Source organism: Ptychodera flava, chromosome 22 (assembly GCF_041260155.1).
Source record: "Ptychodera flava strain L36383 chromosome 22, AS_Pfla_20210202, whole genome shotgun sequence".
Taxonomy (NCBI): domain Eukaryota; kingdom Metazoa; phylum Hemichordata; class Enteropneusta; family Ptychoderidae; genus Ptychodera; species Ptychodera flava.
The window spans coordinates 14,896,499-15,040,677 of NC_091949.1; the positions used below are offsets into that span (position 1 = coordinate 14,896,499).

Below are 144,179 nucleotides of genomic sequence, written 5' to 3' on the forward strand. Positions count from 1 at the left end.
TCCATCCCGTTAGATAGGTATTTCTTTTGACGTCACTACCCCTTATGAATATTCATATCCTTGCAAGAACCGACAGTCGCTGTGTCTGGCAGCGCGTGCTCACAACTGCACAGCGTAGCCTTCGAATAAAGGCCCAACTTTGGCGCGCACAAAACAAGGCACAGCGACTGTGGAGAGTCTAGCTATCTACCTACAGCATGCTCAAACATACAATATTTAGTTTGTCGACAAAGCCTGTATATATAAATATAAATATGTATTTGGTGATAATTTAATTGGAGTCCAGACTGACAGTCAGTTGTCAGTGATACAAATGCATGGTACACATACATAGGCTGTGATAGTAAGCTGAATACTGGACAATTCAACATGCTGTAGGGAGTAGAACAAGAACGCAGTTGTAAAACTGAACAAAAATATTGCCAAAATTATCAAAGTTAATACAGCTACTGCCTACGGGTAGTGTCAATATCATTAATGCTCTGCTACTGCAGTGTCACTGTCACTGCATACCTGAACAGTGACAGAGATAGCTCTGACTCTGATGTACATGGTAGTTGAAGAAGAGTTTGGGTCAAATGATGCTCATGACAGTGAAACATACTTGTACACAAGATTAGGCCAGAGAGCAACATATGGAAGAACACAGAATGAGAATAATCAAATATTAAAGAAAAAAGATGGGGTCACCACGCTTGATTTTCTAAATTTTCACATTCTTGTTATAAAATGATACAGAAGTAAAACTTTGAACAGTAAAGACTAAAAGAAAAAATATGTGACCAAATGGAATTATTTATTTTTTAACCAAATTTGCAATTATTACACCAAAAATTTCAGAGATTAAAACATTTATTTGATGGAATATTTTAACCTTCCAGTATTGTCAATTTTGAGTAGCATCTAATTCATATAGGTCTTGTAGTTTTGAAACAATTTTTGGTAGGTCACTGTGCAATACGGCAATTAGCCAGAATTCACAATTTTCCTACTCTCTCATGATTGTCATTTTGTGTGCTCTTCAGCAGGAGCAATTGACCTGGCCAGAGTTGGATTAACTCAAGTTGGCTTTTAGACCAATAAATCTAAAAAATTCACTGATGCATTTAAAGAACTTGCCTTGGGAATATGACTATACAAAGTGCTAATACAGGTAGTGTTGAACACCTGTGAGCAGAACGGCGCAATACATGTTTATTTTTTCTGCGCTCACATCCTTTACAAATATGCGGGCCTGTGATAGTTGGGGGGGGGACTTGAAAAATTTTGACCATATAGAGGGGGTATTTGAAAACTTTTTAGGGTACCTAGGGGGATCTGAAAAAAAAAAGATTTCAATCGAGATTCCTCCAGCCCCCTAATCGTTATTTGTGAACGCAGCCTTAACATATCAAACTAGTGTTGTCGATCATATGCAAGTTGAGACCGCGTTTACCTGTTGTCAAAAAGGGAATTATGGAAAATGACCTTAATGGGTCAATATGACCACTAAGTCGCACATGGATCTCTCTCTCTCTCTCTCTCTCTCTCTCTCTCTCTCTCTCTCTCTCTCTCTCTCTCTCTCTCTCTCTCTCTCTCTCTCTCTCTCTCTCTCTCTCTCTCTCTCATAAATGTGCAACAGGTATGTCTCTGTGCAATTATCACTGAATTATACCAAAAATATCAACGTACAACTATTAATATGCTGCAACGGCTATACTGATTTATTCTCATAGGAACTCGAAACTTGTATTTTCACACTCTTGATATAAATCTTTTGGGAGAAACTTTACGATGTTTTAGCACACACAAAGCTATAAATTTTCCTATTTTGAAAATCGTTCTGTCCTGAATGTATAATAATTCTGTCACTGGGATATGTTTGTGAGTAAATAGATTATCAGGGATCGATTATGTATATGTGCATTTTTACGATAATCAGACAGGACAATAATCACCAGGACCAGAATTTTCAAATACCAGAATTAAGTATTTCAGAAGTTTTGACCCATTCGAAGTGGCTGTCATAACAGTGTTTTTTGATAAATTTGCTGTTGACAACTGGAAACTATGAGAACTCAGTTACACATTAAAATCAAACAGGTAAAATATCTAACATAAGCATATGGAGAAAGAACAGAACTTGAAGGAGGGGTATGTCGTCACTCATTTTGTGTTGATTTTAAGACATGTAAGCGAGCTAAAACCAGGTATCCCCTTCGTGTTCGTACATGGTGGGCGTGTCATCAAAGGTGACTGTTTTCTTCCCCTGTCCGTCATCCTGCTTGAGGTCGTCAACGTTCGAATCGACTGTCGCTGCAGGAACTGGTTCAGTGTCGCCAGTGGGCACCAGGCCTTTTGGCTTTTCAAACTCAACGCCAACGTCTACCGGGGTATCGGGTTTTCTCTCTACACTTCGTGGATCCGGCTCCGGGTGATTGCCGTCAGGTACATCAATGGCTGTTTGCTCATTCGATTGGTTTATGTTCACCGTGGTTGGCCTAGGTTCTGCTGTCTCAATGAGTTGTTTGTCGTCATCGCCACCTCCAGAGGGCGTGATCACATTACTCTTCTTCACAGGCACTCCATCTTTACCCTTTTCTAGTTCAAGTACTACGACATCAAAGCTGCTAGGCGGTTCAAACACCTTCTCCTCAATCTGCCGTGATGGAATCGGGTCCGGTTGGATGGACGTGACCTTGGCGGTGTTGTTTTCAGGGTCTTCAAAGGCGCCGCTGTCGCCACTGTCTGCACCGTCATCATAGGCTGGATTGATGACCGAAACTGGTTCAACATTTTGCAATGCCTCCAGCCTACCCGCGAACGACCAATCATCGCCGAGATCTGACGTATCTTGAATCAAGTTCAAGGTCATTTCCTGGAAAAAGTAGGCCGTGACAAGTAAAGTTATAAAAGACATCTTTCTTGTCAAAAGCAAAATAATTGTCTTGGAATGCCCCACAGACAGATATTTGGATTCAAATCTGTACTCGTTTTGAAGATTATGGAGCAACTGAACTTTTCACCATCTTGTGTTTATTACCCAAATCTGTACGACGATCCCAAACTCTAATAAATATTCTTCATTATGAAAAACAATGCTTTCAATTTTCCTTGAGGAAAGCTCGTGCAAAAGTTTAAAATTTTCCGTTTCGAAGCGCGTGCTACCGTAAAGCTGCTCTTCGTCATTATTTTTCTCATATTTTTGTTATTTGAAATGGCAATTTCTCTAACGGCCAAGAAAACATTCATTGTTTCTTCACGCAGCTACCTCGGCCACTATGTCAGCACATGGCGTCGGTGTCTTGCTAAGATATTCTGTCTGATATATTAAGGTGGCATGCGCCTGGAAAGTGAAAGTCTTAAAACTTTAGCTCAAACTTTCCTTATGAAAACTTTCAACCATTCTCTTTCAAAATCAAGAATAAAAATCGGGGGTCACCGTGCAAATTTGATGCTAAAGAAACAAATAACCCAAGATTTACCGATATTTTAAACTCAAAATGGCCGGCAGCCCTATGGAAAAAATAAAATTTTCGAATTTCGGAAAACTAAGCCAATGACAAGTTTTCTTACACCAAGAGTTTTACAATGAGCCCCAACATGGGGTATATCAGTAAAGAATTGTAAAAATTTGAGAGTCTGAATATCTGTCCCCGAGGCGCGTTCTACCTTTAACTGATGAAAGTAAGAAAATCTAGGCATTTGTTTACAACTCCCTCCCCAGGTTAATGGTCAATTGTAACACGGCTGGGCGTTGAAGTGGTGCCCCTTGCCTAAAGCAGATTTCAGAAAGCGCCAAACTTGAAGAAAACTGATATTGATTAATAAAATATTCAGCACCAATTACCTGTTCCTCGTAGATAATTTTACGTGGTGAATGCAGTTCAAGCCAACTGCCGTCCATACCGGTGCTACTGTCAACTGCTTTCTCGTCACTAGAATTGTAAGAAAATGCAATTTAATTCTCGGTACCGTAAATACGATTTTGGCACCTAGGTGAGTCATAAAAATATCAGGCGGTCGACTATATTTTAAATATGGCGGATTTCTACAGGTAAAACACATAAGATTACAGTAGCAAAAGTAAGGATTTTAGGCAGAAATTTAATGCCATAAATGCTTAAAACGATGAAAACATGAATAGTTTCCACGGACAAACAGACTTTTTTGCCCTGACAGCGAATACATTTGTGTTAAAAGTATTTATGAAATCACCTATCTCAAACTACTTTGCCCCTAGCACGAGACAAAACCTATTTAAGGTAAGAAGAAATACAATGTAATTTGTCATAACGGAAAATCCTCCAGAATATTTGTGAAAGTCACTTCATTGCGTCATCTTTAGTCTTGTTTTCTAATTTTGATTGTCGCATTAAACGAGAACATCTGAACCGTATAAAAAAGAGTTTGATGGCGCCGGCAAATGCAGCTTGTTATCTTTATATTGCCAACAAGGGGTGGGAGCACTAGTCCCCCTATCAGCATTGCACGTCCCTTGGAACCGTTTTTAACAATTTTCATTGCCTTGGAACCGTTTTCACTCCCACTACCCTCACACTGTTCGAGCTCAGTGTTGCACAAATTCTATGGCAACGCATCGGCAACAGTCGTCTGCAAAATTCATACAAGAGTAACGAGATCTAAGGTCAATCCTAAGATCAACTGAACGAAGGTCATCTCTCATACCTGGTTTCTCCGCTTGTTTTGCCAAGGGTCAGATCAGTAGTTCTGTGGGGAAAGCGAGGTTGGGTTTATCGATAAAGTGAAAAAGCGCCACCGGTCGATACGATTTGTGCACCTATAGTATAGGCGGGAAAGGGGTTGTGCAACGGAATTCGTATAGTTGATTTATTGCAACTCTTCAACGGTCAATAGTTTCTCTTGTAACTCGAAGTCTTTTCTCGGATCGGTATGTGGTATCGTGGAAGAGGTTCCGGGTACGAGTTCGCTACTACTCCTGACCCAATATTACATGAACATAGATATGATATGGAAATGTGCCATTGCCATCATCTTTTCCTGTAGTCGCCGTTCACTGCATCACCGATATCTGACAATAATGCGACTGGCAAACCCCCTGCTGGTAGTCCTTTGTGACAACTCTAAAGACATTTGACTACATACTCTCTGTGATTTGTGTCGCCATAACCAAACACTGAGGGCGTACATGTTGACTGAAACAATTCAGCTAGGGGACTGACATCCTCGATAACACCTTGATATATGAATTAATTTCTACTTCAGAGATGACTTACGGAAGCTTGGAGTAGGGATTTTCAGCCGCCGACATTCTCGTGATCCTGTCCCAGTATTCCTTTTGTTCAAGCAATTTCTTCTCGTTTAACCTGTGAAAAATGACAATGTCAATAAATATTAAAAAATGAACTGTAGGAACTAGTAACGTGTTCGATCAAATAATAGGAAACACAGCATTGACTTCCATCAATAACGATTTGTCATCCAATGATCAAAAGGTGGGAAATGAAATCATTACCCTATAGTGTGGCAGATCAATAATGAACGTTGATTTATTGCAACTCTTCAACGGTCAATAGTTTCTCTTGTAACTCCAAGTCTTTTTTCGAAGCTGATTGGATGTAATTCAAGTGACGTTATTCACAGCAAGAAAACAAGAAGGTAAAAGTCTGCTGCTAACTTTTTGCCTCGTTTTAACTTTCGACAGATTCTATGACGTCATACACAATACACGGAAAGAGAATGGTATTATAATAATAGGCTTACTTATCGGAGCAAAGTAGATAGAATATTGCCATCAGACTACCGCAGAGAATGACAGTTCCGAGGACCAAGGCGGCAATTTCCAGCGATGTCACCTCGTGCTGTTCCCGATCAATCTTTCCGTGAACTCCAGTGAACTCGACCACGTGCCAGTTGTCCTTAAAATCTGCGAAAGTCTCACTCTGGCGGCGTTTTCGACTATTTGAGGACGGTTGCCTACGGGGGATTTGGCGGGAATACGATAAAATGTTAATGAAAACTAGCGTGTGTGGCGCGAATGTGGCAAACGTTTGTGTGCTCATGGATAAGGCTGGAATTGAACACGACAATATATGACCAAGTATATACCTCAGAAAAAACGCAAACACTTACCCTTCAGATAGTGCGATGAATTGTTCTGACGTAACAACCTCATAGGTAGCAGGATTCACCCCATAAAACCACATGTCCGTTCTGAAAAAAACAAGGTCATCGCCATTCACGGTAAATAAAAGTTTCACTATAAGACATACGTCATCAATGTACTGTGGCCATTCCTACTACTGCTACTAGTGAATGCTATGAACAGACGTCGTAGACGCGATGCTAGCTAATCACACAGTTGTTTCTCAAAATCCCATCTCATGGTCCGCGTACTTTTAGAATTTTAGAGGGCGCGTTAAAACGCTGTCAATTGCGTGTGGGGTGAATCATCAAACAATTTAATGTACACAAAGCGTCACATAATGGATTGAAGGCTGGTTAAGAGCTAATCTTTCAAATATCTGATTTTATAGATTCTTAGGATTCTTGGCTCAGTCTTTTCACTGAACTTGACCTCTTCTGTACTGAGGTTCGCCAACAAGGGAACACTAACATACAGGGCGATACTTACTCGTTGTTCATCACTACGCCGCTCTGCGTTCTGTGTCCAACGAAGAGAACCTCAATCCATAGACCTGATAATGCTTCTAATTCCCTGTGAGAAAAAACAAATGTAAAAAAGAGTGGCTTTACAGCTCTACAGTAATTTCAAGAAGTACAGGTATGCAATCAATGGCCAGGCTAAATAAAAATAAGTTTCAAGTAAGCAGACTTAGCCTTTTAAAGCCCTCCGATACAAAATGCGTTTCACATTTTTTTTAAATCATTCATAGATTAGCCAAAGTTGGCCTTTTTTTCTTTCTTTTCTTATTATTTTTCTTTTCTTTTCCCTTTTTGATAAGTTTCTACCTTATTAGAATAAAAAGGTTCTGGAACAACCTATCCTATTTCCCTAAGCTCAGATTTCCCTAACTGCGTAGCATTTCAACACTTAGTAATAATTACAATAATCACAGGCTACGTTTATCATAATTAGGGTCAAATGCTTCTACAGTAATAGATGAACATATCAATTATTCACAATAAGCTGTTGAAGATAACCATGTACAGGACAGCCAGTTGATGGTTTAATATACCACTGAACAGTTTAAACAAGACAGCAACCATGACTCGACCATTGGACGATTGGTTGAACTCATTTTGAGAGCCAATGAAAAGCGATTATGAGATATGCAAATAATTGTGGCGGTTCAATATTAGACACACAAACTCAAAATGTGGTCATAGTGACGCTATGGCATTTTAGGTTAGTTGCGGAGGTCAGATGTCAGCTAAATTACTCACATTAGTGAGAAATCTCACACTCGGAAACGTGAGCACATCTTGGGAGGTCTATAATTCGTAACTTTGCGAGAAAAATAATGAATCTGGGGATAACGGTCACTACAACATCAATTAATTGTGTAAAATACCACGTATCGAATGATAGACACCGAATACACCTAGTTTTGCTTACTTGGGCGTATGTACGTTCCTATTTGTGCGATATTCGTATCGATGACTGTCGACAAAATGTCTTGTACTTTTAAGACTTACTATAATGTGCGCATGCCCTAACTTTATGGTACCAAGATTGATATGTAGGTTCATCTCCGCTATACTTACATCACAATTGTGTTGAGATTCATAGTAATATTACTATTACTTCGATGAGACACCATTATGCAGTACTGAGTCACCATCAAATGTGAACCTGAAAAGAAGAAAGTGTGAATGAGAGTAATAAAACTGGCGCCATTACGTTGGCATAATAATAATAATAATATTTTTATTGCTTGCTTGTAAATATAGGATTTACATCACATTTGTGGCAATAAAAGTGTGATACAAAATAAGTTAAAATTTTCTTCAATAAAGATAAAGTATTACAGTATAATATAGTAGCTAATAAGTAATATAACTAGGTATTTCTTTGTTTATATAAAGTAAAAATATAATCTGCAAGTTGTTCGTTAAAAGATAACTCTTGTTTTGTTAGTAGAGAAATAAGCTGATTTTCAGTATCGTCGTTTGGGAAATTGATTTTACTGAAAAAGTTCTTTCTTTGGACTTTGTATTTCTGACAGACTAATAAAAAGTGTGTTTCATCTTCAATACTGTTGGTGTTACACTGATTGCAGTATCTTGCAGTAATTGAGGTTTTTGGAACCCTTTTTCAATTGCTAGATCATGATTGCTAATGCGAAGTTTGGTGAGTAATTTTCTTTTCTCACCTTGTAACTGTGTTAAGTAGGGTTCTAATCTAAAATTACGTTTTATTTTGGCATACATTCTTAGTTTACTATTTTCATCAGTGATCAAATTTTTCCAAAAGACTTCATAATTGTTTGTTAAATTTGTTTTCATTAATCCAGTTATAACTTTGTGGTGTTTAAGTGATGGAGCTTTATCAAGGAGAAAGTCCATTCCATTGTCTTTAATTAAAGCACTTAAACAGTTAAACCAGGATCTATTGTTAGTGTTGTTTACCATTTGCTCCAGAAAAGCTTCTTTAGCAAGATTACAATGTGGCAGTTGTACGATATGAAGCCAGTGTTTAACAAGTAGAAGTGGGAATTGTCCTAGTTCACCCCTCACAGCGGCATTACAAGCTTGTCTATTACACTGTAAAATGTTCTTACAAAATTTGAGGTGAGTTTTTTCAATTGCTGATTTATCCCACTTCTTGTAATCCATGAAATCTTGTCCCCAAATCTCTGAGCCATACAGTAAAACAGGTTTAATGAAAACATTGAATAGATGTGGGGAAAATTTTATCTTTTTGTTGTGCAATAAAACCTTTTAAACTATACAAAGATTTTGCTGCTTTATCAGCCAAATTTGTAATTGTGTCACTAAAACTACCATTTGATTTAATTGTCAGTCCTAAGTATGTATAGCTCTTAACAGATTGATGCATGTACTACCATAGTTAAATAAGTGTTTATCTACCAAAGGAGATTTACTAAAATTAATTGCTTGGGTTTTCTGTAAATTACATCAAGTTTCAAATTGGAGCAAAATGTGTGTAGTGTATTTAACTCCCTCTGCAAACCTTCTTTTGAAGTAGAGATTAAGACTGAGGTCATCAGCGTAAAATAATGAGTTACTGGGGTATTATTCAACACTGGTGGTTGAGTATTTACTTTGTCTAGATTTGTTTTCAAGTCATTGACATATAAATTGAACAGACTAGGACTTAGAACACAGCCCTGTTTTACTCCTTTTTCAACTTTCAGGCTGGGCGAGATAAAATTATTTGTTTTGATGTGTATTTTTGTGTTGGTGTACATGTGTTTTATAAGTCTGTATAATTTGCCATTAATATTATTTTTGAGAAGTTTATGGAAAAGACCAACTCTCCATACCGAGTCGAACGCCTTAGCAAAGTCAACAAAACAAACGTAAATGTTCTGCTTATTGTTAATATATATGGTAGTGTAGTGACCATGTGTTTGTGCAAGGATTAACTCGTCCCATTGTTTGTTGTGAAGTTTTTAGATCGAAGGCTTAAAACGGTTCTCATACATAATCATTTTAGTCAACGTGTTTTAATTGCATTTTGTAATATGTGAACTCTCGTTCCACAGAGGAAAATAAACGATGAGTTCTAATACTATTTTGCAACTGGGGAAGAATAAAAGTACGAAAGGTATCGAATGATCAGAATCTCGCATGCTCAGATTAGTGTAAAATTTGCGTCGATTGATGGCAAATTTCAGCGACATATGCAAATTATGTTGAACCTTACCGGTAATGTGCGAAACACGAAACATGTCTTAGGTAAAATTTAAATGTGGAAATAAATATTACAATGTAGGCCTGTAAAGACAGATTACTTACGATTGCCTTCGTATTGTTGGTTCCTTCAAGACCATCGCCAGCCTGATCCCTCGCCTTGACATCGAAGGTAAATTTTGACCAATATGTCCTCTGAACAAAGATCTTGTGTATATGTCTCCATTGGGACAGTCGACGTAGAATTTCTCGCTTTCGTCGCTCTGGTCTGCATAGTAGCAAAGTTCCTGGTTTATACCGACATCATCGTCATGTCCCTGCAATGTACATACAACGCTATTGGCATTGAGCTAATACATCAATCTTTAATGGGACCATTAGAGAGGGCATTGCTATCAGACATCGGCAGGGTAGGCAAGAATGTAAACAAGCATGCATTCTTTTTTATACGTAAAGACAGCATTTTTACGAATATATATATATATATATATATATATATATATATATATATATATATATATATATATATATATATATGTAAATATGTATGTATGTATGTATGTATGTATGTATGTATATTATGTATGTATTGTATGTATTTGTGATATATTTTACTTGCGCATGCTGAGTTCCCACTGTCCCCCTGTCATACCATAAAGTAGGTCATATGTGTAAGTCTCTTATGTGTGGTCAAATGTTTTCAGTACTTTACGAGCAATTGGTCAGATTTGTCAAAACTCCTTACCCTCTGGCAAGATTTGGTCGTCAAAACTTCGAAGACAAAAGAGTCAGATTGCACAAAAACGTAGCGTTAGCTGAGAAATACTACTGACCTCAACTTGAAGGATAGATGAGCCGTATCTCGTGTTGTCATGGATACCGGTGACGTACACAGGTACGAGGAAGTATGGAGCGTTGTCGTTGATGTCTAAGATGGTTACGTGTACCAACAATTCGTTGGGCAACAAATAGCCGGATTCTGCAAAGATGTGACAAAGACATTTACCAACATAGAAGACAACTTCTATCACATTTCTATGCATAAGTTTTCCAGTTTGTTTGCTGTTTTGGTTAGCTCGTTTTATCTTTATTTTATGAGGTTGTTCTTGTTTGTTTTGGGATTTGCTTTGTTTTTGTCTTTATCATTTGTAGTTCATTATCCTTAATACATTTAGAAAATGCCAAAACGAAGGCGTCTCTATATCTCTAGACTTACAAACTATTGCCAGAACATGTGAAAATGTACTATTCACTTTGGCAACAAGTTCGATATTGATGATCAATGCATGATAAACACTCTGTACGATCGCGAGTAATTCTTATAAAACTTGCACGTGTTTTTTGATGTGCACTTCATAACTTCATTTGCACTTCGGGCATACAGTTTAATCCAAAATACACTGACATCAATTTTCTGTTCATTGAGGGGAACACATTCTATATACGTACCACATGGCATTGAGTTATAATCGACCGTTGTGTTCTTGTCGACTGTGGCCACAATCTTCAAGACATAACTATCCTTGACTTCTCTATCGAGGTCGGTGGCATTGCAAAGTTCAAAGGTCATGCTGTCGATCCGATTCAGGCTGAACTTATCTGGGGAAAAAAACGTTAGAAAAGTATTTAATGTCCAGATGTAAAGATTATTGATAATTCAAAAATGTTTCACAAAGCACCACTTTCTCCATGGAAAACTCTCAGTAGAATCAGTGATGAATTTTTCTTTCAAGAACATGTGAAATAAACATTCTTGGTAAAATTTTATAAATTTGACACCAGATCATGTACATTTTGTCAGATATTTAACACGATAACGCTAGAAGCAATGTTCTTCTTTTTAGAGTGTTGCTATTGCATATGTACACAATGGAGAATATGGAAGGAGATTCACAGAATTTTATTCTGATATTACCGACAAAGTCTTACCTTCGTCGCCACACACTGGGGCAAACCTGTACACGACCTCTTGGTCGTCTGTTAGGTTATAGCTTGTAGAGGGTAGTTCTTGGCAAGATCTCGTGTGCTCCGTCATGTTTACCCTATAATAAAACCATCGATGGTCACTTATAAAAAATTCAAATCTTGCAAGGACGCAGTTTACGTTTCGATGTTATTGTCTCGCGAGGAGGCTGCACTAATTTCGCAACGTCTTGATATTATCAGACAACTTGCCTATTTCTTATTTGGTTAACTACGTAATAGTAAAATAGTCTTCATACGTTTTGTAATCGAACGTCTTGCAGGCAACAGTGAGTAGACAAGAAATACGATGACTAAAATGGGTGTTGTCGTTGAACTTTTTCAGATACATTACGTATGGCAAAACTGTTTAACAATATTTACCAAAGTTCCTGTGGCAATTCTTCGAAGCTGGGCTCATCATAGCTACTGTCCCTAACTGTGATTACGGCTTCGCTTCTGTTGACCTGCCTAGGGGAGCCGTTGTCGTAGGCGACGATTGTAAACTGAAACAGAATAACAATAAAAGTTTTTGAAATAGAATTCGATGACAAAGGTAAAAGGTATACATGCCTTCTCCATTTCAAATTTAATCAACCAGGGTCCATTGGCAGAAGTAACTAATGGAAGAGGTTAGGGTGGGTAATTAAGAGATATGAATTGTTTTCATCGAAATTCTACACAGAGATATTGAGGGGAGGCGATAAAAGGCACACACTGACCCCGTTCAAGCTTGTGTTATAAAATGTTAATTTTATGTCATACCAGTATATTGATGGCACAAATACTATACGATATGATCAGTCGAGACATGAAAATAGCTATGCTATATTAGCAATATTGCACGGTTGGAACAGGCAGAATTCGAAGCTCTCAGCTAGACAAAATTGCCTTTTTGACGTTTCGATCTCAATTTCAATTTCAATTTCAATCTAACAATTATGATATAATAGCAATATACCAGCTCCGCAACGGGTACACCACTCGATTTACATCAGTTCACTGCGTGCCATCGCTCGTGCACGAATGTCTTGAACTGGTTTCAAAATCTCGTAGTATACCATCGCTGGGTGAAGTTTATTGCTTAAATATATAATAATTTTCTATCATAAGTAACACATGAATTTATTGCTCGCCATTCCCTTTGGTTTAAAATCGGGTATGGGCACAGTCTCTCTAGAGTTTGGGTGAGTGTCCGGGAAGCAAATAACCGGGGGTAGCCCTCCTAGATTCCATTCCATTAGTGTTAAATGGCATGCCCCACCTGCATTCTATTCCCCTTTCACGAGTTCTTTCAACGTTAAACATAAATCTTACGTGAAGATATTATAAGATAATATGTTCCATCATTGAAATTTTAAAAATTACTATGGCAACTAATAACACAATGTGAAGAACGATAAATCCCGTGAGAATATGACTTCCGGATAATCTGAAAGACAAGTATCAAATATTTTGAGTCTGTGAGAATGAAGCCACACGTGAGTCATAGAATCGTTCAGACTACATTACCATGAAAATCTTCTCTTGCTCTTCCAGTTCTTCTACAGTTGGGAAAGCTGCGGCAACACGAAGTTCTCCATTTGTCTCGTCAAGTTTGAAATATTTCAGAGCGTCGGTGGAGTCACTTGAGGTGTCATCAGCCTCCAATCTGTAGGAAACTTCAGCATTGTGACCCTGCGAAATTTCACAAGTTCAGATAAACTATACTCGATAAATATGTCGCTATTTGTCTCGTTCGGCTACGAGTTGAATACATGCCAGTACAGGATAGTTCTACGCAGAGATTCTGCCTTGACCAGATAATTATGTTATTACAAATTTATTGACATTTTGGGCGCAAATAAGCATGTACTTCTGCAGAAGGTCAAAATTTCAAAAATTTCGTATCACAATGACAGCCATTGGAGTGAAACAATCTGCAATTTGTTAACCAAGCAACAAAACAAAGCTTTGTCGTCAAAAAGTGTTCCCAGTGCTAGGAAAACCTGCCAGTGAAACCAAAAATATGGCAGTGATCTTGAGGCTATACTATGCCATGGCACTTTGTACAGCACGGGTGAAGCCTGCCTAGTTCGCTATTTGCATTTAATTTATTATGCAATGGCCGATCAACGACTTTCAGAGGAAGAACTACTTACGGAGTCGATGTCGTTTGTCTCAACAGTCAAGACAAGGTGATTTTCAGCCGCCGATAGTAACAACGTCCTCTCATACGGCTCGTTCAAGAAGTACGGTGCGTTGTCGTTGACATCCTCAACGATGATTTCAATGAAAGCCGTGTCAGAGTAGTGACTGTTTCGTTCAGCATAGCTATTGGTTGCATTCACCGTCACCTCGTACCGGTCCACCTTTTCCCGGTCTAATGATTGGACGGCAAATATGTGCCCCGTCGTCTCATTGATCATGAATTTGCCATCTCCACCTGAAGAAGAAAATGACGATAGATCTGTACCCCTCAAGCGTACTAGTCCCTGGGAAAACGTTTTTAGTATTTTTACACCTATAGTTATAAGGATTGAACCGAACCACCGATCACATGCGCCAGCTAGCGTAACCATCGTTATTCGATGTTTAATTCGGAATTAAAGTACATCTGAATGAAGGAATAATTAATTGATTGGTCGACTGACTGATTGATTAATGGATAGATGGATGGATAAATGGACTGACCGATTGAGTGATTGATCGATCGCGTTGTTGATGTTGATTGATTGATTGATTGATTATTGATTGATTGATTAGTTGGTTGATTGATTGATTAAGTGATTGATTGATTGGTTGATTGATTGATTGATTGATGACCGGTCGATTAATTGAGTGAGTGTTTGATCACTAGAACGACAGTGTCCTCTTTACGTTTATAAATCTTAAGAGCCGCGAAAAAGAAACATATACTGCAGTAATGAATTTCTTTAGGCCTACCTGACATTGTGTATTCGATACGAGCATTGTCTCCCTGGTCGATATCGTAGGCTTCAACTTTGCCAACAAAAACGGATGCTTCCTCTTGTTCTTCAAGTACGTAAAATGGACTATAAATCTGGGAAGCGAAAAGAGAGATCTATAGTTAGCCCAGAAAACGTGATCATTGAGTGGTCCATTGTAAAAAGAGTTCAACGTTGTCTGTAAATGGTAGTTCAAGCCTCGAAAATGGAAGACAAAGTTTTGCTCAAGATTTCCTCAATGAAGATTTCAACCAATTTCTTGACAAATCAAGAATGAAATAAATCAGTGCTCATCGCGCAAATTTCGGCACTAAGAAACAAATTACCTAATTTTTACCAATATCTGAAATTCAAAATGGCCGCCATCCCTTGTTAATTTTATAAAGGGTACACAACATTTTTCTTTTTCACAAAGGTCAAAACGCCACTTGCTCCAAGAACTTCGAAATGAACCCCCACAAGTGGTGGATAAGAAAAGAATTGTAAAAATTTGAGAGGCCGAGTATCTGCCCGCAAAGGCGCATTATACAGTAAAATGGTTATATATGCGTATTGTGGACAATCTCATGGTGTTGACTCACCGTTGTAAAATACGGCGGGTTGTCATTCACATCTTGTACGTAGATATCCAGGGTACCAAAACCAGTCTTTGACGGCTCTCCGTCGTCAACTGCAGAAACAACAAGCTAGAAAAACAGACAATAAATGAATTTTCGACGAAATGAGCAACAAAAACCCTTGAGAGATATTAAAAGTTTGGTAGTTGCTGTCATCCTTAAGCTATTGAATGAAACCGTAGCAGAGCAGTACAGTCTGGCAGCTGTAGCTGCAGTGTACGAAGACTACAGATGAGAGGATAATGAAATGTTTTCACCGGTTATCATGAACACTGATACCATTCAAGTAAAACTTTGCGATTAGTCGCGTTAAGACATAGACCCTGGCACGCCAGAGTATATGGTTAAAGACACTTATAAAAACTGGAAAGTCCAAATACTTGAAACACGATTGGAACTAATTTGGGAAAGTTGGATCTTTATATTTTCAAATTTCTCAAAAATTTTAGGTGCCCAATAGCTGAATGTTGCTATATTACAAATTACTCATAAAACAAGTGTGTAACTTAAAAAGAAAAGCAGATGAGTTTACATTTGCAGATTATCATCCAACTATCTCAAATTAGTTCCAATCGTGTTTTGAAAAACATCGTTATCAAAACGAATTATTTGTCAAATTTCCAACCGACGTACTTACCAACAGACATAAATGAGCATTGATGATTGATAGTTAACCTTTCTAATGATTGCTGCATGACATGAACTTTCAGTGACGGATAATATAACTGATAAAAAGGTAATAGTGTCTAAAACCCAAGTTTCATGCATTTTTTCTGAAATTATGGACAGATTCTAAGCGTATGATTAATTATTCAAGTACGCTTCGATTAATGTACAAAAACTACCTGGAAGTAACGTTCATTGTCTTCATCGAAATCGAATGTCCCACTAGTCTTGATTTCGCCCGTCATTTCATCGATGACGAACTTCTCTGCCGTTGGTCGGGTGTTTCCGCCGATGTATTCAATGCTGTAGCGTGCGATGACTCCGGCACTTCCGTCATCCCTGTCCGTTGCGTTGACAACGTGAACAGCTGTGCCAACGAGGATGTCCTGTTTTTTTTTAAAGGGTGACAAACCAAGCAAACTTGTTGATGTTCAGAGCATAGATCCTCTATCACACCGTGCCCAGTGCAAAGATATATTGCCATTCTTCTACAACGATGGGTTTTTTTTCATTGTTCAAAAAAGAATTTCAAGTAGAGCTACCGCTGTTTACTCCGCTACGTGTATGGATATATTTGTATGTTTTAAAATTCGTTGAATAATGCAGTCACACAACCAAACAACCCTGTCATCCTACATGGCTCGGTAAAGAAAACCACCGTTCATCCATGTTAAAATTATTGGCCATATTACTTTGCTCAATTAACAAAGTCAACTAGCTTTCTGTTGTAAAACAAATAAATCGCAAATCATAAACGTTGTTTGAAAGATTTGTATTACGGGGACATTGTATGTGTCAGCAAGCGTAAACTTTACCTGAGAATTCTAGGTACAAGCGTTATATTTATTTTGCATCTGTCGTTGAGCAAAGCTATTTATTATGATATGAGTCTATCTCGTGATGTTATGAATAAACTTTTGATATAAGATTAAAATCTGTTTACCTCATCGATCTCGGTGACGCTTGACGTCACTTCCGGTGTGTACCGATTGGTCACCGTGTAATTGACCGTGACTGTCACATTGGCGACGTCACTCAGGGGTGTGACGCCGCCATCGGTCGCTACAACCTCAAATATGATATGGTCGTCCCCGAAATCAGCTAGATCTCCCCTTCCCTTTGTAAGAGCGCCAGAAGACGCGTCAAGGTCAAGAAAATCTATGACAAAAGTGAGAAAGAGTATTCGTTAAGCAAGAATGTTAAGATCAAAACAGAAGCACTCTATGAAATATGAAATCCATCAGTAGTGCGCATGTCTGTAAAGGATCGTTTCAACAGCCATTGAAGACGTTCACAGATTTCCTATGCTCATATCAATGAAAATTTCTCGGAACAGGGCTTGTACTGCGAAGAAATTATAACTAATAAAACAGCGACTAATGAACATAAGTGTGGCTTTTGGCAGGACTCATGAACTGTGTATACTCTTGTGTTTTGTTGTCAAAATCTACCTTACATTATAGTTATCATTTATTTTCCTCCAGAAAGCAAAACAAAATCCTTTCTATTGAACAATATTTTCGAGAAATGCTCACCTTCTACCCATGTGTGCCCGGGTTCAAAGCTGTAGGTTACCTCTCCTATTCCGAACAAGGGCGCATCAGGATCTGTTGCCGCTATGGTCAGGATCAGAGTGCCTTGGCTGTCAGCGTCGTTCACAAATCCCGCATAGTGAGACTGGTTGAATGTAGGTCGTCCATTGGTATACCCAACGACAAAGATGACAACCTATACGAAGGAGATAGAGCCCTGTCGTTTATATTACCTAACTCGAACAAGGTCGTCTGCTACTGAAGTTCTGGCACATCACAGGTTCAAGTCTAATCCTCGCATATGTGAAGAAGCCGCTACCTGGTTTCTACATTGAATTTTATTCGAACACCGTTCAGGGTCACGGATATCTCAAATCGCCACCAAAGTTGATCTTTGTCTAATACGTCAGTTTCATTAACCACTGACTAATTATGCTTTGTGCCTAATCTATGGCGATGTCTTTGCGTATCTGTGTTTATCTCTTTGCACACTTATACGCCAAAAGTTTTATTTTACGATTTCGTTTCAAAATGTAAAACAATATATATTTGGCAGTATTTTGCGTGCTTAAAAGTGCGTTTGCTGAACTATTGGGGAATAAAGACGTAACATAAATTCGATATAAACAACTCAGTAGGGTTGGTAAAGATGAATTCTCATTTTTTTCAAATCTACAAAATTATTGGATGTCTTCGTTCGGATGTTCTTACCTCAGTGACATCATACTGCCCTGTTACCATCTTATTTGCGTTGGTTTTGTTGTAGGCCTCGACTTGTAGCGTGTATTTGCCAACTGCACTGAGTGATGTATTTGTGGTGATTTTGCCAGAAGACCCGTCAACTGTAAATACAGATGTTGGTATCGGTGGCGCCTGTCTAGACTCTAAAAAAGGAAACCAAAGTTGAATCATCATTGGTAAGGTCAGACTCAATGTAATATTTTCCAGACACAGATGTAAATGATATCCATAATATTTTCAGACCATCGGAAATTTGTTCTGCTTTGTCAGGCGCTTATAATGAAAGACTTTGCTCATCAAGTTAAAGTGCACAGTGTCAGGTTTAAAAATATAAAGGCTTTTGGATTTTGCGACAAATAAACTAAAATTCGACGACAGTGACACAAGATTAAACAGATATAGTTCACAAGAAAATCCATGATGAGAATCACACTAAATTAAGCGATTACTCTCACAGAATGTAACCGTCAACAATGACTCTGAAAACGAGTTAATGCAATACCAAGGACCGTCTTTTGAATCTGTTAGAGTAATAGTCGTTGAAGCATTTCACACATATCAAAATATTCGAAGCACAGTTACGGTCCGGAGTGAATTTTCCAGCATAATTATTTTTACTTAAAGCGGCAGAACTAATGACAAATCTAGATCTATATTTATTAGACTTTCGGACGCTTCATACTTGGTTATTATAACAGTTTAAATGACTCACCCTCGTAAATTTCAGAAATAATGTTGTAAGCTGTATCCGGAGATTCTCTTCCGCCGTAGGTAGCGTTCACGGTAACCACTTCGAGATCCACCGTATGGTTCACAAAGATGGTCTGCTGGTAGGAATCTCGTTCAAATACCAGTCGCTCGTCGTCGGGTGGCGCCCCAGCGATGGTTATGGTCACTCGTGTTTCATTAATTTTGCTCAGATCGTTCTCATTGTACGCCTCGACTGTTAGAGTATAAAGCTGCCCTCCCATGTCGGTCAGTAGACGAGTGTTTCGAATTATTCCTGACACCTCTGTGAGAAAAAAATGACTGAAATGGCCTCACTTCATATTTTTTGATTTTGGTCAACCATGCAGCGCCAAAGAACATCTGATCTCATATATTTTATCAGTCAGACAGCAAGTGTAAGCCAATTCTCTGTACCTTGGATACAATTTGGCACCTTAGTGACAGCGGTCGACCATATTTTCAACATGGCGGACTTCTACAGTTAAAACGCATAAGATTACAGAAGCCGAAATAAAGTTTTGAGGTTATATAGGATTATCACACCAGAAATTTCTGAAAGATTAAAAGATTGAATGGGTTTACTAGTTTCACAAACAAACAAAACTTTTTGCGAAAACAATTGCATTTGCGTTACAAGTATTTATCAGATTCCTATCTCAAACTACTGTGGCGAGAAGTCGACTTTTTACCCACAGTGCATTTCACTATGATGCATGTGGCCCCTTCTTAGCTCAAGACAACTAACTATTTGTGGACAAGTGAAGAATCGAGAGGCTGAGGGAGTCCAAAAATCAGACCCGACATGCATTCCTCCCTTTACAATACCCGCAACTGATCAAGTTCCACGATATTTATGAAATGTACAGCTGCACTAAGTTGTTCGTTTGATTTACACACGTACCTTCAATGTAGAAATCGCTTGTTGGATAGATAATATCTCGGATTCGATAAAACACGAGACCGTTGAGCCCCTCATCGGCGTCATCAGCAGAAACTTCAATAATCTGAATAAGAAAAGTAAGCAGTAGGCTTGTATATCCAATATCTCCAATTGTAGATGTAACGTGGGAAAACTCTGATAAGAAAATTGTCGGTCATCTTACTACAATGTGTAAATGACAGCTTAGGACGGACCGGTGATTTGAACGAAGGTTACGAGAAGTTTCGTCGAGCCTGTAACACATCCCAGTGAACGAAACCTGCCATCTTATAACTATTAGTCGATATTCACCAGCTAATTTAATTTAAGGTAGAACGCACCTCGGGGACAGACATTCGGACTCTCAAACTTTTACAATTCCCTTCTGATATACCACATGTGGGAGTTCATTTTAAAGCTCTTGGTGAAAGAAAACTTTTCACCGGCTTAGTTTTTCGAAATTCGAAAATGTTTATTTTTCTCCATAGAGTTAACACAGGGATGGCGGCCATTTTGAATTTCTAAATATCGGTAAATCTTGGGTAATTTGTTTCTCTAGTACCAAAATTTGCACGGTGACCCCCTATTTTTATTCTTGATTTTGAAAGAGAATGATTGAAAGATTCCTTGAGGAATGTTAGAGCAAAAGTTTAAGTCTTTCACTTTCGAGGTGCATACTACCTTATTTGCACATGTGAAAATCTTCAGGGTTGTATCCGTTGCAGATCTGATGCCGTCGAGACAAAGAAGTAGAATGAGGAATGTCGTCTGACTTACGTTACTGCGAGCAGGATCGATCTCAGATACCTGCGCTTGATAGAGTTCGCTGGTGAATTGTGGGACATTGTCATTCTCGTCAAGTATCGTCACTGTCACATTTACGGTTGTGTTCAATCTGGGATCATCTTCACTGTTGTCTGTTGCCTGAAATAAACAAGTAATGATGCGTTACCTTGGATGCTAGTCTCTGTCTCTCTCTGTCTGTCTGTCTGTCTGTCTGTCTCTCTCTCTCTCTCTCTCTCTCTCTCTCTCTCTCTCTCTCTCTCTCTCTCTCTCTCTCTCTCTCTCTCTCTCTCTCTCTCTCTCTCTCTCTCTCTCTCTCTCTCTCTCTCTCTCTCTCTCTCCAAAAATGAATGAAATAGACCTGGCCTACCATAATTGTCAGTTCATATGACCCTCTCTCCTCTCTGTCAACTTCTGCACCGATGGTCAAAGCACCAGTTGTATTGTCAAGCTTAAAAGTATCGCCTGCGAAAAATAAATTGATTGAATACGATAATTGCGCCAACTGTCTCGGAAGGTCTTATTTTAACAGATCATTACTAATAGTTATCACGAGCCCTTGACCACTTGTCTTTCATATGATGGGATTTTTTTACTTTTGTGCCGAGTGCATTTAAAGGAAATAACATCACAGAGAAACTTCGTTGAGCAATTTAGCGATGCATAGCTGTGCAACAGCCATGCTGGAATTGCGTTTGTTTAGCTTTACGTTTCAGACATTACGGTGGGACTGGGTCGAATTCCCGCATCACAGGGACGTACAGGACAAGTAAAGAGAAAGAAAAAGCCGACTTTCCCATATCATAACGTACCTATATTACCAGACTCTATGGTATACGTGATCTTGGCATTGCTCCCAAAGTCAATGTCTGTCGCGGCAACCTCGCCCGCGAGCGTCCCAATGGGAACGTTTTCGAATAATCGGAACGCGTAGAAGGATGTGTTGAAGTGAGGCTCGTTGTCGTTTTCATCAGAAACCAAAATGGTTATCTAGTAAAATAAACGATATTTACAGAAGAGAAATCATGAAATCGTCACACTGCTCGTGCTTCCTGAATGGACCAGCATCATTCGCATTTAACGCTATGAAAGAAACGAAGAGAAATTCAATTTTGCGAACGTAAAACAACGCTCGCAGCCATGCTCAGGCAGTTATTATTTGGTTTGGTGAACTTTTCATCTATGCCGTTCACATGAACGCTGAGATGGTACCACTTCAGGAAAAGTTCTGTAGTCGCTACGTTAATGTTTGGTTTGGGATGATGTTTAAACATGTCATGCGCATAAACCCTTCAAGAATTTACTCTACACAAGTTGCATCTTTCTATAAACGTCCTATAGACCAACAGAGCATCGTTGGCAGAATAATTCATGTATTTTAAATCATTACTTTCTGACAATAGCACGCCCTCCTTCATTTACGAAGTTGCAATCTTGTAACGAAGATGTCAGCTTCGAGCTAGCTATTGAAGCAGACCACAGCACCGCTATGGACCCCGAAAACCTAACTGGACAAAATTACAGGTAAAGTCACAAATTTTCGGCATGCACGTTTCCCCACTTGTATTTGCGACACGCAGACGTCACAAATAAAAAAAAACTTACCGGAGTGTGTTCTTCGGGAAAGGACGAGACAGTGGCATAGGCTGTCACGGTTATGTCATAGATATCCCGATCTTCTCTATCAAGGGGAACTCGCGTTGTAAGTTTGCCCTGAAGAAATATTACATCATCTGTTAGCTGCTTTCGCCTTAAAAACGCCTCTTTTATGAAAGAAATACAATGACTTTTGTGACATTGTTCAATAATATGTTGGGATTAAACGCTGCATGCAGTTTTTAGTCGTTAGTGAAAGTACCATGTATATCACTATTTGTCTACCATGTACATGTATATCACTAGTTGTCTACCATGTATATCACAAGTTGTCTACATTTCATAGGAGAAGAGAAGTATATGCAGGCTGCTGACTTCATCTGTTTCACTTACGTCGTCTGATATTTTGAATTCATCACTTCCTCCAAGAATGCTGTATGCAATTGGAATACTGCCCTCTTCGGATTCAAGTTGAGCTTCGACGGTAAGGACAAGTGTATCTGTGTCAATAAAATGAGAAAAAAGAAGTTGAAGAAGGGACTTCTTTTTCAAAAGGATGTTTACCTGGCCGATGCTCTTTTTAATACTTGTATTAGAGGTGTATGTGGTCTAGGGAGTGCCCATAGGCGTAAGTTTTGTTGATGGATAGCTGGCATTTTTCTGCCTGATAATTTTGTTTGTAAACATGGTACGAGGACTCTGAAGCCTTGAGTTTCGAGCGAGCACCACATGTTGCGCAGTATGTTCTCATTCTTACACCTACACTGCAAATGAAAAAAAAATACCTTCGTTCAAATTTTCTTTGACTTTACCCTCATAGAAAGTCTCGTTGAACACTGGTTTTTCGAACACCGTTTCAACAACAGTTATGTTGACCGGAACCCAACCAGCCATTGAGGGCGTTCCCATGTCGGTTGCGATGGCGTTGATCACCATGACGTACGTGCCATTAATGCCGCCGACTGGTTCGACAAGGCCTTTGCGAAGCATCTCGCGACTAAGTGAAAAAAGTATAAAAACAATATTAACAGTAAACGGTAACAGTAATATATATATATATATATATATATATATATATATATATATATATATATATATATATATATATATATATAACACAAAATTACTTCGTGTACAAAGTTTACTTCATGTACAAAGTAATGATATCTGTTACTTGTTTCATGCATCCTGCAATCATCAGACAGAAGAAGTGAAGGGATTCTTAGCTCAACACTCTTATATATGTATGAGTGTTGAGCTACGAATCCCTTTCACTCCTTCGGTCTGATGATTGCAGGATGCATGAAACTTTAGTAACAGATATCATTACTTTGTACTTGAAGTAATTTTGTGTTATTATTTATAACGCTCTGCTTTAGCATCGAGCACTGTAATTTCCTACAAGGATATATATATATATATATATATATATATATATATATATATATATATATATATATATATATATGTGTGTGTGTGTGTGTGTGTGTGTGTGTGTGTGTGTGTGTGTGTAGGTGTGTGTGTAGGTGTGTGTGTGTGTGTGTATATCAAGGAAACAAGCAAAATGCTGTGATTCGGAAAAATTGCCGCCTTTCTACAAAAAGAAAATTATAAAATTGCTGCAAACTGGAAAAGGCATGAAATTATGTAAAATGGTTTGCGTGCTCCATTGACATGGAATAATTGCGAAATTTTATTTTGATTGCGAAAACTTTCAAGTCCTCTCTCAACTTTCTTGACATCTAATGGTCTAAACCTTTAGTAACGTCACCGAATATATCAACTTTTCAAGTGTAGCTTTCAGTTTTACGGATTTAGATCAATGCGTTACCTGTTGATATCCTTCGAAGTCTGGACAAATCCAGTGTTTTTGTCGATTTTAAAATATTCACTGCCGTTGCCGGAAAGGGAGTATTCAATCTTGGCGTTATCGTTGATGTCGTCATCAATGGCTGATACGCCTATGACACACAACCCCTCTGGCGACTTGTCAATAACAGTGGCGTTGTACGACGGTTCAAGGAACACCGGAGGGTTGTCATTCACATCGAGGATGGCAATCGTGACGGCTACCTCGGCACTGAGTGGCGGGTTTCCACCGTCTGTCGCTACGATATCGAAAACATAGAGGTCTTCCATTTCTCTGTCGAGGGTTCCGTTCACTCTGATCTCACCACTGATCTGGTCGACTTTGAAAGGAATATCACCTTAAGGAGAAAATCACAACAAATCAAAATGACTAAAAGTACAGTGAAATTTTGTTCATATTTGAATACATTTTATGTGCAATTTTCACTAGTGGATGCACTTTCAGAGGCATGTGTATGTTTTATTATATACAGATGCCTTTTGAAGACAACAGCCATACTCCTTTGACCCCAATACAACTCGTGCCTCAGCGGACTGAGACAGAGAGGTTCTCTGCCACTGAGTAATCCGGCTCGGTGTCTTACCTTCAGTTGAAATAGTATAGATTAAATCGCCATTTGGTCCCGAATTGATGTCTGTGGCCAACACGACCAAGACGACATCTCCATGGCTGGCATTCTCGTAGATCTCTCCTCTGTACTCCGAGTCCAGAAACACGGGAGCAACGTTGTAGAAGTCTCCCACTTCGACCGTTATCGCCGTTGTATTCTCGAGATCGTCGTTCGTCCCCGAGTTGTACGCCAGCACAACGATGTCGTAGGTGTATCGCCCGGTGATGTTACCGTACAGTGTATCGGCGACTGTGATATTACCTGCACAATTTCAGTGGTTTGGAAAGAAAAACAGTTCACGGTCATTGTCATCCAGGTATAGCGACGCCTCCGGTGTTGAAGGCATGCACATGTAACTGAATCCAATGGCAACTTCTGTCAGCCTTACACAACACATCTAACCGCGCAATGAAGAAGAAGTTAAGTTTAAAGCATTTTTTCTCTATTTATTATTAAACTGATTGCTTTCGATTCTTGTAACACATTAGTAGGTCTCATTTGATTTATAACCATGCACCGTGCATTTTAGTTGATACTTTGCGCCCTCTATGTTCAAATCGAAGTCCATCGGTAACACACTGCATTTGAAGTCAGTGATTTGCAGCAAGAAGTCAAAATTGATTATTGATTATAAGCGAGTGTACCCTAATAATGAAGTCATGTAGTGTTGATGGATGATTTTCAATCACAAGCTATGTTTCATAGGTGCGGAAAAGCTCGTAAAGAAGTCATTCAATGTTTGAAAAGGAGGATCACAGACCCCCCCCCCCCCAAAAGAGGTCACAACCGAGACATTACCTGAGTACCGATCGATTGCAAACTGTCCGTAATCGCCACTGATGAAGAAATATTGGACTCCGTTGTTTGTGTCGTCGACGTCATCGTCGTACGCCCTCACGGACCCGAGGTAGAAACCGACCGTTTCGTTCTCGTTGACGTAAAAGGTTTGATTAGTCTGCTCGAACACCGGAGGGTTGTCATTGAGATCAGTAAGAGAGATCATCAACTGCGCAGTCGCGTTTAATCCGTCAGGATTTGCCGCTTCAACCTGTGAAAACGTGATTCCCATTAAACCCTTGAAAGTAGTATGCGCCTCGAAATGAAAGACTTTCGCTCAAACTTTCCTCAATGTAACGTTCTACCATTCTCTTGCCAAATCAAGAATAGCAATGAGTGGTCACCGTGCAAAGTTTGGTACAAGGGAATCCAATCACCTGACATTTACCGATATTGGCAATTCAAAATTGCAACCATCCATGGCTGAAAGGGCGGTGGTCGTCGGCATGGCGCTCAAAGGTCGCTAGGGACCCCTACGACCGATATAAACACTGTATCCAAGCTACGTTGGCGCTTGTTGAAGGTTAAAACATGTTTGTCTTAATGTACGTTGTAAAATTTAAAAGTTGCAGCAATTTTGACATGATGCATCTATATATAGTGCATGAAACACAATGTTTGTAACCAAGAAAGTTGCACATGCGCCGTTCCGACGACCACCGCCCTTTAACTAGATGGGGTAAAAATTTTGATTTTCGGAAAACTATGACGGTGAAAATGTTTCTCGCCCCAAGAGCTTTAACATGAATCCTACAAGAGGCAGATCAGAGAAGAATTGTAAAAGTTTGAGCGCCCGGATATCTGTCCCCGATGCGCCTCGAAAACGAAAGACTTATATAAATTTTTGCTCAAACGTAACTTTCCTTAGCAAACTTTCAAACCAATCTCTTTCCAAATCAATAGTAAAAGTCAGGGGTGACCGTGCAATTTTTCTTACTTCGATAAAGGAAAAATTACCCAATATTTACTGATATATTGAAATTCAAAATGCTCGCCATTCCCGCGTTATTTCTATTGGGGAAACGCTAGGCTGGTGAAAACATTATTTACTCCAAGAGCTTTAAAATGAGCCCCGATTAGTGGTATGCCAACGGAGTCTGAATATCTGTCCCCTAAGCGCATTCTACCTTATAATACTAGATTACAATTTCAATCAAAAACAAAAGGCTATCACACCTTCATAATTTTCTTACATACTTGAACAAAGGCGATCCCAGGGATCGCCAAAACTGCCTTTAACTAAGACGTATATGCCCAATCAAAAAACACGACGCTTCTGAATCAAAAGTCGCTAATTTAATGCGAGGAAAACCAAGTGGATTTACCGTTTAAAACTATGTACATTTTTTGTTAATTTCGCACTTGCGGGATTCGTCAATAGTCCTCGCTTGAAAGTATTTAAACATAAACACAGTACATTGCTATCGAGTTCGCACTGGATATTGTACTTTTTGCCCGTGAAACATGAGGGAAAGGCAGGTCTTTGTGCAAGTGGGTGGAGGTATTTATCCGATAATTAGATACATTTCATTAGCACATACCGTAAGCGTGAAACTTTCATCGGTTTCTCGGTCAAGATTTGCGCCTTCAGCAACCCGAACTCTGGCGAAGCCGTGTTCTTCCATACTGATGTTGAAATTGTCGCTGCCAACTCCAGTCAACGACACGAAAATATGTGCGTTGCTTCCAATGTCGTCGTCAGTGATCATTATCTCTGGAACCTGTCGTTGAAACGATTCGGAGACGTGTAAAACATTAAAAATAAGAAGAAGTACGAACAAAGCGATTTCTTGGATAAGGAGGGGCCATTTAATATTTTAGGGCTTATAAATTGTATTATTTTTCTACGTGTCCTAGAGCTTTCTTTCCCCTTTACCTGCTGTATATAGATGTATTTTCCCAAATCTTCTAACCCCCCCCCCCCCGAGTAACAAATGATTCACCCCTTATACTAGTAGGGTAAATATTTAAGAAGTAGCAAGACTTGGTATACTAGATTAGATTATAAAAACAGAAGTTACATTATCGAGCATAATTGCACTATTAAAAGGTTGGTCGCAAGAAAGTCTTAAAGGTATACAGTCACCTGTATATGCCCATATATGGTAAAAGAGTCGTTCCTTGGTATCCAAAATGCCCATGTGAGGGCGCTGTTTTTAAAAAGCGGCCACCCGCTTAAAATCTGTGATTGGTTAGATTTTCTCTTTCCATGGTAACTGTGGCAAAATTGGAATAGTTGACAGTACACCTTTAACCTTCATGCTATAATTTTTCGGCACGATACAAATTGGGGCTAATGTACAGCGTCTCGGAAAGTTTATTGCCATGATTGGTTTGCTGTAATTCATCTTTCTTTTTGTCAAACAGCAAATTGGGTACAGAATAGCCCAAGCTTCAGATTCTTTGTGTTGCGGTAAATAATGACAATTTACAAATCAGATATGACCTTCTGAGCCGCTGCACATTAGCCCCAAGAAGTAGAGAGAAGCATTTCCAACAAAAGGTGAAAGGTCGAAGAAAGTGTCCATTGCCTAAGTTTCACGCTATCGCTCTCTCCGGGTGCTTCAGCCAATGAAATGCTATCTCCGGGGGCTCCAGCCAATGAAATCTATGAATACAACTTATGTCATGCATATAAGTCGTGTTCTTACACACACACTTACTTCGATGTCGATTAATGTGCCAGGCGGGGAATTTTCTTCAATATCGGCGGAAGAAGAGCCTTTCATGAACTCAGGCGAGTTGTCATTTATGTCGTTGATCGTCACCACGACTTGAGTAACAGACTAGAGAGAGCCAAATATAAAAGTAGAGGGAATCAGTAAAGCCGTTTTAAAACTTTCCGCCAATGCAATTCAGGAATGTTTTAGTAAAAGTGGATTGAATCCCTCCAGACGCCATCATTTCTTGTCATTACAGTTCGAGGAGACGTCGTTATGACAATTAGAACGAAAGGTAAAGAAGAAAAAAAGTAAAGCCTGGTTTTAGTTGAATCAACCATTTGACCATTTACAACAGCGTCTGCTTACAGTATCACAATTATTGTGAACTGTACTGACCTGTCTTGCATTTGGAAGACCATCATCTGTCCCCTTTATGACCAGTTTATAACTGTCCCGCTCTTCCCTGTCGATATCTCCGGTGACCCGGATGTCGCCATCCTGGTAAAAGAATTAAAGAAAAACGTCCTATTATATTAGACGAAGACGGGAGTGTTTAGATAGCAAAAAAAATCGATGTTAGAACAAATTTAATGATTAAATACATGGAGATGACAACGAGAGTATAGTGTAAACGTTTAGAACATTGGCATTTCGAACTGATGTATTAGAGCAGCTGGCATGTGCTTCGCCGAATCAGCACTGTCACTTTTTGTCGTCTGCATCGCTCCCACTGCCATAGCAGGGAACGCGTACTGCGCATCCTTCCCGTCAACAATCCTCGGTCCCGGGAGCTGACTTTTCCACTCGACGCCAGTTGATCGTTCATATATTTGATTCTGCTTTCTCCTTTATGGGGTGCTAAGACTACAGAGACAACAACTTTCTAACGCCGTAAACACAACTATTGATATAATATAATAGCAATAACCCCTTCGCTGGAGGGCATACATTCGATTTGGGTACAATTCGCTCTATATAGCAATCGCCGGTGTCGCGCATTGTACCAAAATCTCGTGTATTCTCGCCGGCGGTGGGATCATTTTCTTAAGTTTATAGATTATTATGAAACAAAGAGAACTGAGAGGTATATGGTAACATTACGGACAAGATGGCAGTGGGTTTTAAAAAATTCAAAGAGTAAGGCAAAAGAATGTTTACGGCATAAAAGTATCACGTGTTTGCTAAAAATATTGTGGGCTTAAAGTCACCTGCATGTTAAAGGCACAAAAGCTTGACACTATTGCTACGAGTTTTGTATACGATACATCGAACCTACATGCGTTGTCAGTAAGTAAAGCCAAGATAAGACATGAAAAGTTTCACATAATGACCAACTTACTTCGGATATGTTAAATTTTCCATTGGCGCCGTAGACTATCTCGTATATTGAGATGATGAAACCGGTGTCAGGGTCGTGAGCGTCGACGTTACCGACCAGGGTGCCGATGTCGACGTGTTCGTCGACGTAGAACGAATACGTCGTGTGGTTGAAGCTCGGGTCAAACTTGTTGCAAGGTCCCTGTGTAGTCAAACAGAATGGGTAAAATCAGTGTAAAATAAAATGAAAGCCTGCATGAAGCGAAAGTACGCATACTTTAATGGAAACTTCCATATTTAAATCACTGGGGGTTTGTTGTTGTTGTTACTTTTGTTGTTGTTACATAACAGAGCTCAGAAATCGAATGGCAACTTCAAAGTTTAACCCTTTCAGAACTGTGTGCACTTCATTAAAGACGAACACAAATGTGCAGACAATATGTGCTTTAAATATATTTAATTTTTCTTGCTTTGTTGGAGCTTGGTTGCGTGAGGGGGTTGTCATCACCACAGACAAAAACAGTTTGTCTTTTATTATTTTCTTTGCAGTGCCGATGTATCTTCACCAGCCGCCATAATTTGCTCGTTCTTACATTTAAAATAGTTACTTTCTTTAGTGGGACATACTTTGCACCAATAAAAGTTGCCGATAAAGCCTGAATTCAGCGTAAACTTCGTTCATACACGTTCAGAATTATGCACTCTTCATCAGCAAAGGTTGTGAAATAACTGGATTCGCAAATGAACAAGTATTTCTGACGAAGTGTCTACAAGAGAATTATGTAGCGTACCATACCTCAACTATCACCAACACAGTAGCAGTGTCGTTTGGAGAATCCGGGCCGACGTACGGAACATCATTATACGCCACCACCTCCAATAGAATAAACACGTCCGTCTCACTGGCGTTCAAAGGCTGAACAACTGATATCTCACCGGTAGCTGCTCCTATCTCAAATTTGTCGTAGGGGGCGCCTTCGCTATTAATGGCATACCTGACCTCCGCATTTGTTCCAATATCTTTATCGATAGCCTAGTACAAACAAAAAATAGTGAAAGAAGTTGGTAAAATGTCTTCATTCTCTGTAAGTATAGGTCTTCCTGTGAAGACTTTATCAAGAGCTGGGTGACAAGACGACATGAGCATGTGCATCATAAACAAACACTTTCCACTTTGGAAAATCTGCTAGAGGAATTGTGCTCTTACTATAAATGTATCTATAGGGTGCACCTCTCTCTCGTCAAACTCCTCTGAAACTTAGCCTACACGACATAATTTGCTTCTACGTCTGTCATTTTATTACTGCGCGCACAAAAGCCCTGTATTTCGCATGGACACACACATAGGTTGGCTTACCGTCACGTTCAACACAGTTTTACCGCTCGTTCCTTCAGCGACCGTCACGTTATACTCCTTCTTCTCGAACTGTGGTGGATTGTCGTTAGCATCTTTCACATCTACTTCAACCACGGTGTAACCCTGGTTGTGAAAGACAGTTCACCGCGTTAACCATTTGACCGCAAAAGTCAACTTTTGTCACCTTTAGAAAATATGCTCCTGTCAATTTTTTCAAATTTTTGTCAAAATGTTAATAACAAACTGTGGCCAACGAAATGTGATGTCCCTTTGGTCCAAAATTATAAAACAATTACAGAAAAATTCATAAAAATTGGTAAAAATGTTGCACTAAAGTTTTTGTGGGAACAATTACAGCACTCAAAGACACTCATATTATCACACAGTCAGTCTGATCAAAGAAATAAAGGCTGCATCTTTTGATAAAATTATTATTATCTCTCTTTTAGCAAACGAGTACTTTTTCTTCTTCTCCTGAACATTTTGAGTTACAAAATAATGGTCTCGTGAACACAAGCGTACTTCCTATACATGACGATCTCATTAGTCCGGATTATTTTCAGTTGACAAAATCATTGGACATAACGCATGCGTAGCTTGTGATGATTGGCCACCAGACATTTGGCATACTTGTAGGAGCAGAACAAGAAACTCAACAGATAAAAGAACAAATAAAACACTAACTAAATGAAAATGTATCATCCGATGACGCTTTAAGTATATTTTCTTAGATGTGAGACAGCCAAAAGTATACGTATTTTAGGTTAACGTATTTCTAGAAAAACATTTATTTTCAAGTGTGACGTTTTCTGACTTCAAATCTCCAGGTAGCAATTCACGATGAACAACAAAATATACAATTTCTTACAGGTTCACATGACTTACATATTCAAATTAATCATACTAATTAAAAATGCGGCCAGCTAGACTAACCTTTCTTGGGGGTAGACCATTATCTTCTGTAAACAGGACCAGCGTGAATGCGCTCTGTTCCTCCCTATCGATAATGCCGCTGACCGACAATGTGCCATCCTGTGAGATATATATGTATATCACCGTGTTATAATGCAATGTATGCCATGTGTCAACATGTTACATATATACCAATTATGTCCACTATGCAACATTATGCATCAACAAAAATTAAAATAAATTTCGTGTCACAAATCGTTCAGACGACTAAAATGAGATTGGCATATCACAATAAGGATTGACACTGCAGCAAAAACGACAGAATTGAAATATCTCACCATGAAACATATAATGCTTATAAAACTCAGTGTCAATTTTATCATTGAAATATATGTTTTATGCTCTATTATCTTTCTACAATATTATATTCACACTTCTCTGTATCCCACAGGATGTGACGTCCGAATCACTCCAAACGGTAATTCGCCCAATATGTGAAATGAACCTACGTTATTACATATACATAGAGTTTTAGTTTTACATATTAGATTGAGTGTAACCATGCACATATTGGATATCCATAATATATATTGGGTAAGTTGTCATTATATATTTATGTCTTACGTATTGAATTACACATTTGGGCATTGCAACGTTGACACCAAAAATACAAATATGCATATTTTATCACAATTTAAACAAATACGACTAAGTATTTTGAAAATTAGGTTTAGTTACAAATTGAGTGAGTGTTATAAATAGGGTTAAGGTTTGTTACACATTGGGTTGGTGTTACAAATAGGGTTAACTTTTGTTACAAATTGGGTTGGTGTTACAAATAGGGTTAACTTTTGTTACAAATTGGGTTAGTTTTACAAATAGGGTTGATTGTTACAAATAGGGGTGATACAGACATGCATTCAATCTATTAGTAGTATCACGACAAACGTGGTGGCACATCGATAAAAAGGCGCTTACATGTGACAGATTAAACTGCCGGTTCTCATTGCCGAAGAAGAAACCATAGGCCACGATTTCCCCGTCCAAGTCTTGATCACTTGCATACACTCGGCCGACCAGCTCACCAACAACACCGTTGTAGTCATTCTCGTCGGCAGACAGTTGGTATCGCGTACTGTTGAACTCCGGGTCGTACTTATTGGTAGCGTTTGTTGCCTATGTGTCAAAATATATATACACTATCAGACTTAATATATAGCCACTTACGGCTGCTTAAAGTCCCTAATGAGATATAAATTAATTTATTCGGGCCAAATTAAGCCAACAGAAGTAAATGTGAGGCTGGCACTTTCATTTAATTTGTGTATCGCATAAATTCCATGTACGTTTATGTTATACAGGGTAAACAGGTTCGTGGCAGTAGCAATATTATAGAAGTGGTAGTAGTAGTGGTGGAACGGACCAAAGTAGCTTACTGAATAGTACAAAATTTGCAAATTTTGTAAAATATTAACTTAATCCAGTTTTTTCAAAGAATTTTGGAATAGATTTAAATTTACTGGGAAACCATGCTGCGTAGAAGGCAAATCGTTATCTTTGTGGCCAATTTATTCCCAACATTTTTTATTCTTACCAGAACAGTTACGGCGACGTTGGCGACGTTGCTGTCGGTTTGTGGACCTACGTACGGAACAATGTTGTCGGCGACGACCACTAAATCGATCAATACGTCACTTCCGTTTAGGTGCAGAGGCTCAGTGAGAGTGATTTCGCCGGTGGTGTTGTCGATCTGGAAACTATCGTAGAAGCCACCGGTGCCGTTGAAGCGGTACACTATCTGTGCCCGCACACCAGTGTCCTTGTCCGTAGCCTGGTGAATACAGAAAAGTGTGTGGGACATGATGAGTAAGTCACGAAGGATCACCGAATCTCTTCGTTACATGATCTGATCTGCGTATTTCGTAAGTTTCATTGTCTCAGAGCGTTTATAAACAGCATAAAGAACCTTTAAGAGTTCTGCAGCCATAGGGTATTAAAATACAAGTACTGGGTATAAAACTGGTGTCGATCGACCAGTCCAAAAGCGTTACAATGTTAAACGCGTTTCAATCCCAAGAGATTGTGATGTTCTGAAAAGTTGAACATCTGAGAGTATGACCTATATTGCTTCTTCTTACCACAACTTTGACGATGACGTCACCACTTGTGCCTTCAAGGAGGGTAGCCACGTACAATTTTTGCCCAAAGTCCGGTAGGTTGTCATTCACGTCTTCAACCTCGATCTCCACTGTGCAATAACCCTTAAAAAGACATGAACGGAGAAGTAACCATTTTAATGGTTTATACCGCGTTGCGATGTGGGATTGACCAACGGAGGCAGATTCTGAATCTCTCCAGGTTTTCAGCCTTGGATCCACACTGTCCAGAAAATGTCCCCACAGAGTAACTAAAAGGACAAAGTCGGCCATTTTTCATTGATTTTGTTTGATAAGAAATACTACTTATGTTGTTTGACATGTTGAAAGATACTGAATGAATGGGTGACCATGAATATATTCGACCCCGGTTTTAGACAAATTAAATGAAGCAAGCGCGAAAATGAATTAATGGTCATGACCACTGATTCATTTTTGCGATGGTTTAATGTATCGTGTCTAAACGGGGGTGGAATATATGCATGTCAAGCATTCATTCAGTATCTTTCAACATGTCAAACTGTATAAGTAGTATTTCGTATCAAACAAAATTCATGAAAAATGGCCGACTGTGTCCCTTTAACTATTTTGTCACACTGTTTTTATTGGCTTTTTTGTTTCATTATTGAGAAGACAACAAAATTGCTATCCCAAAATTGCTAGTAGTGAAAACTATTATTTTAAAATAACAGGGTCTAGCGAACTTTACATAGATTTATTAGTTATAACTATGAATAAATACCATACGCTAGTATATTTATAACATAGGTCTGAACTGTGTCGGTGTGTGCCAATGACTACCCCTTCACGATCTCTGACAAGGCAATGCTGATGAATGTGAATAAAATAGCTTGTACTTACTTTTGCAACTATGATACATACACATATAGTTTTTAACGTCATGTTATAAATTGTTCGGTTAATAGCATAGACAGTAGTCACAAGCCACAGTTACTTGCTTCAACTGAGTTAGCTCATATATTACCTACTCGTTTTCAGATAATTGAATGATTTTCAATGTAACTCACAGTTCTTGGTGGAAAACCATTGTCTTCAGCATAGACGAACAAGATATGCGAGGATTTGGTCTCTCGGTCTAGTGTTCCACCGACTGTAATCTCACCCTGCTTCAGAAGCAAAGAACATATAAACTTCGCTCACATGTTTCAGTCAACATCAATTGATAAGTAAAATGTGGATACTTTACTGCGACCGATATTCTGACTCTCAAACTTTTACAGTATTCTTTTGGCCTCCCCCCTCCCCCCCCCCCCTTGTGAGGGTTCATTGACGCTAATGGAGTACATAAAGTTTTCACTGGACAAATTTTGTGGAAAAACCCGCATCGCATTTTGCCCATAGAGATAACACAGGGATGGCGACCAGTTTGAATTCCTAATACCGGTAGATATTGGCTAAATTTAATTATTTTTCTACTACCAAAATTTGCACGGTGACACACGGCTTTTATTCTTGATTTAGAAAGAGAAAGTTTGCTTGAGGAAAGTTTGAGTGAAAGTTTAAGTCTTTCATTTTGAAAGGCGTAAACTACTTTGGTTGCCGTCTTTTAACAAAGTCTCACTTAGTTTTTGAAGTGTTCTAAAATGGCAGACAATATCTGAGAATTCTTTCGTTATTTATTGGACTGCGGAATGCGAAGTGTGACTAACTATGACAATTATAAGGCCTTAGTTAGATGCAACTTTTGAATAATGACTCCCACAGAGAAGCATGTCACTGCGCAAATCCTGAACTTTCTTTTCAGAGTCAATCATCAAAGTCTAACTGGAACATATGAAAGATAGTCGGGAAACGCAGATATATTTTATCTGATTAATTTTAAAACGGAAATGATGCAGAAAAATAAATATTATAATCACAAAAGATGTAGAAGCAGTAGGTTGGTAACATATTTACAGATATATATATAGGCATACTTGGATTTCAAAATATTATACTTCCTTGTCAAATATCATTACCCATTTCCTGGCGTTTCGTGTGATCTTCTAAATTTAATACGGGCTCCATTTTTTGAGTTTTTCCCTATGACACTTTGTTTTTGAGGGCATTCGGCAACAACAATCATCCAAGGTGTGTGAAAATTAATGCCTTAAGTTTCGAGAAACTTGTTTCGCAAAGTTAAAGGTATACTCTCACCTGTTCCAATTTTGCCACAGTTACTGTGGAAAGAGAAAATCTAACCAATCACAGATTTTAAGCGGGTGGCCGCTTTTTAAAAACAACGCCCTCACATGGGCATTTTGAATACCAAGGAACGCCCCTTTGACCACATATGGGCATATTTAGATCACAGGTGATTGTATACCTTTAATATTACTATTCACGTTAATGCCACTATGAATGTGTCTCCAAATTGGGTGACAGAATGCGCATGCATCTAGTACAGAGAAATAATTACGCCCAGTTTGCGTCAGTCATGTAGCAGAAGCTATATTTAGAGCAAATTTCGAATTTTGGCATTCTAGCGTGCCTGTAATGCTTTCTAAATTTAAAGAAAAAAGGCTTACTTGTGAGATGTTAAACTGCTGGAGTTCATTTCCGAAGAAGAAACCATAGGTGACTATTTCTCCATCGATGTCTGAATCACTGGCATACACTCGGCCGACCAGGTTACCCATAATACCACTGTGGTCATTCTCTTCGGTAGATAGTGGGTATACTGTAGCGTTAAACTGTGGATCATATACGTTCGTGGCATTGGTCTCCTGTTAGAGAAACGACAGATTTATTTTAATATTCTTTTGTTCAATCTGGAATTTCATGAAGACAAAGAAACATCCTCGACTCTCAGAGCTGTCATGCGTGACAGATAAAGAAACAACAAACATTGACACCTAATGTAAATTTAAACATCTCAATGCAGAGCTTTTGCGACATCAAGTAATTTTTACGGCGAAGTTTGACGTCTGTGGGGGAGAAAAAAGATATATAGTATATTGTTCGAAGAAAGCTCAATTCAATTCGTTGTTCCAGAAGTCTGTTGTGACTTACCATTAAAGTGACAGTCAATATAGTTGTATCATTGATCATATCGTCGTAATAGTACTCCACATCGTTATAGGCTTCTAAGTGGACTATCAAAGTTTCACCGCCCGCTATGCTTACTGCCTTCTTGATTCTCACTTCGCCCGTGTCGGCGTCGACGTCAAAGACATCGTGATTGGTACCGCCGACAATGCCGTACTTGACGATGGCATTCTGGCCTTCGTCTAAATCGATGGCCTGTTGAAAAATGGTGATATAGCGGTAATATTTTGTCGGTGTTGGTGGTAGTAGTGATGGTGACAGTGATGTTGGTGGTGACGAGGAGGGGAGGACGAAGACGATGATGATGATGATGATGATGATGATGATGATGATGATGATGATTATGAATGCGTTTATAATATTTGAGCCAAAATGTATAGTAAGTATGAGGATTGTGTTTACAGTTTGCTCAGAAACCACAGAATACAGAGAATACGAGTCTTTTCGGATAATTATTTCTGCGGTTACACTCGAGTTGAATTATACCTGGATCAATAATCACCTTGACAGTCGTCACGTGATAACCTATGACCTTTTCGGGTGCTGTGGCGTTGTATGTTGAGTGCTCAAACCTTGGTTCGTTATCGTTCACGTCAGTCAGTTCCACGGTCACGACCACTCGTCCTGTCCGGGGACTTATACCGTGATCGACCGCCAAGACGTAGACTTCATGTACGGCTTGTTCTTCTCGGTCCAGCGCTAGAGCCGTGGTGACGAGTCCGGCACTGGTTACGTTGAATTTCCTGAATTGAGAGAGAAAATGGCGTAAAAAATAGAGAAGTGAATTGATTCTCGTTGTTTGCTACTTCTTTCTGAAGGCTGTACTGGTGCTTTGACGGATTTATTGCCAACAAATTCATAATTATTATCGTTGTCGTTACATGGAACGAGAACTACAATCATTATCAAATGAAAGACAAGTGATGATTGGTCAGTTTCGAAGCAGGTGCCCGAAGCAACTACGTCGAACATTGTACGAAATGCCTGCATCGAAAACATAGTAACAGACAAATTTGACTTGGCATGATACTTGAAATTAAATCTATTCAAAGAATAAAATGACGCTTACTCGTTCATTCTGTCATCGATGCGATAAGAGATTTCGCCGTTCATGCCTGCATCAGGATCTTCAGCCTTGGTGAGACAAATAAACGGAAATACAGGATAGAGTAAGTAGTACAGAGTAAAACAAAAACAACCACAAATTATGACATTTTTTAATAATTTCAATAGGTCGTCATCGGATTGGCATACTGAATAACTGTCGATTCATGTGAGACTCGCTGCTTTGAGAATACGAACTTTCCCGTCCTATAGCCTTCTATCGGAATCGCTGTGGAAAACGTAAACTTGTTACAGCTATTAAAATTTACTCACTTGGACCGTTGTGATGTCGTGCATTGCCATCTCAGGAATCTTCACGGACATATTGTTGGCTGTTATGTTTGGGTTGTTGTCGTTTATATCGGTGACGTCGACGACGAGGAAAGATTCAACAGGTTGCTGAGATAACAGACAGCGTTAACATGCAACAGTTGAACGTACATACATATATGAACAAACCGAAAGACAGGCAGGCAGACAGACAGACAGGTAGACAGACGGGTAGACAGACGGGCAGACAGACAGACAGACAGGCAGACAGACAGACAGGCAGACAGACAGAGAGACAGACAGACAGACAGACAGACAGACAGACAGACAGACAGACAGACAGACAGACAGACAGACAGACAGGCGGCAGGCAGAGATGACTAGGAAGTTGGTTTCTGATTAACTTACGTGATATCCGTCAGTCACTTGAACTGATATATTGTACTGTGCCTTGGATTCCCTGTCAAGAACCTCTGCGATGGAAACTTCACCGCTTTAAAAGTAAACAAAAGGAACTGATGAACGTGTGTTGGATGAATAGTAAATATGGGTTGAACATCCATAAAATCAAATTTTTCTGTTTCTCCATCAAAAATTTCGACTCACAATAAACCTATAAACAATGGCCAACTTCTGCTTAGCATTTAGTGTTTCGGTATTAACAAGAAATTCGTCATGGTTGGTTCGACGTAAATTCTCACGACTACGTCACTTTCTCCTATAGAGACAAGGTACTTACGTCATGTTATTTATGGAGAACATATCATCGTGTCCATCTACGATCGAATAGGTGAGGTTATCTCCGTCAGCATCGACTGCCTGCAAACACAACAATCATCGCGGATATTTTTCAAAATGTACAGACATTTATAATTCAGCCCATGAAAACGCTGTGTGTTTCCCTGACGGTATAGTTAAAGGTATACTGCCACCTGTTCCAATTTTGCCAGTTACCATGAAAAGAGAAACTCTACCCAATCACAGATTTTAAGCGAATGGCCGCCTTTTAAAAATAGCGCCCTCACATGGGCATTTTGAATACCAGGGAACGCCCCTTTGACCATATATGGGCATATTTAGATTACAGGTGACTGTATACCTTTCACTCGCTGGTATTGCTTCCAGTAGAAAGTAGTATGTAGGGTACCAACGCTATAGGACGGCTTCATAGACAGTTTATATTCGCCATGCGTGAACATTTAACAACGTTTGGCGTCTGAGAATGACAATAGCAATTCAAATGTACAGTTACCCCTTTTATGTCAACTTTCTGTAAACTTTATACGTAATCAAGTAGAAGAAGTAGTATTTTGTGAAATTTGTTATTTCCATTCATCAAATGATCGACTTTAATAGAGCAAGTGATTTTGTCAAAGTGACAAAATTGCCAGTATTGTTGGAGCTATACGTACCGTCAGCCCGAAGACGGATGCGCCGACGAGAGCCCCTTCGCTGATGCTGGCACTGTACGGGGATCCAAGAAACTCGGGTAGCTCGTCGTTCACGTTGAGGACTGTTACCATGACACTGGATAAGTTAGATCTGCCAGAAGGATACAGAGAAGTAAAACATGGAAGCTGAATACTAAGCCGTGTTAGGGATTTATTCGGCAATGTTTCAACCATTTTAGCTCTGTTCGGCTTATTCAGTTTTTGAACGCCAGAGCGCCAAAACTATGGTAACGGAACAACACAATGACAAAGTTAACCGAAAGAGAGAGAGAGAGAAAAAAAAACAATCTTTATAACCGCACCATCGTCACTTGACAACCGTATGGTCAATTGTACACTAATGAAGATAAACATATAATGTCGAAGTTGTTTTGCTGGTAGAAATACAATTGCTCTGTAATGTTACCTGTAAAATTGAGTCATAGCCCTAAAGACGTGAAATGAGAAAGTTGAGAGAAGGAATTCTTCGAAATATTTCAAGGGAGTCGAGAGAGAAAGGGGAGTCACAGATAAGCTGACATATAGACAAACTGACCTGGGAGAGGGGAAATTAAATAAATTCATATATCAAGAGATCATGTGGTAACAAGGTATTGTCGGTCTTACCGCGGAATGTCACCGTTATCGGTTGCTATGACTACAACTATGTAACTGTCAATGGTATCTGCATCGAGAGTGTCCAGTTCATTGGTCGCCAGCAGCTCTCCGCTTGTCTCGTTGATGGTGAATATAGCGCCCCCATTGTCGGTGACTGACCATATGCTGTAGGTTATGTCACCGTTCTTGCCCTGATCAAGGTCATTGGCTTCCACCTGTGACATAGAAGGAAAACTGCCTCTGTAGTAGTCGGTCACTTATTTTATTTAAATGGCTACGCAAAAACCAAGTGTGTAGCCATGTAGAGTTATTGATGATCTATACAAATTCGATAAGGCACCTCTTTTTTGGATATGCAAATTTGTGATGACTGAGTAATCACTGCTTTGAATAAGGGAACGGTTTCTCTGAATTTGTTCAGATGTAATTTTTGATGCCAAAGTCAGATTTTCACACCGTAAACTAGGCGCTCCCATTGAAGATCAGAAATGCTATAATTGTTATGACATGCAATATACCTGTTACGAGTACATGTTTCTCCTTTCTTTGGGTGTGTTGAAAGAGAAATTATTAACCTCTGACTAAAACACTTAAACATGTGTGCATTTTGGAAGAGAAATACAAGTTCGAACTAAAGAACAGTGATCAACAGCAACATTTCACATCTCGCATTTCAAGGCTGTTGACAAGTTTGCATTTCGTCATGATATTTGCAGAGAAGCAAGAAACTGCATTTTACAAATCTAACACTCACAATAGTGGAGAATAGACCAAAAACACTTACCGTTGTCAAGCTGGTTTCTAGTGTGATATTTTCATACACTTCTGCGGTATACGAATCTTGAACGAATTCGGGCGAGTTGTCATTTACATCGAGCACAGAAACGAATACATCAGCCTTCATGCTTTCGTACTTTTGCGAAGTAAGGGTCTCAACAGCATACACCTATCAAGAAATTCAGACACATCGCACAAATGCAGCTTTTTCAGCATGATATGAAACGAACTACAACCGAACCAAAAACCAACGTATTGGTTTTCAAAGACATACACTAGCGCCCTCTAAGTCAAAATCCGAACTTTTCTTGGAGCAGCATTCTCGCATTTTCTGGATGCTTTGGAGAAAAATAAAGAGGTTGAAGATTTTATCTTTTGAACGCAATATCAGGAAACACAAAGTTAGCCCGTCGATCTGGCAGTACCTGATAGACCTCTACGGGTAGAATATAAAGAGTTCAAACTTGGCGGAACGAGAATTATACACATGTTTGCCACCGTTCTGACGCCATCGACAAACATGAATTTCTTGTCAAATAAGTTAGACAGGCAAATGTTTGAAACGAAAACAACCATCTTTCTCCTACAAGTCTTTGTGTATATTGCTCACCTTAAAAGAAACATGTTTATTGACGTGGTATATCACAGACAACTCGTTGTCTGTTGGTACATTAATTGTTCTATGTGTGCACCTAGTACCCGTATCCTCCAGAAATTTACACTTTACAAGTCTTCGATTTCCGTTCAAATTTAAATGCATTGAACAAAATTGCTTCCCTATTGATTGTCATCAGGGATATGCCCCCCCCCCTTCCAAAAAAAGCTTACCGTGAAATTAACAGATGTAATCCGTTCGGCATCGAGCATTGTTGAATCATTCACACGAATGTAGCTGATAGCTGTGGTCGGAGTCAAAGATGTCGGTTTGTCGACGCTGAACATGTTGAAATCAGACTCGACGACAAATTCGAAGACAGCATTGTTTCCCTGTCGGAGAAGAAAAGACACGAGAAGTGGATTACGTATTCTGGGGTGTATTTTTGCCGATGATTATTTTAGTCAACGTTATTCCTTGATTTTCTACAGCGACGGGGCCGTGGTTATGGACGAGACACAAAAATAATCGCGCGATTGGTGTTAGTATATTGTTGTTAGTGAAGGATCGATGGACAAGTATACTTCTGGGGAAAAATAAAGAGTGAGAAAGAGACTTTTCCCGGATCTCCTTAGAGTTGCTGGCTTGGAGAGAAAGTGATACCATTTCAAAAAATCTCACGGCTTACCCTAGCATCAACAAAATGCGTACGTCCCCCCCCCCCCCCATTGTCTTCGAAAGGGTGGGAGGATATGGTAACAGGGAATAGGGGACGGTAGGGTGAATAATAAGATGTTAATTCCAATATATATACATAATTGGAAAGCAAGTCATTGTATACGGGAATGTAGACTTGGTTCAAGTCTGTGATTTGTGAATGTTTGAGTGAACGCAATGATTTGTACTTTGCTTTCATGTGAAACGTGCGCGTGAGTGGAGTGGACGCGATGAGTCGGGTGGACGCTATACAAGGGAGTTTCACCCGGAATCCGGCAGAAACTAACTCACTATACTGCGCAGACTCAAAAGTAGCGCATTCAATCGCTGGGAAAACATGGCCTGGGCTACCAAATTCCGAAAAGGTTTGTACGAAATAGGAGAGACACAAGAGAAACTATTATAAATGTTTTTATTTTTAAACATTCACCGACTTGAACCAAGTCTAATGGGAATGTAAAAGTTTGGATTTGCATCGCAAGGTTGCACCATCTTGGTGTACTATGTCCCGCTCGTTTATTTTGTAGAGAACAAAAATGAAACAGTGCAGGTTCTTACCTCGTCGATGTCAGTCGCCATGACCACACAGACAAACGTCCCTTCAGGGGAATGCTCTGGAACTTCACCCGTGTACTCGGTTGAACTCATGTTGGGGGCGTTGTCATTGGCATCGAGTACAGTGACAATCAGTGATGCGTACGCGTCTCTGTAGTGGTAGATGTGATAGCCGCGTGTGTTGTTCTGCGCAGCCTACAATATGCAATCAGTAAAGATGTGCGAAATGGACATTCGATATCGAGAGTCGGGGATTGTTCACGAAAATTGAATCGTATTATTGACACTTCATATACAAAGAACATGAAAAATGCAACAACGAAATCATCGAGTGACCTCGGTTCCATAAACAAAATAAAGTCATATAGCAGTTATTTTACAAGCTAACCTTTCTTGTAAATTACTGAAGTGTTACAAAAGCAAACTTATGATACGAAAGACAAACATAATACAATGTTATATGTAAATTACCCGAAGGCCAATGGTAATTGTTCCATCACTGAGAGCTTCTCTGTCTAGTTCGCTTATCACTGAAATTTCACCTGTGTCCCCGTCCAACTCGAAATATTCATTGGAAAAGATGGAGTCGTCCGATCTTTCAGGATCTGTGGAGTAAATTGGAACACGGCAAGTAATCACCGGGTATTGTAACACACCTCATCCGCAGTCTGTATTCTAATTCGCCAATTGATAGTCACGTGGGATGCGTTCTTTTTGTGCTGATCCACGTAAACGACGTCATCAGGCATCATTCGTTTGAACTGTTGCCTGCCAGGCATCAGTTCTGAAAAATGATGCCCGCTGACGTCAAAAACGATATTTGACGCGAACGCGGACCGGAATGTAAACAAAGATGTCGTCTGCGGCCGATCGAAACGATAATCCAGAAATTTCTTGGTTTATCCTACTTTCTGAAGAAGAATTGAATGCTTTGGTTTCCAACAAGGACTCGATACGGACAAAAACTATAATCAAAGGTGAATTGAACGTTTTGGTTTTGCAGAAGTATTGAGGTCTTTTTAGGAAAAACTTTCTTACTGAACCACTCCAACATATTACATCATAGACCTACATGCGACAAGTTTTGTGTATAGTACGTTCTTATGCATGGCTACGGATGAGGTGTGTTACAAAACACATATTGACTGGCATGAGGGCAACAGCATACGTCTTTAACCCCTCGGGCCTGTGAGTCACCCCCAAAAACAGACTGTTTCCCTCGGCCTACGGCCTCGGGAAACAGTCTGTTTTTGGGGGTGACTCACAGTCCCTCGGGGTACAAACGTATGCTGTTGCCCTCATAGCCAGTCAATATGTGTATACTGTTGCCTAGTAGGCGAGTAAAACGTCACAGGATTATCTCCAATAATTAGCAACAGGTGTACATAAAAAGCCAAATTTAAAATGGAGTGTAGACAGCTGTAATCTGCTTTGACGGTGAGGTTGGCCAAACAAGCTGACTTTGCTGTATCTCCTTCAATTCACGAAGCCCGTGTATGAATGTTTTTCTCCAAGACAGTATAGCTAAACATGAAATTCCATTCGCTTGTAACCCTCAAATTCTAATTCTCATCAGTTATTTACAAAACATGTGGCGTCTTCAGGATAATACGTTAGATTGTTCCTATTAATGTTCCTAATTTACGCCTAATTTATAGCTTTAAAGAAAGGCCTGGTTGGCTAAAGTTTTACGACCATTGTCCCATCGTCGTGTGATCAAATTCAATGCAAAAGTTTGTAAGGTTCTACGATAAGCTGGGCTCGAAAAGTACATAATGCTAAATTATCTTAACTTCACTAATTGAATTTGTTTATCCCTTTACCGGAAAGAAATCGCTGGCATAGTAACATAACATCCACGATATGCCATCAGATATTCCCTCAGTAACTTGTTTTTATTTGTTGTGAAAATCACAGTAAATACAAACAACGTAAATATACAACAGTGATACTCAGCACTTTCTTATTACAGGAATCAATAGAATTGTCAAGGAGGGATGAAACATGCATGAACCGAAAGTCGTTAGGTTATTCGTACTTCTCGTCTGGTACGACGATATCGCGGATATGAAACGCAGAACGATCATTAACCAGATATGAACTGAAAATGCTCACGTGTTTCATTATATATTGCTGTTGAGCGTCAATTTCAACTTTTGTCACATGTTTGCAGCTTCATTGAAAGTGTTATGATCAACATTATGAACAATATTTTACCACAGATTAATTCTAAAGGTCATTAAGTAAACAAATATGTAATAGGCTGAAATAAAAAATACTAAACTTCTTTGACTGCTGTCATTGTATCACCACTTTATATAGCAAGTGCAATTGCCTTTGGTCAAGTCCTTCAAGATATAGTATGCCAAACTGTGACAGCTCATAAGATATGCAAATTATAGATCAGCTGACACAAAAATGCAAAATGTCTTTCAATATTGTTTTAACCTGGTATCATCAATATACATAGCATGTTTTGCCAAATATTATCAATTAAATCCCGGTATATATCCCTCATTAGGAAAGTTCATTAAATATGAAAATTAGGAATTGGTTGAAGTAAAAATGCTTAATGGCCTTGAAAAATGTTGTATCATAGTATCTTCAATGTACATAGAAAGTTTTGTCAACTTTGGTCACGTCAATTCAGATAAATATCCCTAATTAGGAAAGTTTATTAAATATGCAAATTAGCAATAATTTTTCATGTCACCCCTTAATACCTTTCATGGCTGATATATCTTGGTGTGATCAACATTTGTAGCAAATCTCAACAAATTGTGTGCAGTCGTTCTCAATGTATATCCGTGTTTTCTAAAATCATTAATTATGCAAATGAGCAAAAAGTAAGCCAGCCACACCCACCAAAAACTAATCAGTTCTTACCATTTGCAACCTAAATCTGTGTACCAGATGTGCTTCTGATCTGATGAGCCGTGTTTTAGATATCGGCTGTATCGGGCTAACAGACAGGCAGATAGAAAGACACACAGACAGCCAGCCAGCAAGCCAGCCAGCCAGCCAGCCAGACAGACATATATCGTTGCGACATTAGTTCACTTGTGTGAACACGTAAGCTAAAAGAAATGGGAAATAGCTTCAGTTCATGATATGATCTGTGAGACCATTGATAAGCTAGGTTACTACCTGAAAAGCTGTAGTAGACAGGTTCGTTAATCTCGATGTCCTGGTCATAGGCATACAGTGAAACATTCAACTTCTGGTCTTTAACGTTTTCATGGATCACGGCAGAGTACTCCGTGACGTTGAAAATTGGAATCAGATCATCAGCGTCGGTAACGTTGACGAAAAGATAAGTAGTGCCACTACGAACGTCGTCATCGTTGGGGCTGCCCTACATAAAATAGATGTGAGTTAATTATATATGGGCATATTTAAAGATTAAATTAAAATGAAAGGAATAGCAGTAGGCAGTTGAACAGTTAACATACACATGAACGTGTTAGAACGACTATACTTACGTCATAGACCACTAATGTGAGGTTAAAATTTGTCTGCTCTTCATAATCAAGTGATTCCTTTAACAATACTTCTGGCCTGCTCAAGATAGGGATACTGAAGTATTCTGATCCAGGACCCTGTTGGAATAAATGTGGAAATAATATGATGGATGGAAAGACATCATTTCAATGACCGTGTCGCCCTTTTCGAATTCGGGATATTATCAGATTCTCCAGCATACGTCATATGGGTAGCGATATGATTCTCAGATTTTATAAATTTTTTCTTGTGTTTTACCGTAAAGAAATACTTTTCAGCAAAGTAGCATTGGGGTTCTGTAGGACCTGAAAAACTCGTATTTTCAATTCAGTGTTACACTTGTGGCTCAGTTAGTAAATCCTGCGCACGAAGTTCTTTATTGTGCTACTTTTCTCGTTCTCGCTAAATACTTTGGATCCTAATGAAATATTTTCTTAGGCTCATGACATATATTTTTGCCTTGATAAACTTACGTCAAGGATTTCATACACAATGTAAGTAACTCTACAGTCATCGTCTGTGCCAACAAAGTCTTGCAAAACAATCGTTCCCGTTGTCAACAGCTGGAAAAGAGTAAAACCAACGTCAGGCCATGTAACACATTTATGCCTTTGCATGCGCAGCGCAAATTTTATGACATTTAGAGATAAATCTCAAAGGGCCATTAATTGGGTTTATTAATCAGGATTCTGGAAGAGGTTTTTTTTTAATGAGAGCTATTTTGTGCAGGATAACATTCAAGTGATACTCCTGCAGTTGGTGTCGAAATGTTCATCAGATGTGTACCAGTTAATGCCCCACTTTTATATCTGTCATGTGTGTGTACGCAACTACTTACTGTTCATGAAACACGACGAATGCAGCTTTTACTTCCAATGAATTGTTTAACAACCACCAACAACGACAAAATTTATCGTATGATCCGCTCTCTCTCTCTCTCTCTCTCTCTCTCTCTCTCTCTCTCTCTCTCTCTCTCTCTCTCTCTCTCTCTCTCTCTCTCTCTCTCTCTCTCTCTCTCTCTCTCAACTTAGGTACAGTTTCTCGAAATATGGGACGTTCATGAAATTGTGCAAATGTCCGATTATTTGAATCAATTGCAATGCGTCTTTCGGTTCATGAAAAGAACAATTCTTCTACCAGTTTACATCAAATTTGATGCGGTTTTTGTTGATATATAGCTTTGATTAAAATGTCACGTAATATGCAAATTAGTAAATAGCTGAATAAAACCGCTAAATTTATGTCAGAACTGTAATGTCGTTTTATCATCAACTTGTGTGACAAGTTTCATTAACTTTGGTCGAGGACTTCCAGAAATATAACTTTGAAATATGAAAGTTTATTACATATGCAAATAAGCAATACCTATGAAAAGAAACTGTTAGATGATTTAGAAAAAGTCACGGATTTGTATGATCAATATCTATTGCGACATTCACCACGACGGATACAGTCATTTTGAGAATGTCTGACTTCTATAGGCTAATAATGTCAGCCTCGCCTATCAAAACCCAATTGCAATTACCAAACAGAATCTCCGTACCTTGATTCCAACTTGATGAACGGTTCTTTAGATATCTTGCCGACAAACAGACAGAAAGGCAGACAGGCAGAAATCGGTACAATCGGTACAATAGCGCAGATGTTTAAACACGTGAGCTAAGTCAGTTGAGCTCCTACACAGTGTTAATTTGAAAACAAATTTGAAATAATAAAACTATGCATGCCAACATTTTTCACAAAGGGAATTATTAATAAATATCTTACCTCGTCAACAGAAACATGATAAGGTCCGCCTTCAAAATATGGATCATTATCATTTATATTGAAAACATCAATTTCAATGTCAACCTAAAAAACATGTGGAAGTGAGACGAGTTGCAGTTTAAGAGTTTTTTTAAATGTCGACAGAAGAATAGGTATGTCGTACTTATTCTGCTCGTTTAAAATACAGTCATGTGCATTATGTATATGTACAAAATCTATAATTCTATAACCCCCCTCTCTCTCTCTCTCTCTCTCTCTCTCTCTCTCTCTCTCTCTCTCTCTCTCTCTCTCTCTATATATATATATATATATATATATATATATATATATATATATATATATATATATATATATATGCCTCTGGAGGGGGATTCCTTCCAAACAAAGTTCTCAAAATTTTTCAAATGCCCCCTAACAAACTCACAATGCGTTCATATCCCCTTCTAACTTGCTATGATTTTGAAGTCCCCCAAGAAAGGTAGAAAGTAGCCAATATGGTGCTTATTCCAAAAATATCAAATGATGATACATTGGATTCTATTGGGCAAACCATTAACATTTTCCTATAAAAACAAGCTATATCTCTACATTTATATGTATATTACCCTCTTGGCCTTCCGTTACCAGAAATACAGTGCTACAACCCTCGGGCTACGATCTCGGGGAACAGAGATGTGCTTCTGGCAACACATGGCCCCAGGTAATAAACGAGCGCTATGACCCAAGTGACCAGGTAAACGGTGTTTGTGATAACACTCGTTTATTCTGTGTCACAATTAGCAAGAATACGCCACGTGACGATAATATAGACAAGTCTCTCGCCTACAGGCTCGGAAAGGTGGTTTTTTCCGAAGCCTATGTCCCTAGAGAAATAGTCTTCGAAAAAATGCCTGCTTACGTACGTGACCATACGCAGAGTAACGTCCGCAACTTAATCGCTGGCAGTTAATGATGAGCGACGAGCTTCTCTGAGTAAAGAGCGAAATTTTCCCACCCCAACAGCAACAGGATGTTGGAGAAAGCTCATTTGCTGAAAAGGTTGAATTGCAACCAAGGATTTCACTCTGCATACAGAACATTTTGCCTTCATTTTGTTAAGAAACTAGCCCGACTATGAGCACTGTTGAGAAATCGCCCATTAAACTTCTCACAATATATCAATATAGGTGCTGTTTAAGTACCTAAAATAAAACAGAATAATTTGAGCATTTGACGGTGTGTAAAACAGCTATTACAAGGTCTGCCTTCCGGGCTATAGTGTCCGTTTATTACTCCTATATCCCTCGCCCTTCTATCCCGGGAATGGCTACGTATTTCTAGTAACGCATGGCATCTCAAAGTAATAAACAGGTGGTGTAGCGTCGTTATGTGTCGTTTATACGTACGGTTTCCATAGATGAGCCTGGGATTCGCGTACACACAACAGTGATATCCAGTTTAGATTGAGAACACTGTAGAACAGAAACGATTGCCATTAGTGTGAGTAATATCCATCACTTTTTACTTATCCATTACTAATTTTTTCATGGGACATCTAATAATTTAGAACAAGGCAAAACCATTTCCTGCTAATATTAATATTAAAACTAATATTATTTATTCAAGGCTTTTTAGAAGAGCATATATTGATCTACTGTGGTTCACGAAATAGAATGATATTGTTTTGGAAATTACGATTGCAAGATTGGTATCATTTTTTCGCTTTCGTTATACGCTATAATAGAAAATGAGATTAGGGTAGGTGTTCTTTAACCCGTGCTTCTTTCATTATAATTAGAGTGCCCACAACGTGCACTCTGTTTTGGTCGATATTCCTTGTATTAAAGGGACAAAGTCGGTTTTAGACACGATAAATGAAACCATCGCGAAAATGAATTGATGGTCATGATCATTAATTCATTTTCGCGATGGTTTCATTTATCGTGTCTAAAACCTGAGTCGAATATATGCATGGTCACCCATTCATTCAGTATCTTTCAACATGTCAAACAATGTAAATAGTATCTCGAATCAAACAAAATTTATGAAAAATGGCCGACTTTGTCCCTTTAACTTAAAAGTTACAGTTAGCTGCGTTACTGACATGAAACTTTTTTATTTCAGACAAGGGTTCATGAAGCAAGGCATAATGATTAGTGGCGTGAGGAGTGTAAAGTTTTGAACGTAACGACCTCTTCCTTTTTGCCCAACGCTTTTTGTATTAATGTACTATACTATCTAGAGCACAATAAGGCATGTACCTGTGGGTATTTGCGTCCATGCGCATGTGAATTTAATTCTCCTAAAACATATTCTTGGATTTAGTTTTTCAAAGGGCACTGTCTAAACCTTCGTTGCCTCGATTGGCAACCTATGACAATCGCATATATGACATTCCAGAAACCTATCTCTTCAGCCTTCATGTTACACGATTATTTTTCACTTCTCAGTCTTATACTGAAAATTATCTTTAAATCCTGGGTAGATTCCCTAAATTCATGATGATTGATGACTGTTGTCGAAGCAGGTACACCGTTCTGAGCGCTTGCTTAACCTTCCGATCAGTAAACTTAAGTTGTTGTGATTTAAATCATAGACAGTCGAGAAAGTTTCTCGACTGTCTATGTTTAAATCGAAAAAAAAAACGATCTTTCAAATGATATCAGTACTTACATTCATATCAAGATCGTATTGGACTGCCCATTGAAGTTCCTTACCAACTAACTTGAAGTAGTCTTTATGACGACCAGCGAGTTCCAAATTTATTTCAGTGCTGAGATCACCGGTGACGGTGATATTGTACACTGATGTACCTGCAAAAACGGGTTGAGACTCATTAGCAATTAAATATATCGGGAATAATCATACACTCCAGCACATGTCATGTCATGTCATATCATATCATATCATATCATATCATATCATATCATATCATATCATATCATATCATATCATATCATATCACATTATATCATCGTGTTGGATCACATCAAATCATATCACACCACATCACATCACATCGATCCACTCAATTCCACACCACATTACGTCATACCACATCACAACACATCAAATCACGCTACGCCCCGTCACACCCATCACATCACGTCATGTATGTTCGTTGACATGACAAATGTTTGCCTACCTCAACGAAAGTTTGCTAATCACATTATCCGAGGTTGTCAGTACGAGTACTGAAATTAGGTTATTTCATAACAGTTATCTTCTTTCGATAATAAAATTGTATATCCAAATCAAAAATATTAGTTGAGAACAATGTCTTCAGTCACATTTTAATATTTGCTTTGTTTCGGTTTGACATATTGATGAAAATTAATTTCAGTCCAAAGCTTTGGAGTATGCATTTGACGCAATGGTTTGTTTGCAAGAATCATAAGAAGGTCCTGACTGGGCCTCGAACCGGCACTCGAATTTTCTCTCCCTTGGCATACATGTATATCATACTCGTAAATAGTAAATATTGCATTGTGAAATCCACTCATATTCAGAATATTGAAATTTCCAAACAAAAGGAAAAATCGCCATTGCAAGAAGTGCCAAACAAAAATGGCTGTACACTTTAGTGGAAGTTACCTGGTGGCAGCTCTTCATTTTGCTCAATTGGCCGGCCTTCGTTTGGTTGAGTGAAGGTACAAGCTGAGGAAGAGAAACAGTTGTAAAGTTTCAGAATAGTTCAGAAATGCAAATTTCAGATTAATATTGATTGATATTCATGGCCTTTTAGGTCACAAGGAAATTCGATCTACTCAAGCCCAAAACAAGGCATGTCTATATCAGGGACAAACAGTACTTTTACCGATACTAGAAAGCTGTCCATTTAGTTAAAACAAATTAATACTTAAACTTAATTCTTAATAATTATAATTAATTCTCTCCATTAAGTGATCAAAGGAATTAGAGTTGATACATGGACAAATGTTGGGAAGACATGCATAATGGTCAGGACGATCATCATATATAGGAACATACTTCGATGACTTGATATTTTATATGCAAATAAACGTCATTAGTTCGATTGCATGACTCACGTTTTTGATTTCCCCGGCGGTCATTGCCACTTTGCAACGCTGCCACAAAGTAGCTTAGAATCTGCCTTGAAATACTATTCTTGACATTATGGCAGATTAAATTCACAGTCGAACGTTTTACGTCACTTCAACGTGTTCACATTTAAGGTCTGACTATCCTTAAATAGTTCTGACTATTTTGTATTCTTAAAGGGACATAAGCTGTAACTTGTGGCAAGTTTTTCAGTATTCTGTATATCAACTACTGTGTCTGACCCTAATCTGTTTTTCATGCTGAAATTTCGAGTATTCTTTTTGTCAACACAGCTTGAATGGGTGTAGTGATCATTGTTTATTGTTTACAAATGAATTCTAGTCCGGACTTGAATACAATTTTCAACAATAACAATGTAGATTATACTCATACAGGTTGTGTCGATATGCTAAATACTTGGCATTAAGTTGCAGTTTTGGGATTCAATGCAGAAAGTGTAGGGAAACCACAAAACAAAAGTTCTGAAAAATTAGCCAAAAAATACAGCTTATGCAGCTTTTAAACAAGATAACTTTTGATCAATGAATCAATCAGCGACAGAAATTTATTAATGTCTTCAAAAAACGGCAACCGAATCATTGGCGAATATAAATACTACTAATAGCATGATCGTCTTCGAATGTTCTCCAAAGTAAATTGAGTTTCTTTGTCTCAACTTGTAATTACCTGGACGAACTCCAGTGAAATGGAGCGATCCGAGCAGAAAGGATACCCCTGTTGAAGAAACAAATATTGTTATATATCCATCGTCTGGAGAATCTTAACGTAAAAACAGCACGTCGAAGAGTCGCATAAATGATTTTAGGTCTCAATGAGATGTATATATTAAATAAGTGCCCATTTTGCTCCACGCCATATTTCTCTGTCGGTCTTATACAAGCCAAATGTGATTTTGAAAGAAGCTGGTATCTGGTTCTTTCCCCTTGAGTGGATGGATCGAACTATGGATCGATAAATGTAATGATGGTTAATAAGTAAATCACAGGCAATTATATACACTTTTCAATTCCTTTTGAAAGACATTATTTCGGAACTTAAGTATCATGAAATATTTTTTAAAAATCATCTCACCGTAAAAATACAGCAAACTTGGGCTGATCATATCGCACACTTACTCTTCTGTGAGTGATAAATAAGATACGCTTTAATAATTAAATAATTAATTATTTTTCGATATATGTTGAAATTGAGTAACGTGACGTGAGCTAAAAATTAAAAACAATTTACTGAACCTGAAAAGTCCGACTGTAAATTAAAAAATACCTGTATATATAATGTCAATACTTAAAATAGCGCAAAAAATGCAAAACGATGCAAAATGGAAAATACTAATTCGATAAAAGTAGCATCACAAAGAGAATAATAAAAGTTGACTTAATTGCTAATGGATCAGATAACAATGCCATGACTTCTCATAAAATGTCATAAGTCACAAAAATTTAAATTAGATGTTACATATATTTGCAAGAACAGACGCTCGTTATCTAAACGAACGGCGATGTTGAAGTGAAAAAAACAGGCGAATTATGGACGACAAGGTTAAATAAGCAGTGTGTGAGTTTTTTTCTGAACACAATTTTTGACAAGATTCAAATAATGGTCATGTCGTTCTTGGAACGCCTTGCTTCAGGGACATGATTAGCGCTCTTTAGCCCGTAGTCGCAGTGAATACGGTCTGCAAAGTTGATAATGCGTTAGCCCTTTTTCAACATGATATTGTAGTTAATTAGAGAAAACTATATTGCATTAATCAAACAAGGAGAGAACTGTTGCATTAATAACATTCTGCCAAATATTTATTTCCGTCAGTGATGTTTAAATATCTATTTTCAATATCGGTGTGACAAACTCAATTATTATATTAATCGGGAAATTGTAAATTATTAAAAACAAAATTCGTTTTTTATGAAGATCTTTATATTTCTAGTTGAACATACAGCAGCCTCTCTCACATAACTTGATTGGTACTTTCAGCAGAGAGCATCTTTTGAAAGTAAGTTGGAAATTCAATGCACTATTTCTACAACTGGTATTTTTGTACTCAGTTGTTATGCCGTTTCTAAAAGTGATTTTTGACCTCATTATTTATCGGTGTCATTTTATAAACCATGTACAAAAGGTTTATGACCCATACTAGTTGCTTTGAAATCGACATGCAATAGATACCTGACTACAAACGTTCGACGCGTTGCCTACGCCACTGGACGCGCTCAGTAGAACACTATATTGATAGCTCGCGGTCTCATTTCAGTCAGATTTAATGTTGGAATACAAAGGTTTTAAAAAGTAACTTTATATTCTAAATTAGCATATTTTGATGAAACTATTGGTATCATACACTCCTTTGTAAGAGCTGTCAAAACGTACATTTCTGCCCTCATCAAGTTGTGCTGACGTATTTCCAAAACAAGTTCGTGTTACGGGTCAGACGATGCGAGATCGATAGTTGACACCTTCTGTTCTGTTTTTTTAAATCCTCATGATTGCATCGCCCTCTAATCTCCCTCGAGAGTGGTGAATATGTCCCGTTACTATGCAATAAATAAAGTAATGCTAAGCTGTACAGACATTCCATTGTGTATTGTTTAACCCAAACGGCCATTCCAACTTTGGTCACCAAAACTTCATACCTCACCACTTTCGCCTGAAGCGTACTAAACTTAATGTTTTTGGCCGGTTCGGATAGAAATACTTGAGCCTTTCCCGTGGCAGAGAAACACTGAGAAACGTAAATGCGGAAATCCTATTATATTACAAACTTCAACCACGTATGATTAAGTAATCACCCAGCTCTACGGCCGATGACGCTGATACTTATTGTTAAAATCCTTCAACGCAGTTTAAGGTAGAACGCACCCCGGGGACAGGTAGTCGAACTCTACCACTTTGGGGGCTTATTTTACATGTAAAGCTCTGGAGAAAGAAAAACTTTCGCCGTCTTACTTTTTCGAAAATCTGAAATTTTATTTTATTCCACAGAGTTAGCACAGGAATGCAGCCATTTTTTATTTCAAATACCGCAAAATGTTGAGTAATTTGTATCCCTAGTTCCAAACTTTGTACGGTATATGACATATAACAATATACTGTAATGTTACAGCATTCATTGAGTTGGATTTATTATTTCGTTTATATTGTTGTCGAGTAGATATTCGATACCACAAAGTCATTACGGGAGAAATATTATTAGTAAATAATAAATTACATGATTTCCACTCCTGATTTCTGGCCAAGAAAATCCGAGTATCGACTTTCCTTCCAGGCTTACTCACGGTGTTCACAGTTGAATTGTGGGAAATAAGGGTGTAACTTAAGTAGCAAACGTCAGCATACAAACTGTCAGGCTCGTTTATTGCTGGGTTATAACAGACAAGTAAACACACACAAAATCAACATTTTTGACAAGTTTAATCAGTATATATGGCACACCAGTCGGGAGATGAAGACAGGTCGAACAACTTGATCTGAGTAAATTTAGCTTCCCTAGCCCTGCACCATGCTCAAGGGCCAATACATGTCACAACAATCTCTACCACAAATAACTGCAATTCAGTAGATTTCTTTTTATTCGATTTGCCACAATTATTGCATCGTTAAGTCTTTGGAGATTTAATGCTATAATATATCGTAGAACTGATTTTAGACCAAAAAGATTTCTCCCGGATATACGCATTTTCCTGTCTCCAACAACGACAAATATTTTTTCGTTCTGGTGACCTCATATCGCCCTCCTGCAAGGATATTGATTTCACTTTGTTCACAAATATCCAATCTGTACATGAACAAAACGTACTCCCCGATATTCAAGTGTAGGAGTCTCACGTATGCCATGAACTTGTATGTTTCAATCATAAGCTTACCATGTTTGTTTCGGTCTAAACGCTGATCGGCCTTTTGTGTCGAAGGGTGATATCAGTGTGTGTGGTCAGCAGGTGGGAAGTAAAGAAATGAATGGTCGATTGACATTGAGGTGAAACACGGGAGCCAGTTTCTCAATCAATCAACAGGTGTGGCAATGAAATTTTATGGCACTGTGCTGTGAGCCTACCCTGACTTTCATAGCTTTCCGTTTATATTGTAGAGATGTAGACACGCTATAACGGAAGAGAAATATAATGAAGCTGTCATGTCAGCGAAGAAAAAATACAACAACATCGATCTTTCATCCACCTCATAGTGCCATAGTCTTGACATTGTCGAAGGAACTTACCTGTCTTTCCAAGTCAGCGACCTCCTCCTGGGTTGTTCAGTGTCTTTCACCGGTCAGGTCACATGAATAACACCAGACACAGAACGGGGATTTTGAAACAGAATTGAAATACAAAATACTCGTTTTCTAAACAATTAAAGAGAAATGTCTCACTCGCGACGACGGGGCTTCTCGTTCAGTTGACAGTTGCCACGCAGATACGTCAGCAATGTGGTGTACTTTTCGTACACATTCGAGAGAACCGCTTGCCACAAAGTTAATAATTAAATTCGATTAATTTTAAAAACTGATCTGACTCAATAACTCTTGACAAACATTTCAAGTACGTCCATATATCTTCTATCAATCACTTTGAAAATATATCTGACAAACAACGCCATTGATTCGGCTCTCCAGTCCGTCAAATTAGAATCTCGAGGTTGGACATGTGACCTTTAGGTGCCGTGACCTCAAGGCAGTACAAATCAGACACATACAAATATATGCAACAGGTCCTACGGTTATTAAACCTTGCTATGTGTAAACATTCATCAAGGTTTGCTCGTAACTATAAATTCGATAGCCAGTATGTATATATTGAATTGCATAGTTCCAAACAACGGTGTTTTGTACGCAATAAGTGCGGTACACCCTGTCGCTGTAGGAGGGATTTCGTACATTTTTTCCAACTCGAACGGTAATCTGTGTTCAGACAACATAAAACAATTGCACATAGGTGGGAAGCGGAGGCTTGAGCAACATTACCAATGACATGGTATGGCTTCGGGCTAGCATGCTACATACTGGCTAGACTTCAACACTCTTGAATTTAGAAACCGCCTTTCACAACAGAGATTGTACTTGTATTCTCTATGATCAGTTCTTTGACCATGGCTGTCCAACGAAACGAAAGTTGACAGATAAACCAAGACGATAGAGCAGTAATTGCGCAATCTATTTCGCCGTAACCAAGTATTCGCCGAAAATGTCGTGATCAAACTCAAAACATTTGCTTTGGCCGGCAATATCTCCGATCTCTGAAGTGGGTAGTTAGTAGATTGTAATCTCCTGACCAGATTACACGTTGTGCACACACAAGAGTCCAAATATTGTCAGTACAAATAGGGTCACATATTTTGATCAGAGATAAAACGTTAAAAATCATGCCCCCTGAACTCTTTTTATTTGTAAAGAAACCCAAATTTATTGTTACGTCCTGAGGAAGGTATGTCAGACTATAATAACGTCATTGTTGGTGCATGATAAAACTGTACAAACAAATAAATCTGTCAGAGGGTGTGGACTGTTACTATTGATTTTTAGTTTAGTTATCTGTGATTGATTCGAGTAAATTCGTGAATTATTTGTCCATCCCCTGCGACCAATTTACTAATATTTATTAATTATAAAGCTTTGCTTTCAGCTTTGTAATTTCCCTAAGTGACATCTGTATACTTATATATATATATATATATATATATATATATATATATATATATATATATATATACATATATGTGTGTGTGTGTGTGTGTATGTATATATATATATGTATATAATATATGTATGTATATATATATATATATATATATATATATATATATATATATATATATAATGTAACATGACACTTTTCATTTCTGTTCATTTCTGTTTCAAGGGTCTATCGACTCAGTAGTAAACAGAAAGTTGTTTAAATTGACCTTAAAATGGAATGCCTAAAGTGAGACACCATTCGCCAATGGTCTCCGGTACTTTCTGACTTGAAGCAAATAAGCTTACCCCGTCGCCAGAGCAAGATGTGTCATATTTTCACGATCAAGTAGGTAATGACGAGTTCGGCGACGACATGGCGACAAATTTAAATTTCTGCCTCTAATTAAAAATATGTGGACGTTTGCTTTCTCGTGTAATGCAGGTGTGTCATTCTTGACTCATTGCTCAGCTACGCCTTGTTCTGACGGATTACGGGCGTAGTGTTTGTTTTAGAACTCGGGGGTTATCGTAACACCAACCTGTGTCGTTGTCAGCAAATATTGCAGGACACGAAGTGCAGCGCGATAATCAAGCGACGACGAAAAAAATCTCTGTGTTGCCTGCCATTCTCACCTGCTGTGATCGAAAACAGGTATTGGCGTTTGGAAATCCAATGTAATAAGGATTGTGACCCACTAAAGTCGGATGAGGAAGGACAAGGAAGCAAATATAACATGATACACAGCGGTAGACGTGCTTGTATTATGAAAATATCGCGTATTAGTTTTTTATTTTAATTTTCATTATCAATTGCTCTACTTTCTACGCCCAAGTCGACTCACCCTCTACATCTACTCGACATAATTCCTATAGGTTATAAATTCGCAAAATTCCGTGAACCGCCCTGTAAAAACTACAATAAACGGTTGAACGGGCAAGCTTAATCGTAAAAACGACAAGATTTTCGCGATGAATTACTAGCCTGTATTTACTGTTGAACAAATGAAATACTGGTATCTCCAAAACACAAAAGAATGGAGGAACGGACAATAATCTGAGTACGGGTTGTATACTTCAGAGTTAACACGTTAACAATTCGTCGCATCCTCATTTGGCTTGAAAGATTATTCTGGACTGAAAGTTTGAGTCTTGCCGCAAGTTGCTTATATTTCCCCTCATTCGAGAGCATTAAGGGGTAATTTAACATCATAGGAGACTGTAAAGTGAAGTTATAGGCTGAAAGGCATTGAAAATTTCAATTTGATGTATTTCAGATTATTTTTGTTCTGTCTGTCAGTCAATCAAAATCGCTTGTTCTTCTTTAATTTCGTGTGGAACTACCTAGTGTACAACGTTTCAACGCAGATGGCATGCTTAGCGTTTGTATGTCCAGTCAGGACAAGAATTTATCAGCCACAAATGAAATTGCTTGTTGTACATTATGCACTGCGTTGACAATTACTTTGATTTTCAACTATTTTAGAGTAACAAGCTTGGAACTAATTTAGGATAATTGGACCTTTATATTTTTCAATTTTTTTCCAAAGTGTTTAGTGCCCTATAGCTGAATGTTGCAACATTACAAATTACCATAAGCAAATGAGCTTACATTTGCAGATTAAACCCACATTACTTCACTATCAAATTATCCCAAATAAGTTCCAATCGTGTTGAGTGTGAAATAAAATGTCAGCGTCTTACAAAAGAAAAAAAATGAAATTTTATTTAAAGTTATTGTCGCTCCAGAATATTTTACAAATGTCAAGAGTGATACTTTGACCTCGTGTGGAACCAGAACATACGAGTCTCTGTCCGTGTCACAATGGAATACGCCCGAGAAGAGCGTCCCGAAATGTAAAGAAATAAACTTGCGAATGGAATGAACTGGGTTCTTGGAAGTTCTGTGAACAGATTTACAGTTAAGTTCGGGGTCAAGGGATTACTGAGCTCAAACATGGCAATAGTGTTGTTTTTAATTGTTTTATTGTAAATAGTCATGGATCGGCTTGCGAATACAATTTACAATGAGTTGCCATGGGTAACGAGCAACACTCGCTAAAAGTACACAACTTAGGTTTACCATGCCCAGGGAAGTGAACTCTCACCCCGAACAAATTTACTGCCCGTCAGCAATAACAATACATTCGGAGTAAAGAGCCTTGCTGACGTAACACGATCCAAATACATAAGATAGAATAATAAGCAAGAACACTGTATTATTCCCTAATATTTTTCTTCGTTCAGCGAAGGAAAATACGAGTGACGTAATGACCGTGTCACCACGAGTCGAAGACGAGTGGTGACACGGTCATTACGTCACGAGTATTTTCCGAGCTGAATGAAGAAAAATATTAGGGAATAATATACTTATCACATGAACAAGCTAATAATTCGTTTTTTTGCAAAATAAAATAAGCTTTCCATGACGAATCCGCGTTTAAACTTTTGAACTACTTTAGGAATAAATATCAGTACGCCGTGCACAAGTTGTCAATCATTTCCAGTCGTCCGTCGTGTGAATTTGCGCTCACGTTCGTTCGTGTGTGGAGCAAATGACAGCTCTCGGTCTACATGTAAGCCACCTTCCGCAAAGTTATACTCTATTTCAAAGATAGCATAGTCCTAGAAATTTATCACAGACGAAGATACGCTATTTTTCGGAAACAAATATCGACTGAATCTCGACGGCGCGAACACTGTAAACGTCGCGCCTGACCTGTTTGCAATGCGTACGGAACCCACGGTATACGTGACCAGCTTCGAGTTCGTTGTATCCGCAAATTATTCACGTAATTCCTTCGGAATATACAGGCGGTACACTCTTGTGTTTACATTGTTCGGATTAGTAATGTCGTAGTCTGTGAAAATATCGATTTCATTACATGACTTTTGATCGTGGGAGAAACATCGGCCACCATGTTGTTTGTTTACATATTTACGAGCACACCGAAGATCGACAAAAAAAGGTCCGACGCACCAAAATTGATGACATAGACGCGGGTTGTCGTGACGTAGAACGACCAGAGAATAAATCCCGTATTTTTTGTTCGGAGACGACAAACTTGGCTTGTGCATGTGATAACTCTGATTATGTCACGACATGTGCAGCGAATAAAATCTGAAAATTTTAGACTTTATTTGATTAAATGTTACTCTATAATATGTACATGTAACTAAAAGCTCTAAAAAAGAGGCTACGAAGGCCAAAAATGGCCAGGCGAGTCGAGATTGGGACCTATTAACCGAAATCGTACCGCTAAGTTTTGCAGGTTTTGGATTTATTGTTTGTAATGCCCGACTATACTGAGAGCGCAAAGGATAATCTGCAAAGAGCTACCTCCAACGTAACAGAAGTTAACATTCTAGCAATAAACAGTTAACATCCAGCTTTATCGTACAAAGTTTTAATTATATTATGCATTCTAAATTTGCTTTATCAAAAATCACCTGCAAATTTAACGTGATTACGTGTAAATTCACTGAATCAACTGTCAATTTCCCCTCTGATCCCTGGTACAAATTCTGCTTGGAAACAAAGTTATTTCTCATAAAACAAAATCCTTTCTCTTTGTGAGAGGTATGACAAATATGTCGTTGGGACTGAGCATGTACATCATTCAAAAGAACAATCCAAACCCTCTGAATTAAAAACTTTCACAGCAAAGGAAAGACATTATAGAATTGGAAGTTTGGATGTTGAATTAAACATAGACAGCCCTTTATTCCCTGTTGCTCATGATATAAGAGCAGAGATCATAGCATTATTATCAAAATTATGGCATTTAAGGTAGTATGTGCCTCGAAAGTGAAAGAGTTGAAGTTTTGCTTAAACTTTCCTCAGTGAGACTTTCAACCATTCTCTTACCAAATCAACAATAAAATCAGGGGTCACCGTGCAGAATTTTGAACGAGCGAAACAAATAATCTGAAACTCAACATTTTGCCATGATATCTGAAATTCAAAACAGCGCCATTGCCGTGTTAACTCTATGGCGGAAAATTAAATTTTGGATTTTCGAAAAACTAAGCCTATGAAAGTTTTTCTTTCTCCAAGAGCTTTAAAAAGAGCCCCCACAAGTGGTAGATCAGAAAAGAATTGTAGAAAATTGAGAGTTCGACTCTCTGTCCCCGAGCCACATTCTAGCGTCATGGGCTCTTTGATAGTGGCATCATGGCTATTTATCACAGAAATATATAACGGGCGAAGAAATATATAACCTTGCAAACTACTATCTCAGTACATCTTGCGGGATAAAAATGGCAAAACTTGTAATCAGAAATGTGGGGATAATTGATTCTGCATTATGACGCCTTTTTTCTTTCATTTACAACGTACTGAAAGCGGACGGCCAACAATAAGAATACTCCTGTCACACCTGTAATAGTAATGTGTCTATGCTCGATATCCCGTATGACGTCATTATTTTCAATTCTGCAGCCTGAACTATACATGCTTGGTGAGTTGGTTACTGGCAGAAATGGAGATTACAGTCGAAAAATTTACATCACAGTAAGGATTGAATTGTTCCAGTCAAGACACACAAGTGTGATGTAACAAGGTCTGGATAATTTGGTCTGGTAAGTCTGTTTTATATTGATTCTTTAGTGAATAAAGCCATCACCAGCTTCATAAAATCTGCCCGGTGGTATACCATACTTTACCCTGCCTCAAGCATGCACTCGCAAATATCAGTACATATCTACTGCTATCTAAAGCAATAACACACAGATACCATTGAATATTACAACTTTACTTGACACTGAAAGTAATAGAAACTGTAAGTATATATACATGCTTGGTTATTTTCTCCTTTGAGAACAAGTACAGTGTTTAGTTTTCCTCTCTGAAATATGTAGAAGCACCAAATATTCACAAGTCAGCTTATGTATGCATCCAATACTTGAAATGTGACATAACATAATAATATCAATAAGTGCTATTTAAGTCGGCAAAATCTTGCCATAAGGACTTGTTATCAATATTGCATATTAGCTCATGCACTGTATATATACATGCATCAAATGTAAGATTTTAGTAATGGCTTATGTTCACAGATAACATTTTTCTGTACATACATCTGTATATCTTTGATCACCAGACATATTGCTTCAATGCTAGAAAAACATATGTCATATTTTTTCACATAGGGCCATATTAAAATCAACATCATTATTGTAACAAGCCACCCTAAGGGAAGAGTTATATTTCAAGTTGCTGGTTCCGTGGCCGGTTTCCACCGGATTCCAAAACCACCAAGCTACCGAACTAATTGCATTAGGGCTGATGTGTAGCATCTCGGAAGTTGAATCTGACCGTTATTATTGAATAAAACAAATAGACCCCCTAAGTTGCTGTGAATAGTGATAATCAACCAATCAGATACAATCTTCCGAGGACGCTGCACATCAGCAGTTGCATTACTGCCCTGGCGCTGTGCATATTCATGAGTTGCTCATTACTGCATGTGACCACGGTTTCCGTGTTTGAAAACATAAAACATGTGATCATTAACCTCGCTGGGTGGTTTCCAGTATACGATAATGGAAGTGGACGGAATGAACTGGAAACCGGCCGCGGAACCAGCAACTTAAAATCCAACTTTTCGCAAAGTCCAGCATAAGGAAGACAGAACCCAGAATTTTCAGGTACACAGAAGTATATTCAGCGTCAAAAAAGACGGAACTGGCACGTCAGACACCTTAGAATTTATAATCTAGTTTCCTAAACAAAGACTTTATCCAACACTATGGCTTGTCATCCTGGAGACTAAGACTTTGTAAATAATTGTGACATTACGATTTAAAATCCTGAGGAATCACAAAGGTTGGCTAATGAATAGCTGCAAAAATCTGTAACTGTTTTTCATATCATGATATCTGTTTTCTTTTGTATTCGTATTCCAAGTTCATGTAGTGTCTAACATGTACATTTGAAAGTGGCTCAGTTCTACAGACGAACTGCTCTACTCAAAAATTGAATAAAAATAAATAAATACAGAATAAGAAAATATAAAAAGAAATGAATGGATGGAATACTAACAACATTCCATGGAATTATAGACAGTAAAAGCATCTCATCTACTGTCCATGGTGGAATGGATGAGGAAAATTATAGAAGTAATGTACATTCACAGAGTCATTTTGTGGTATACAAAACTGCCCAGCATTGATAAAACAAACTAGGAATTCAGGTTTATTGGTTTGCTGTGTGACAATACAGAAACTCTGCTAATTATCTCATTTAAGAGATATTTGATTAAGAGAAGTCAGGTGAATTGTGTTTGCATAAAAATGTCTTAATTCAAATAAAATTTGCATGAAACTGTCACTGAATGGTACCCAATGGTACCGAGGGCAATTTTATACAATTACACATTTATGTGTATAACTCTCACGACACACACATTAAATACAATAATAACGTAAACTGTCTTCCACTCGTCTCCTAGGAATGTACAAAACAGGTACTGCTGTCATGGGTATTTCACTCCACATTTTAACACACCTCATCCGCAGTCTGTATTCTAATTCGCCAATTAATAGTCACGTGGGATGCATTCTTTTTGTGCTGATCCACGTAAACGACGTCATCAGGCATCATTTGTTTGAACTGTTGCCTGCCAGGCATCAGTTCCGAAAAATGATGCCCGCTGATGTCAAAAACGACACTGACGCGAACACGGACCGGAATGTAAACAAAGATGTCGTCTGCGGCCAATCGAAACAATAGTCTTGAAATTTCTTGGTTTATCCTACTCTCTGAAGAAGAATTGAATGCTTTGGTTTCCACCAAGGACTCGATACGGACAAAAACTATAATAATCAACGGTGTATTGAACGTTTTGCAGATTCTTTTGGGAAAAACTTTTTCTTACTGAACCACTCCAACACGTAGGCCTACATGTGACAAGTTTTGTGTATAGTACGTTCTTATGCATGGCTACGGAGGAGGTGTGTTACAAAACACATATTGATTGGCCATGGGGCAACAGCATACGTCTTTAACCCCTCGGCCTGTGAGTCACCACCCAAAACAGACTGTTTTGGGGGTGACTCACAGTCCCTCGGGGTACAGACGTATGCTGTTGCCCTCATGGCCAGTCAATATGTGTGTACTGTCTCCTAGAAATTTACAAACAGGTACTGTTGTCATGGGTATTTCACTCCACACTGTCTCCTAGAAATGTACAAAACAGGTACTGCTGTCATGGGTATTTCACTCCCCACTGTCTCCTAGAAATGTACAAAACAGGTACTGCTGTCATGGGTATTTCACTCCACACTGTCTCCTAGAAATGTACAAAACAGGTACTGCTGTCATGGGTATTTCACAACACATGCCATCTTTTCTGTAGCTGCCTTGGATACCCAATGACACAGCCAGATGTCTACAGATTACAGCATATGTGTAAATAATCCATCCCTATGGATTCAAAAACAACTCAAGTTCATTGTCAGGAAATTCTGATACGTCAATCAGTTTATCTATAATGTCATGATTTTAAGCTATTATACAAACTCATGGAAGTGCATGTAATGGACAAATTTTACCAGCCTTGTCACAGTGATGACACACAGAAATCAAGAGCATTATAAATCCAGCTGGTTGGAATCAACCCTATCACCATCATGGTTTGGCCCAAACCCAATGTTATCAATGGTAATTGTGGGCCCCTTTACAGAGAATCGGGGGTGAACAGATTAAAGAAGGTGTGAACCGGTGCAACAAGCAGCTTCAGATGATAGATTTATCAGTCGTAGTCACACGTAATCATCATTGTGACTTTGGTTTGTCACTTAAATATTTCATATTTATGACAGACACCAATGCAAAAGCTAATGATCTTATCTACATGAATAACTGTACAACCCATCCTCTCTTAAAATGGCACAGGCAGTTTTATCATACATTAATGGGTATGTTTTTTTTAAATGTGAAACTAAAATGTCTAAATCTACTTTTAAAAGTCCCAGGTATTAATCAGCCTCTGTAACACCAATTTTAAGTTAAAAGCTGAGTTAAAAATCTTTGAAAGAATTCAAAATATGATAATTGAGCATGACTTTCTCTTCACTGACCCCATTTTCAAATTTTCTCTGTATTCCACTTTTTCTACATGGTACATTACACTACAAAATGTTGAATAATGATGAAACTAATGGGGCAAAATGGCCATTATTTTGGTTAACGTTTGAATGTTGAACACATTCTGCCGACTGTTGTAAGATGAGACAGCAGCTCTCAGACATTCATCCAGGGCTGAAAGTCAGGGACTAAGGACGACTGCAACATGCACATGGCTAAAAAAAATCATTACATTCTAACCTCAAACCAGGCGCTCCCTCATTGCAAAATAATAATTTGAGCTTTTCGCAAACATGATAAATTACTGAAATACTTAGTCTAATGTTGTTGGATGTTTATGCCAATGACAGTACTTTGAACTTTCAAAACAACATTTGTACAGTGATTGAATATTGTGTGTACACATGTAACGTTACCATCCACATATTGTGATTTTGCACTCCTCTCCTCTGAATACAATGAATTACCCGTGTCATGCATTATGATTATCCATACTACTTTACAGATTTAAGAGTTTTTTTTCAATGGTCTTCATTTTGGTACATACAGGAAATTACATTCAGACAAGGCCCAAGTCTGACTGCAGACGATATCTTTCACAATTTTGTGACATCTTAAAAATGAGTTACATTGTCTGACATTTAGAAATTTTCAGAGAGAGTCTACAAAATTTCCAGCTCCACCCTCAGAGATGAACAAATGGAGAAAGTGAGATTATAAGTCGTTTTAGTATTTCTGGAATCTTCTAGAAATGTATTCTGTTGAGTTGTTTGAGAGCAGCTCCACATTAACCCATTCACCGCCATGGTTTAGCCCAAAGCCATTGTTATCAAAGGGAAGTGTGGACCTGTTTACAGGGAAATGGGGGTGAGCAGCTTCAACTGAAAACTTTGGAAAGCTGTACAACAAGGTTACCCTCAACACTCATCATGATGATGAATGAACTCTGTGTTAGTTGTTTTAAGATATTTCATTTTTGCTAGGCATGTAAACAAAGTTTTTTTGTCCCTTTCATTTGTAAATGAAACAAAGGGGCCAGGGCAGAGGTCAGATTGTGGGACGGCTTGCTGTGCATCACAAGATGTGATGTCACTGGTCATGAGTTTCAGGAGCCTGTTTTACAAATTCAAAGATTGGACTAACAAAGCAGTATACAGAAAAGAACCAATCACAAAACAGCTTATGAAACCACTCCAGGTCAGCCTCAGATAGTTGATAAATATGTATGTTTCAATCTACAATGTAATGTGACATAATTCTCACATAAAATGAAAAAGGATCATAAAAAAAAAATCATTTTTATGTACTAAATGGAAATTATGACCTTTAAAATCACTACATAAATAATGATATATTGACAAGGCCAAGGTTAAATATGAAGGTCATACAGTCTTTACATCAAACATTTCTAGACTCTGCTTGGTACGGAGTTCTATGATTTCTTCGGCTGATTGCGTTTTGCGTCCAAGGAGGAAACTGACCACATTGTTCAGTTTGTCAGGAAATGAGATCTCCTTGATGGTGTGCATGGGTGGTCGCATGACGGTGGTGTAACCATAGGCAATGACTTCAAACTGAGTTTTCAGCAGGAACAGTCCCCAGACGATTGACATGAAATTGACAAAGCAGATGGTGAACAGCCAGGCCCGCTGCGAGAAGACTATTTGGAAGTAATCGGTGACCGCAACGCCCGGATGGTTCACCCGGAGGAACTCAAACGCCGACACCAGGAACAAAACCTGGGTAATCATTGTCACTATTATCAGGTAGATGAATTTGAGGTGATTGTTCGAGGCGATACACTTCATCAGGAACAAGCAATGGTGGTCCATTCCAACCATGCAACTTTCACAGAGTTTGCAGTGCCGTGTCCTATCTGGCAGAGACATCTGAAACATGACGAGATCATAAGAATCAGTGATAAAAGAGACAGTCTTGTAATTCAGAAACCAACAGTAAGAGAAAATAAAAATCCAACTCAGCTTGCAAGGCAATGGTTATTTACCAAAGAATTTTATTTACAAGTTACCGTGAAGTTAGCCATCATAGCTCAAAGTCCAGAATTACTTTGTTTTGTTTTTTTTAACTTTGTACATTGAGATTCCAAGCAAAAATGTATGGATACTGCTTGGGCTCTTAAACATTGCTGAAAACATGTATCTTGACATTTTTCCCAGTACTGCCCCTCCCCATTCACCCCGATTTATTTGCAAAAAACATTTTGAACTTTTGAAATGTAATTTAAAATATGATTATTCTAGTCAGGACTTAATGACATGACTGGGATGACATCTGGCGCAGACAGATCATGAATTTGTTTGCCGTCCGCATGCTGGAAGGTTTTCAGAGAAAATTAAGAAAACAAACCAAATGTTAACACTATTACAAGTAAAATATTATTTTTCCAAAAGAAACCAACTAAAAATTGAGCTTGTGTTCATACACTTGTGTTTTTTGTCTGTGTGTTTTTTTTCCCTGGCTGCCAGGTACGTTTTTCAGAAGTCCAAGGACAGCAAACAAAGAATTTTCTTTAAATGGCCCTACTTCAAAATACTGATGTGACACTCAAACAGTACCTCACAATAACTGCAATAGTGATCCAGTCGGAGTTCTTTAGTAGCAACATGTTCAATTGTCATGTATGGGGAATCCTTTCCCGGTCCTTTACGTGGGACAGTGCATCTCCCTGGGTCCTTCAGAAGCACCGTCATGTACAAATACACCATGAGTAAAAAACTCGAAAATCCCAGGTAGAAATATGAAGGCCAGATGGGTGGGAATGGTTAAGGTAAATCGCAGAGACTGGTGCTGGAAAAGAGAAACTATGCATGACAAAGATTTTTCAAATCAACATGGGCCACAAAATGATCAACAAAGTTGGAGTCATAATTTAGTGGATATTAATTTGGTATGGCACTTTTCACACGTCTTCAGTTGTTTTTTTCATTATTACAAAACTGAATATTGTTCCCAAATCCTGTCAATTGACAGTAATCACTACTTCACTCATATTTTATCTTCAGAGGTACCCTTTGCTTCTTACAACAGCGCTGTACCAGGACAATTGGAGGCAGCTTCGAAACACCATTGTAAGTTTCAAACTGTGAGCGCGCTCACTCAAATTGCATTACTGGGAAAAAAATATTCATATTTAAGCAATCATTTCTGAAATCTGTCACAGGCAGCTTGTATTAAGCTAGCCAATGCTCTGACATGAAAAAAGGACCATTACGAACTTTGAACCATTCTACTGTAACATATTCTTTATGATTTGCACTCTTTAGTTGCAATCAAAGAATACTACTACAAAACTCTCTTTCAAAATAGACAAAAGGCTGAGGCCAATAGATGATTTATCAAAGGATATCTGGAAGAACAAGATAAAAGTAGCAAATGGAAGTTTGGAGTATTCCACCAGCAAATGCACCTGCAAATATTGGATTAGCCCATCTGGAAGAAAAAAAAGGAAAGAATTACAATCCTGGTCTGAGAGGGCAGTAGCCAGAACAATTTGTCACTGAGCAGTTACCGGAAGACTAATAAATCACTGTAACCAGTTGTAAATCGGTTTCTGTAAGATGACTCACAAGTGGGAAAAGTAAATGCAGAGCAGATTTTTTGTAATATACAATATATGAGGTTCATTTCTGTATTTTTCAGAATTGAAAGCAACAACCAATGAACTCAGTATAGGTGCACAATATGACTTTGTTGGACATATACAGGTCTAATGACAAAAAATTGCAACAATATTTTGTATAAAGCATAACAAGTCAAACAGTCATATACAACCATGAAATAAATTTTACATTCTTTGAAAACTGAAGGTTTCCCAATTTACAGGAGAAGATCTTTCATTTGTGACATACCTTGATATATGGGCGATTCTGTGCATCTGTTTTCCGATGAAAAATGCAAAATAGAGAATACTGAAGAAGGAGATGACCCCGCCGAATGAACCCAGCATCTCTGCAACCACCGAAATTGATGTAAATGTCAGCGCGGGCAACAACAACAGGAAATACCAAGTGAATAAAGGCCCCTTAGGAGACTTGCTTTGATCCTTGACAGATCCCCAGTATGCCAGCTCCTGAGCTAGGGGGCCATGCCTGCAAGTTAATGAAAAAGTATATTCGTATGTACCTTTGATATAGTAAATGCATCAAATATTTAGATCTTTTATGGTTTCTATTGCAGACAGTGTCAAATCTCCCAAGAACTACTGGTTCTGTCTTTGCAGTAATTTATGTCAAGGTAGAATGCTCCTCAGGGACGGATATTTGGACTGTCAAACTTTTACAATATTCTATTTTGACCCAATACTTTTTTGGACTCATTTTGAAGCTTATGGAGTAAGTAATATTTTCATTGGCTTAGTTTTGTGGAAATCCAGAATTCTATTTTCCCCATACAGATAACACAGGAATGGCGGCCATTTTGAATTTCAAATATTGGTGTATATCGGGTAATTTGTTTTCTAGTACTAAAATTTCCATGGCAACCTCTGATTTTGTATTCTTGATTTTAAAAATGGTTGAAAGTTTCCTTGAGGAAAGTTTGAGCAAAAATTGAAGTCTTTCATTTTTGAGATGAGAACTACCTTAAAGTATACAGTTGAGTTTCAATCAGATGTATATGTTGATTCTAGGATGCCTTCATAACAATAAATATTGTTTCAAGACAGTAAACCACTTTTTTCCCTGTATCTATTAAGCAAAGTATAATGAAAGGAAAACTAAATCCTTCAAAACTTCAGCAAAACCAACTATAGGTGTGAGACACTGTTGTTTACTATCACTGTATTTGAAAACAATTTGCATACTATTATACACGCAAACTGACAGAGAAATTCTTATCTATGGCAACAGAAAATAGATACACATCTTTTCAATGAATATAAAAACAGCATGTGACCACTGGCGAATAGATAAATAAAGACAGCTAAATAAATGCAAAGAAATACTGAGACATCTGAGTGGATAAGTTCAATCCATACTGGCAGATAGATAGATATACAGACATGATACACATGTAAAATTAATATATATATAAAGCATATATTACTCACCTGTAAGAGGTTCCATCCCTGGCAATGTCCAGTGGACTCTCTCCGGTGTTATTCTCCTGATGGATGTGGGCTATCGTACCTTTCTGAAGCAGCACCCAAACCACTTCAGCCTGTGCATTCTGACATGCTAGATGTAACGGCATGTTACCAGTATTGTCTGTAACGCCTACATCAGTCCTCTGAAAATACCCAGCATTACAGAGAAGTTTGAGAAATTTGGATTCAGCCAGCAAAAGATGCATATTCCATGCAGGGCTGTCTGTTCATTGCATTAACCCTTTGAGTGCTGTAATCTTTTCGACCAAAATTTTAGTGCAACATTTTTACCAAATTTTATGAATTTTTCTGTAATTCTTTTGAACATTTTGGACCAAATGGATAGCACTTTACATAGACTCCAGTTTTGGGTCAAAATTTTGGGAAAAATCTGAAAAAATGTTTGGGCCTGAAAAAATATTATCTGGGTTATATTTTATAAAGGTGACAAAAAATGACTTTGGCAGTCAAAGGTTAAAAACCTGTCTGTAACATATGACTGTCTAGGTTTGAAAATATCAGTATACCAGATACAGAAGATCACCATATTTCTTAGGGTACTAGCTAGGAAGGATAGTCACTCACTCAGTAAAGAATTTGGACAAATTGACAAAAAAGTGAATTCAATACTAACAAATTAAACAGCTGCTTGTGTTTTGTTGATATTTTCTTTTGAAAATCTTCTAAACCACACTATGTTGTGACCCATAAAGAAGTGGTAAAAAAGTCTGACCACACCTATTGTCACCTTGGTCCCATGCTATCTATGAATGCTCATAAAAATGGCTTCTTGCCTCAGCAATTTTGCACTGTATAACTCATTTTTAACATATCCTAATAGCATGCAGAACAACTCGTACCAGGCACAGTTCATTTCATGATTCGTATCATGTAATTGGTCTATATTCTATATCAGATGAATAAATGTCACATTTCAATGATGTTGGTAAATACTGATTAACTTCATAATATCTGGTTTCTGAGCATTTCCAGTAAACCTCACACAGAGTGAAAGACCAGCTTAAAATGAATTGGAACTTTCTCTTCAATTTTTTTTACTTTGCAGACTGTCTACACTGTGAACAGATCTCATGAACTAACCTTTTCCTTTATGGTTACTAAAATTTTGTTTATTGGGAAATGGCAATAACAACAAATTAAATTTATTTAGCGTATACACAAGCATGCAGCAAGACAGCAGATCAAAGGTGCAAAATTATGTATAGGAGAATATTATAAAAAGTTACCTGGTTTTTGAGTAAATACCGCAGGCAATCAAAATGTCCAAACTGACTCACAATGTGTAATGGAGTTAGACCGCTGTAAATTAAAACATCATAAAACATGGGTCAAAGTTCATTTAAAATCTTAAATACCTGTGATTTTGTGCAGTGGAGAGATATTGCATAAGGCAAGGCTATGCTTTTCCCTTAGATCAGTGTGTTCAACTATGGCCAGACTATGGACACACTGACTGGCCCTCTGTTAATTTTGGCTAGTTACTTTCCCATCAAAAATTGACATGCACCCCCCTACCCCCACCCTTACCCCCGCCATTTGAACTCATGCCTTTCCCTGGATACCCATAAATCACAATTTGTCACTTTTTTGTAAATGTCTAAGCATCATTCAAATCATGATTTTGAATATTTTACTTCATTGATAAGGCCCTCCTTGCACAGTTGCTATCTGACTGTCATTGCTACACATATGCAATGGAAAAAATTGAGTGATACAATAGCACAAACCTGATTTCAATATCAAAATTTGAGCAGAATTTTGAACATCACAACAGAGCTATCTGATTTCACTATTAATATTGACAATAAATTTTCACAATAAATATTGAGAATCCTGATTAGTTCCATAGTGCATAAAATTTCAAGGACACTTTGAACCGATGTACATGTGCACATAAATTATGAATAAGAAAGCTAACCTAAGAAATTTACCTGTGATCTTTATCCATGAAACCCATTCCAGCTGTGTGTGATAAATACTGCATCGCATACCTGAAGATAGAAAATTGTAAATCTTGGTATTATTACAGATTAATCTAGAGAGTGGCCATTTGATGTCTGAGTGCAAAATTTATGAGGGATCAAAGGTCTTGTATGCATGGTCAACGCTCTTGGGGGAAACCAAAATGATTTATGATAGAGTTTTCATTTTACAGAGAACCAACTTCTAATTTGCGCTGAAACCACTGCCTACAGCGAGACCAATTCATCAACTGCATACTGTCTGTATCAGATGTATCCATGGTAATAGTTGCTAGGTGCGAGTCTTTCCATTGTTGAAATAAAATTTTGCTACACGGTACACCAACAATGCAGGATTGTACTTAAGTTGTAAGACAAAAGCTTTATAAGTCATCATTTGGTGTTGAAAATTTTATTCTGTACAAATGCTATCTTTGTTTAGTTTTGAGAGTAACAACATACAAGCATACAAAGCATAACTGAATTGGCATAAATAATTACTGAATTCCAAATGTGAGATGGTAGTGAGTAGCATACATTTTTCACACATCTGACTGAACATGCTGAAGGGACTGCCGTGATTACTGACATCAAAAAGAGAAAAAAATTTATTTTTTATTTAATTGTTTTGTTTCTTCTTAAAACCCCTGTGGCTGTAACTCTTGAAATTTGTTGACCTGATAAAGGCTTTCTATTTTCTCTGGTTTTCTTTCAATTCTACAAATTTAAAGGATATGGTCTTCAACTACTGAAAAATTGGATAAGTAAATTTAAATTTTGACCGTTATTTGATTTCCCGCCATTTTTAAAAACTGGTAATATTACAAAGAAAACAAAACATATGATGTCCCAGTGGAAGCACTATGCATTACATTTGACTTCTCTGTTGTTTCTGTGAAGATTCTAATGCATATATGCACGACGTACAGCGATTTTTCTTTATTTGCATGAGGGCGCCATTTTATGTTTGGGCAAACGTTTATTATTTATCTTGCTCAACATTGCCTATGAAGTCCGAGTTGACAGTTTATTATACTTGTATAGACACCCCTCAATGAGTACATCCCCACGAACTTGTTTTAGTTTGGAAGTAAAATCACAAAAATAATACTAAACGATACAGCTACTGGGCCTTTAAAAGTTCCCAAATTAAAATAAAGACAATCAGTGGCAGACAATGACATCAAGTCTTGTATCATGAGAAACCAGGAAATGTTTGCCACACTGTAATCTGACACCAAAGATAACTTGTCCTGAGTTGGGCGGCTCTGTATGTTACAAATGTTTACTTTTGTAGTGACAAGCAACATGTGGACTTCTCCAGTTCTGCAAAGTAAACCGGACACTCAATCGAATTTCAGTGTATTTCTGGAGTGCACTAAAGTATTCACATTGGAGACTACAGAAAATGAAATGTACAAGTGAAAAGTCATTCAGATTCAGAGACAATCCTGTTCCATTCATTCTGCTTGACACAAATGGTTCAATCAAATAGATATTGCATTGGTAAAACAGACGAAACAGGAGGTTGCAGATAATGTATGTTTTATATTTCATTCAGATTCAGAGACAATCCTGTTCCATTCATTCTGTTTGACACAAATGGTTCAATCAAATAGATATTGCATTGGTAAAACAGACGAAACAGGAGGTTGCAGATAATGTATGTTTTATATTTCATCTGCTGAACTTACACAGAGCCGGCCTGGGAAGCATGATGCATACACCCTCTTCCAAGGGAATCAACTTCATCAAGTCTTGCACCATGGGAAACAAGTAAATGTATGACTATAGGGTTGCCACGCTTGCATGCATAGTGGATAGGCAGCTCTCCCGCATTGTTTGCTGCATTGACCTTGGCGTCATTGTCAAGTAATAGCTGTACGATCTCCGGGTTGCCACGCAGGCTTGCCTTGTGAAGGGGTGTGAAACCCATCCATCCTGCAATGCAAAAACCATGGCACACTGGTGAATCATTGTGAAAGCTTTACAAAAGTCACTCATGACTGAAAAGCCAGCGTCACATCATGTATTGTGCGACTGAATACTTTGTGACGCATTCATTAAAGAATGAATACATGCACATGCATATTGATATGCATGACACCATTGAATATCAAAGGGAATGGCAAATCCATTGTATATGACCTCACACCTTTGTGATGAATTGTCTTAAAGTCAAGAGCAATATCATATCACCAAACATACTGTTACTCTGGCAAGTAATGGCTTGTTATATACACTGTATGCTTTACAGTAAATATGTATCACTTTGCTATGTTTTAAAATTGTGCTAATATTACAGTACATAGCAAATAGAAAACAATTATAACAATGATATGATTTCTATACAATATGATTCCTGTTGAAATGATAGTGTGACAGCTGCTCCATATCACTTCCAAAAATACGTTTCATACATGTACTACAATAATCTAAATATTGGATTTTGTGATGTAGCATACGCCAAGACGCTCTTTTTAATCTCCATGCTTCATACTCATTACAAAAGTCTGTATGTCAAAAGAAAGAAATTATCATATTAATTGGGCACATTAAAAGTGTAATCACTTATTCTTATTAGTTTATAGTTGTTTCCACAATTTTTTCCTCTTCAGGTTGAGAAATCGATCAACATGCCGGTAGCTACTTTTTATGCACATGTTTTTCTAACATCTTCTCCCTTGCTATCAATGCACGATTACTAATAAACTGAGAGCAAAACATGTAAGTGCAACATTCCTGTATGTGTGAACACACTGAAGGTCAGATAAAACATTGCTCTATATGCATAACTCTTTTTGCGCAAAGGGTCAAAGTTCACAGTTACCTGACTGAATTTAATTGAAAGTGTGCTAAATTTTTAATTAACCTTGCACATCAAACTACCAGCCAAAAGTTCGAAAATTTTTGATACATTATGTGTGATGCTTGCAGCAATCTGAATATCAATTTTTATTTTCAAAATTACTTTATTTGCTGCTATTTTTAACAATAATTTTTCACATTTTTGTCAGATGTTATGGGGACATCCCAGTCTTTCCACACAATTCAAATTCATTAATGGATTGATAGTGCATTTTGGTTATTGACTAGAAAATTAAAAATAATTTTCATTTCTGTTTTCTTGAATAAAATGCAGCTGTTCTATCCTGCACAACAGACAATCATGTCTTGACCGTTATTCAGTCTGCTCTGAACACAGATAGGATGTGCCACTAAAACTGTAAATTCTTGGTCACAAAAATAATTTGTTCCGCTTTATTATTTATGATGGTATAGTGTGATGCAAAAATTCCTCAAATCCATCAAATGAGCTAAAGCTTTCCAGTTTCAAAAATCATGATGGGGGAGAGAGAGAGATTGTCAAAAGATTCAGAAACATTGCAAGCTGAGATGTGTTGGTGATTTCAGGTCAACTATTCATTTGGGTGGACGTCATACATCAAGTCTGCAGTGCTGTTCAACACTAAATTGGGCGCCAAATTTTTGTTGCCTTTATTTAATATACCCCAGTAAATGTTTTTCAGATTTTCTCCAAAATTTTGGTCAAAAACTGTAGCCCATGAAATGTGATATCCATTGGGTCCAAAATTATCAATAAATTTTGTGAAATGTTGCACTACAATTTTGGTGGGAAAAAAATTACAGCAGGATCTACCAGAATCAACCAACATATGGATACTGCACTCATGCAAAAAAAAAAAAAAAAGATTTCTCCCTGTGATTACACGTCTTATTTTCCTTATTTGTTATCATCTGAGTGAAGCTGCTTTCTCCTAATTTACAAAGTGCTTAAAAAGAAGGAAAAGTATCTTGCCGTCTGTACCAAGGTAAGGGAACAAAACAGGAAAAGAGGAAACTTGCATGACAACATCACTTTTGCTAAATATCACGGACAAGAAACAGCTAATGATTTTCTTCTGTATATTTTACATAGGATTGAGATAGGTTATGGGCACCAAAACCTGACCATTCACACATGCTAGTATCAAGATTTACGTTACACAGCTATTATGATTACTTGGCTTATTTTGCCAACGGGAAACTTAACTAATGATATGCCGTATTCTTAAGTATGGAATGTCGTCAAAAAGCGGTTTTATTCGTAATATATTTATAGTAGATATGTAATTTCTGAAATCAACTTTGACAATAAAATCACTAGAAACCATCTGTGTGTATGTTCACCGTTCATGACAAGGGTCGGTGTTTGTATTTATAAACCTGCATAACCTCATTTACATTTTTACACCACTTTATTAGATCTGCCTCCAAGCCTGTGATTTCATATCAAGCGTATTGAGACCGAGATTTCCATAACAAAGCCAATATGCCCAAACATAGCAAGCTGTATCATCCTCTCGGCGGAAAAGGGAATACACTCGGAAAAAGTGGGTTTATCGATTGAATTTTACGCATTTTCCAAAGACGCATCAGTCACCTCGGTCATTAGCTGGGAAAATGTTAAGATTAAACGTTGCTCATACACTGTCACTACACGTCAGTATGATAAAACGCTTCTTACCAGCCGCATTCACTGATTCCGGGTTGCCTTCGATAATCCGCCGACAGTCTTGCAGCGAGAAATTCTGCACGGCTTCAATCAGGTTAGCCATCATGCCTATCCCCACATTTGGGTACAGGGTGGATGGGATCATTCCGTCTGCCATCCTAGCCCGATTGGAATATAGCTATCCCAACCACTTAAAGGACAAAACGTCCTATCCGACTGACAGTCTAGTCTCGACTCCCCGGGTACTGACAGCTCACAGAGCAACACTGATGAATGTACAAGCGAGGTCAGTGAACGCGTACAGGTGACCCTGCGCAATGACCTTATGGTGGTTGTATTATATGTTCCGTCTTCTTCTATTGGTCTCTTGTTTTTGTCAGAGCCATCATGGCCCACTCACATTGAAGTTTACGGAATTGCCAGCAGCAAAAGTTTGATTTCTAATACTGCGCAATTGCCAAGCATGGCGCTGTGTACGAATTAGCTGATGTTTTGCTCAGCAAGTTCGAGCACTTTTGCTGTGATCGGCACATAATCCGAGCAAGCTTCGCAGTGTAACTGTTGATCGGGTAAATATAAACTTCATCATAACATGGAGCTAACCTCCATGATCCTAGCAAACATTGTCCCGAGGTGACAGTTGCTGCAGTATAAGTTGCTCAAGGTTTTGCGTGGGCACTGTCCCTCTGACCGTTGCCTGGGTATGTCATGCGGATCTGATGCGATGCCACAACTAGTCTTGACGTTTTTAATTCTGAGGAGCCCATCTTGAAGCTGTCACTTTTTCTCAAGTTTTGCGTAATAATTATAATTTTGATTTCAGGTAAAATGTAGACTGTTTGCATTAAATATCTGAAATTACAATAGATGATTCCACTAAGTTGCAGTATGGAAATGCATGTTTGCAACTATTGTACCAAATAAATCACTTCTACAGGGTCAAATATAAGAGATATGGCCGACAAGAAAAGTGAGACAGCAGAGGAGCCTTCAGCAAAAACAACCACAGAAGCAAGTCAGTCAAAAAGCCATAACAAGAAAAAGAGGAAACGAGTCAAGAAACTGGTCTCTCAAATTAAGGAGCAATTAGAGTTCTACTTTGGTGATGCCAACTTAAGAAAAGACAGATTTCTGAAGCAGGAAATGGAGAGCAATGATGGATTTGTGAAGATTTCTACTCTACTAACATTTAATAAGCTGAAGACGATGACTGAAGATGAGAAGTTGGTTTCAAGAGCTGCTAAAATATCAGACCGTCTCAAGGTAAAGTGATGGGTATTTTGTCAGCAAGTGCTTGTTGTGATATATGACCATGTCATGATAAGGGTTCAAGCCTGAAACATATGAACACTAAAGAAATACACTGAATTTTACCAAGGTCCGAGTGACTTGGTTAACATGTTCTGTCTCCCTACTGATAATTTAGTAATCTGTTCTGACAGTTGTCCATTTGTTATTTTTCACTCTTTGATCGTTCATAGGTGAACAATGACGGCAGTCGGATTGGAAGGAGTAAACCACTCACAGAGTCCAAATACAACATAGATGACCTCACTGTCTATGTGGTAAGTCTCTGCTAGAAGACCAACATCAATATTTGCACATAAGCAGTGTTTCATCCAGGATGGCATCAAGAGGGGTATTTCCCCCTTTACCAGAAAATTTAGGGGGGATTTCACCAGTTCATAATGTTCTGCTTGTATCTCTAAGGTGTGCCTGGCACCATTTCATTTAGGGCTGGTTCGCCCTTAGCAAATTACTAGGGGAGGAGGCAAAATGTCAACAAAGGGGCAATCCCCCATCCCCCTGTTTAGATGTAACACTGGATAAGTAGTGATGTGTTCCAACCTGTTCACCCCTAACCGCAGTGTAACACTTCCAGAATAACCATTGATGACAATGAGTCTGGGCTAAACCATTATTGTGAATGGGTTAAGCCAAGTGTACACATGATGTAGGAACACATCATATCTATGTGTAGCATCACAGTCCCTCCACACACCATGTCATTTCACAATATTGTTTACTTTTTACCGTGATTGTGCAAAACAATTGCACCTAGTTGTTTAAAATCTTCATGTTGTTCAACTTGTTGTCTATCAGTGACTTCAGTAGTGTTGATCTGTAGAGTTCAAGGTTTTGAAAGGCATGAACCAGATCAAACCAGTGAAATAAAACAAACTGCTCTGATTTCAGTAGTTGTCAGGCAGCTTCAGGTGCTGTCTCATGTTGAGAAAAACTTAGGCGCTGTAAATGCGGTGAAAAGTAAAACAATTTACTCTAGTTCATTTTGGAAAGTTTCTTGAAGTTCTGTCTTGTGTTTTGTTTATAGGAGTGTTTACCAAAGACAACCACTCATGACTGGCTGAAGTCTGTCTTCAGTTCCTGTGGCAAGGTGACCTATGTGAGCATTCCCAGGTTCAAAAGTACAGGCGACATCAAAGGCTTTGCATTCATAGAGTTTGAAACGCCTAGTGAAGCTGAAAAGGCATGTAAGGTGAGAATAGATTTGCTACTGATCCCACTTGATGATGTCGTCGCTGATGAACAAGGAATACACGTTTATGTATTATGCTTGATCCATTGTCCTACATACCAAATTTGCAGAAGTGTGAGGTGTGACTCCAGAAGAGGGTGAAAACATGTTAGGCTCATTACGTTCACAGGAAATTTATAATAGAAATGTGATATCTATGCAACGTGAACATGGTATAGAGATTTAAGGTAGAATGGACTCTCAAACTTTTATAATTCTTTTCTGATCTACCACTTGTTGGGGTTCATTTTAAAGCTCTTGGTGTAAGAAAACTCCCCATCATCTTATTAATAGTTGAGCATTCTGCTAAACTTCATTGCTGTAAAATCATTCTTTTCTTCTTATTATTATTTCTTACACACAGATGTTAAATAACCCACCAGAAGAAGCAGCCAGCAAAGTGGGAAAATTTCCCAAGACTAGAGCTGGTAAACCTGTCCCGCTACAAGAGACTGAGACAGCAGAAAGGGAAAGCAAAGACATTGCACATGTATCAAGTGACAGAAAGAGAAAACTTGATACAGAAGGAAGCCAGGAACAGACACAGGCAAGCTATCCAGTGGATAGTAAGGATGGTCTTGTCCAAGAGAAGCCATCCAAAACGAGTAGTGTCAGCTCAGATGGGGAGGGCAAGGCAAGGAAGAGGAAGAGGCAGAGAAGCGATGGAGAGGACAGCAGGAGTGTTGCCAAGGAAACCAAGGAAAGGGATGAAGAAAGTGACAGTAAGAAGAGGAGGAAAAAAGAAAAGTCGTCTGAGAAAAAGGGAAAGGACAGCCAGGAGCATCAAGAGAGAGACAGACAGGAAGTTGCCGCTGATCAAGAAGATGGCAAGAAACGTGAAAAGGAGCGAGATAGAAGTCCATCTCCATCACAGGAGCAGGGCAGTGGGAAACGCGCGAAAAAACATAAACGTGATGACATTGATCATGGTGGACGTGAAAAACATAGAAAACATCTCAAAGATAAGGATCATGAACATGAAGAAGACCGTGACAAATGTGCTGAACATGACCGTGAGGGACATAGGAAACATGATAAACATGATCATGGTGATCATAAAAAACATAAGAAACATCTCAAAGAGAAGGATCATGAACATGAAGGTGACCATGAAAAACATACTGAATCTTACAGTGAGGAACGGTCAAGACATGAAACACATGACAGGGAGCAGAAACATAGCAGAAAACGGAAAGATAGCAAACATGAAGACAGTCTGGAAAATGAAAAACATGGGAAGAAGAGAAAAGGGATGAAAAGGATGATGATGACAGTGATGCAGTTCACAGAACCAGACGACGTGTCAATAAAAAGGACAGTGAGTCAAAAGTCTGTGAAAAGCCAAAACGGAAGAGGAATAAAAAAAAGAAGATTAAAAGCAAGGAAAGGGTTGACACACCAAGGCTTAGAGTTCTACCAAAGTAAGTTTATTATGTATCTGGACCTTGAAATTAATGGAGCTGTTCCAGATATTATTTGCATTTATCGCTATTTATGGATATCAAAAAACATCATTAGAGACTCCTCTCACTGCTCTGTAATTCTGCAGATCTGTCTTGTATCCCATTGATATGTGTGGTTGTTCCATTTGTGTGCTTGGGTGTGCCTTTGGAAGAACTGATAAGCAAAAGGTAAAGAGTGTCTGTCATAAGTCAGTTTCACAAAGGTCCCTCAGGATTGTCAAATCTGGAACAAGATCTCAATTTTGGTGTGAAGTCTTTATGAGGAATATAAGGTGGTCCTGTTTTAGAGTTTCATATGACTTAACAGACAGGATGGGTCATCTTTTAAAGGTATACTGTCACCTGTTCCAATTTTGCCACAGTTACCATGGAAAGAGAAAATCTAAACAATAACAGATTTTAAGCGGGTGGCTGCTTTTTAAAAACAGCGCCCTCACATGGGCATTTTGAATACCAAGTAACCATTTGACCATATATGGGCATAATGAGATTACAGATGACTGTATACCTTTAATCTAAAGGGAGTGAAGCAGCACCATAGTTTACTGGACATTTGACAACATCCTCCAACTCAAACCCCTGCATAATGATAGACCCTTCCTACTTTGGAGAGAGAAGCAGATCTGTACTTTCACAGTTTTATTTTCTTACAGAAAAGAATGGCTGGAATTGAAAACCGAATACTTACAGCTACAGAAAGCAAATATGGCCCAACTCAAGAAGGACATGGTTGCCCTGGAGGGTGACGGAAACAAAAAAGAAGAAAATGAGGAGACTAAAGAGACTAAAGAAAGGCCGTCAGAAATTCCTTTTACCAAAGGAGTTGTCATCAAATTTGAAAGTATCAAAGCCATTGCGACCAAAAGAATTCTTAGGGTAAGTGAAAGGTAACAGTGTGTTACCATGCAAAGAGAATTTTTCACAGAGTTGTCTGATCAATGTGTGCATGTGTTTGACACTTGAAGTAACATTCACCGAATGCATTTTGTTGTTTGTACACTGTCCTACTCAGCAGGCTGTATATCAGTAGAACACTGGTTGCTGAGTTGTAGATCTACATGTCAAAAGTTAACTGATCCACCCCAATTTGCCATAAACAAGTGCTCAGTCATCAATCTCTACAATGGCTAAACCACTGTAGAGAAAGTGTTAATAATAGCTACTTACCCTTGTTTATGGAAAAAGGCAAAATGACAATGGAGGAGTGGGAATCACAAGTGTGTAAGGTATTTCAAAGTTTTGATGCATTTTGAGTCATCAAACTTTGCATGTGAATTTTTGGCTTTCAGGTTACAGAATAGGTGTTCAAAGAGACAGCATACACTCCTTACAGACATAAAATTTTAAAGCAAATTTATCTGAAAGTCGTGAGCATTAAAAGTAAAATTCTTGCCATCTTACTGTATGTGCAGAAATGTTAAATTCTTGAAAACAATCAAATAATGGCTGCTAACTTGGCTTATCATTATTCTTTGGAGAGTTCATGACAAGAGAGAGAGTGATTGTAATAACATTTATTTCTAATGGCTGCTATACTGCATGTTAATTCTATCTGGAGAACTTAATATTTATATTGTTAACAAAAACAGACGGTGACAGACTAACTTGGTTTACTCCATAGACTTCCAAATGAGACCACACAAACAGCATTCTAGAAGAATGCCGTTACAATATGAATATACAAATATCTGTGTTCTTAGGCACATTCTTAATGTGTACTTTTGTTCAACCACATCTTCCTCTCACAGGAACAGCTAGCCAACATCGCATCAGTTGCCTACATTGATATGAAGGATGGCGACAAATCCGGACTTGTGAGATTTCAAACACCAGAGGGCGCCAAGCTAATCGTGGAGCATTTCTCATCTGTGGGGAAAGAAGGCAAACTCCATACAGCACTGCTATCAGGTTAGATATGTTTATCTGAAAAAATTATTCCAACCATTTTCAGTTACTTTCCGTACTGTCAGAGTTTGTGTACAAAAACATCTGCCAACTAGACGAGATGACTCTATATTCTCAATATCACCTTTAAGCTTTCATGGTATTTCCTTGACAGGAGATGAGGAAAAACAGTATTGGGAGAAAATAAACACCGACAGGAACACCAAGTTGAGCTCTGGAAAGAATTCTAAGAGAGCGAAGAAGAAAGGACTTGAAAGGGTAATTATTGATTTATTGAAAACGATTCTTGTGTTCCTGTATAATTCTAGGTTCATATGAATAGCAGGTGCAAAGAATTGCAAGTTTTATCATGAGAAATGTGCTGTAATTCAATTATATATAAATATTCCCTTTAATGTGCAGTCTTGAAATGTGTGGACAACGTTCTTCTATCCTGGAAAATATCATTTATAACACTGTATACTAAAAAGTGTACTTTGACATCTGTTTTGTAAATGTGTTCTTTGTCTGAAGAAGTGAAATTAACAAAATGCAAATATACAGATATGAAAAGAATATTCTGATGTCATTGTCGACAGCAGTGTGAAACCCAAATATTGATAATTACAAATCCAAGTACATTTACAGACTTACTGCTCTCAGGAAAAGCTCTGTTTCTTTAGCATACATCATAAATTGTATTTCTGTTTTCTTTTAGGTTTTGTCCAAAGCCAACAGAATGTCGACAGCAAACGCAGCATCAAGAGTTCATATTAGATTTGATGATGGAGACTGATAATAGAATATCATCACAGTCACAAGGGAAAGATCTTGCATTATAGAAGTTACACATTTCCAAGAGCGGTGATTGAAGTAGTGGTAGCGTTGTATGGAAAATTGGCATATCAGTACCGGCAATGACCTTAACAGAATTAGACTTGGTGTATTGAGTAGAAGTGACAGGCTGTGTATGCTGGCTGTACTGCTATTGACCTGGTCTATCCAATCTGTCATTCGCCATTTACGCGACTTGTCAGCCACAATCAACTTCGACTCTTCAAAGGCACTAGACTTCCAAAACTTGCAAACAAGTTTGATAAACTTTTGACAAAAGAGATCAACACCACTAGAATAAACTCAAATACCAACCTGTGGGAAAGGTGTTAAACAGCTTAAACATGGTGTTGTGGAACAACCTGAGGACAATAGGATCTATGGATTAGCTGACTGGCACATCGAGGTTCTCCATGGTTTGGATATATGATACCCAAATTAGAGAAATAATGTTTTTGATGCACTTTCTTGCTATAATGGCTTGTGTAGAGCTACTGAATAATGTTCAGTTTCGGCAAAGTAGCCGTACCAACATGGCTGCTGCCCGCCATTTTCAAGAACAAGTTTTGGCAAATTTGCACCAGAAGAATCTGTAATTCATTCTGAGGAGATTTTTTTGTAAAATTCCCTTTTTAGTTTTGTCAAATATCAGCAAGCTGTACGTTTCAGTCTTTTTTTTTTCAAAGTTACAAAGTATACTGCCAACTGGAAAAAATTAGTTAATTTTGCTTTTATTCAAGTTCAATATCATATTTGAAAGAATAATTACAACTATTTCTATGAAAAGCAATGTGTGAGATTTTTGCAAGCTGTAAGATCAAACGCAATTATCAAGGTTGATGATGAAATTGTACTGCCAACTGGAAAACATTTGTTATTGTCAATTTTTGAAGAGTTCACTGCTGTCTTTGCTGGATGTTTTCTTGTGTTTGTTTTTTGCATGGACATAAAAGACAGTGTACAGGTTTATGTCAAGCTGTAAGATCAAATGTAATGATCAGTGTTGAGAAAAAAAATGTACTGTCAACTGGAGAACATGTTTTATTTCATCTTTCCAAGAGTTCAGTGCTTGTGTTTTTGTTTTTACATTTACATGAAAGGTGTAGTGTGTGAGGTTTATCAAGTTCATAGGTCAAAAGGTAATGGGCAAGGTTAATGACTTGCCAAATATAGTTACTGCACATTACTGTGACTGCAAAATCATGTTGGAGTACTTCTTACATTTTTTGAATAATAAAGAAAACCATGACGTAGAGTACCGGTAGTGTCCTCTCTTTAAAGTGTCAAGATCATCAAAATCTAAATCTGTGACTTCTAACCAGAGTCCTGATAAATTGTCTGATTTTGAGATCTCATACTTTTTGCCTCTCAAGTCTATATGTAATTTTATAATCATGAAGAAAATGCCATATCCTTGCATAGAGAGTAAGGCTCAGTTTTGCAAGCCAAGGGTCTTTCCCAACAGCACTCTATTGGTTCTAAGAAAGTTGATTTTACCTGCTGTCTTGGGTACATACTGTTTTCATGACTTATTTTGAGTTTTTCAATTCTATTCAGTCAGTCTGCTGTCCAAACATAAGAGTTAACAGTAAATTTGGCTGTGTTTTATTGAATTCTTAATGTTTGAATGCTTTGAGAAAAGGTAATTTGTGTATAAAAGCACACTACCTTGTGACTTTAATACTTCACTCTTCTCCATAGCCGATCCACGGAAACTGAAAAAAGGATTGTTGAGGACAATTTGGCGTAAAGGTTTTCATGTTCCATAGGTTGCAATTTTCACTGTAATTTTTTGTCCATTTTTGGTTGAAAAATATTTCGGAGCCTCTTTTTTGACTCTCCACTGTCACTGTCATTTCAGACTGTGATGAAATCACTTACATTGTGTATTTCTTAATCTTTCCTAAAATGTGCCAAAGGATTCATTTGAAATTCATTTTCCAATCCTTTGCTAGATAGTTTCCAATTTTTGGATGCCCGAGAACTAGTGGAAGTCATGGTACAATTATTTCATCTTGGCAAAAATTGTTTCCATGTTAAGTAATGCAAGATGGCTTTCATGTTTTGATCTTGGGTTTCTTGCAGCTGTATTATGTCAATCTCATAAACATTACAGCAACTATAGTTTTTTAGCTCCGCTGTCAGCGACGTGGAGCTTATCAAATAGGTTGATTTTCCGTCGGCGTCTGTACGGCGTCTGTCATCCGTCAACAATTGCCTTCTCCTCTGAAACCGCAAGTCCGATTGCTTTGAAATTTCATATGCAGTTCACGTGGGATGACCTCACTTAAGTTTGTTCAAATCGTGGTGAAATTTGCATATTTGTATTTTTGGGGCATTTTTTGCTGTTTTTGGTAAAAAAATCTCTGAAACCGCTCGTTCGATTGCTTTGAAATTCAGTATGCAGTTTACTTAGGGTGACTTCAGTTAGATTTGTTCAAATCGTGGTGAAATTTGCATATTTGTTTTTTAAGGCAATTTTTGTCCTTTTTGGTCAAAAAATCTTTAAAAATCTTCTTCAAAACTACCGGTCAGATAGCTTTGATATTTGGTACATAGGTCCCGAGGGATGATCTACTTCAGATTTGTTCAAATTGTGCAGAAATATGCAAATTTGTATTTTTTAGGCAATTTTTGCCATTTTCAGTCAAAAAATGTGTTTCTCAGAAAGGACTGGTCTGATAGCTTTGAAATTTGGTATACAGGTTTCTACAGATAAACTAAGTAATATTTATTGAATTTCTTATGAAATCTGTAATTCTGTAATTTTGGGGCAATTTTTACCATTTTTGGTCAAAAAATGTATATTTCCAAAATTACTCATCTGATAGCTTTGAAATTCGATATGCAGGTTCCTACAAATGAACTAAATATGACATATTGAAATTAGGACGAAATCTGCAATTTTGTATTTTGGGGGCAATTTTTGCCATTTTTGGTCAAAAAATGTATTTCTCCAAAACCACTGGTCTGATAGCTTTGAAATTTGATATGCAGGTTTGTACAGATTAACTAAATGTGATATATTGAAATTATGATGAAATCTGCGATTTTGTATTTTTAGGGCAATTTTTTGCCATTTTTGGTCAAAAAATTTCTTCCTCAAAAACTGCAAATCTGATAGCATTGATAATTGTTATACAGGTTCCAAGGGATTATTTAAATATATGATTAATTGAAATTATGGTGAAATCTTCAATTTTTATTTCTTCGGGCATTTTTTGCCATTTTTGGTCAGAAAATTTTATTCTCAAAAAACTACTCGTCAGATAGCTTTGGTTGACATGTTCTTAGGGATGATCCAATGTGATATATTCAAATCGTCAATCGCGTATTTTTGCAGTTATTTTAGCCACTACTTTTTTCTGGCCACTGAAGATTTCCACCTTCTTCATCAACATGTGTCAAAAAAAGTTATTCTCTACATAAACACAGCGGAGCTATATTGGCTGTTAGGTCGCTTCTTTATGTTCAAGCAGGACTCTTTCACCAATGTCACAGGCAATAAAGTGACAGAAATCCTAATTTATGCAATGAACTTCTCTCCAGTGCTGTGATCCCATAATTCACTTACTATTATGTGGTTTGAAAGTCTTTTGCTCCAACTTTCCCTTATGAAATTATCAACCATGTTCTTACCAAATGAAGAATAAATTGGGTCACCCTGCAAAGTTTGGTACAAGAATAACAAATTACCTAGTAACATTTACCGAAATATTAAATTCAAAAAGACTGCCATCCTTGTGTTAACTCTGTGGGAAATAAAGATTTCTGATTTTCAAATAAGTGAGGTAAAAAATTTTCTCACTCATCCAAGCGCTTAAAAATGAGCCCACACAAATGGCACATCAGAAAAGGATTGAAAAGTTTGAGGCAAAGTAGCTGTCCCCAAGGCACATTTAGCGGGTATTTCTTTGATTTGATGTTGGTTTTGCAATTTGCTCCTAAATAATCGAATCATCATGAATAACCAACAGCGATATGGTCATGGGCTGTTGCGTGCCTAAATATGTATGCTGAAAAATACTTCACCATACTTTGTCACATGCCTCAAAAGTCCAATGAAGTCTCATCTCAGGGTACTGGCACAAAATAACACACACCAGAGAACTCTGGGTTCTTAAAGTAGTGCAAAAGATGAGTGACAGGTCATGTGACTCTGAGTGGGCTGTCATATTCCGATGCTTCCAATTAAAAAGTACTTTTGTTATGCATTACACAAAGATTTGTCACTTGAGGAATGTTCTCAAGCAATAGCTTTCAAGTGAAGTACTTTTTCCTGTACCACTGACCGATAACTGTACATGGAATACGACATGAAAAAGATGGCTTGTCAAACAACTTTATGAAATATCACCAATTCTGATCCAAAATTTAGAAACATGACTGGAATGTCAAAAGGCATCTAACAGAAGTCTAACAGCCCAGGTATGAGAATCACAAGCCCTCACATGCGCAGCCGGTAATCTCTGCATTACATTTACAAATCCCAGTTGAAGAGTTGGGCTGTATAATATATTATAACCAAAACATGGGACTATGTGCCCGAGGGTAGGTGACCATTTGCCCGATGTAAGGAAGGCAAATGGTCTCCTACCCTGAGGGTGCATGGTCCCATGTTTGGACTGTAATGTTTTTACAACATGCCTCTCTTACAGTTTTTACTCCAAATATTTAGATTTATTGCCAAATGATAGTCAAATGCTTTATTTCCACCTTAGACGAAAATCCATTACAAAATGGAACGATTCATCATCGAATGGGGCATTGAATATTGAAACCACTGTTATACCATTTATCAATGTTTTGTGTAATTTTTTTAAAAAATTGATTTCCTATGCAAAACATGTAGTTGAAACGTTTTTGTATTCAAAAGTTGTCAAGCTGAAAGTAGTTCCGTCCACTTTCAGTCAAGTGATGACTATGTGGCCCACAACGTCATCAGTGAGTAACCATTGAATCCTACAGAGCGCGCAACGTTCAATATACAAGGCATGTAATAATACATACCAGTGACAATCCATAATCCATTACAATTAAATCAATGTTTATTATATGATGTACAGGTCATTGTCAATGATGGAAACAATATTCACAAAGTCCTTCAAATACAATAAATTTCTGTATTATAAAGCAAAAATTTTGCTACAGGTCTTTTAAGAGTCTGCAAGGTTTTAGAACATGGTCCAGATATACAGTTCGTAATATTTCTACAAACATTTTGCTTCAACTAAATAGGTGATTAATTATCGATTTATTTAGTTTTATGAAAAAGTGTTTTGAGGCAAAAAAAGAAAAGTAAAATAGAGGAAAAAATAAAAAGATTATTCCACTTTCAGCTACATGACAAAATACAAAAAAGTCAAAGTCAGATTGACTGTGGGGAACCATGTTCTTTCCTCAAGCCTTTTGTTCCAAGTTTTCAGGTATAAGGAAACTTGAGATCAAGTGGTTGTTGATAAAAATTGCACATATTTTGTCAGATAATGGCTTTTTACGTCCATCCAGAAAGTTGTTGGAAAGCTGCAGTTGAGAACAGGGAAAGGCTTGATTTATATTCCTAAACTGACAGGAAGAGAAGACATGGCCTTTGACCTCACACTGAATGTCATGATACCAAATAATTTTACCCGATGCAGCAACAACAAATCATAGCGCTAACACACAAATGACCATGCAGTCTGTTTAGAATCAAATGACAAAATACAGGTCTTTCAGTCCGACTATTTGTACTAAATTACAAATAAGACAAAACTAGTTTACAAAAAAGGACAGTCATCAACATTCATCCACACTTATAGATAAGAGAAAGGGGACAGTATATAAATGACACAGAAGACCGCTGACAGGGTCATGGGAAAAGTAAAGACAAAAAGTCTTTGATTATAATATTTACAGATGGTGTGGCTATGGAGACCACTTTTTCAGTACTCATGAGCACGTACATCCCACAACACCACACACAACTATTGTGTGTGAAGTGCCAATGGAAAATATCACCCTAAAATACATTCAAGTAATCATTTGAATGCCTGAATGCTACAAAGACAAGTGTCTAGCTGTTTCTCTGATGTATACTGGCATAACAATGTTCATAAGTTATCTAGGTAACACTTTTTTTAAAGCCCTTTCCAAAATGCAGGACTGAAACAATTTTTCAACTTCCTAACCAAGGCTTCATGCCTTGACTTGCAAAATAAAATATTACAAAAAAAAAGAGAAAGGCCTCATCAAACAACTTCGATAAATTCAAATCAAACACAATAGTTTCAACTTTTGGTCCACAAATTTCCTGACTTGGTATGTACATATGGTCAGTCCTTCATACAAAATATTTAGTTTGCAAACAAAAAATTACTTTTTTCGTACATTATAATCTGATGGAGCTAGAAGTTTAATCGCTATGCCACCCTATCGAGTACTTTTCTCATTAAACTCTTGGTCCCTATGTGAATTTTGACCCGATCCTTCTGAAAATAACCCACTTTTCTGTCAACGTAGACTAGAAGATCTGTCACCAGAGGGCGCTCTTTACATTCCCTTCATCATACTCAAGTGATGAGATCTTCCAGTCCACACCAAAGGTAATATGGCACAAGAGTGGGAATGGTTGTCATGTTACATGAAGATTGAGTCGTGATATGTTACTGTATCACTGAGCCAGGAAGTGCCGCTTTGTCGAGATCTATGAAATATGGATGGTCCAGCGCCGCTTTTGCTGAGATACGATGTGCTGGATCATAAATCAATGTTCGCTGTAAACAAAATGAGATAGTGTAAGTGTTAGATCAACACTGCATGAGGGAAGGTAAAAGTTTGTGAAATATTGGCCAATTGATAAAGTTTTTAAGTGTACTTATGGAAAAGTACACTTAAAAACAAATTAGTTTTATGTAATTACATATGTGAAGTAAATAGTAACAGCAACGTGGGTACTGGACTTGCGATCACAGCGTAGTGAGTTCACGAGCCAAATAAGAAGGCTGGAACAGCAAATCTACATTCATACAGTGATTTTAGACTAATGCATGGTGTTGTGCTCTTGAGCATCTATACCATCATCGGGGTGAGGATGATTGGTACCTTATACTGTAAACTAGCTTTACACACATTGGGTTTTTCAGTACATGCAGCAGTTTATAGGTGGAATAATTGTGCCAATGACAGAAATTAACAACAGTTAAAACATAAGGCATACACTTATATAATGTATATAAAATCATATTTATGAAAGTGACACTAACCTTTAAGAGATCTAAACCATCTTCATCGATATTTTTAACAGCTGTATGAAGTGTGTTGGACTTCCAACTAGGAAATGATGGTTTGTAGTCTGGCAATGAACTGACACCTGGCCACGAGTCTTCATTTGGTGTTCCCAATGTCCTGTGAAGTAGATTTTGTTAAAGTTGTAATCATAAGCTGAAATGTCAACTTCAAAATTTGGCTTAGAGACATCTGGTAGGTGTGACTGTCATTCATAAACATACTGATATCAATAGGGGCCTCACTCTCTTCTCAGACACCAGGTTAATTGTCGACCATCAGACTGAATTTGTTCAAGTCCGAGAATAAACAGACAAGCTGTTTGATTCACAAGAAGCCTCTTGTATCTGTCACTTTATTTTATGATACAAAACAATTTGACCATGGTGGCTGCAAATTACTAGTATATACTTGTAGTTCATGGCAAAGCCATCCGAGTGGAGTCAGTGCAGCACAATCCAGGTATAGATTCGAGTGTAATTTCCAATTATTATGTTCACAAAACTATAATATTTTCATGCAAATGATCGCAAATACACAAGAACTGAATACAATCACAGACCTGAATGAAGTCTACCCATCAGACCAAAATTAACACATTATTTCATTATCATTATCGGATGAATTTAGCAGAACTGAATTCATAGTTCAAATTATGGATGGAAAGGGCTTTGGATGACAAAAACAGTCTAGGTTTGTTGTTGCACACCTGTCCTTATTACCCTCAGCCCCTCATTGGACAATAGTTACCTAAATATCCGGAAGAGTTGGTCAATTTCTGAATCTCCGTGGAAAAGAGGTCTCTTTGTGGCCATTTCTGCAAAGATGCAGCCAATACTCCAGACATCGACTGGAGTTGAATAACGGGGTGATCCAAGGAGAACTTCTGGGGCACGATACCACAAGGTGACAACCTGACATTGAAGATACAAACATTAGCTATCGATGTCAATCAAATCCTGACCTTCAGAATTCCTGAGAATTTATTGCACTGGTGTAATCACTTCAAAGTTTAATCTTGAAACATGTCACTGCTTCTGAATATTTCTCCTTGAAAAAAATCAGGTGATAAATGTAGAGGTGGTTGCTAGGTCAAAAGTACTTGTACAAGTACTGTGGATTAATTTGAGCATAAATTAAAGAACATGCATCTGTAAAAACAAATGGGTTGCTGTATTGCTTGTTAATTTCCATGTTTCAAAAACCATTCAAAAATAAAAACAAAAAGACAGTGGATGCGAAAAGCTCCCATATGGCTTGAATGTGTCAAGTTCTGGTTCACACAGGTGCAGTTTGATCAAACACCAATCTCAACAGTAGGCTGTTTTGACTAAGACCTGTGAAGCTTATAATGCGATGCAAACAGATTACCAAATGATTTCAGTCTTGGTAAAGATACTGACTGAGAAGTTTGCCATTCATCGTGATCCCCTGCAACATGGTTATGTTACGCCAAATGTGTGATTTTCTTTGACACAAAGGAATTTATTGTCATAATATACACTGGTAAAAAGCAAATGAGAAAAATTCAGTCTTTGAAATCAGAAATGATATGCTCTAGATAGGTACGCTGCTAGAACAATATGGCAAAGATTCTACTTTCATTCCCGGTTGACATGACATCGTGAGCAATTAAATTACCTCATGTGTATAGACTCTGACTGGTATTCCAAAGGCTCTTGCTAAACCAAAATCTGCCAGCTTTATGAGCCCTTTACTGTCAATAAGCAAATTCTGTGGCTTGAGGTCTCTGTGGACAACACGCCTTGAGTGACAAAATACAATCCCCTGACAAATTTGATAGAGATAGCTCTGGAAAAATAAAGGATGAGAATGATTGGTTATCATACAAAGAAACATGGCAATGCTTTTTATGAGAATAGATTTTGCAGTTGATTGAATCACTAGATTCTTTCATCAGGCAATTCGCAAGTTAATAATTTATCACTTGTAAAGTCTATAAGCTAGGTAGCAAACAAAGAACAACAGCAAACAAATAGTTTCTTTATCTTTTTAGCAGACAAAATGAGCAAAGTACAATAACAAAGTAAGTGAAATGGTATGTTTCTCAGTGTGCACTAAAAAAACTGAAAGACATTTCATTCTCATTACATAGGATATGATTGAATGCCTCTTACCAGTGCACTTAATAAGTTCTTGAGATCAAAATTGTAAAATAACAGGAATGCCTACAGTTAACTTTTTAGAAGCAGCAATTCAGGACATTTGATATCAGTCAAATGACCGTATCAATTTCCTTGAGTTACCTTAACAAGACCTGAATCCATGTATTTTCCTGATGGTATGTTATCAAAGTACTTTTTGAGGTCCATTGTCAGAAATTCAAATACTAGGTAAAGTTTGGCTTCTTGCATCAAAACATCCTGAAGACTGAAAAAGCAAAAAGAAAGACGTTAGTCATGTATGATGAGATAACTTTATCATAACTCTTTTAAATTTTCTTATACTCTTTTTTATTAAAGTATGGATGCACTGAGCAAACTGAATAAAATTATGCAAATATCACAAATGTTACATGCATAGGGAATACTGGAATCATTGAGTATCGGTGAGCTGATATTCTTAATGTTTGACAAAATTATGCATTTTTGAGTAATGGATTCGACTTACTACAGCTGAAAAAATAAGATACCGCAAGTACTAGTATCAGTAAAGAGATGGCATTTTACATTCATATGTGGAAGCTTCCCCCTCAACAGTGAGGTTACCCACAGTTCTCCTTGATTTGTGACTCAGACATGTTTTGTTAAAGACTAATTTAATTTCAACTTTTCAAGGTCTCAACATACCACCTGTCAGACATGCAAATTTCTTTTGTCATGAGCATTCAAACAAGTCAATATCCTTTCTTTTACCAGAACAGATGAAACTTACTCCTTTAGTTTCCTGGAAAATATTGTGTATGGATGTCAAAAAATAGCTGTTGCGGATTACAAAATTGCCATCCACCCCATGGAAAAAAAGGCGTTAATTTTCTCATTATTCAAAGTGGGAAATATAAGAAAATCATGATTGTCAAAACAATGCTTTCAGTCAGAATTTTGAAATATGGGCCAAGCTGTACTGTGCACAAATTAGATTCAGTTCAATGAGTGATCTCGGTGTGTAGAGATCCTACAGAATAGTGGGTAACATCACTTACAGTGCCTTCGTTCTCTAAATTTTACCTGTGATTTGGAACATGAAGATCAGAATTCGAGGCAATGAGTGGCAGTTATAAAATGCAATGATAAAAATATTTTGAAAAAAATGTTTTCGACAATCAACAGAGGTAAAACTGTATTTCAAAGTGCTGCCATTATAAATAAGCAATTTAATTTTTTTTTGAAGATTTGCACTTACCACACAATGTTTGGATGATTGAGTTCTTTGAGTAAAGATATTTCTCTGATGGCCGTACTTGGAACACCTTCCTCCTCACTTTCAAGACGTATTTTCTTCAGGGCAACTAACTTGCCTGTTTTCTTGTTTCTGCCTTTGTAGACGACTCCATAGGTACCTTAATTTTGATGTTATGGGAATACATGCAAAAAATTAATCCCCAGGATATTTAGCACAATCACTATTACTTTGTATTTAAAAAAAATGTTAAAGCATACGAAAAATTTCCATATACCAGGTGAGAGATAGATCAATATGCATTGCTATCATCATAACAAGCAAATTGTCAAACTGAACTCATATAAAATGGATTCAGAGTCACACAGTTTCTGTTGGTATGTCCAGCCTTTTGTTACACTTTCAGTGTAGAACGCCATTACAAAATCTTGAATCGAGATATACGATTGCTTGGCAACAGACTTTTCAATTTAGAAAACGCAGAATGAAGTCCATACCATACCTTCTCCAATTTTCTCAATCTTCACATAGTCTTCCATGATAACTGCACTGAGTACCGACCCGCTTTCTGTGGAGAGAATATTCTAAACTATTGTACATTTATCTATGCTGAAACCATTCGTCATGCACGGGTGTTACCTCTCACACCAATGTTTAAATATAGTGGAAGGGACATAAAATGGGCGATTACTTTTCGATTCGTTCCGTAGGAGGTCAAATAAGAAGAAATCGTTTGTCTAAACGGACTGTAAAAACTATGATAACTGAAAGAGTACACAAATCAAATTCAAATCCTTCTTTGTTTACACTTACAGTTGCCAAAATTGCCATTTTAAAACGCGTAGGTGACCGTGTATATCGAATTTTGCGTCCAGTAACTGTGTATTTCGATGGGATTCTGCGGAAATGTAGGATACAACTTTGCAGAATGTTTTGGTTTAAATTTTCGACAAATTGAAGACCCGCAGTCACGTTTTCTTCGCGGCGACTTCGTGAGTATTCGAACTCACCATGAACCTACCACACAATGCGAGGTCAAGTCATAGCATGCTTGTTTCCGAATTTCGTAAAAAAAATTGACGATTTTGTCGAAAAATGCCCAATCTATCAAATGACTAAAACTCTGCTGCGTAGGAAGTCCTTATGTCGAAGACTTTGCGTGTTTTTACCGTGAAACTACAAGCTAGTAAACAACAAAACCATACATACCGTGGAAACCCTACGTTTAAAACTCCAGACGTTCTTTTCTTCCAGTTCGTAAAATCCGCCAATTTCGAATGAGCCAATTGGAATCAAGGTCAGAGCGGTCAAAATTTGCATCTACCAATGGCGGCTTAGCATTGCAAGCCTCGTTTCGAGTTATTTCATCGGAGTTGCGCCATCAACGTTAGGATTAATTTGCCTTCGATACACAATCACGGGAAATACGCACAATGCGTGTATCAAGTGTACAACCTATTAGAAATTTAAATAAAAATGAAACCTTCAAAATATTATATCCATTTCAACGAAAAAAATAACTAACGTTTATATTTCGTTTTAAGACAAGATTTTGAATTGACCAGTTTTTTGGTAGGGTTTTCGTGGTCAATCAATTTTTTAAAACTAAATTTGTCGGAGCAGATATAAATGTGAACAGCCTAGTGTGATTCACTTTTGTTACGAGTTGATCACAGGCCGCTACGATTGACCATAGAAGTAATGAAACCAATAACCGGTCAACTTTACTAATGAACAAAAGAAGAACTTCACTGAAACATCAATGGCCAGAAGTCAAGAATTCTCATGTTTTACATCTTAAATCATGCACGAAATACATTTTTTAAAATTTTCTTTGATTAAATGTCAGCAAAAAATAAATTATATCGACGCGGACTTCGCTAGGAGGAATGATCAGACACCGTTGTTAGTTCAGGAGGACCTTGCACGAACTAACTTATTTTTACATTTACTGTCTGCATGAATTACATTTTACAATAGGGGACATCGTTGGGAGAGTTTTTCACAATCTACACTTTCGATATAACTTCAGTTGACTTTTTTTTTTTTACTTTGAAGGTCTGTACGAATTAAATACATCGGGAGGAGAGTTAGAGTAGGATGCAAGTATAAAAATGTATGAAATTTAAAAATGTATTTCGTGCGACCTATTCGACCTAGCCCCGCAGACCGCGTATAAAAAGCAACAAGTGTACGTATGCAATGCGGTAAAACAGTATTATTCGTGCAGGCCCCTATCTCTGTGGTTCATGCATATAACTTACAATGTGCAACTTATTTCAATAGAATAAAAACCTGGTGGTAAATTGGCCCTGAGTTGTATGTTTGCAATAAAATGCACAGTTCGGTAAATATGAAGGTGTACATCGATGAAAAACCAGGTCTTAATCTCTCTGTCTCTTTCTGTCTGTCTGTCTGTCTGTCTGTCTGTCTGTCTCTCTCTCTCTCTCTCTCTCTCTCATTTTCGGTTTTTATCGGCTAGAGACTTGTCCAACATCTCTTCACATATCGTCGAAAATTATTTGTCGTATTTTAGTGAGTTGGCATAGAAAATAACACAAGTAATTTCATGTGCATAAGGTATCAGATCTATGCAGGTTGTTAAGAGAGAAATTTGCCTATGACTTAAATCATGGTAGCGCTTCCCTAAATCCATGCGCTTAAACGGCGCTTTGAAGAAAAGCTTACTCCGTTACTATCATTTGCAGATCATAAACCTGTACCACTTCTAACAAGCGAAGACTCAAGCAGTCCCGAGAATAAATCACTATGCTCGTTCTTGTCATGTGATAGGGCTGAACATCTTGGGCTATAGAATAAAGATCTGATGGCAACCAAAGGGTATGTCTCCCGAGCGAGTGTGAGTTTGCAGGCTCAAATATATTCAAACCGCTTCTTTAATAATAATAATAATAATAATAATAATAATACATACTTCTAATAATACATCCTGAAAAGAGTCTTGAAATGTTCGCTAAGGTTTGACATTAAATGGCAGGGCTCGAAATTAACTTTTTACCCTGGTAGTCCCATGGGCTACCATTTTCTGAAGTTGGTAGCCCAGCGACAAGGTCTGGTAGCCCATGCATGAATGAATAGGGTTTTTTGTAAAGAATATTTATTTATATCTAGACAATGAACGATTTGTTTTGTATGATTCTATCCAGTGAGTGAATTTTCTAGTCATTTGACATCAATACCTGCAGATCATGGCCTTAGGAGAACGGTATAGCATGCGTAGTGGACGACAGTGACGCCTCAAAGGTTGACGACCTAAGTATTTACACATACGCAGAGCTTTGATATTCGCAATGACTACGACTTTTCACTCAGCACGTGTAAACATAACATGGCTAAAAATAGATTGGCTATGAATTTCAGGATGACAACTTGGTAAGGTCATGTTTCTAATACTTTCCTGGCAATTTTGACTATATTTCCCCAGCATATCATGGGATGATCTCGTACACTTCGGAAAGCTAAATGTGTGGATGGCCCGACAGCTTTTTCTTTGCAGTTTGAATAATTTTGTGTCTAATTGTGATTGATAAATTGTGATTAAATAAATATGAAAATGAATTTTCATTGGTCATCATTTCTCGAGCCTGTTATCCAAGTACATCAGTTCAGATATAAATGATATTTTATTAAAAGTTTGTCGCAACAAATTCGACATGTCCTTTCTGTGTCCAGCATGTGTAGTGGCGTCAGCGATCAACATGATGTCGCCCACTATGCATGTCCCAGGCTTTGGTAGTCCGTGTGGGCTACCATTTCATGGACTTTGGTAGCCCCAGGGAAAAGTTGGTAGTCTGTGGACGCGGGACTACCGCTAATTTCGAGCCCTGAATGGTCTATGTCAGTTTTCGACTATAGCTACTGATCTTAGTAGGTATGTGACTAGTATAATTTTGATAATTGCTTATGAATTTTTATGAGTCGAGGAGTTATGTTTGGCTGTCTCGCTGCTGCAAAACCCTAAAAACAGAGCTTGAGAAAACCATGGATCAAAAATTTCCGATTCTTGATCTTCACCAAACAATGTCAACTTGAAGACCTTTGTAACTGTAATCGGTGAATACGAGCTATCATGCATGACCAATATGTCTTTATAAAATTGATTCAGAAATACATTTTAAGATCGGGCCAAACTGGATGGGCTTGCACATTTTTTTTAAATTTAATTCATTTCTACACTTTTTACCCTAACACTAACCCTAACAGTGTACTTGGTGTACACAGAAAGTGTTAAAAACGTAGAAGTCCTCTCGACCGTGACGAAGTCCCGATCGTTGCATTGCCGTTTCGTGCAGACATTTTATGTAAATACATATTACATGTATTTCGTGCACGATTAGAAAGTAAAATATGTAAAAAGTGCAGAATATTTAGCTTCTGGTCTTGGATGTGCATACCGGACGAGAAATCAATCATTATATTAATGTTATACAATGAACGTACAGTTGACTATGAAATACAATTCATCGGCTTTTTTTAATTTGCAGTTAGGAGTAAGCTCTTCTCTGTGCACCACTCACTCCCTCCAAAGAGTGCGTATTCAGAGAGAGAGAGAGAGAGAGAGAGAGAGAGAGAGAGAGAGAGAGAGAGACAAGGTGGTCCATACTTATCACACAGGGTCTGCTTTCTTGCAAATGTGGGATTGTATTAGAAATGTTAAGTATCGGATTTTGTGGAATATACTTGTAAACAAACAAAAAACAAACAAAATAAACTCTTTATTCTTTATTGTATAGGGCCTATATAGAACAAATCATAAGCTTATTTCACAAATGAACAGACAGTCTGAGTGCCGTGTTGAGAGTGAGTCTGTGCTATTGTTGCCATTTCCCATACAAAATACATGTTACATACGAGCATATGAGTAGGCCCTATCATGAGATGTTTGATAAATAATTTTTCGACGCGACCACCTAGCCGATTTTGTAAAAAAATGCAACCAGACGGGTTTTACATATAGATCCCCAACCTTATACAGCTAATTTAACGTACATAAATTTTAAACAAAATTAAAATTTGGAGGAGATGGGAATTACAATTGCTCGTATAACTGCCCCCCCCCCTCTATCCCGGAAATATCCCCTCTTCCTGTCTCCCCAGAACAAGTTCCCCCAGTCATCATCCCTTTGCCACATCCTTCCAAGGCACAGTGGAGTCGCGTGTGGTTGTGCCTAGCCTCTCCGCTTGTTCGACATTGTTCAACGTTAACTTGCCCGCTTCTCAGCCCGCTACATGGGATAGCGGCAATACTTCTTTCATGCGATTAGAGCCAGTTTGGGATAATTGGATTTTCCTATTTTTCAAATTTCTCAAAAGTGTGAGGTGCCCTATAGCTGAATGTTGCACTGTTGCAAATTGCTCATGAAAACATTTTAGGCCTACGTTGTGTGATGTAAAAAGAAAAGAAGAGGAGATTACATTTGCAGATTAAATTGACATTTACTCCACCATCTATCCCGAATTAGTTCCAATCGTGTTCTTTAAAAGTAGAAGTATTGCCCGCCAGCCAAGTAATTCTTGAACATCATGCAGCTATCCCAAGTACCCCCTCCCCCTTAAAAAATACTGCGCCCGCCTCGCCTCAGACGAAAACGCTGACTGCGAACGAGACTAATATTGCGCTGACATCGCAAGGTGCACGTCGACTAAGAAATAGATTAATCATAGACTAGACCCTGGGTGTATGCTTTAACAAGGGACCAAGTAGTTTTCCCTTTCATCTGGCGCTTCGTCATTCTTTTCACAGTTGTTGTTTCGCCTGTCACTACAGTCCACGTGTCGGATTACGAAGAAGTCGAGATTCACATAACCCACGGAAGTAATTCGTAAAAGAATTGTGGGTAGTGCCACGTTGACAACGACTACGCATGTGCAAGTTTGATAGATTTCCGGATAATTTGCATGGATTGGTGAGCTTCATGCCTTCATCTGCCGGCGTGCGCTAAAATTTCACCGTAAATACAACGGGATTGGAATCACGTACGTTGGCATTCAATACGGCCGAGAAAGAAGAGGATTTTCTCCACCATACGATTTTTTATTCGAAAAACCGCCCAAGGTCGTCGTATCGTGTCTGGCTGTAATGGCGGACCCGAGGAGCACGCATCCATATCAGACAGGTTTTCCAGCTCAAACAACCCCTCCCGCAGGTCCACCTGCGAATATAACACCAAATTTAGCAGGTTAGTTAGTCCTCTTGTAGGTTATTTCATGAAATTCACAACATCTACAGTATAGTTTACATTATTCAAATCGAATGGGAAGGTATCCGGAAAATCTGGCACGATTTATCATGGGACTTCCCAGCTGATATCTGCCTGACTGCAGTCCCATGGCCTGACCGATGTTACCTCTTAAAATTTTTGAAACCCCGTTGAAAGATCGCTGTATTTTGCCCATTTGACACCTTTGATATCCTTAAACAGAAGACATTGTAGCTTCTGTCTGTAGTTTGATTACTTTTACTGTCAAATAATCGCAACACTACTTACTGCGAAGGGATCTATCTTCTGCTCCGGTTCATTGACAATGACACAGCTGAACATAACATGTGTATCGGGTCTCATTCTCAATACTCGGTAGTTGACCTGAACATCTGGACACATAGGGTAGCTTGTGCAAGTCATTAGATGGGCGCATCTAAAAGATTTACATCGCAGAGTACCGTCAACTCCGAGAATACCCTGACAAGTAACACAGTACATGCAACAGTTCATAGCTTTGTTTTTGATCGACATGATCTTTACAAGGCGAGATGTACAAGGACATGGTATGGTTTCCCCTGTGGTAATTCGTCTTCTCGTTTTCTTTCAATGAAGCTATACAGGTGACATATTTGTAACCATGGAGGTAAACAATTTTACCCCCGTGGTATAACACAATAAAACATATGGTTTTAATAGTTAGACAACAACTATGGTTAATTTCTCTACACTGAAATGATAAAATTAACCTTGGTAATGGTATTTTATTAGTTGAAACAATAAGCGTGACACACAGCTATTGTTGCAGTAATTAATGATTCACTCCCACATGTTAAACCAAACCAAAGTGTTTCGTGAAACACCTCTTCAATTTTTCCACTCCCACTCACCAAACTGCAATATGTGACAAAGTATTGCATTCTATTGAGGAAATCTACCAATAAAATTGCCAACTTGGCAGTAGCAAATTTTATGGTGTTTACACCAAAGTACAGGTCAGTCATTTGCGTAAGGAAGATCTTACACTTGGAACAGGGGCAATTTCTCTGAAGGTCATAGATTCCAAAAATATCATGAGGACCTAATACTGTAGTTAATATTGAGCCTGGAAAGCAAACAAAGTAAATCCAAGGGAAGAGTGCTCATTGGCCTAATCATGGAGAGCAGGAGTAATAAGATAAAAAGATATATCCTGCCAATGCAAACGTAAAAGCTGGAGTGAATAAAGTAGAACTGTACATATATATCTACTGACCTGACCTTTAGTAGATACCCAAGTCTGCCAAACTGAACACAAGTTTTCTCATTTCCACTAAAAAGTTAATGATGTGAAATATCGACTTTTAATAATTCAAGAAACAAGTACTGAGTACTTTTGCTGGTTTGGTAGTTGTTATTTGGCAGGTGAAGTTCTATCTGTTCTTGCCAAATCACAATGATATTTTGGTACTCTGGGAAGTGGGGTTTGTGCAGTCATTCATTGATAGTGGAGTCACAAATGGCAGCTTGTTGATATGAATGATCTCAAAAGCAAGTTCGTCAAGTGTGCTTACTCATAATCCAGGCTGATAATCATCCACAGCAAATGCTCTTCAGTGTTGTTTTATTGCAAAAAAATTGAGTTGCGCCATTGATTTTCGATAATGTGAATTGCCTTGGATTATTATGAATGAGAATCAGATGTCCAACCACTTGTGATTGCCACGTTCCATCACTGTCCCAGCAGTGCCATATTTGGGGTCATGAATCTGTAAAGGTCATCCTGATCATGTGAAAGGAACACTAAATTGTACATGTCAAAGTTGAAAGGTCACAGCTGATTTTTGCTAAATTATATTAGCATTTCTAAGCACTGTGTTAATTAGTTATGATTCTCAATCTGACTACAAAAAATGTTTTTGAGTTGGTTCTAATTCTCTGCGTTTGAATCATATTCACATAATGACTCTTTCAAGCTTCACTGTCACAGTCACTTGGAAGTGTCAGCACAGCGATGTGTAACTTGTGGAGTTTGCCCAGGGGAGGTATTATGATAACAGGTAACAATATTATGTAATTAGGCTGCTATTGTAAATCATGGAGTAAGAAAAGGATTAACTTGTGCCAAGTTTCAGAGATAGTAAATTATTATACAGAATTAGAAAATGAATATATTGATGAAAACTAGTAAAAGTAGTTAGATTTGTGTGAAGCCACCTTTTAACATTCATGTTGTATATGAGGAGCAGAAACCAGAAGACTTATTAACCCTATTACCCCTATGTTCCTTCAGAAAGGTCCAGCCTTATCATAAGGAACTGCTGGGGTATTACCAAAATTTGTTGGTGAAAGGGCAGGCGTCAGGTTGTCTTGCCAGGAAATGTACTTACAAGATAACAATTTCAATGGAAAACAAAGGGCTATGACACCTTCATTATCCTCTGACAGACTAGAACAAACTCCATCCCTGGGATCGATTCCCCTACCTGTAAAAAAAAGTGTAAAGGGACATACATCTATTCCTTGATAAGGTACACCTAGTACCTATTGTTTTATATGTGTGCCTGTCCAAAATTCAGACTTTTGCAAGCCTTTGTTTTCCATTGAATTTTAATTCAAATGTGCTTGCTTTAATATTGTAAGAAATATGCCTTTTCAAAGAAAATCGTTAAAGATCATTTTTGCAATGTTCCAGAGTGCATGCTGGAGCTTGTACTACAATTTAGATGATACGTGTTATGTGTTTGATGTATTATAGACCTATGTAGACTGCTATTTGAGACTCAGAGTTGAAATACTACAAAGTATATGTATTGCCACCAGTCAGTCTATTATTCTATTATCATTTTTATCAACTTTCATCAAGGTGAGTTGCATCCATCCAGTGTAATTGGTCAAAAAAAATTGTTACTTGTATTTGCTCAAGTGCAAAATGTTTTAGGTACATTCTTTGTAACAAAATCACTAAATAGACCAGGCAGCAAATTCACTTGAAATAATAATCGGCAGTGGAAACTTACAAAGCAGGTGATGAAACACACATGAACACTATTGATGTAGACTCAGAAAGAAAGACAAGATATGTTACGAGAGTGATCTGCATTAATATCTCATCAATGTGAGATAATGATATATGTTGTGGCATATGAATTTTTAAGTGTTCAGCAATCCATCCCATTATCAATACAACTCTTGTTCCAAAAGTCACCAAAATAGCTGGTTCTTCCAGTTGCTCAGTGTTTTATGATTATATGCCTACTTGGATGCTTCATAAATTGCCAAACTCTTATTATTTGAGGTAGCCACTTGTTCTTTCCTTGTTATGTTATCATGGACCACACATTTACATGATACGCCATGCAAAGTTGTTAGTCTTGTCACCATGCTAATCATAATGTTAGTAACCTGCCCAGTCTAATCAAGAAGCAAGGTTTTGAATTTATTACAACCTAACAGCAATAAAATAAAAAAAAATCTACATGACGTGAGAGAGTTCTGTACAAAGGGACTTGATGTGTCAGTCTTTACTAAGGTGCCAAGGATGTATCTCGTTTTCATGCAGCAGCATCATCAGTTTCTAAGCCATGACTTCTGGGGAAATCAAGTATACAAGTAGATGAAAAAGATTTACTTGGGTTTATGCATGTTGAATTCTAAGCTAAGCTTTTTTTCTGAAACAATCAGTGGATTGCCTCATTTCTGTGATCATTGGCATTACAACCCCATTAGAACAATTTGATGTGAAGTTCTGAAACATGACAGCTCTTCAAAACTATGCTTTTATATCATACTGCACTTCTGTCAGATTCAGTGATGTAAAAAGCAATATCCATATTTGGTGGCAGGTCCACTTCACATCAATTGCAAGAGATGATCCAAAGCGTCGCATAGCACAGAGCACTAAGTGGTTTCCTGTATTTGTCTGTTTTAAGCGTCCGAAAGCTGTGGTCCATGTAAATGCAGATAAACAATGTTAGAGTTGCACTGGTGATCATTCTAGGTTTATCTGTGACTCTGAATTTATGACAGAAAATTCCCCCTTTCCGTGTTCTTCCTGTGGTTATTACATCTGTGAGAGATGAGAAGCAAAAATGTATATATAAGCTGTAATGGTCTTTCTGAAAAAGTAGGACTCCAAATAGCAAAATTGTATGTCATTGAATGTAAAATCGAGGATATCTTTTGATGTGGCTTTGAGCCTATCAGCCTATTTATGGTGATTTAAGTTCCACTGTCTGGACAAGGTAAGCATTTTATTGTATCAGATATCTTTGAGATTATTATTATGTATTGTACAACACTGCTCAAAAACATATCTTTAAGCCATTTATCTATGGCTATGGCATCCTTCACGATTTCTGTAGACAATTATCAAACAATTATCACATCCATACTATGTTCTTCCAGGTTCTGAATGGAATAAGCAGTTCAAAGGTCAAGGTATTACCATGTATGGTCATGTCACTCTACTTCTGGCTCCTCCTTGGTTGTGTATTGTGTCCCATGTTTGGGGAGTTTCATTTTCATTTTCTCGTCTGCTGGAAATACAGTATTAAACACCATTGATTATGTATGCTAGTTCTGTCAATGAAAACTTCCCAAGCAGTGGAATTATCAAATTATTTGTTTTTTTCTTGAATTGAAAAAAGGAGTGAAGCCCCCTAATTATCTGTTTCCGAAGCTCCGACAAAACCTATTCATTATGTCTCTTGTCCTAGATATCTTTTCCTGGATCTGTTCAAAATTCTTTCTGTTTTGTAGCTACATCAGATCATTTAATACCACTGAAACAATTCATGATGTCCTATCACTGAGTCAATGTGTAGAGCTCCCTTCTCTGTATAGCTACAAAAAGCTACGTAGGAAGAGTCTGTGATTCAGCGGATAAAACATGCTACAAGTATTTCCACTTTTAACGTCACTGGTATCAAATATTGGTCTGAAATGAGACTCTTTTTGATGTGAAATCAAATTTTTAGTACAAATGCCGTTTCAGTTGTTGTGGTCTGATCTTTGCATTGTTGTAATGTTCAAGGTAGTATTCAGTCCTCCAGAATGATTAAAAGTCTTCAGTAAAATGGAGGATTGGTCTCGTACATCATGCTGAAAGATTGAAATTGCATCCAGTTCTAACACTGAGTTGAGAATTGGACCTACATTATAGCGCTTGTACAGATACGTGTGTGTATATAGCACTACAGTCCATGTGCTACAGTACATCTTTGTTGGTACAGTGTAGATTAAATGTGTGTAGTGCTGTCAGTCATGTCGGTGCCTTTGGGCAGTATAAATCAAACTGCACTTTCATATCGATGAAAGAGATAACCCATTTTAAAAACTTCTGATTTCCATACATGTATTTCCATCTGCGCTTCTGCACAGAATATTGGATTCAGTGCCCAGCTGCTTCAGCTTGACATCTGGTTGGCAACAGTATTGTACCGTTAGGTTGAATATTCTGTCAATGGACCATACACATGATAAAACTGACAAATGACTGAAATCAGAATGTGGATTTTTTGCATTAAGACCAAGAAAAATGATGAAATTATAATTTAATACACTAATTTTGCTGTCCCTAGTGTGGCTACATTAGTAAACTAAAGTGTACCCTGATAAAATGACCGTTGAACCCTAGTTACACTTGCCAGCCTACTGTTCTTGGCAAAAATTTGTCTGATCCTGTGTACCTAGCATGGAATTGTATGTACATTTTCAAAATTTCCTGTGTGAACTGTATTCTTGCACCCGTGAAAGTAAAATTTAATGTTCAAGCAGCCTCCTATGTGTGTTCACACATGTATGAAAATAAATGTTTTAATATTACCAAAATGGTTTCCTATTTTTAGTAATAACAACTGCATTTGTCACATACACTGTATATAAGGCAGGGTTAGTGGAATATGTGTACATGTACCTGTCTATTGTATGTATGCTATTATAATGTTTATGTGGGTTGATAGACAAGGCACAACATGTAAAACAATGTCATAATTCCAATTTTTCAATATGTTGGAGATCAGTGTGTAGAAATGTAGTTTAATAGAATTACATCAACAGAACTATCTAAGTTGACGAATGCAATTGAATGAAGTGGTAAATGAAGTTGATGATGGCAGGAAAGTGCAGTTATTTAGATATATATTTATAATTATGTTCAGCATACAGATAAGAATTTTGTTATTCTGCAATTTTCAAAGGGACAACTTGTGGTTCATTGTTGACTGATCATTGCATGTAGTTGCAAATTAACCAATTTTCAGAATTTGTCATATTCATAATTTGATGTGACACCTCCATAATTGTTCTATATTCATATAGTACACAATAGTATATTTACTGTCATAATACCTGGCCTATTGCAAATGATGAACGGTTTGTTTCCCCGCTGTACAGCTGGCCACTAACAAAATATGTGCAGTAATTTCTGTTATTAGGATTAATATTTATGTAAACAAATACTAAATATTAAATGCTATGTACTCTGCATGAAAGAAGGCATGAGTTTCATGCCAGTGATAAGGACAGTCACATGATGTCTCATTTGCATGTGTTGTTGGTCTCACAGTCATTAATATTCACAAATAAAGTTTTAATATGTAGATTTGATTGCTGTCATAGAAACCAGGAAAAGTTCTGTCGCGTTAGAATAAGCATTTCTAGGCGGTTGGAAAAAGCCAATTTAAGCCTAGAACTACGATTATCTGTCTTTTTTACTTTCCTTTGACCCTTTGTGTAAAAAAAACACTGATTATGTACATCAGGGCTTGAAATAATACCTGTCTGCCTGTCCCGGACAAGTGAAATTTGGCCTGGGACAAGTAGTTTTGAAAAGTACTTGTCCAAGTGGACAGGCAGGTTTTTTTTCAGCCTGCAACCAGTATTTCAACCTATTGACTACAGAAAATATTCATAAGTTTAAATTTATGTACCTTTTAAAATTTTGAAAATCATTATTTGGATATTTACCTGTCAGAAAAAAGTAAAAGAAAGTTCAATAATAAATATCTAATCACTGTTTATAGGAGGCAGCGATGTTGATTTATCTAAGGTCACGTCTCAACAGTCATGAGTTTGTTGAATTGAATTGAAATTATTATAGTTTCTTAGAATAAAGTGTGCCATTTTGGACAGATACTTTTCTCACTGGGACAGGCACTTTTTATTTTGACTTGTCCAGTGGACAGGTGGTTGAAAAAAAGTATTTCGAGCCCAGTACATATATATCAGTCTTTGTTCCTATAGGTCAGCCTTTGTTTTTATTTTAATTTGAACCTCCATGCATATGAAAATGTAATAATTGCCTAGCATGATGTGGATGCAGAAAAATTATGCAGACATTTTTATCCAGTACAACATACATCCTATAAAACAAGAGTGTATGCTTTCAACCATCACTTCAACACTAATTTACAAGGAGCATTGAAATAAACTGTGTTATACTTCAAAATGATTTCAATGGAATCAACAGCTGTTATGTTTCCAACCAGTATCTTTTACTGATTTAAATTTCAATCTATATTTTACGCGCATTTTATATAAACATCAGTGTAATTGAATTTCTATTTAAAGTCTGATACACTCTTGTTAGATTCATCATCAGTATTTCTGAATTGGTGCACAAACGATACCATTGTGTTGTTCCCCTATATTTGTGTAATTCTTTGATGTAGTATGAATGTGGTCACCATATAATGGTAGAAAGTCTTTTGGTTAGTAATAAAACAAGTTAAGGTAGTTCTCGCCTCGAAAGTGAAAGACGTAAACTTTTTCTCAAACTATCCTTGAGGAATCTTTCATTCATTCTCTTTCAAAATCAAGTATAAAAATCGGGGATCACCTTGCAAATTTCTGTACTAGGGAAACAAATAACTCAAGAGTTACCGATATTGGAAATTCAAAATGGCCTCCATCCCTTTGTTAACTCTATGGAGAAAAATAAAATTTTTGAATTACAAAAAACTAAGCTAGTGAAGTTTTCTTACACCAAGATCTTTAAAGGTCTGGTGAAATGCCCATGTTGCAAAATCACAGAAATACAGTTGATGGTCTATAAAACAGTTACATTCATTTCTTTTTTCGTTTAGCGCGCGCGATTATGAAACATGGCAAAAGAAAAATGCAATGTGGGCGTGTCCCCCGAGCCTCTCCAGTCGACTTTTTTCGGCTTTCCGAAGTTTGCCCGACGCCGTATCTCATAACGGGAATTAAAGTATTTCACACCTCCGTAAGCTCCCTACGGGGGGTAACTTCTAGGGTTTCCGCTTACATGATCAGGACAGTGTCCTCCTTCACTATTGGAGAACGTTGTTCTTTTGGTGCCTGTGACAGCGGCAAGAACATGAACGGCTCAACTGTAAACTTTTTCAAGTTCCCGTCAAGTGTTGAGTGTTTGAACCATAATGTGCTTGTCTCTGCTGGTTCGTACGATCGGCCACGGTCCCTCGGCTGAGCCTGCCTCGCTACTCGCTACACAGAAGGTTGGGACCGCAATGCAAATCAACAGCATGAACACCAACACTGAACGTTGTGACTGCCATTAAAATGCACTTGTCTACAACACGGAACGTCGGGAACGCAATGCAAATCGACAGTAACTTAAAACGTAAATGGGACCGTGATTAAAATGCACTATAACTACAAATCAGCTGCATGAACAGCAACACTGAATAGACTACCATTAAAACGAACAACAATACGGAACGTAGAGATCGCGATACAAATCATGGAGGTAGAGTCCTTCATGATACAAATCGACAGCAACACGGAACGCGTCGTTGGGACGGCAATTGAAGAACAACGGGGAATACCGGGCCACGAGGACCGCGATGCAAATCGGCCGCAACATGGAATGTTGAAGACTGTGATTAAAATGCACAACACAGAACATCGAGACCGCAATGTAAATCAACTGCGACACCGATCCTTGTTGCCTCGATTAAAATGCGTATGTCTGCTATGTATAGCAAAAGTTTCAATTCTCGCGAGCGAGCGTTCCTATGCCCGCTGTACATGCACTAGACAAAATGACGTCAAATTTATCGCGAGGGCTCGATTGCGTGTGTCTAAGTTTCAATTCTCGCGAGAGCCATTTATGCATGCTGTACACTAGACTACATGACGTCAAATCTCTCGCGAGACTTGGCTCGATTGCAAATACGTACGACGGAAAGAACGCAATAATACGGAAGTAGACACAGTTTTTGCGAATCGCCGAGAGAGAAGCGCAGATTAAACAAAGACTAAAAAACCAACGTTTTTTCTTTATTTTACCATATTTTTAAACAAAATCAGTTTCGCCGCTGTGGCGAATTAGGATCGATTTTTTTTTCGCCACTTCGGATTTCGATTCGCATTGGCGAACGTGGCAAATGGGCAGCGCGAACACTGGAGCCTGTTTTGTTAGCGGATACCGGGCAGAGATAAGGCGGCGTTGGACCGCTATTCGATGTAAATGAACACACCTGTGACGTCACAGACGGCCAACTATTATCCCCGCTATGGGCGTGACCTGAGTGTCGCAAAATGACCCCATGAAAGCCGCGCATAGAAATATCAAAAAAATTAACACTTGCGCGTACTTTGTAGGTTGCAATTCTGTTGCGAGTGTAATAGTATTGACCCCCTGGAAGATATTCAGTCACACGAACGGGACCATTTCACCAGACCTTTAAAATGAACCTGCATAAGTGGTAGATCAGAAAAGAATTGTAAAAGTTTGAGGGTCAAAATTTGTGTTCCCAAGGCATGCTCTGCCTTAAAATACACATTGTTGAGGGAAAAGTAATCAATTCATACTGGTACATTTATATGTTTAACCCTTTTCCTGCCGAGCGCCCTTGTCCGTTATTCTCCCAAGTCAGTAGAAAACCGCCCCATAATATGTGCCTGCAAAAGATTGGCTCTCCTGCATGTTATCCTGCCAGGCATTTTGGCAGAAATCGCCCATTTTCAGGGTAGTTTTAGCCGTACTTATACGTGTTAGACTTTGATAATTTCTACATGCCCGTAGACAGGGGAAGGAGCTCAAGGGTTGCTGCAGAAAAAAATTGAGGTCACCGGCTTTGTTTGCCCCTGGGAGTGCGTCATTTTATTGCCGTTTCATGTTTATTTTTTCTGAAATAAACTCCTTCAGTATTACGCACGTCCGCTAGGCAAAAACATCACCTCACTCGTCTGTTAGTCAGAGACCCTGAGGGTCGTGCTAGGGGTGCAGAAGCACCGTCAAACCTGTCCTCTTTCCCCAGGGTAGGGTCAATTGAATACGTACCTTCAACGACTTGGCAGTGTAGCCCAAAAACTACGTTTTTGCCGTTGTATTAACGACATGGCTGAGCCATTGAAGCACAGCTCCACGTACTTTAGCCAGCTCAGTTGGGAGTTGGCTTACGAGTGTTACCTTTCATTACTGACTTAATCGAGTGGTCCTCAGTCAGGTACGGGTTTGTACCGACATGGCTTGGGCTGCAGCTAACCAGTGATAACCAGTCACTACACCCAAGTCTTCAGTTCACTTTTGCGATGCACGGGTGCAACGCAATATGCTTCCATTGTTCTAGCCATGGACGTGTCCACATGCCTGGCAGCCATATTGTACTGCTAGCTGGTTTGCATAACAAAAGCAGTCCCTGCTAACTGCAGACGGTATCCCCGTAGCATATTGACCTTATGTCACCTTTTGAATTCTCTGTACGCAAACAGCGTACGTAGTTACTAATGCGTCGGCAAGAGGATACGTTTGCCTGCAAACCAGAGCCAATACTTCGGACGATGGAATAAATAAAAATCCAAAGCTACGTCCATTGAATGGCACGGCCAAGGCGGTGAAGGACGTTGCCTGGCTTGAACTTGCAGAGCTGAAGCCCAGCTTAGTACGTCGGACACCAGTTTGTAATGGTATTTCTGAGTCGTTCATATCCGTTCCATCGGAGGAACAAGTCGAGCCGTCCCGTCAAAAATATGTTCTCATTTTCAGTCACGCACAACTGAATAAGTGACTTTCGTCTCGCACCATCGGCATATCTGCCAAGTCGTTTGCAAGAGGTAGCCTTCTAGATTAGCATTGCCGAGTTGGTCAAGTTCGGCAGCAATCTCTATAGTGCCAGGCAGCCAAGTACGTCCAACTCCGCCAGAAAACGTCACCATGCTATCCTGCCAAGTCCGCTAAAAAGCGGTAAAAAAAAAACCAGCCCCCCTCGGGTGTGGGGGACTGGCGGACAGGTTTCTGCACCTTTCCCTGTCTATCGACTCCCTGCGAACCCATTTCGAGGGGAAAAGGCGTTCCTTGTCAGAAAACCTCTCCTCGGATGACCCCTAAACGCACAGGGGATAGCAAAACGTAGTGCCGTCGACTTGGCAGGAAAGGGGGTACCCAAAAAGGGCCCGATTTCCACCGGGTTGGGAGAATAACGGTCACCAGTGCTTAGATTCTGGCTACACCGAATTTCAAGCGGATTTTCACCGACTTGGCAGGAAAAGGGTTAAAGCAGCGGTCACTGATACTTCAAATGCTTCTGGGAATGTAAAGCCCTTGACCCAAAGGCAAGATAATTACTGTATTCCTAGCGAAATTTCTCATTCATATTTGACTTACCGTACTCGTCCGAGTATAAGCCCCCGGTTCAGCAACACTAAACAGCTGTAAAACTAGGGGAGGGGCTTATACTCGAGCAACCCCATGTTATCTGGCATGGACGCATAATTTATGCTAATTTTATGCACGATTTTTTTCAACACCACTCGATCTTTCTATCGCTTTCAAAATCGACTTACACATCCAAAGAAACTGATTGTACAATCTCTGAACACAGAAGTGACATTTTGGTGAAATTCAGCGTCAAAAAACCCCCAAACTTGAAACAAAGACGTCGTGTATGCTGCTGATCAACAGTAATGTGAACAGGCATGCATTGCTTACACGGAAAGGCAACTCAATATTCCAGTATCAAACTATCTACATCTTGTGAAAACAACAACATAGCAGTGAAAATTGTAATAGTCACCAGGAAAAGTCTTCACAAATGAAAGGATAATTGCTTCAAACAAAAGAAACTGCATGTTTCAAGCATGAAAACATCGTGGCTGTGCATGAAAATGAACAATGGCCGACGTGTGTGAGACTATTCTATTTAGGCGACGGGGGTGGGTGAGTAGGGTCAAAGAATCAAGATAGTACTGGGAAAACGTGTCATTTTCCTTACGATGCTGTCAAGGGAACTCCAGTTTCCCATTGTTTTAACATCATTTAATGGTTTCTTTATTATCTAAAAGTAATTTTGCCAAGTTAAATGACACTAGGGTAGGGGCTTATACATGGATGTAATGCATTTTCTAAAATCCTCTGAAATCAGTAGGGGGGCTTATACACGAGCAGGGGCTTATACTAGGACGAGTACGGTACATGTTGTTCTTGAGTGTCAATGATGTTGTAAATCTGCAAGTAAGTCAAGGTCACAGCCGATATAAAAATTATATTTCATTACATCTATTTCTGTATCTCATTTCTTCGTTCTCCCAAATGTTTAACCTTCCAGATGAAGGAAACCATTGTCTTGTACACACCCTAGTGTAAACTTTATGCTGAAGATATATTTTTTCAACTGGAAACAAGGTCGTGAATCAAATTTTTCAATGCCAGCAAAAATATATTAATGTGTCCCTACATCATGATCAGAACATTCAATTTTATCATTCCTTTGGCTTCATGAAATGAACATTAATCTTTGATTGCATTAATTAGTTAAGTGTTCTTGGTGACAGGTTTACAGTTTTGAAGACAATTTTATCAATTTTGAGGTTATTTACCTCAATTTGCAAGATATTCAAGTCAATTACCTGTGTTGTCTTTTTTAAGGTCATTCAGTTCCAAGTTCAAGACCACCAGGACCTCCAGGAGCAGGTGGTGGATATCAAGGCCAAGCTCCTACAGTACCAGCCATGACAGGCCCTCCAGCTGGACCAGGTACGTACCAAGGTCAACGACTTCCGAGCACTGGTCCCTTCACTGGTAGGCTTCCAATGTCAATGGCAAGTCCACCACCACCATCGGGGCAGGGTCAATACAGAATGGCAGGACCGCCACCAACTGGAGGACAAAACCAAACGGGCTACCCCAGCCCTACACAGCCAGCACCTCCCTCTGGAATGTACGGACAACCGAGGGGCACCCTGCCGCCGCCAACATCTGCCTCAAATATGATGTCTGGCCCGCCAATGTCCAATGCACCAAGACAACCAATGGGGATGCAACCACCGCCGCCAAGCAGTGTCCCACCCATGAGCTCACAGCCAATGATGAATTCGCAGCCTCCCATCAACACTAGTGGGGGTACCCCCATGAGACAACCTGGTCCCCCTCTACCAGGGCAGCAATATCAACCTTACAAACCTGGGTCTGGCCCTCCTCCTGTAACTGCGCCAGCACAACCACCAATGTCAAATTCAGGTGAGTGAACTGAAAATTATGATTCTGTAATTCTATTTTGTATTGAATCAACCATTTATCACACCCATGCATTTACACTGACATTCACAAAATCTTCAACCCGTCTACAAGTCTAGCTTACCTCCCATTTCACTGCATGTGTGCTGTGATGTGTCAAAACGTAAGATTATGCCGTGCATTTTAACAATTTGAGCATTTTTTAACATCCCTACAAGGAATTGTTTGCTGTGGTGATTGGCATGCAGACCCAAAAATGGCTGAAGAAGTAGTGTGTAATGATTTTTTTGTCCTTTATGTGTTGAACACAACCAGTAGCAGCCTCGCTAATTCCTCATCCCGTACTAACACATTAATTTCAGTCTTTGTCAGACGAGGAACATCTGATTTCTTGTGCAATTAGCTGGTCCGAAATGAGCCAAGTAGATGATTTGGGCAATGGCTTTATTTAAGCATGTCCATTAGTTTTCAAGGATACAGGTTTGAATTATGCAGAATGTATGTATATCCAGATTTAGTTCTACATCAATATCCGGGTTAATTTTAATGTATTTGCACAATCGAAATACATCTATTTCTGATTGAGCTATGTCTCGTACTTTGTTTTCCCACAAATTGTAAATTTTTGGTTGGATGTCCAGTTATTCTAATTACCCAGATCACCAAAGTACCTTTCTGTCATTCTTATCAATACTATATGCAAATACTCCATCGATTTTTTCCCAGTTTCAACATGCAGTATAATTCGCTTTTGAAGAATATGCAATTTCTAGTGCATATATCAGGAAATGATTGTGTTTTCAGAAAGCGACAAATTCACGTGATAAGTTTGTTTGTAGTCATCAAAGTTTCATGAAGCGGTCACCTGAGGTTACAAGGTCATTCAAAGACAGACTTAGTCACTTACAATCACAGAGACAGAGATCTCAAATAAAGAAGCGTGATAGTCTCAAAAGATCTTACTGACTGTAAAAAGAACACCTCTGTGGATGGAATAATTTTGCAATCCTTTGAAGAATTCCATCAGCAATGAATCTTTATTAAAAAATGAAATGGCATTGAAAATCAAAGCAATCAAATTTTCTGAGCATCTAAAGTTGATTCATTACTCGTCATTTTTGAAAAAATGAAGATAATGAAGCTGAGAAATTACTAAAACCACATCTAGAACAGCCTGTTTTGTAGGAGGCAGAAAAATGTCTGTTCTTTTTTATATGCTCATAGTGATACCTTCTATTCTATGTTCTGCATAGCCGTCAACCAAGAGTGGACAGGGAGCTTAAGTCACTGATTTATCCTGCCATTGAACTTCACAAAATCAATTATTTAAATGTGCCATGAGTGGTTGAGTTTCACAACAATTTTTGGTAGATATTAGAAAATACTGACTCATCACAAGTTAGTGTTTTCCTTGCTGTTCAATTAGATGTATATGTAGATTAGATAAAGTGTCTGATATTTTGTCAACAAATGATTCATGTACATGTATGTCACTACTGTTTCATGAGTTCTGACATAACAAAATCAATTCTCAATAAAAGCCATCATAACCTGGAATCATTCTCAAAGCTTGTAGATAAATACTCAGATTAAAAGTAACCGTCAATTTCTCTTTTCGCTAAAATCTTTATTGAGCTCACAAAAACCCATTTTCTATCATCATTTTATGAGTTAATGCATGTCTAAACGACGCTGTATCTGCTTGTTGTGTTTTCTCTAGGTTTGCCTGCTCTGGAACTGCCACCCCCATTCAAATTTCAACACACACTAATTTCTCCCAGTCCAAATCATAGCAATGTACCATCGCCATGTGGATCAGGTACTTACTACATACATACCATTTTTATTCTTACATCCTCAGCTTATATCACGCTCCTTGTTTTCCCACCCACTCATGACTGTCACTAGTTTTAACTTTCATCTCAGTAGCGGCAAAGTTTACATCTGTTTCCCCATGGCATTTGCTCGAGCCACATTTCATATTAAGGTCGTATGCACCTTGTAAATGAAAGCCTTAAATTTTTGCTCAAATTTTCCTCAAGGAATCTTTCAACTGTCCTCTTTCAAAATCATGAATAGAAATTGGGGGTCACCGTGCAAATTTTGATACTAGAGAAACAATTACCGATATCTAAAATTCAAAATGGTCACTACCCCTGTGTTAAGTCTACAGAGACAAATGAAATTTTTGATTTTTTAAAAACGAAGATGGTAAAAAGTTTCTTTTTAACACCAAGACCTTTAAAATGAACTCCCACAAGTAGTATATCAGAAAAGAATTGTAAAAGTTTGAGAGTCTGAATACATATTTGGTTTACTGACTGAAATATCAGCGGTAGGTTGTACACTATCCTCTCTGACCATGTTCGATTCAAGGCACAGCGTTGTTTGCCACTATGACTGACAAAACTCTGTGACACATTGACCAGAAAAAATTGACAGCTTGCGTGAAATGTCAGAAAAATCAACTGGAAATGGTAACTTTGCCACTTCTGTTGAAATAGTAACCACCTCGACTTTCTCTTTTCTCTAACTTCAAATTTTCCAACACTACGCTGTATAATCTACCCTGGCACTGAGTGGCATGATTCAAATGAGTGATTGCAGTCGTTGCTGTAACCTTCTATTATAACCCCAACCTGTTTTCACCAATCTTTCTCTCTCTTCTCTGATAGATCACCGCTTAGACCAGGCACCGAGTAGAATTTAGATCCGATAGTGAATTTTTTTTTCCCAGTGGCATTGTCTCGTTCATCATTCCATAAGAACAAATATTTTGTTCACCTTGTCTATTGTTGTCCTGTTTGTACTCTTTTATTTCTGTCCAGCAGTGCCAGAATTTGAGTTCTGCTGAACACGCTACTTTTCAGAGGGGTTGAAGTGTGTTGCGCAATGATTTAAGAAATAAAAGCTGCGACACAGCATAATGTCGTTTAATTAGTTTGTCTTAATCAAGTCAGACTGAAATCTCGTATACAGTATGTGATTTGAGCGTGTCTTACTTTTTGTACTATTGTGCAGTGTTCTGTGTGTTATGTTGTTGTTTTGACCCTGTGAGCGCCAAAGTTAGTCGTTCTTGCCTTTATAAAATATACCCCAGTCAAATTTTTTCTGATTTTAACCAAAATTTTGATAGCAAACTGTAGCCAATAAAATGTGATTTCTATTTGTCCAAAAATTATAAAAAAACTTACAGAAAAAATTCATAAAAATCGGTAAAATTTTGCATTAAAATTTTGGTGGAAAAGATCACAAAGGGTCAATAATTATAAATTACCAGCAGTGAAAGAGAAGTCTCTATTTGACAAGCTTAGACATGTAGCTTACATAGTTCGTGACTCAAAAATGAAATACTTAACTTTTGCTCAAACTTACCTCAAATAAAAAAAAACATTCTCTTTCAAAATCAAATAAGAATCGGGGTCTCCATGCAAAATTTGGTAACAGAGAAACAAATTACACAATATTTACTGATATTTGAAATTCAAAATGGCCACCAGCTGTGTTATCGCTAAGGTGAAAATAAAATTCCTGATTCTCATAAACTAAGCCGATGGAAACTTGATTACTCCATTGCCTTCAAGTTCAAAATGAATCCCCACAAGTGGAAGGCCAATAAAACAAGAAGAGGAGAAAAACCATTAAGAAAGCAAGTAACAGACGGGTCTGAACGTTGGTACTTGAGGCGCATTATCAAAAACTAGAGTGATTTGTCTACTTCAACTTTTAAATTCTATTTCAGAGGAAACACCTTGAAGTAAAATTTTCTGTTTTGTATAATCAGTGTTGTTGATTGGATCATAGACCCCTGAGTGTTTCTCGAGGATGTGAATGCAGTTTCATGAATGAGTTGTGGACCTATCACTGCACAGTTTACAAGCCTGTACGGAATCACAGGCCTATCAGTGCAAAGGTTAAACAACTACAGTATGTGATCAGGCACCCATCAGTGTGTAGTTTACAAACCTAAACAATTACATTTTAAGCACTAATATACCCATACATTAAAAACCTGACAACACAAGGCCGGGTCAAGTTAATGTAATAATTAGGGCATTTAGGTGTGACTGCAGACATATTTGTATTTCATATTTCCTATTCATTTTGGTTAACATTGTATTATGATTTATGTGACCTGTTAGCTGAATATAAAGTTAATATATGTCAGTGGTATTTTTGGAAAGGGCCTTGCTGTCAGTGTTCGATCAATTGTTAGGTTTGCGATAAAATACAGATGTTCATGCAGACTAAATACTCTGGCAGTGTCATTTATGAGGTATTGCATACAGCCCTGGATGTCACGTTTTCTGTTCAGTATGACTTACCTCATCATTGTAATTATCAAATATTCATATGCATGAAGGATACTCTTTGTCATGCTCTTACTACACCAGACAGGCTTGCAAGGGTTAATCCAATATGACATACAGGTTTCCAGGGGCTTTAATACAAATATCAATCATTTAAACGAAGGAACACATGGTGCACGTCTCTTGCTCTGTAACTCACTTGGTTTTGAATGCTCTTGTGTAATTCATAGTGTTATCATTAATGGCAGGATATATACATCACTGGTCTCCATGGCAAAATTTACATAACAATGTATAATTTGCATACCGTTTGATGTGAAAATATATTCCTTTTGTTTGATCATTAACATATGAATAAATAACTGGGGGGAGAAACAGAGGTGGCCCACCCGTCAAAATCCCCATGTACTCTTTACAAAGACTTTCTCATTCTGACATGCATGTAAATTATGGTCGATGGAAGCCCTGCATTTGAACAACATAGACATGGTGATGTATGTACCCTAAATTGTCGCAGCCAGCTCTTGCAAAACATTCATGTAGAAGACCACATCATACTACAAATTTAACGAGACCCCAATGAAATGAAATGTTATCAATAAAAAAGTACATTTATGTAAGCTAATGGCGTGTGACAGGTAAAATCAATATTCATGTTAAGTCTAATGTAGGAAACATAGTAGTACTTGTTTGAGTGTTTTTGTTACAATTTAGATATTGTTGCTTTAGTAATAAAATATTGTTCTGGCTCATTGGCATCAGAAATGGATCAAGCATACGTATACAGTCAGCGTAGGGAAGATGATACCACTGCAGAAATGTTCCCGTTGTTGTCTTTTTATATAGATGAAGGTCCTGTCAGGAAATAGGCATTGTGACACTGAATGTTGCTGCCAGAATTCATGGGTGCTCAGAGAACATCTGCATTGGTCCATTGCTTTCAAAATTGGAGAGACCAACTTGCAAAGTAGACTGAAAATTCTGCCAAAAAATTGCAGTATGGGTGCAACACTTCCCAATGGTGTACAGAACATGTTATCATATACTTCCACAGAAAAGTTTAAAGGGCATTCATCTTGAAATGTACTGTAATATATTATTCATATCTGCAATATACAAATTGTTATTGTTATTGTATGAGCAGGAAAATGCAATGATACGGGACTCAAGATCCCATTAACATTAAATTTATTGTAACAATTTTGATCTCATTTGCATAAAAGTGACTTGTCTTGCAATGCAAATTAGTTGAAATGCAATTTGATGTTATGGTAAAGAAACCAGTACATGTTTAATGAGATAGGCTCTGGTGTTCCATTCATAAACTATGCGTGTTGATGTATGTCATTTGTTTTTATGTTTGTGTATCCTTTTGGACTTCACATGTGTTTCTTTCAAAGTCACCTGTACATGCAGAGTCAATGTATACTTTTCAGATGTGTAGTATCTTTCCCTTAATAGGATCTTCTTTCATTTCTCCTTCATTTTTCCCCATCACTCTATCATTCCCCACTTCCAGCTGAGAGCAACGGTCTGTCATGTAAGTGAAACGACACAGTCCCCTACATATTAGTGTCTTTTTTAAAACCGAAATGCACACATATTGCATGTCTATAGAAAGCTGTTCCTGACTTACAGGGACAGTATCTGTAACTTTTGATTATTGTTTTCATTTTGATTTTAAACGTGAGCTACACTTTCTTGTTCTACCCCACCCCCCCCCCCCACCCCCAAGCATAAAATACACAATACGCAGCTTGTCAGCTCAGCCTGATGTGTAAGACTGCATTGTTACTGTTGACAAGTGAGTTCTTGGCCAGACCACGGTCTCTCCAATTTTGTGGAGGGACCGTGTCCAGACTAGAATTCCAATGTAAACAATAAACAGTGCACTCCGTACTTATCAACACTGTGTTGGCCAACTAAATAGTAGGTGTTTCAACATGTCTAGGGAGTAGAACAAAAACTTGCAATTGATGTACAAAACAAAAATAGTGAAAAAAATTATCAAAAGTTACATCTACTGGCCCTGTAACTATTGGTTGAGTGAATCTGTCTTTTCCCCCCAAAAAAATTCTTCTCTTTCCCTGTAAGATCAAATCCTTAATGATATTATGCATGATTCTCAATACTCGTATTTTGTAAAATATGAGAAAAAATGGTGTTGCGGCAGAAAATTGTGACTTATCATTTGCCATTGTAGGGCATACATAAGGCTGGCACAACCATCTGAATGAGTTTACTTCTAATCTGCCTTTGTCAGTGTGAAGTAGAAGATTTATCCATCAGAACTTGTCAGTCTTTGTATTCCTGACTGCTGCTTCTATCACACTGATTGCACTGGTTATAAAACTTGATTTATCACAAACGCAGCATGCTACCAATCTGAACTTGTGTAGTTGAAATGCATCTAGCCTATTCTCTTCGGAAGTCCAACTCTGCAATTTGAAGCTGATTGGGTATACCTATTTTCACGCTGAATTCTTTGAATTTACTGTGTATCACGAATGATACATTGTAACTTTTTACTGAGCAGAGCAGTGTACACATATACATGGTACCAGTACTTCTTCGTGTGGAATAACCTTCAATTAATGTCAAGTTGACTAAACCCTCCAATACCAACATTTAGTACAAGTAGTATTTAGCCCAAAAGTTTCAGTATAATGGCAAAGTTGGATTCCTAAAGAGAAAAGTAGGGTGAAAGACTTCAGATGATGGTTGCTGCATGTCCTCTGTATGGCAACTTGTGACAGCCTGTGCTTGATTATAGTGTGTGTTTCAGTGTGTTCCTACTTAAGGCACTCATCTAGGATTTGTTCTTTTCTGCAGATCCACCATCAGCTAGATCATCAGCAGCTCCGTCACCCGTACCCATGGGTCGCATTGACGCCTTGGAAGGTGGAACCCCTTATAATCCAATGCTAGGTCGGTCATGCTCTTTTGAATACAAATTTTGTTGATATCCTAACAATACAATGTATCTGTCTTTCCTTGCCCGTGACATCAAAATCTATGATTGATCCATCGCTTCTAAGTCCTAGCAAAATTGTTCACTAGATTCAAGTGTACATGCAGTGTAGAGATTTTTCAATCTAGTGCGCTCCTCCAAAATGAAAGGCTGAATGTTTTGCTCACACTGTCCTCAGGCAAACTTTCAACTATTTTCTTTCAAAATCAAGAATAAAAATTGGGGGCTGCCATGCAAAGTTTGATACCAAAGGAACAAATCACTCAATATTTACTGATATTTGAAATTCAAAATGGCGGCCATCCCTGTGTCATCTCTATTGGAGAAAAGAAAATGCCTGATTTTCACAAAACTAAGCCTGTGAAAACTATTTATTCTGTAAGCTTCAAAATGAGCCCACACAAGTAGTAGGCTAAAAGAATATTTTAATAGTTTGAGAATCTGACTATCTGTCCCTAAGATGCATTCTACCTCCAGTCCTTCATTTAAATCACCAATAATACAGAGAAACAAATTTTCCATGACATTTAAGAGCAAAGCATCGCATCATCAGGAAGTCACAAACAACTTGCATGAAATTGATATTCATATAGAAATTGACAGATTGTTTGTTTGTTTGTTTTGAGGTATTAATCACAAAATGTCGTCTGATTCTGCTTTCAACAGGGCCAAACCTTGTACCACCAGGACAGCGCAGCGGTCATCTCACACCTGGTACTCCACCAGGTCCCCCAACCAGTCTCTCACCAGCAGGAAACTACCCGAGTCCTCAGACGAGTCCCAGGCAGGGATTTCCAACGGGATATCAGCCACCTCCTCAACATGGATCCCAGAGTGGTCCTCCTGCAGGACCTCCAACCGGTCTGCAGGGTGGCCAGCAAGGATTCCAGACAGGCCCTCCAACTGGTCCCCCCATGGGACCTCCATCTGGACCACCTACAGGTCCTCCGACTGGAACACTAACAGGCCCACCAGTGGGACCACCAACAGGCCCTCCTTCTGGACCACCAACCGGCCCACCTACCGGCCCTCCAACAGCCATGACTGGTCCACCACAAGGAAGTCCCATCTCGGGACCACCCATCCCAAGCTCTCAGGACATGCAAGGTAACAGAACAGCCAACATCACAGCAAAGCGGACATACCCACAGTATCCAATGGCGTCAAATATGAGTGGGCCGCCAACGGGTCCTCCAGGGCCAGGGGCTCACATGCCCAGACAACAGGGTGGCCAGACAGGGCCAGCATCAGGAGTACTAAATGATACCTTCAACCAACCAAGGCCGGTAAGTCCAAAAAGTGTTGATTCTCAACCATTGTTGAATAAACAAAGTTCATTTTTAAAGTTTTGATCGCATTACATGTCTTGAGGCTGAAGGCATCGAACCACTTGACAGCCAATGAAATCTCATCAAGTACATTCTTGTAGCAGTGAACCACCTAGCACATCTCTGCTATGAATTGATATCCCAAGTATGTCAGTAATACAGCCCCTGCGATAAGTTAAGTTTATTAATGTGAAGTGAAGATATCCAAAAATCATTCTGGTTTATAAATACGTCCACAAGATACACAAACTCAAAGTCAAGCGGGCTTATGTGTCACTTTGAATAAAATATAAAATATAATGGACAAAGACTAACAAGAGGGCATAACTGTAAATTGATGGTATGTAAAAGTCTTCTTGTGAATGCCATTGCAATGTATTTGTATGTAAAATTGTTTGTCAAAGAATCCTAGAAATGAATAACTGTGTACTAAAGCATTTTCAGTTTCATAATTTACACAGAGTAGACACTAGAGAACTAGGCCCATAATTTCTTTTCATGTACATCTCACAGAGTGTTTCCTCTTTTGTATGGTAAATTTACATTTCAGTTCGCTTAAAAAAAATCAGGACTTAAGATTGACAGATGTCGTGGTTCAAAATGGTACAACTTTGAAGAGCTCTCTGAAAGGTGTTCTAATCATGTTTACTCATTGAAAGTTTCATCGAACAAATTTCTCACAGAGGCCTTTTTTCTTTTCATGTTGCAGGGACAGATGAATGCTCAGCCGTACTCACAACCACACAACCAGTATGAAAACAATTTATCCAGTAGCATTGGCAAGCTGAACATACAGCACGGTGATACCAGGCCCTTTAATCTACTACAAAATAGGAAAATACTACCGCCAACTCCTGTAGACCCTCCCAAACCAAACCTAAGTTCAGAATACAAGAAATTAATGTGCAGTCCTGAGTAAGTTGACCTTTAACCTTTGAACTATAGGGGTACAAGGGTCAGTACAAGGGTAACCCAACTAGTGCTAGATTGCATGATGGTTGTTATCAGTGTTGACTCAGTACAATATAAAGTGCATTGACATACTGATCAGAGGGATTTCATACAGGGCTGTGTGTACAGGTTGAGAGGATAAAGTGAGTCAGTTTGTCTTGAGAATCCATGACTAGGATGTGAAACTCTGAAACAGAAATCACAGAGAGTTGGCTGGTCATCCTTAGAGTACATTCATGAAAGTTCATATTGCTATATGAAACTAGGATGAGTGTTGATGTGCATGCCTATTGGTATATGTTTTGAATTTATACTTTATGAAAGAAAGTATGAATACATCATAGAAAGTACAAATATAGGATAAACAATTGGCATACATATGAGTCATGGACATATATGTGTCTCCCTTGTGATAATTTGAGCATTCGTGCTTTGTTATGAGTGAATTTAGATAAGGCACGTTAAATAAAATTCTTTGTTTGCCGTCTGCGCACTCCTAGGTTTTCAGAGAAAATGAAGAAAACAAACACAATGTTAACACTGTTACAAATAAAATTATTATTTTTCTAACAGAAACCAAATTAATACTGAGGTTATGTCAGTACACTTGCAGTTTTTGTTTGTGTTTGTTTTTTTACCCTGGCTGGGTGGTAGGTTTTCAAAAATCCAAGGATGACAAACAAAGAACTTTCTTTAAGTGGCCTAAACCAGAATTTCAAAGTTGAAATTTTTGTAGAAATATATGCTCTCAGATCCATGTTTTGCATATATTTCCCAATATAACCTATTCATGGTATACCTATTCAATTGCTTTTCTCTCTTTGTCTGACAGTGTTTTCAGGTCAACGTTAACATCAATACCGCAAACTCAACAACTTCTCAACAAATCAAAGCTACCCTTAGGAGTTTTAATTCATCCTTTTAAAGACTTAACAGTAAGTGATTTTTCATTCTGAGTATGCCACAATAATACACCAGTGACTGCATCCTTGAAAGGTCATCCCGTATACATAAATATTTTTCATAATGGGACCTTGCCTTGTGAAGTATATGGCAAACTTTGTGTAGTCTGGCCCACCAAGTGCACAATGAGTAATTGTGAAATTGACTCTGGACAACAATATTGACGTTGATTTATTATCAGTATATTTTCCCACCAAAACTATGCTCTTGCATGCCCTCAGCAGAAACAATGCAATAATATTTTCTTCATGCAGCAGGCGTTTCTTGACAGTGTTTGACCTATGCATAATGACATTCAACGTATAGAAAAAGGGGATTAACAATTTCTGCAGTGTTTTTGCCTCCAATGCTGTTTGACTTTCTGCAGAAGTAGATTGCATGGCGTTGATATAATTTGTATTATAATTGTCTTTTCTTACAGCATTTACCAGTTATTCAATCTAGCGTCATTGTGAGGTGTAGATCGTGTAGGACGTATATCAATCCTTTTGTAAGTTTTATAGACCACAGAAGATGGAAATGCAATCTTTGTTACAGGGTTAATGACCGTAAGTACATCAATCTGTACCTTTGAACAGTTTCAAATATTCTATCTATTTTCAAGCCACTTCTAAAATCAATGTTGACTCAAAAACCAAAATCAAGTGAATTCGGCCTACTCCATTAGTAAAGTTAACCTTATTGCAATATCTGAGTTTTTTGCACAAAAAGCAAGATAGGCTGCTGTGGTTGATTAAAATAGCTTTAACAACAGGTCAGTCTGGCAGTCTGTGTATATCATCTAGGTATTTGTATATTATCTCTTACATACTTGGCTCATTATAATAATATCATGGCAGTTCCGCTGCTTTAGTGAATCAGAGTGAGATGCTGGTAGTATATTCAACTTCCACCAAAAAAAATAATTTAGGGAGTCCCTTTTGCCAAATCATTTCTTATAAAGATGGGCTTCCATTTTTTCACCAAGATATTGCCATCACATTTCATACCAAGCGAATATTCCAGCATGTTTTTTTGTTTTTTCTCTCGATGTTTTTCAATAGTACCAGAAGAATTCAACTTTGACCCAGTGACCAGGACATACGGTGAGCCACAGAGGAGGCCAGAAATCAAATCAGCAACAATAGAATTTATAGCGCCCTCAGAATATATGGTGAGCATTTCAGATCATTCATGAGTAGGAAGTGTGAGATTATGTGTGATCTAATATATGTGGATGAATGGATTAATATTAAAGAATAATTTTTTTTTTTTTAAATTCACAAGAAACCTCTTTTCTTGCAAAGAACCATCTTTCACAATGTACAGTCATTTACCCTTTGAGTGCTGTAAATCTCCCTCCAAAATTTTAATGGAACGTTTTACCAATTTTTGTGAATTTTTTTTGTAATTTGTATTATAATTTTGTACCAAACGGATGTAACTTTTCATTGGCTACAGTTTTTGATCAAGATGTTCGGAAAAATCTGTGAAATATTGTCTTATACTGAAAAAAATTGTCAGCGTTAAATACCATACTTTTTATCAAAACAGTTAGTCTGCATATATTGCTATCGTGTCCAACTTTGCTACCTCAATTGTGCCATGCTGTTCTGATGAGAAACAGTATAGTAGAGAACACAAGGAAGTTTTATTCTAGTTTGCTACAAAAACACTCGCCTGTCCTCCCCAATATCAAGAAAATACTTTAGTGTGTTCTGTACTATTTTATCAGTACAGCAATGGACAATGGATTAGAAACAGCTGTACTGTATCCAGGTATACAAAGAAAATGCATTCTCTAAACGTTACAATTGAAATAACTACTTTTTCTGTCCATTTTTGATTTCAGCTCCGACCACCCCAACCAGCGACGTACTTGTTTATGTTTGATGTGTGTTTCAGTGCAGTGGAGTCTGGCTACTTGTCTGTTGCATGTCAGATGTTACTAGATGAGCTTGACAAATTACCCGGCGATGCTCGCACCATGATAGGGTTCATAACATTTGATAGTACTTTACATTTCTATAATTTGCAAGAGGGACTTTCAAGGCCGTCAATGATGGTTGTTTCGGATTTAGAAGGTATGCAAATGATAATTTCATCAGACTGCTTTGTAAAAGTATATTGTGCCTTGTATATTGGGGACAGATATTCAGACTCTCAAAATTTTACAATTCTTTTCTGATCTACCATTAGTGGGGGCTCATTTTAAAGTTCTTGGAGTAAGAAAAAATTTCACTGTCTTCATTTTTCGAAAATCAAAATGTTTATTTTTCCCCATTGAGTTAACACAGGGATTGCAGCCATTTTGAATTTCAAATATCGATAAATGTTAGGTAATTTATTTCTCTAGTACCAAAATTTGCACGATGACCCCTGATGTTTTTCTCAACAAGTATGATAAGTACTATGTGTCTATGTAGGCATAGGGATACAACAATCAAATTGCCAACAGTTTTCAAAGACTAGCTATGCAAAGTTATCCATCATAAACTTATCTTTATTAGTCCCCACGGACACCGTCCGGGGGACTTATAGGTTTGTCATGTCCGTGCGTCCGTGCGTGCATCCGTGTGTGCGTGCGTGCGTCTGTGCGTCCGTCCGTTCACCCAGATATCTCAGAGACGCCTGGAGCGATTTCGTTCAAACTTGGTACAAGGATAGTAACCTACCTCATACAGATGCACGTCGATTTGTTTCACAATGCGATCAAATTTGGCCGTGGTAGAGGACTTTTAGTTTTCACCTCCATAGACTCCCATGTATAAGGCAGTCTCCATAGACTCCCATGTATAAGGCAGTCCATAGACTCCCATGTATAAGGCAGTCCATAGACTCCCATGTATAAGGCAGTCCATAGACACCCATGTATAAGGCAGTCCATAGACTCCCATGTATATGGCCAAGAAAAATAAAAATTTAGTTTCTCATCGTATTCATATTGCAAAAGGATGCAGTGACACAGTTTTTAGTGCCCACAGATAAAGTCCAGGGGGCTTATAGATTGGGTCATGTCCGTCCGTGAGTCCATCCGTTCACACAGATATCTCAGACACTTTGACAAAATGTCACGTGACCTTGGTGACCTTTGACCTTGAATATACATATTTGTCCGTAACTCAGTAACCACAAGTGCTAAACCTTTCGTATATGGTATGATGGGACACCCTATGACGCCACATATTGTACCTCACATTAATTATGCACCTATCTAATTTTGAGCAACAAGCCAATAGACTTAGAGGTCTGATTTTTGGTATATATGGATAACTTAGCACTACAATTTTTTGACAAAGTGTCATGTGACCTTGGTGACCTTTGACCTCAAATATACATATTTGTCCATAACTCATAAACCCAACCGATACACATATCTTTGTCCATAACTCGTAACAAAAGTGCTACAACCTTAATATTTGTTATGATGGGACACTTATGGACGCCACATATGTACCTCATTAATTATGTGCTTATCTAATTTTGAGTGAGCCAATAGAGCCAGAGGTCTGATTTTTGGTATGTAGGGATAACTTAGCAATACAATTTTTTTTACAAAATGTCACATGACCTCAATGACCTTTGACCTCAAATATACATATTTGTGCAATAACTCAGTAACCACAAGTGCTACACTCTTCATATTTGGTATGATGGGATATGACGCCACATATTGTACCTCATTAATTATGCACCTATCTAATTTTGAGCGAGCCAATAGAGCTAGAGGTCTGATTTTTGGTATATAGGGATAACTTAGCAATACAATTTTTTTGACAAAATGTCACGTGACTTCGGTGACCTTTGACCTCAAATATACATATTTGTCCATAACTCAGTAACCACAAGTGCTACACCCTTCATATATGGTATTATGGGACACCTTATGATGCCACATATTGTACCTCATTAATTACGCGCATATCTAATTTTGAGCGAGCCAATACACCTAGAGGTCTGATTTTTGGTATATAGGGATAACTTAGCAATACATTTTTTTGACAAAGTGTCACGTGACCTTGGTGACCTTTGACCTCAAATATACATATTTGTCCATAACACAGTAACCACAAATGCTACACCCTTCATAGTTGGTATGATGGGACACCTTATGACGCCACATATTGTACCTCATTAATTATGTGCATATCTAATTTTGAGCATGCCAATAGAGCCAAAGGTCTGATTTTTGGTATGTAGGGATAACTTAGCAATACAATTTTTTTGACAAAATGTCACGTGACCTCAATGACCTTTGACCTCAAATATATATATTTGTCAGTAACTCAGTAACCACAAGTGCTACACTCTTCATATTTTGTATGATGGGACATGACGCCACATATTGTACCTCATTAATTATGCACCTATCTAATTTTGAGCGAGCCAATAGAGCTAGAGGTCTGATTTTTGGTATATAGGGATAACTTAGCAATACAATTTTTTTGACAAGATGTCACGTGACCTCAATGACCTTTGACCTCAAATATACATATTTGTCCGTAACTCAGTAACCACAAATGCTACCTCCTTCATATTTGGTATGATGGGACACCTTATGAAGCCACATATTGTACCTCATTAATTATGCATATATCTAATTTTGAGCGAGCCAATAGACCTAGAGGTCTGATTTTTGGTATATAGGGATAACTTAGCAATACAATTTTTTTTAAAAAATGTCATGTGACCTCAGTGACCTTTGACCTCAAATATACATATTCGTGCATAACTCAGTAGCCACAAGTGCTACACCCTTCATATATGTTATGATGGGACACCTTATGACGCCACATATTGTACCTCATTAATTATGTGCATATCTAATTTTGAGCGAGCCAATAGAGCTAGATGTCTGATTTATGGTATATAGGGATAACTTATCAAGACAATATTTTTTACAAAATGTCACGTGACCTCAGTGACCTTTGACCTCATATATACATAATTGTCCATAACTCAGGAACCACAAGTGCTACACCCTTCATATTTGGTATGATGGGACACCTTATGACGCCACATATTGTACCTCATTAATTATGTGGATATCTAATTTTGAGCGAGCCAATAGAGCTAGATGTATGATTTTTGGTATTTAGGGATAGACTAAAGGATAGACATTGTTTGACAAAATGTCATGTGACCTCGATAACCTTTTACCTAAAATACATGATTATGTCAAAAATAAGTAATCACAAGTGCTATGTCCTTTACATTTAGTAGGATGGGAGACCTTATGACAACACATGCTTTACCTCATTAATTATGTACATATATAATTGTGGGCAAGCCAATAGAGCTTGAGGTCTGAATTTTGGCATATATGGATTAATTAGCAATGCAATTTTTTTTTCAAAATGTCACGTGACCTTGATGACCTTTGACCTTGATTATGCATATATATGCATAACTCAGTAACCACAAGTTCTTTACGCTTCAATTTTGATAGGATAATAGACCTTAAGATGTAACATCTTGTACCTCATTTATTGTGCGCATATGTATTTCTGGCTGACCAATACAGCTAGAGGTCTGATCTTTTTTCCCGATATAGAACCATAAATTAGACATGCCTCTTGTTTCAAATTTGGAACAATGACATAGTCCTATGTGCCCATTCATCTGAACATATACACTCCAGTCATACTTGTTAATGACCACATTTCCCTGCCCCATCAAGACTAATACTCCTATTACAAGTGGGGACTATGTCATTGTCAATGACTTGTATTCAATGTCTTTTTGTGCTTTTCAGATATCTTCTTACCTTGTCCAAATGATCTTTTAGTAAATCTTCAAGAAAGTAAAGAAGTGAGTGTCATCATTATTGTATTTTCTATGTACTTCCTTTTGTATTGCATGTTGAATAATCATGGTACATCTGATGGAGATGTGATGCATTCTCGTGTAAATAAAAATGTACCCAAGGGGTTGGACAAAAGACGGTCTGTCATTTAAACCGTAATATCAGTATCAAAGTTCATGTATTTGGTGTCCACATTGTTCAGTAAATTGGTGATACAAGAAATTTAGAACCGATTAAAGATGTTCATTTGATAGACCTTAGAGAATAAGTGCAGTGTACATTCCTGTGTGCCATTACGATTCTTATTAAGAATGCATAATATCATACATGTATGATGAGCAGCGATGTCGTTTTCACTATTTCACCTATCCAAATTTGATCAAAGGAAATTCATTTTTGAATGCTTAAGTATTGATCAGCAGGCATTTTGGTACTATTTTTATAATTACGGGAATTTCTTTGCTAATTTCTTTCTTCTCAGTTAATTCAAGAGCTGTTGAATCAATTGCCAAGCCTTTTCAGTGGCAATAAAGAAACACAGAGTGCACTAGGCCCTGCACTACAGGCAGCATTGAAACTCATGGTAAGTTATATTAATCTGCCACACACAATTATAGGGTACAGTAAAGCCACTAACATTCCCCATTCTTTAGACATTTCCACTGAGATATATAATCACATATTTTGCTCAAAAAGCAATAGAATATACTGTTGTTTATCATATTTGAGATTTAATTCAGCAGATTTTATATGTCATCTAAAATAGTTAAAATAGTTAAATTAAATTCCAGTGAATAATAATACTGTTACAGTACATTTTTTTTTCTTGTCACATCATTGCATTTTCCTTTTAACTTTTACAATATCTGAATGGAAATGCTGTATCCTTGATTATTTCTTTGTCAGATGCCACAAAGATAAAATCTATCGCCTTAACTGTTCCCCATTTATGTGTAAAAGTCCAGCTCCACCTCTAAGAACAAAGTGATTTGTCCAAAGTGTGGTGGTGTAAGGGTAGCAGTAGCCTATCAATGGATACAGTTCAATTACACTGACTGCCTATTATCATATTCTCACAGTCACCAATAGGTGGGAGAGTAACGGTCTTTCAAGCATGCCTGCCATCAATAGGACCAGGGGCATTGAAATCCAGGGAAGACTTGGGCCAGAGGGCAAACGTCAAAGACGTACCCAATCTTGGTCCAGCCACTGACTTCTACAAGAAAATGTCTCTGGATTTTTCAGCGCAGCAGATTGCTGTAGATCTCTTCATATTTGCCAACAACTATGTAGACATTGCGTCACTATGTAAGTATAGAAACAAGCCCTCTGAGACTGTGTAGGTGTTTGTTTTGGAGACTGTCTTGTGAAATGATTTTCAGCATATGCTGATCACCCTTGCCACTCTTACAGCCTGCATTCCTCTCAATGGAGACCCACTTTTCCAGAAAAAAATTCCTGATTTGAATGGTTGTAAAGGAGAAGAATGGGTAGATACACAAACTATATATGTGCAAATTGTAAGACTTGTATGTAATACTCAACCAAAAGGTTATCTTGTTGTTGATGAAGAATTGCAAGTTTGTATTGACTTTTAATGGCTATTGCTGCTTTTTTCACCCGACTTTTCTCAGATATGTACAAAAATGAATGTATGTTCTCCATAAATCTGATATTTTCATCTGTCCTAAACAACTTGAAGACATTGCATTTTAGTCATCACTGTTAACAAAAAATTAAGACACAATGTGAAGAAGTGTTGCTTTCACGTAATGACCTGAGATAAATTTTCAACTACTGTGTATGCTGATTGGTCCAAAATTCCATCACAGTCAGGCACACCGTACCAAAGTCAGTAACAAATAGCTCATAATTGTGATTTTTTTGGTTCGGTGGAACAGAAACTTGAAATTATTTTGAACTTTTTCTGTCTCTACTCATCAGCATGTGTATCCAAGTACTCTGGTGGCTGCGTGGAATATTACCCAGCATTCCACACTATCAGAACCCCGGCAGAAGTTGAGAAGTTTGAGAATGACTTCAGGCGATACCTGACAAGAAAGATAGGATTTGAAGCTGTCATGAGAATTAGATGTACCAAAGGTGAGTGTGTCTAAGTGAGAAGAGAATCTCTTTGTACCTATTCATGTTTTCTTCTTGTTTCAATACAAGTACTTTGTGTTGAAAACATCTTGTTATGGTATTCACAAATAGGCAGGCTTCACCTTTGGTGACAGTGTTTCCCACAGAACTGCTCATCTATTTATATACACTGTATTCATTTAGTCATTTAGGACAAACTAAATAATTGGTGATGGAATTCTTGTTCAGTACTGTCTTTGAGCCTCTGTTATATCCATCTGCGTGATAATTCTTCACATTTTGCTGAACAAAATAAAAATTGCACAAGATAACAAAGATTTTGCCCCCATACACAACTTTCTGTAAGGAAACAATGAATGGTTCCCTTTTGAAGAATAAAAACCGTGCAAAATTTGGTACAAGAGAAACAAATTATTTAATATTTACCGATACTTGAAAATCAAAATGGCTGCCATCACCGTGTTAATTCTAGGAGGGGAAAATGAAATTCCCAATGTTCACAATAATCAGTGATTGAAATTTTTTTATACTCCATAACCTTTAAAATAAGACCCCACTAGTGGAAGACCAAAAAGTTTTATAAAAGTTTGAGATTCCAAACATCTGTCCCTGAGACACAGTCTGTGTCATAGTGGCAGTCCAGAATCACTTTCACTGACACTTTTAGATTCTACCTGCCCATTATTGATTACATGAAATTATATGACTGTTCTTGCTAGCTAGCTCTGTTCATGGAAATGAAAGAAAAAAAAGGGCTAATAGTGCATTTAAACTGTTCTAGACCGGTGGTCCCTAGACTGGTCACTGATTCATGTGAAATAAAAAATTCCTAGAAACTCTTCTTATTCCAGTCATACATTTCTATGGTATTAGTTGTTGTAGAGTATCGGTAGAAGCTGCAGTACATCCTACTTGCAGTTGGAGATAATATTAAATTAAGTAGTGGTGGGCCATGTCATAGGTTTTTGTGCTTGTAACATATGAATCTAGGCCACAATCTGTTCTGCATGCCTTTTTACTCAACACATAGTGATCTGTGTTCGATAAAAGAAATGGTACTTTGTTGCCTAGCAATGTTCTATTTAATTTCATAACCATAATTTCCATGGAAAATATTTCACGGGCAAATTTCGACAGGCTTAGTGGTAGTTCCATCCAATGTTGTTATAAAATTTACCCTTTGTCACAAGCATTCTTGTTGACCTGGTTTCCTCTCAAGGTAATACACACCTCAAAAGTGAAAAAGGTTAAACTTTTGCCTCATCTAGTGCCAGAGGAAAATTAACTGTTAAAATCTTGATACATATGTCTCAGGTTTAGAAAAGGGGTACATGACCATTCAGGGTATGGTACTAGTCAGTTTGCTTTCAGGGTGTTTTTCATTATTAATTATTTTGCTTTTAAATGTAGGTATAAACATACCGGCAGGGTAAATGAATTTTATTGGAGCTTAATGCAAAGACATGTTTTCAGTCTGAAAAAGCATTTAGGAACACAAACCTTGTCAACAAAATCTGTGACTGTAAAACCATGACTTGTGATCATAACCCTGATCTTTCTACAGCAAGTATGCATTATGACTTATATCTTCACACATTGCCCTTCAACTGACATAATTTTCTGTGAATTTTCTCATTTTCTCAATTTCAATTTCTCAATTTTTTCAATATTTCTCAATTTTCTCATCAAACATTTCTGCAAATCAAACCAAGTCTCATGTGATTTCTGTGTTGATATTTCAGGTCTCAGCATTCACACCTTCCACGGAAACTTCTTTGTGCGGTCCACGGATCTGCTGTCGCTACCGAACATCAACCCTGATGCCGGCTTTGCTATGCAAATGTCCCTAGAAGACTCACTCAACGACTCGCCCCTGGCTTGCTTCCAAGCAGCGCTCCTCTACACAAGTAGCAAGGGTAGGTGTCTTCCAAGTTCACTTCAGTCACTCTGTGTGTATTTTTGCAGACATTTTCATGTCAGGTATGCCTCATCCCCATCTCTTAAAGTTTTGGAAATAGTTAAACGTTGTTGATCACCAACTTTTTTCATCTAGTTTATGAGTTTAAATCTGAGTCATGAGAAAATCTGAATCGTATGCCATCGTCATGAACCAGTTGTAGTCTTCACATAGTGTTCAGAATAGCAAATTTGAAAGGCATCTACCTCCTCCACAGCCACACCTCACAGTTTGGTACAGGGTCAGCATTTGACCTTTGACCTTGACGCCAACATTTAGGGGCAAATGGGAAATTCAAGCTTGTTTGCAGTTTGATACCGCCATCCCCATTAAGCAAGTATGATAACATCCAATGAAATCTTTGAACTCATAATCCTCTGATCATTTTTGACAAAATTCTAGAGTTTTGTGTAAAAATTAATATTGAATAATTATAGCTTTTGTAACTATTGAATCAATCACTTTGTCCACTGACAGATTTCACTATTGAAGGATGAATGCAAATTTCTTCTTGTAGAAGCTCTATTAGGATCCAAGATTTCGTGCTCTGCACCTGTAATGGATCATATTTCAAGTGCAACAAAATAAACCTGACTCAACTATACTTTTGTTGTGATTTCCAGGTGAGAGACGCATTCGTGTCCACACATTGTGTTTACCAGTCACCAATCAGCTGACAGAGGTTTATGCAGGCGCTGACCAACAAGCCATAGTTGCACTGCTGGCAAGAATGGGTATGTTGTGAGTTTGCCTGTGTACAAAATGCACCTTTACAAAACAGGATTCCCCAAACGGATTCAGCTCCGAACATGATTCTTAATCAGACTAGAGATGCACTTAACTTCATACTCAATATATACTCAATATATGAAGTAAACAAGTTGAAAATTTTCATGCTGATTTGTGGTGCCAACCGAGCATGCATGCATCAATGCAGATAATATTCTTGTAAGACTGTGTAACACTAAAAGTGTTACTTACACTCCAAAATCTCATTCAACATCAAATAATTGTCAAACATCGTATCATATAAGAATACACAATGTCCATACAAACCTTGTGTTTTTGACAAACACTTGCAGTTCATTCATTTGTCTCTGTTGAGTGGCTAATACGGCACTTCTTTTAAATGTAAGTTCAATTGGGCATAACTGCAACTTTACATATCTTTTGTTTTTGTTCACCAGCTGTTGACAGGACCCTGACGGCAACCATTGTAGATGCCAGAGATGCATTGGTCAATGTGTGTATAGATTCAATGAGTCAATTCAAAGGACTTCTGTCCACCAGCGGTCAAGCTCCCGGTGCTCTCATGTGTCCAAACTCACTCAGGCTGTTACCGCTCTATATCCTTGCTCTACTCAAGAGTGTAAGTGTGAAAATTTACTTTTGTCCATTATTTTTAAAAAAGTCAGTAAAGATATAGCACAAAAGCAGGTGAATTTACTGCAGTGCCGTATTTCATCAGACCAATATTGGCATACCGCTTGTAGTTTCATGTGTCAGTTTGTTGTAGTCATGTGTCTGACAAGAGTAATGCTAGTTCTCAACTTGATTTTCAATAGCTCAAATCAGTCACTGCCTATCACAAGTTCATAATATTAATACAGCATGATATGGAAAGACAAACAAGAAGTCAGACAGAGGCAGAGCCATTGGCAGTTATCTGTTGATAGAGAGGAGGAAGATTAACCTGTTCACCCCCAATTCCCAGTAAAGAGGTCCACATTCCCCATTGATAACAATGGGTTTGGGCCAAACCATGGTGGTGAAAGGGTTAATGATCAATTACATGTGGTACATTACTGTTTTAGTCGCTATGATTTAACCCTTTCGCCACCATGGCTTGAACCAATCCCATTGTTTACTATAGTAAAGTTGGACCTCTAAACAGGGAGAAGGGGGTGATAGGGTTAAAAGCGATGCTCATTAGGTGAGGGCTGTTATCAACATAACCAGAAGGTATAGCATTGATACATGTTATAGAGCATTCACTTAATGTGTCAAGTAAGACAGGATTTGTATCTGTACAGACTGAAAATTTGAAGACGTGACAATTCTCGTCTCTTCTCACTCTTGCAGACTGCGTTCAAGTTGAGTAGCTCTGTCAGACTGGATGAGCGTACGTTTGCCATGGATTCATTCAAATATCAACCCATGGCCTATGCCATGCTCTTACTCCACCCAGACTTGTATCCAGTGCATGAACTCAGTGACGAAGTAAGTACCAAAATGTCCCAGCCTTCAGTTCCATTACAATATAAAACTATCTGCTCCATTCTTTCATTTTTTTCTTTGTGTGTTTATACAGTATTGTTTTCTGTTTCACAAGAGAAAATTTACTGATGATATTTCACAGATGACATGGTTCACAAAGTGGTCAATACTTTTCTGTTAGTCTTTTACCACCATTGCTAATTTCTGTCCACTACAGCTGCATAGCTTAAATCTTTTCAGTCTATGCAAAGAAAGAAACATTTGTAATCTAGAATTGCTCCCAGTATGGAAGTAGAGATGTCTGTATTATCTGAAATTTTCAAGTTCTACAGCAATTGCAGGTACCATTCTAATGCATATGAAGTTGTTGGATTTAACCATTTATGTGTGTTAGTACTTCGGAAGTTCCACCAATCAACTCTTTTCATAAGTCTAGCGCCACTGTGAATTTGAAGTCAAAGCGAGGCCACTTGGGAAAACCCTTGGTAGGGGCTGGAGGCCACTGGGCAGGGGCTGGAGGGTTTTCTCGAGTGGCCTCGCTTTGACTTCAAATTCATAGTGGCCACAGTAGGGCGCTAGACTTATGAAAAGGGTCTATAGTATTTGTCTTCACGACAGCACTTTGAAAACTAAATCATAAATAAATAGATAATATTTTAGATTTAAATGCATCAGCCTACATTTTCATGGGTTGCTTGAGGTGTTTATTTTAAACTGTATGATTTCTTAATTACTACTACAGGGTGCCATATCCAATGATGATGTTACGATACCCCAGCCTCCGATACTCTCACTGTCTTCAGAGCATTTATACAGGAATGGTGCCTACCTGTTGGACAAGGGCACTGCTTTGTACTTATACATCAACCGTGACATCTCACCTCAATTTCTACAGTCTGTTCTAGATTTGCCAGATTTCCAATCAATACCGGAAGAAGTGGTGAGTATCCGATCGCAATTGTCGTGCACATTCTTGACCCAGGCCTGTGCAGGTTGGATTTTCAAACTGCATAAGATCTTATTACGGTAGAAAACGCGTCAGGGAGAGATACTTGGTCTCTAAAACTTATACAATTCTTTTCTAATATACCACTTTTGGGGACTCATGTTAAAGCTCTTGGTGTAAGAAAAATTTTCACAGTCTTAGTATTTCAAAAATCAAAAATTATTTATCTCCATAGAGTTAACATGGGGATGGTGGCCATTTTGAATTTTAAACATTGGTAAAGCTCGGGAAATTTGTTTCTCTAGTACCAAAATTTGTGCGGTGACACTTAATTTTTATTCTTTATTTTGAAAGAGAATGGTTGGAATGTTCCTTGAGGAATGTTGAGCAAAAGATTTAATTTTTTACCTTTCGAGACGCATAATACCTAAATTTTGAAATGATGCCTGTACTAAGAGCACATCAAAGAGTCACTGGTCTACACGTACAAAGAGATTAAAAATTGTGAAATCATTTGGCAGTTGTTTACAATTGTGTTCTTGCCTTCGTTTCAGCATGAATTGCCCGAACTGCAAAATGCTGCTTCGGAGAGACTTCGCAATTTTATTCAGTATTTAGAAGACAAAAGACCATTCCATGCTCCCCTAACCGTCATCAGGTGAGTAATGTATAGTAATCAACTCCGAACAAACGGTTGTGTAATGCACAAACATAAAGACATTGATAAAATGAAAAAAGAAAAACTGCTACACCACACTAAATGATGAATGCGCACTGATGGTTACTCATACATGTAATTATATTACAGTTGTGTCAATACCAGTGAATTTTGTGACTACATCCCACCAGATAGTGTATATGATTATCCAGTATTGTGGTCCCAGATGTTTTCTATGTCTACAAATTCACTGACATTGCCAAACCCCCTATAAAAATTGGCAATAATGTACCCCCTCCCGGCCCATAATGGACTCAAGCAAACTTTCCACTCTACAATGTACTCGGCTTGGCCTCGTACATCGTGTTGTACAAATATTGTGGTACCTCAACATAAAGTGTAGTTGACATACAAAATAGAATTATTGAAAAATCATCAAAGGTTACAGCCACTGGCCCTTTAATGAAATCACCAATCAGTTTATTGTACCACCAGTGCATTCTGGGTATCCCTGCATTCCTCTAAAATAGCATTGCACATGGTTCTTCCAACATAGTTGTGCATGCTATTAAGAAAGTAATGTCCCAGTGATATAAACAGAGTTTGTTTGTTGCATGGCGAATGAAATTCTCACAATTGACTTTTGCTTCCTTCGTTCACTTCACAGAGAGGACAGCAGACAAAGGGTACTCTTCCTTCGTCATCTTGTGGAAGACAGATCTGAATCCTCGATGTCCTACTACGAATTCCTTCAACATTTACAGAAGGAAGTTGGCAAATGAACAACGTAATTATTCAAGAAACAAAAAAACGCAAAGGGTGCTATCAAACGTTTGGTGAAAAAAAATCTTGTACAGAGTACACCAATTTATGACTGAGCTAGGGAGACTTGCATAAATTATTCAAATATTAAGTCATGTGTTCAGTGACCAATCGCCACCAAATTTGTCAAGCCAGACCTCTTTCATGTCTTTGGCTTGTGACTGACACAGCAGAAAATGGCTGTTGTATACAATTTTTCTCCAGTGAAAAACGCCATGCCTTTAAGATTGCTTTTCTAAAAAATGAGCAAAAATATGAGCAAAAACATGTAAAATTACACAGTTTGATTACAAGGTATGCCACAGGGTAAAAAAATTCACATCCAAAAACATAAATTTGTTCATTTGAAGGCAGAGCATTTCAACTGTTGTAATTTGAAAATAGAGGCAAGTAGAGAATGACTTTCAAGAAGAAAGAAGTGTACGGCATTGATAATTTGTACAGTGTCAAAATATGCTTGATTTTAGTATCGCCTCATTAGACCAAATTTGATGGACTTTTGATGAACAGCAAAGATTACAGATAGAATTTACATTTTCCATTTTCTAATCCGAAAAAACAACGTGATTTGTGAGTTAGAGAATTGGACCATCACGTTACAAGTATCAGACAGTCAACATTGAGGTTTAAAACATCTGATAATTTCATTTACCTGTTCACGCCCAATTCCTTGTAAACAGGTCCACACTTACCATTGATAACAATGGGATTGGGCCAAACCATGGTGGTGAAAGGGTTAAACCCAAGTGAAACCATCGCATCTATGTCATTTGTGTAACTCTTGCAGGCAGACAGAGCAATATCGAATTCTTGGTCACGCCAGATAGAATTCTTATAATGACTATTGGTCGAAAAAGAATTAACTCAATAGTTCATCACCCAAAATCGTGATTTCACATATGTAGTACCCATGTATGGTGCAAAGTTGAAGAATGTAATTGATTTTCAAAATATGGTTTTGGCATACCAATGAGGTACAGGGGAATTAAATGGTTGTATGAAAAAACTGAACAAATTTCCGCTTTTGAAGTAGACTTTCATAGCAATGAAAAAATTGTAGTGTTGTAAAGTGTACAGACGATGTAGACAGAACAAGACGGACATTTCTGTCGGTTAATGCACAGAACATGGCACGGTATTTCAAGTCCATCTTTATCGACGGTTATATGAAGCCATTGTAAATGGCGCCCTCTTCAGGTCATGCCCGCAACTGCTTTCTTGAACAGCGCCGCTTGGCAGCCAGTCCCAAAGTAACCTTTTCGTGTGCTTATTATTAGCAAGAGTGCAATTAAAAATATAGAAATGTGACCAGTGGAGAATTCAAGGTCCCTGGAATATGGGCTGAAACAAGAAGTCTAATTAAATGTATCAGTATAAGTGAATGATTTGTCTCGGTCAAATTGGGCCGTTTCACCAAAGACACCAGAAAGCTGTACAGAATTTTTTTAATTGAACACAAGCAACCTTTTGAATTTGATTATTGATGGCAGAAGTAACTGTACAACATAATTTTTGAAGACCTCGTGGTTGTTCTCGGTCTTTTTCAAGAAAATCTGTGGCAAGTTCTTTACAGTGATCAGATCTTTTCAGAGTAATGGAATGTTAGGTTGCATTCATGGCCGTTAGTGTAATCATCACTTATATAAATATATATAATATCAATGTGATTAAAACCTGTCCTTTTGATTTCTATCATAAGTAAAATGAAACTGTAGCATGTCTGAGTTTTTTGTCAATTTTGGGTTCCTTCCCCCTTTAATGGTATTAAAGTAGTGTGCCACATGAAAGTGAAAGACTCAAACTTTCCTCAATGAATCTTTCAACCATTCTCTTTCAAAATCAAGAATAAAAATTTTGGCTCACCATGCAAATTTTGGAGCTAGAGAAACAAATAACCCAAGATTTACAGATATTTGAAATTCAAAATGGCCGCCATCCTTGTGTTAACTCTATAGAGAAAAAATAAAATTTTCGATTTTCGAAAAACTAAGCCAGTGCAAAGTTTTCTTACACCAAGAGCTTTAAAATGAACCCCTACAAGTGGTAGATTAGAAAAGAATTGAAAAAGTTTGAGAGTCCAAATATCTGTCCCTGAGGCGCATTCTACCTCAAAGGGGCAATCAAAGATGGTGGCATATTAATGTTCAGCAAACAAAATTTTTCTATTCACATCAAAACTCCAACCCTGTTCCCTGTCTCCAAACCAAAACTTTGAAAGTGGGAAATGTTGATTTCAACCAAAGTAAAATGTAACAATTCATCGTAGCTTTGGATGATATGCCCCTGGCCCTGTGGCATTGTCTGGTGATTGGTATAGCTTATAGAGTTGGGGGTGCCACATGGTGAAATCGATATACTACAACAAAAACTCTCAAATAGGGAAAATTGAGCCACTAAAATAAGTGTGAAAGTGAAGTTCAACCCTGTCTTTCCTGATGTTGAAACTAAAATATGGTATTTTTTATTTGCCAAAGTTATTGACGAATTATCTATCACTCATAAATCTTAACTGAAACGTGCATCCACACATACAAAACATGTAAAATAACAGGTTCAACGAAAGTATATGTACAACAGACTGAATACAAGCCCAATAAGGTCATGGTGAATGTTATTAATTTAATATCGCAATATAATGAAAATTTGTTCTTATCGATTCCCCGTGAAATTTGTCCCGTCTGTCCACAGACCCTCGAGAAAAACCCTCGAGGGTCTATGATCTGTCTGTCACACACATGGGTGGACCCATGAATATCGTTGAGGCTACCTCCATGTCTATACTATGATCGGACTTTGACGCTCGAAGAGCGCCATCAACGGTAAAACCAAATGTCATGACTTGTACCGTACCCGTGGTGTAATTACGTGTAAATATGACTCATTAGTGCATGGGACGACTACGACTCATCGTTCAAATGTGTCAACTTTCTAGATGAATCCGCAACTGCAGTGTTTGGAGTAAATAGAAGTAGAAGTGCTACTGAGCCACCACGCGATTGTTGTCATTTGACCAGAGGAAAACTCGATGCCAATCATGGCTGTCGCCGTTCCAATAATTCTCTTCACGTTTCTTTTAGCGGCGATTGCGTACCCTCTAATCAAGTACTTGAGATTATGGTTTGTCGTCAACAGAATGCCCGGTCCAGCAGCCATTCCGTTCATTGGAAATGCCCACCAATTTGAACGCGACGGGAGAGGTAGGTATTAACCAATAACCATGGAGATAAATGCAGACCCTTGGCCACAGGTGTTGCAGAGTCCAGCGCACAGTAATTTAAGATGTCCATGCCCCCTACCCCACGCGCCTGTACTCTAACTAAGCCCAGCATGCATACACCGTCCCGTTCCTCTGTACATGGATATACAAAAATAATTGCTGGTCAAAGCTGTATCGCATCATTCAGTCGCGCCCGACTGCACACCGCAAATAAAACGGAACTTGCTTAAACCAACACCGAGTTACTGTAAACGTTAAACCACCCGTGACGAGCTCAATGTAGACTCTTGTTGTGAAATAATGCGTATACTTCATGGCGCACGACTATTTTTTCAGCCTGTTTGTTCTATCATATTATAATGCGTAGCACAAAACCATCCTCAAAATCAAAGTGTCGCTCTCCTCGGCTCCAAATGTGCATGGGAAGGTACATAAGGGGAAGGCATAGATGGGATTTGGACTGGCGTTATTAGTTTGACGAATCTTGCAGAGAGCTTTACCAAACTACGAAATTTTGGCATCGGTATCTTCCCTCGTTGTCTTTTTCCTCACTTCCAGATCTCCTCGTACATTATATAACCGATTCTAAAAGATGGCAAACGCAATATTATCGGAAGTTGGAGCTTATGTTGAGAATTGAAAATAGATGCTAACCGGAAAATGGGGACAATAGTTGTAACTTTTGATAGTATTTTCATCACTTTTTCTTCCATAACGGCACAACACCTTGGACGTATTCCTCTCCACATAGTATGTGGTTCAATACAATGTACTTTGCCTTGACAATACAATGCTCTGTGTCAAATCGATATCTGCAAATATGTTATTGTTGACAAATTAGTTCTACTCTGGATTGACAAATGAATTCTACTGTAGAATAATTAATATTCAGCCAAAGTTGAACAATTAACACTTTGATATAACTTTAACTTGGTCAGTATTGCAAGAAAGTGTATATTTATATGTTGCAAATACCAGTTAATCATAAGTTAACTATGACAAAGTGAACTTTTAATGTTTCTGTGGCCCTTCTGCTCTTGCAGAAAAATATATTTACATGTCAGTAATGGGACAGAGTGAAGAATATTTTGTGGCATGGTCTGTCATCTTTGAACTTGACCTTGAGACATTAATTGTGACAGCCTGGTTAATAT

At 38.0% G+C, this 144,179-nt stretch overlaps 7 protein-coding genes across 11 annotated transcripts in view; 3 read left to right on the forward strand and 4 right to left on the reverse strand.

Moving 5' to 3' along the window:
* Positions 1-1,680: 1,680 nt before the first annotated feature.
* On the reverse strand, positions 1,681-49,843 carry LOC139122756 (protocadherin Fat 4-like). Its single transcript, XM_070688454.1, has 61 exons — positions 49,784-49,843; positions 48,399-48,482; positions 47,105-47,194; positions 46,613-46,729; positions 46,278-46,485; positions 43,602-43,735; positions 43,134-43,325; positions 42,092-42,250; positions 41,271-41,432; positions 40,496-40,701; positions 39,851-39,980; positions 39,178-39,257; positions 38,847-38,931; positions 38,442-38,567; positions 38,134-38,198; positions 37,567-37,807; positions 37,029-37,259; positions 36,545-36,742; positions 35,045-35,140; positions 33,999-34,121; positions 33,455-33,691; positions 32,839-33,036; positions 31,882-31,980; positions 30,949-31,071; positions 30,388-30,624; positions 29,614-29,793; positions 28,671-28,772; positions 28,275-28,397; positions 27,153-27,332; positions 25,573-25,822; positions 24,748-25,035; positions 24,126-24,501; positions 23,080-23,291; positions 22,688-22,794; positions 22,304-22,411; positions 21,511-21,688; positions 21,069-21,163; positions 20,693-20,839; positions 19,898-20,000; positions 18,980-19,279; positions 18,238-18,410; positions 17,530-17,722; positions 16,938-17,152; positions 16,174-16,380; positions 15,293-15,397; positions 14,689-14,806; positions 13,905-14,188; positions 13,276-13,440; positions 12,148-12,269; positions 11,731-11,843; positions 11,251-11,400; positions 10,635-10,780; positions 9,907-10,118; positions 7,690-7,777; positions 6,596-6,679; positions 6,094-6,174; positions 5,725-5,937; positions 5,238-5,327; positions 4,669-4,710; positions 3,830-3,917; positions 1,681-2,857 (listed from the first exon to the last, which is right to left on the reverse strand). Exons 1-54 carry the CDS (start codon positions 49,790-49,792, stop codon positions 7,726-7,728), a joined length of 8,634 nt encoding a protein of 2,877 aa, XP_070544555.1. The 5' UTR covers positions 49,793-49,843; the 3' UTR covers positions 1,681-2,857; positions 3,830-3,917; positions 4,669-4,710; positions 5,238-5,327; positions 5,725-5,937; positions 6,094-6,174; positions 6,596-6,679; positions 7,690-7,725.
* Positions 49,844-50,706: 863 nt separating this feature from the next.
* On the reverse strand, positions 50,707-57,063 carry LOC139123355 (uncharacterized). The gene is made up of 6 exons (XM_070689505.1): positions 56,671-57,063; positions 53,532-53,579; positions 53,127-53,174; positions 51,972-52,034; positions 51,051-51,190; positions 50,707-50,748 (listed from the first exon to the last, which is right to left on the reverse strand). Exons 2-6 carry the CDS (start codon positions 53,560-53,562, stop codon positions 50,707-50,709), a joined length of 324 nt encoding a protein of 107 aa, XP_070545606.1. The 5' UTR covers positions 53,563-53,579; positions 56,671-57,063.
* A 10,357-nt stretch (positions 57,064-67,420) lies between these two features.
* On the reverse strand, positions 67,421-78,101 carry LOC139122757 (uncharacterized). The gene is made up of 9 exons (XM_070688455.1): positions 77,826-78,101; positions 74,992-75,238; positions 73,268-73,327; positions 72,563-72,635; positions 71,280-71,458; positions 70,081-70,320; positions 69,579-69,661; positions 68,788-68,984; positions 67,421-68,100 (listed from the first exon to the last, which is right to left on the reverse strand). Exons 1-9 carry the CDS (start codon positions 77,968-77,970, stop codon positions 67,594-67,596), a joined length of 1,731 nt encoding a protein of 576 aa, XP_070544556.1. The 5' UTR covers positions 77,971-78,101; the 3' UTR covers positions 67,421-67,593.
* Positions 78,102-78,266: 165 nt separating this feature from the next.
* On the forward strand, positions 78,267-84,624 carry LOC139122758 (la-related protein 7-like). The gene is given in 10 exon segments (XM_070688456.1): positions 78,267-78,382; positions 78,751-79,076; positions 79,295-79,378; positions 80,146-80,310; positions 80,714-81,580; positions 81,583-81,770; positions 82,466-82,688; positions 83,561-83,720; positions 83,872-83,975; positions 84,415-84,624. Coding segments are annotated over 9 exon segments (2,178 nt in total). The 5' UTR covers positions 78,267-78,382; positions 78,751-78,767; the 3' UTR covers positions 84,493-84,624.
* Positions 84,625-89,556: 4,932 nt separating this feature from the next.
* Positions 89,557-96,483, reverse strand: LOC139122759 (cyclin-dependent kinase 1-like). Of its 2 annotated transcripts, none has more exons than XM_070688457.1 (8): positions 96,366-96,483; positions 95,659-95,724; positions 95,160-95,316; positions 94,064-94,187; positions 93,438-93,608; positions 92,547-92,710; positions 91,775-91,916; positions 89,557-91,285 (listed from the first exon to the last, which is right to left on the reverse strand). In XM_070688457.1, the coding sequence occupies exons 2-8, from the start codon at positions 95,693-95,695 to the stop codon at positions 91,175-91,177; spliced, it is 906 nt and encodes a 301-aa protein (XP_070544558.1). In that variant the 5' UTR covers positions 95,696-95,724; positions 96,366-96,483; the 3' UTR covers positions 89,557-91,174. The 2 variants fall into 2 exon arrangements, with proteins under 2 accessions (XP_070544558.1, XP_070544559.1); XM_070688458.1 differs by lacking the exon at positions 96,366-96,483 and adding an exon at positions 95,970-96,145.
* A 4,541-nt stretch (positions 96,484-101,024) lies between these two features.
* LOC139122760 (protein transport protein Sec24A-like) lies at positions 101,025-141,517 on the forward strand. 4 transcript variants are annotated; one of them, XM_070688459.1, is made up of 22 exons: positions 101,025-101,356; positions 114,210-114,800; positions 116,518-116,616; positions 120,627-120,647; positions 121,940-122,035; positions 122,745-123,364; positions 124,116-124,321; positions 125,190-125,292; positions 125,742-125,868; positions 126,364-126,473; positions 127,152-127,383; positions 131,055-131,110; positions 131,587-131,688; positions 132,185-132,413; positions 133,050-133,208; positions 134,951-135,124; positions 135,789-135,899; positions 136,353-136,534; positions 137,248-137,385; positions 138,125-138,322; positions 138,883-138,986; positions 139,654-141,517. In XM_070688459.1, the coding sequence occupies exons 1-22, from the start codon at positions 101,257-101,259 to the stop codon at positions 139,766-139,768; spliced, it is 3,873 nt and encodes a 1,290-aa protein (XP_070544560.1). In that variant the 5' UTR covers positions 101,025-101,256; the 3' UTR covers positions 139,769-141,517. The 4 variants fall into 4 exon arrangements, with proteins under 4 accessions (XP_070544560.1, XP_070544562.1, XP_070544563.1 ...); XM_070688461.1 differs by lacking the exon at positions 120,627-120,647; XM_070688462.1 differs by lacking the exon at positions 116,518-116,616.
* A 1,104-nt stretch (positions 141,518-142,621) lies between these two features.
* Positions 142,622-144,179, forward strand: part of LOC139122762 (cytochrome P450 4V2-like) — a 17,581-nt gene continuing 16,023 nt past the window's right edge. Inside the window, exon 1 of the mRNA XM_070688464.1 lies at positions 142,622-143,005. Within this exon, the coding sequence (XP_070544565.1) occupies positions 142,834-143,005 (172 nt within the window). The 5' untranslated portion in view covers positions 142,622-142,833. The remainder of the gene's footprint in view (positions 143,006-144,179) is intronic.

What these genes read in the sequence shown, in the direction of transcription:
- LOC139122756 (XM_070688454.1), bottom strand. An exon ending in CTGTGTTGGTGATAGTTGAG is followed by an intron (nt 29,794 to 30,387) that starts GTATGGTACGCT and finishes TTGACTACACAG; the next exon opens with GGACCTTGCAACAAGTTTGA. An exon ending in AAGCGATTTCTACATTGAAG is followed by an intron (nt 19,280 to 19,897) that starts GTACGTGTGTAA and finishes TTTTTCTCACAG; the next exon opens with AGGTGTCAGGAATAATTCGA.
- LOC139123355 (XM_070689505.1), bottom strand. Translation starts at nt 53,562, where the DNA reads ATGATCAGCCCAAGTTTGCTGTATTTTTACG. An exon ending in TTTCACTGGAGTTCGTCCAG is followed by an intron (nt 52,035 to 53,126) that starts GTAATTACAAGT and finishes TCTCTTCCTCAG; the next exon opens with CTTGTACCTTCACTCAACCA. An exon ending in AAATGAAGAGCTGCCACCAG is followed by an intron (nt 51,191 to 51,971) that starts GTAACTTCCACT and finishes CCGTTTTTGCAG; the next exon opens with GTACATCAGTGTACAATATC.
- LOC139122757 (XM_070688455.1), bottom strand. Translation starts at nt 77,970, where the DNA reads ATGGCAGACGGAATGATCCCATCCACCCTGTACCCAAATGTGGGGATA. An exon ending in GGAATCAGTGAATGCGGCTG is followed by an intron (nt 75,239 to 77,825) that starts GTAAGAAGCGTT and finishes TTTGCATTGCAG; the next exon opens with GATGGATGGGTTTCACACCC. An exon ending in GCTTCCCAGGCCGGCTCTGT is followed by an intron (nt 73,328 to 74,991) that starts GTAAGTTCAGCA and finishes TTCTATCTTCAG; the next exon opens with GTATGCGATGCAGTATTTAT.
- LOC139122759 (XM_070688457.1), bottom strand. Translation starts at nt 95,695, where the DNA reads ATGGAAGACTATGTGAAGATTGAGAAAATTGGAGAAG. An exon ending in AATCATCCAAACATTGTGTG is followed by an intron (nt 94,188 to 95,159) that starts GTAAGTGCAAAT and finishes TTGCTTTTTCAG; the next exon opens with TCTTCAGGATGTTTTGATGC. An exon ending in TCAGAGTCTATACACATGAG is followed by an intron (nt 92,711 to 93,437) that starts GTAATTTAATTG and finishes CTTCAATGTCAG; the next exon opens with GTTGTCACCTTGTGGTATCG.
- LOC139122760 (XM_070688459.1), top strand. Translation starts at nt 101,257, where the DNA reads ATGGCGGACCCGAGGAGCACGCATCCATATCAGACAGGTTTTCCAGCT. An exon ending in ATCTTCAAGAAAGTAAAGAA is followed by an intron (nt 131,111 to 131,586) that starts GTGAGTGTCATC and finishes CTTTCTTCTCAG; the next exon opens with TTAATTCAAGAGCTGTTGAA. An exon ending in AATCAATACCGGAAGAAGTG is followed by an intron (nt 138,323 to 138,882) that starts GTGAGTATCCGA and finishes CCTTCGTTTCAG; the next exon opens with CATGAATTGCCCGAACTGCA.